This window comes from Neolamprologus brichardi, chromosome 19, assembly GCF_056152115.1.
Source record: "Neolamprologus brichardi isolate AB-2024 chromosome 19, ASM5615211v1, whole genome shotgun sequence".
Taxonomy (NCBI): domain Eukaryota; kingdom Metazoa; phylum Chordata; class Actinopteri; order Cichliformes; family Cichlidae; genus Neolamprologus; species Neolamprologus brichardi.
Genome location: NC_142122.1, coordinates 4748042 through 4892220, shown reverse-complemented (window position 1 = coordinate 4892220; position 144179 = coordinate 4748042). Strand labels below are relative to the sequence as shown.

Below are 144179 nucleotides of genomic sequence, written 5' to 3'. Positions count from 1 at the left end.
GCAGATCATGATGTCTTAAAAATAGCATAAATTCCCTCCTAAATAAACAAGCCTTTGGATAAACATGCTGCCCATAAGTACGCCACAAAAGCTAAAGTTACAAAGGATTTATTAGTGTTTTTCCTTCTAAATAAGCAATAAAGAAACAGAGGTACTTCATTTAACACTAATGAAAAATGACTGGATTAAATACTTTAGATTAATAATATGAATTCAGCAAAAGCACAGTCTAGCTTTGGAAACTTGTTTTAAATCAAATACAATGTGAAAAATAAATAAATAATAAGTTAAAGAGCCAAACTGTGTGCCTGTCTGTATTTATTGGACCCACCACTACTACAGCTATCAGGACTGAATGATTAGCTAACAGTGACTCTTTCATGTTTGTGATGGAGTACGGTAAAGCCGGCTAAAGATGCAGACTGAGAATCAGAAAATCTGTGCACACAAAAACAATCAAGCATTGAATGCAATCATGAACTAGATTTTCCAATTTTGTAAATGCTTGTTATCGTCACTGTTTGCAGAATCTCTTAAAGCTACGTCCAAAATTGCAGTTTATTGGACAGTTTCTGTTCTGATGTATAAATTGCAAATAAACAATGTAATTATTTGTCCCAAATCCTCCTCCGGCAAACCTCTCAGCTGTGAGGTGAAAACCCCAGATCAGCACAGCCAAACAAGCCTAGAGGTGTGACTCCCAGTCAGTCAGCAGAACCTCCACCCTTATTGATGCCTTTGTTGTCTTTAAAAAGAGTTTCTTGTATACCTAATGTGTTTTTTTTTTTTAGTGGTTTAAAACAAATGTGCCATCCAGAAATACAGGTTAAAACAGTGTCATGCAAAGAATAAGTGATATGTTAACAGGATCGCAGCTGTCTTTTCTGGACCACAGTTCAGTTAAAACTGACTGAGGCAAATGGACACTTGTGGTCAGTCTAGTTGAAATTTTCAATTCTTTTTGGAAAACTTTGATGCTGCATCCTCTGTTTTAAAGAAGAGAGAAACTACTCAGTTTGTTATCAGCACTCCGTTCAAATACCTGCATCTCTGATGATATGTGGGTGCAGTCCCAACTTTTATGATGTGCTATCAAATTAAATTCTTTTTTGCGTATTAGCTCAGTTTAAACATCTGAAATGTATTAATGTTTTATTGCAAATAAAATATATGTTTTTGAGATTTACAAATTACTACATGCATTCAGATTTTATTTACATTTTACACAGCATTTTTTAGAAAAGGAGTTATAATAAATATTTATTTATGAAATTGTAAAACCAAACCAAAAATGCATAAGCCCCATCAGGGATGTTCTGTAGTGAGAAAAAAGAAGAAAATCTATTAAAAAAAAATTAGTGCTGTCAGCGTTAATCTCATTAATATGACGTTAAGGCTAATAAGGGCTGCATGGCATTAACGCATTAACGAGCTAACAGCGCTAACGTGTTGACGCCGTGCAGCGTTAAATCAGTTATGGTGTTAACGTTGTATTAAAGAGATTAACGCTGACAGCACTAGAAAAAAATCTAACTAAAATCTAAATCTAACTGTGATTACAGAAATCTAAAAGTAGTAAAGTTTTGTTTCTTTGGCCGTATTTGCATGTCAGTAGGAGCACATGTACAGTACAGTGTCCGAGGCATAGATATCTACTGGGTGCTGAATGTCTGATCAATGGTATGACAGAAAAAAGTGACAGCATGGCTGCATCAAGGGATCACTTGTCTTTGTGTGTCACATGACTGACAACTGTCACTGAAGCGGTGCTCTCTTTGCAGTTGAAAGGCTTTGCTGTCATGATTGGTGACCATCATCGATGAAGAGCTAGTCATCATCAGTCAGTTATTTACAAGTCTTTTATACAGTCTGCTGTTCAGTATCCACATTCTGAGAACTGCTGGTGAAAGAGTTCAAGTCCAGCAGCATGCATGAATATTTTGCTATAGCACAGTTATTTAATAAAGTGCCAAGAACTCCAAGTATTACTTTACCTCTATTGAGGCAGGTAGGCCACATAAAAATTACAGTGGAAATAAAACAATACGCTTCATCATCCAGAAAAGATTAAACTGTAGTCTGCCTGCATCACCAAGGCTTGACAAAGTCTGTGCACAGCCAGGAAATGTTTCCACATGCAAACAAATAACTGTAACTCTAGTTCATGAATGGCAACCCTTGAAGCTCCCTAGTGGTCCGTAAAGGCCATAAAGCATGTATGTAATACTAAATGTATTACCACTAGAGTTTAGTCTTGAGATGTTGGCTCAGAGTTGACAAAAAGAGTCCTGACAAAAAGTCCTTTCAGCTTTTGTCATGCCATGCTTTTTTTTTCTTTTTTGTTTTTGCACATTTTACCTGAAGTAGAATTTAATGTTTGTTATTAGAGACCAAATGACCATTACAGGAGCACTACTATGCATGCTTACTCAAAGCAGACTGGGAAACTGTTATAATTAGAACAACTTTTCATCCACAGTGTTCACAGCTGTCCACATGGGTCTTTACAAGGGACAGAAAAACCCAGCTTTAATGCACAGGGTTTGGCTTAAGTTGCTAATGACCTTTATTAGAATGCTCTTGTGTCACTTGCAGGCCAGTGATGCAATGTAAAGATGTCAGGCATCATTGTGGATGGTAATCTGACATCTTTCAGTATGACATCATTTTTATTGGCTTAAAGAAAGTAGGAAGTGCAACAAACCTTCAGAGAGAATTGAAGCAGGTACAGGTCTATTGAGTTTTTCAATATCTTTATTGATTTTTTTGAAATTGCATGACTATTATGTTCTATATGTATGTTTTGTTCAGATCTATGGCCTGTGTGATCTCTGCCTTTTTATCAGTGTTGTGCTAGTGATTAGGTCATCTTTAAACACAGAGTTCTTTATCTGCCATCAAATTGACCAGATCGCTGTCTGCACATTGAAGTCCTGAGCAATGTTTGCCTGTGGATTGCCTGGTATTAATACTCAAAAAATACACTAACCCAAACTATATTCCAAAAATATATGTCTGAAAATGTCTGAAAAAGTAAAGTTAAACTTTTATTTGTGTTACAAATAAAGTCTTGTGGATTTGTTTTATCATTTTCATGATTCCTGTTTACTTATAAATAAGAGAGGCATTTGGACTTGCACCTTCTACAGCACCCACTGGCAGAGGGCATAGATCTGTAATTCGGTGTGCAGATGCATCAAGTCATCAAAATGCCTTAGGCAAGAGATTCAATGATGTGCTGGCAATGAGGATAAATGGTTCTTATTACCTCTGTGAGTTGCATCTCCAAGTTAAGGATTCGTCCCTAAAGTCAAGTCTGTGAGCAGGAGTCCATCCCCCTCCTGTGAAAAGTCACGCAGGAGCTTTAAACCATATGAGTGCATAAATATGCCTCCTGAGGAGATATTGTGTTTTATAACGATTCACATAGAGACTATGATGTGGAGATTTGAGTGAAAATTAGTTCAGGTTTAGGTTCATCATGCCCATTATACCATTGCTTGTCATTCAATGAATCTCCACATTGTCAGGTCACTGTCCTCCCTAAATACCCTCATACATAGTGATGGATGTGGCCAGTTTCCAATAAGTTTACCTAGTCCAGAATGCATAGTCAGGAGGTGCCATTAATCTGAGTAAACTCCATTGTATTGATCTGCTTTGCTCAGAGAGCACTATTTGGGAGGGCAGTAGTGGTTTCTGTCTGTCTAAAGCACTATGAAAATGTACACTCAGACAATAATTTAACATTAAGGGCCACACGGATACTTATTTATTGTTCACAAAGTATTTACAAATACTTACATATACAGTATTTAGGAAACATTATCATTCATATATTATGTGCTGCAAAGTCTTCACTTAAATCCTGTGTTATTGTTGCTAGCAGGTTACCTGAGATCCATGCAAACTACAGAAGTGAAATCACGAACAGAGTGAAACACAAACCGGAAACAGCCACCGTTTGTCTTCAAAGTCAAAGTTGCTGCTTTTGAAATGTGTTGGATTTAGCATTACAGCAAAACTTAAAGTTAAACATTCTGTTTCCAGTTAACGTTGTAATATTTCACATTTTTAACTATCAGTACCACTCTGCTGAATGAATAAATACATATTTTTCCCTACCAACCAGATATTTCTCAGGGGTCACTGACCCGTCTCTAGGTCTGTGTGACTGAGGCTGCGGATGAACTATTTTTAATTTATTCTCATAGCGTAGCTTTAAGGTTAGTGAATCAGTTAGCTGTCGGTAGGCCAGTCTACCATTTTGATCCAGACTGACTGTCTTAATGGATATTGGATTAATGTGAAATCACCAATCCCCAGAGGATGAATCTCATTTTCTTTTGTCTATTAGATGGCCAGCAACAAAGTACTGATTAAAATCAGTCTGATTAAATCAATCTGATTAAAATCAAAATCGGTACTTTGATCAGTACTGATCAAAGTACTGATTTTTTATTTCATATTTATATCCTGTTCATAGCCTGTACATAGCTTGTACTCACTACAGCCTGTACATACTTATAGTTATAGAATATTCATAACATACTTCATACCGTGTACATTATAACATACCATAATAGACCCATTTCTGTAATATACTTACATATCTATATTATTGCTAATATATATTGTAATATATCTATATCATGGCTAAAGCACTTCTGGATGGATGCAAACTGCATTTCGTTGTCCTGTACCTGTGCATGTGCAATGACAATATAGTTGAATTCTATTCTATTCTATTCTATTACAGATCCTCAGACGTTTAAACTAGGACATATATTCATTTAACTAAAATCCTTGTTTTTATCAATCTCCTTTTAATGTTATGACTCATAGCTGTTTTTATATGTGCTGATACAAAGACAAAGAATCCTAACTGACTCAGTCTGCAGCTTGTGTGTTACAGATTTAACAAGGATAGTAAAGAATACGTCAACCCCCTTTTTTGGCATCTTTTATTTTTGGTAATTATTGCACTCACTTGCAATGACTGTCTCATTTGCAACCTGGTAGTTGTTGAAATGAAGCACAGTGACTGAGTGTAATTTAAATCTCCCTGTATTTAAAGCTCACTGTTAGTGAGGTCGTGGATCATTAGCTGTTCTTCATCTTCAGTCCTGTCTATCACAATCTAATGAATTATAACAACGTATAAATATATACTGTGTCTAAGTCATATTTTAGATCCAATTATAGAACTGTCTCATGAGTTCTGACACCCTTATTAGTAACGCTCAGTGTAAAAAAACCCATTTAGATAACACCTTTTAGCACCTTTAGCTGGTATTGTGTGGTGCTTATTGTCTGGTGCATCACTTCATAACTGCAACACTGATGTGTGATTAGAGTAAACTGAAGTTTACTGTAATTCTGCACTCAAACACAGAGAGCCTTCTTCAGTCAGAACCATCAAAATAATCATCATATCATGGAAGAAATTAAAGTTTTAGTTTAGACTCTTTTAGTTTAGATCAATGTAAACAAATTGTGAACCTTGACGGAAGTTTCTGAAATCATAAATCCATAAACCATGATTTCCAAGCCCTATAAGGGAATTCAAACTTCAAACAATAATTAGGATAAATGAACCTTTCATTTAACCCAACAGTTACAGCTAGAGGACATGGTGTTATTTTCTTTTACAGTACACTCAAATGTAAATTATCTATTTAAGAATTTAAATCCATTTTAGGATTTTAGGCATTTATGCAGGGGCCAGCTGTTAAAAAATGTTTTTACCATTCCTCTGTTTTACAGTGGATTCACAAATTTCATTTAATAGTTATCTCTGTATCTCTACATTAGCTTAAAAAATGTCATACAAGAATGCTAACAGAGAGAAATTACTCACTGTAATTTTTTCATACGTTTGTGTGCAAATGTTTACTCTCTTTTTGTTTTCGTTTAAAAGTTAATAAGAGTAACATTTCCTAAATTCCTAAATTTAGTGTAAGAAAAGAAATAAACAAGAAGTGAGATGGGGAGGCTACAAAGATCCCCGTCAGAGGTGTCAGAGGGACAAGTTGAGAAAAGCAACGGTGAACAAGAAAGAGATTAAAAGTTCTCCAGGTTTAATTTACTATCTGCCTTTATCCTGTAATGACCCCGCTGGCTCTCTTTGTGCTGTGACTTCAGCTATGAATATAGACAGACCTTTAATCACTGCCTCGTGTATCCCACTGCAGATAATGTTCATCCGCTGAGTGCAGTGATAACAGTCGCAGGGCAGAAGCTTTACCCAAAATGTTCATTCATACATTACATTTACTTCACAGTGCACTTTTATGAGTGTTTGTTAGCAGCAGAAGCTCATAGCAGAAAGTTTGTACCTGTAAAGTGTGATGCTGTGGCTTTGTTAAAGTCCAGCTGTCAATTGTGTTATAATCAGGTAATCAGTTTATACCAGTTTATACCTAACAGATAAGGCATAGGGCTTCTCATTTTGTGTGCTGATCCAATACCAGTGATAAATCAATGAGCTCCCTCTGTGAGGAGCAGCCTGGGAATTATTCATTTGTCTTTAAGGCAACCTTAACTTGAACATTGCTTCGCAAACCTTGCAGCCATTAAATGCAACCAAGAGGATACGTTGACTGAATTGGTATAAATTAGTAACGGACCAAATGACAACAGAACAAAAATGAATGAAAATAAAAGCTCATATTCAAGTTATTTGCCTTATTTATGTGCACTAGTCTCACTTAAGCTCAGTGTCATAGGCTACATCATGCTGCTGTTTACAGTCACATTACCTCTTCCCTTCCTTTTCTCAGTCTGAGTGCCCCTCCCTTGGCTGTTCCTCCATACACTCACACACATCATGTAAAGCTGAACCGATAAGAGATAAAGTGAAATATTAATGGAGCTGGTGAAAACACATAATGTTACTGCATATGAATGAAGTGAGACAGATGTCACTGTTTTTCCACAGTGTGAACTCACTTGACTAAAACTGCTGAAAACATACAAATAAGCTTCAGTGAATTAGCAAAACGCTGTGCTTTGTTATTAGCTTCCTCTACGCCACATTAGCTTTTCTGCTAGCTACTGGGATGTTGCTGGAACAGAAAGAGAGATTATTTTTATTTCTTTTTATTCCAAGGAACCCTGAAATGATTAATCAACACCAGCAACAGAACAGATGTGCATCATATGAATACATCATTTTATGAAGAATGACGAATAAACTCAAAAACATATCTCAGCAGCCACAGTGACAAACATGTAATGAAAAATAAACCATATACTTTTTATAACATCAGACTATCCCTTTCTTAAGACACACTTGCAGGCAGCCACATTACCAATGTAAACAGTTGCTCATACTGATGCAGGCACGTGACAAAATTAAATGGAAAATGGGAGAAAAAGGAAAAGTTGTTCAAAATATTTTATTTGGCACTTTAAAAAATGGCGGTGTTGACATTTGCTGCTCCTGTTTGCTTCACAAAGAAATTGTGCTGAATTTAAATGGTTTCAAAAGAACAGCGCAGTAACCGAGGGCCAAGTGTATTGAGTTCATAAGCTCGGGAAAGTCTGCCTGCTTACATTATTTTTATTTGAATACTACACAACTGGGTGGGTTTTTTTGTTTGTTTGTTTGTTTTTTCTTTACCCCTATAGTGTTGTCATTCTGAAAACGCAATGTTGGTTTGTCAGCTCATGCACAACTTTGTAAAGCAATAGATGGTTATCTTACGTATATTTTAATCCTTCCCAAACTCCAGCTCTAGCTGGAGGTTTAAGTCTGCATCTATGCTTTGGACATCCTTTTACTCCTCCTAAAGTGTCACCAAGAAGTTTATATTCACCAAGGGCTGCTAGAGAATGAAGCATGATAATTTATAGGTCAGAAGTTTTTCATGATTTAACATCTACAGTAAGGGATGGATGAATGGATAGACAGACAAACAGATGGTCGGGCAGGCGGACACGTAGATTAACTTGGATATTGTATATGTATTTTATTATGACATTCATTGTTCTCAGGGTCTATTTAATGTGTTTTGAGTCATCATGAAGATTACTATGAAATCTGGTAATACAGAGTTTGCATTTCAGTTATTTTGCCAATCCTCTGACCTTTCATCTGCCATGTAAGAACCGGATAGTGAAATCAGGTATGGATAGCAGTTTTTTTTCTTTTTTTATATCAATAAATGATCGAGAATTAGGATATACATTTTATTGAATGAATTTCTCTGTGTTACATAGGCTTAGGCAGTTTACAGTGATCAGCAAATAGAAACATAGTGATGCATGGAACCGTCATGAATGAGAAATGACATATGGATATATTCATGTAGTACGAAAGAGGCTGCACAATTTTGTTTCGTATGTCTTGGTTCTGAATAGTTTCTGACTCACACACTCCTGTTTTCCCCTTCTCCCACTCACTGCCTCTTCTATAGTTCAGAGTTTCTGTTCAGTGTCTAGTGAAGATGTAGAAAGCATTCTGTGGCATCGTGGTCATGCTCAAGTGCCTCTTTTGTGTGAGCGTACTGAGTTTGAGATAGATTACATATTTTTTTAATCTGAATATACAGGATCGAATCAAAAAATAGGAAAAATGATCTATAACCTCTGCTAATTCTAAGCTGGTGTGGACGCAGTAAACATGATGTCTTAACATAATGTGTACGCAACAAATGACATATTACACTTTCATTATTTATTTATTTAAGAAATATATAATATAAGCCAAAGTGCAGAAGCAGTGTGTGAAAATTACATACACTCCATGATTCACTAGCTCGTAAAAAGATTTTATCGCCAATAATTTGAAGCAGCTTGAAGTAAATGTTTTCTGCATGACTTTATCAGTAACTCACATTCTTCTGAAGGAATTTTAGCTCACTCTTCCTTAAAACGCTGCTTTAGTTCAATTCGGTTTTCAGGCATTGATTTATTCGCAGCTTTTTTTAGTTCCCACCACATCATTTCTGGTATGCTGAGATTTGCACCACTGTGACTCTTTTCCTTTGCGGCCATTCTGTTCTGTAGTGGATTGTGCTTGGGATCATTTTCCTGTTTCATGACTCAGTTTTGTCCTAGTTTTAGCTGTTGGACAGATGGGCCCACGTTTGACTCCAGAGTACTTTGGTATAGAAGAGTTGGTAGTCAACACGATGAATGTAAAGTGCCCGGGTGCTATGGCTGCAATACAAATCCACATCAGCACCCCTCCACCACCATACTTCACAGTTGGTATGAAGTGATTGTGCTGGTATGGTGTTTCAGTTTTGGCTAACGTGGCGCTGTGTATTATGGCTAAAATTTCCACACTGGTCTTGTTTGACCAAAGGGGAATTGTTCCAGAAGTCTAATGGTTTGTCCGGATGCAATTTTACAAAGGTAAGTCACATGAAACGATAGAAATAGTCTCACCACATTGCAGAAGATGAATTGGCAAATTCAAGATTCTTTATTTGTCACATGCATAGTTATACAAGTACAACACACAGTGAAATGTATCCTGACACACTCCTCGACTGTGCAAAAGGGGAAAGAAGAACATTATTTACATTAAGTGAATATATATATGGGGGGCATTATGTGCAGTAAGTGGCATTGTGTGGAACAAAAGTCGGAACAGTTTGTTGCCAGGATGGGATGGGTCCTTTAGTATCTGAGCTGCTCTAGTCCAGCATCTCCTGGTGTAGATGTCCTGATGGGGGAGAGCAGTCCTGAAGGGGGAGAGCAATCCAGACAGCAGTGTTCTGCTGTCTGGATCGCTCTCTGAAGAGCTTTTTGGTCCTTAACACAGCTGTTCCTAAACCAGTAATGGATGTTCTGTGTGAGGATGCTCTCCACAGCGCCTGCATAGAAAGTCCTGAGGATCAGTGGCAAGACCCTGAACTTCCTCAGTTTTCAGAGGTGGTACAGGAGCTGCCTAGCTTTTTTGGACTGTATCTGAATGTGGGCAGACCCTGTCAGGTCTGAGGAGATGTGGACACAGAGATACTTGAAGGACTGCACCATCTCCATTGGAACTCCATTGATAATAATGAGCTTGTAGTCCCTGTGCTGACTCCTTCTGAAATCCACCACTAGCTCCTTGGTCTTGCCGACATTTGGCTGGAGGTGGTTATCCTGGACACAATGATGCCAGATTCTTCCCTTCATTAATGTAGGCCGCCTCATCAATGTTGGAGATGGCCCCCAACACCACAATGGTGTTGGAGCCATGGGTCTCCACACAGTCTGAAGTATAGAGGGAGTAGAGCAGTGGCGAGAGTACACGGGTACCTGTGGTGCTCCTGTGTTGATGGTGATGCTGTTAGAGACTCATCTACCCACCCTCATCACCTGAGTTCTGCCAGTAAGGAAGTCCAACACCCATGCACACAGACAGCTGTTGAGTCCTAGATCCCTCAGCTTTGTGAACAGTCTACTGGGCACTACTGTGTTAAACACTAAACTCTAATCAACAAACAGCAGTCTCACATAGTTACCCTGTTTCTTGTCCACGTGGCTAAGAGTGGTGTGCAGGGCATGGACGATGGCATCCTCTGTGGATCTGTTGGGTTGGTAGGCGAACTGCAGCAGATCTGTGCTGTTTGGGATGGAGGAGGATATAATGTTCTTCAGCAGCCTCTCGAACACCTTCATTACTACCGAGGTCCGTGCAACTGGCCGGTAGTCGTTCAGGCATGAGGGCTTGTTGTTCTTGGGCACAGGGATGATGGTGGATCACTTGAAGCATGTGGGGACCACAGATTTTGCCAGGGACTCATTGAGGATGGAAGTGAACACACCTGCTAGCTGGTTAGCGCAGCAAACGGCCAGCGTTGCCGTCTAGCCCCGCCGCTTTCCTTGTGTTCACTCTCCTCAGTGCCACTCGGACGTTGTGCTCCGATGCTGATCACGGGTCTCTCGCTGATGATGTCACTGTCCTCAGTTGTCAGGTGGTAGTTAGCATTAGCTGCCTGGCTAATCTTGAAATGGGCGTAGAATTGATTCAGCTGATTGGTGAATGCAGAGTTGGCGTTGATCAGCGCAGTGTCCCTGGCTTTGTAATCCGTAATGGTGCGTAGTCCCTGCCACATGCTTCTCGTATCACCCTGGTGGAAGTGAGACTCCATGTGCTCTCGACACCGGCGTTTGGCATCTCTCACCGCGCACCACACGCTTAATGAGGCCGCTTTGTAGGCGCTAATATCGCCAGTGGCGAGACCCGCTTTGTAGGTGGCGGTCCTGGCGTTCACTGCAGCGCGGATCGATCTGTCCACCCACGTTTTCTGGTTTGGGAATGTGGTGACTCTCGCAGTGGGGATGATCTCCTCCGCTAGCATGTTGACAAAGCTTACTGCTACTCCCGTAAACTCGTTGATGTCGACTGCACATGCTCTGAACATGTCCCCAGTCTACATCGTTGAGTGCGTCTTGTAGCTTAGCTTCTGATTGGGCAGACCAGCGTTTCACCTCCCTCATGGTTACTTCTTCCCTCTGTATGTTTTGTTTATACTGAGGAATGAGGCATTGTGGTCAGACTTCCCAAAAGCCGGGTGTGAGACAGCTTTGTAGCCCTGCTTGTATGGCGTTACTGTGCCCCAAGCCTAGATGTTCTCCAGCTTTACTTAAACATAGGCTGGACAATATACTGTTTTTACTGCTTGATTGATACAAATTGGTTACTTCAGTGGCCATGAGCGTTCAAAACACTGCGATTCAGGAAAACATGCAAAAACACTTTATAAAATCCCTTTCCACAATTAGTAGTGCTTTCACATTCAGGCATTTAGTCAGCAATTATTAAAGCTGAATGACTCTCAGGAATGACACAATTTGAAATTATTCTAAATAAGAACCAGCTCCTGATTATCTCTTGTAATTATCAACCCCATCTTGGCAAATGAACATTTTGGTGTCATTCGTTGTGTCATGAAACATTATTATGTCAGTTTTTAATTAAATATAAAGTTGCTGTTTAATGTGCTTTTACAAGGTAATTACCCCAGAAATGGACACAGTAGTCATATATTCTTTTATTGTGTCCATGTGCAGCCTCTGACAGAAAGGAAATCAATGGCCTGTTTTTACTTTATGCTGTATAGGAAATTATTTCCACAATAATATTATTTTCTTGAGGGTGTAAAGACTCAGTCTAATTTTCTGACATTTTCTTCCCTTTACATAGTCTCTCTCATGCTTATGACTCTCATGCCAATGTTTTGGAGCTTACAATGTGTCAGCCATGTCCGTATAAGCCTCTTTGAGAAACTCTAAATTCGTTGGTCATATCAGAGCATAGAGTTTATTAGTAATGCCAGCCTTGCTGTTGTTCAATGCTGAACGAATAAGAGGCTTGCAGGGGAGGCTTATCTGTCAGGGTGCACACGCAGCAACAGACACATAGCCCCGTACGCAAACACGAAGTCAATACAAAAAGGGAAATATGTCGGCAGAGGCTCAAAAAAGCCAAAGGAGCATGCATGTAAGCACAGATAGTAACACAACTGTTGGCATATGTAATGTATGGCATGTAAAGACAAAGGCACACTAAACATGCAGACACACAGCTCCCTTTGGTCATGATGAAGTGTAAACAAGTAAAAGACGGTTTCAGAGTGATTGTGGCCTTGTCTTGTTAGGTACAGCATGAATAAGAGGCTTGCAGGGAAGGCTTATCTGTTTGCCAGCGCGCACACACTCTTTTCTCACTCACATGCGCACAAACACACATCTATCCCAACTCAGATAAGGCTTCTAAAACTGTGTAGATAACATTGCGAGGCAGTGTATGGCACAGATCTCACCATGAAAAGAACATGTACATGGCAGCATACACACATGCGCGCACACAGAAGCACATTCCAGTGTTTCATGGTGTCATGTTAGGACAAAATGTTCAGGACTGTTCGATAAAATAACACATTCAGGCAGTTCTCCTTAACTTTTCAACATCTCTTATCTTTTTGTTAAGAGCCTTTGATCCTTAAAAGAGTATTTTATAAAATATCACAAATGTAGTGAGCTTTTATAAAGAACACTGGGTTTGCCATCTTTGAAAAACTTTATTTCCCATTTTGCCGCCACTTCTTTTGCAGCTATTGTGTAAGAGGTTTTGCAGGCCAGTATATTCTGCTGATAATTTGAGTTATTTTTTGTTTCTTCAAATTAAAAATGTTGTATCATCGTTTACTACAATGGGCTAGAAAGTGTGACATTACTGAAAATCTGTAGCTCAACACTAGGATCCAAAATGCTTAGTAATTACAATTTCATTATTACACAAACACACACACACAGAAGGGAAAATTATATTTGTATAGAAACTGTGTGGTGTAATGTTTGCATCTAGCTTTATTGCGGTAGTGCAATGATAACTCTAAGAGTCTGCTTTCTTGTGTGTGTGTGTGTGTGTGTGTGTGTAATTTAGTATGGATAAAAAGTGTTTCTCAGCCTTATTATTTTCTAACAAAGCTGACTGTGTCAGAGCTGTCAAAACTTTAGCTGATAATGAACCTCATACTGTAGACTGTCTGTAGATGCTTCATGCACTATAGATGACTCAACAGTATAAAAAGCCTACTTTAGTGCCTTAGTGTCTTACCCATAGAAATTTTTTTCAGGCTTAACACTAGAATTACTGAGCCTTTTTTTCCCTAGTGCAAGTCCCTACTACTAGATTTTCTAGCCCTGCGCAAATTTGCGTAAATTCCCCTGACCCTAACAGAGAGATTCAGGTCTTTCCTTACCTGTAAAGCCACTTTCCTTCCTTACCTGCAGCGTACAATACACCATGGTAGTTTCTATGTGCAATATTTCTCATATGCAATGTTAGCTCTTGTCAATCCTTGTCACTACATTGCATGCCTGTCCATAAACATATATACACAGAGTTGTACATATATTTATATTGCCACACCTTACATCTATATATAGATAGATAGACATAGATAGATATGTGTGTGTGCATATATGTATGTATGTGTGTATATGTATGTATGTATATGTATATATATGTATATATGCGTGTGTATACAGTGGGGCAAAAAAGTATTTAGTCAGCCACCGATTGTGCAAGTTCCCCCACTTAAAATGATGACAGAGGTCAATAATTTGCACCAGAGGTACACTTCAACTGTGAGAGACAGAATGTGAAAAAAAAATCCATGAATTCACATGGTAGGATTTGTAAAGAATTTATTCGTAAATCAGGGTGGAAAATAAGTATTTGGTCAATAACAAAAATACAACTCAATACTTTGTAACATAACCTTTGTTGGCAATAACAGAGGTCAAACGTTTACTATAGGTCTTTACCAGGTTTGCACACACAGTAGCTGGTATTTTGGCCCATTCCTCCATGCAGATCTTCTCAAGAGCAGTGATGTTTTGGGGCTGTCGCCGAGCAACACGGACTTTCAACTCCCGCCACAGATTTTCTATGGGGTTGAGGTCTGGAGACTGGCTAGGCCACTCCAGGACTTTCAAATGCTTCTTACGGAGCCACTCCTTTGTTGCCCGGGCGGTGTGTTTTGGATCATTGTCATGTTGGAAGACCCAGCCTCGTTTCATCTTCAAAGTTCTCACTGATGGAAGGAGGTTTTGGCTCAAAATCTCACGATACTTGGCCCCATTCATTCTGTCCTTAACACGGATCAGTCGTCCTGTCCCCTTGGCAGAAAAACAGCCCCATAGCATGATGTTTCCACCCCCATGCTTCACAGTAGGTATGGTGTTCTTGGGATGCAACTCAGTATTCTTCTTCCTCCAAACACGACGAGTTGAGTTTATACCAAAAAGTTCTACTGTGGTTTCATCTGACCACATGACATTCTCCCAATCCTCTGCTGTATCATCCATGTGCTCTCTGGCAAACTTCAGACGGGCCTGGACATGCACTGGCTTCAGCAGCGGAACACGTCTGGCACTGCGGGATTTGATTCCCTGCCGTTGTAGTGTGTTACTGATGGTGACCTTTGTTACTTTGGTCCCAGCTCTCTGCAGGTCATTCACCAGGTCCCCCCGTGTGGTTCTGGGATATTTGCTCACCGTTCTCATGATCATTTTGACCCCACGGGATGAGATCTTGCGTGGAGCCCCAGATCGAGGGAGATTATCAGTGGTCTTGTATGTCTTCCATTTTCTAATGATTGCTCCCACAGTTGATTTTTTCACACCAAGCTGCTTGCCTATTGTAGATTCACTCTTCCCAGTCTGGTGCAGGTCTACAATTCTTTTCCTGGTGTCCTTCGAAAGCTCTTTGGTCTTGGCCATGGCGGAGTTTGGAGTCTGACTGGTTGAGGCTGTGGACAGGTGTCTTTTATACAGATGATGAGGTCAAACAGGTGCCATTCATACAGGTAACGAGTGGGGGACAGAAAAGCTTCTTACAGAAGACGTTACAGGTCTGTGAGAGCCAGGGATTTTCCTTGTTTGAGGTGACCAAATACTTATTTTCCACCCTGATTTACGAATAAATTCTTTACAAATCCTACCATGTGAATTCATGGATTTTTTTTTCACATTCTGTCTCTCACAGTTGAAGTGTACCTCTGGTGCAAATTACTGACCTCTGTCATCATTTTAAGTGGGGGAACTTGCACAATCGGTGGCTGACTAAATACTTTTTTGCCCCACTGTATATACACGTGTGTGTATTTATGTTTCCAGATTGTTTGTATAGTGCACTTTCTATACTGTGCTCTTTGTAACCATGTAATAGTTTTATTTAATTGAATTTTATAGTTCCCATTAACCTGTCTTCCACCATATTGTGTGGCTATGTATGTTTTTAAGCAGGTTGGTCTGTGCTCACATACTCTAAATTAAACTGCAGTATTAGCATACAGCTATATTTTTAGCAAGAACATCTGTTTTCATTTTTAAATTATTCTTTTATCCCCTTTCAAATAATAGCAATAACATAGCATATTGGAATATACTGTCAGTGAAAGTATAGACCAAAAAGAAACCACATACTGTGGACACATTAATGTTAACTGTATAAAATAGACGGGTTTTTTTGGATACTTGTGGGGTTCGGTTCACTGATTCACTATTTCTGAGGCATCTAAGACTGCAGAACCAGCTGCCTGAGTCCCTGCATTGTGCTGAAATAGTTGAGCTCTTTGATCAAAGCTCTCTGACTTGTTTAAAAATTTAGTAAATATCAAAACAACTTACTTTTGATCTCATTATAAGTAATAAAATTCAGGCAAGTACTGGTGTCGTTCACTTAATAAGAGCATCAGTGCAGTCTTGTTGTGACTCTAGCACTATCCACTGTATTGAAAAGCTCTGATCTAACAGCCTGAAATGGCTCTGCTGCCTTTTTTTTTTGACTGCTAACTCCTTTGCACAGCAGGGCTGTCTGTCTGCGCTGGCATATTGTCCAAGATGCTTAAATTACCTCCAGTTTTAGCAGCTATACTGAATTTAATGAGGGTGAACTCTCATTAATTCAAGTTCCACAACAGAATAAAAAAAGGGCAGGCAGGGGATTACTCATTAGTCTGCTTTCCGTATTAATAATATGCAGCCTGAAGTCGTCAAAGTATATTTCTTTTTTGTTCTTGCAAGTTGCAGTTAATTATCAGAACATTTAATAATGTCACAAATAATTACATTATTTCTTAGTAGTGTTATGTACTACCATCAAAGCATCATGGCTTCGGAACTGAATGAAGCAATGTGATCAACAGGACCCTGCAGAGGAATTTCAAAATAAATCCTTAAGTGTAACATTTGTTTAAAATTCTATCCTTGTAACTTATATTCCTGATATGTATAATAGAGTGAATATGTGGACACACTCACCTGTATAATTCAGGCTTCATTGTGTCAATTAACTCTGGTGTATATCCAGTGTTGGGGAGTAACGGAATACATGTACCGCCGTTACGTATTTAAAATACAAAATATGAGTAACTGTATTCCGTTACAGTTACCGTTTAAAAAGGTGGTATTTAGAATACAGTTACTTTGTTGAAATAAATGGATTACACAACGGTACTTCCCTGTTTCATATTGTGGCGGGTCAGGACTGTTTGGGTTTTGTTTGACAGCTATGTTCTGTTGTTCCAGGCGGCAGCGTTACGGTTGCCATGGTTACAGGGTGACGCTTTCTCTCTGCGTGTTTCCTGGGTGAGAGAGCACCTTTTTGTTGTTGTTGTGCTAAGCTAATAGGCAGAATGCTACCGGTATAGCTCTAAAGAATGTAGCATCATAGGCAGTGTAGTCCGTGCTGCAGGGAGAATGGACTGCCATACACGTTATGTGTCTGTGAGCGAGGGAGGGAGAAAAAGGAAAAGTATGAGCTGTCATCAAGCAAAAACGGGAGCTGGAAGCATGTAAATATAATAATAACCACTGCAGCCAAGAAGAGTGCCAGACGAGCCCAGTTGTAAGTAAGCTATTAAGACTCGACTGTACACCGTGTTTGTGTTTTCCTCCAAAAACAATAAGTTCCGTTGGAGCAGCCTTTCAACGCCTCTCTCTGTCTCTCGCTAGCAAAGTTGACCCAGACAACAAAGTAAAGCTAGTTTTCGGCTACGAGCCCGACACAGAACCCACCGTATTAGCCAGAGGTCCCTTTACTACGGTTCGGAGCCGCGGACCTTCAGTAACAGTAATAAATCACAGCAATAGTACATTCATGTAGTTGTAAACAGCATGATAATATATTAAGTAATCCAAAGTATTCAGAATACGTTACTCTCATTGAGTAACGTAACGGAATACGTTACAGAATACATTTTGGGGCATGTATTCTGTAATGGAATACATTTAAAAAGTAACCTTCCCAACACTGTGTATAACAGGAACACTTCCAGCTTTTGGTTGTGTTCGCTTTCTAAATTTTGGCACACAATGTTCCAATTACATGATACCAACCAGCTTGAAATTTTCACATAAATTCACCGTACTGCAGGGGATTTATGTTCACTGGATCAACTGTATTGTGTGAAGGTTATGCTGCACAGCCACTTTTATCATTTACAAACAAGATTCAATCATAGCTATAACCTGGTAATAAGTAATTTTACAAGACTGATCAGAAACACAGTATCTAATCCTATTTTCTTTATAGTAGGATATCCTATATTCACCTATATAATTATAATAGGGATAAAATACTGTTTAACTTTTCAAATTACTGAAAATTTCAGTGGTCTGATTCCAAAAGCATCCCAGGGCTAAGACGATCAGAAAATCTGTGTTATCAGTCCTCCTAAGCTTAAGAACCATTTCCCTGCACCACTATAGCTTAAGATGCGCTTAGAGATGATACCAAACCTGCAGGAAGCGGGAACATTACACTTTCATTTGATTCATCTGCCAGTTTCTCCCCTCGTGATCCTCAGCTCCCATTTCCTGCTACTCTAATCATCCTTTCTCGATGAAATACCACTCTCCCAATACGTTCTATTTTCTTTTATTGGGTGTTGCACATTGTATGCCAACAGAATGTCAGTTACAATGGATGAAAAGCATACTCACACAACTCACACCACCACTGCTTTTAAGTATTTTATGTGCAGGAAGGAAATAACTTCCTGCAAGAGCAACTAAACTGATCAAAGTTTTCTGTCTTATAAAAAGCCGTAAAAAGCAGTAAGCTGAAAGCTGCTGAGATACAAAATGTGTTTTCCCTGTGTGCAATTAGACATGCAGTTTGTGATCTATTGTTTTTTTTGTTGTTTTGCTTTTTTTGTTTTGCTTTTTTACTAAAGCTAACATATACAGTAGCTTTTTGTTAAAATGCTTAATATTCATGTTGTATAGTACATACATTGTGATGATTTGAAAGTTTTAGTTTGATTAGTGTTGTCCATTGGTGTACATTAGTACAAGTCCTTTCTCCTGCTGCCTGGAGCAGGGCATCTAGTGAGATCATTCATGCATGCTCGAATTGTTTTTATTTTATTTTTAATAAATAAATAAATATATAAAAGATTAAAAGAAAAAAAATCCTAGATTGGGTCACTCGTGAGTAGGTAGGCCTACACCCTTGACCACTCATCTGTGTGCAAACGGATTGCAGTCAGTATTACCTGCTGCCATCTGCAAAAGCCATAACAGCTAATCAATAGCTTGATCCATAGTGACAGAAGGCTAAAGCTTCGGCAGCTTATGTTGATACTTACAGTGCTTTTGTGCTCCCATCACCAGGTTTTGCTCCAGTGGATCGAGGATGACACAAACAGTACTTGTCCTGGGGATTTTTGTAGCTTCAGTTACAGCCAGTTCTGTGAAAATAATGTGTGACCCAGTCACATTCTGGTAAATGAAGAGAATTTAAGAGATTATCTCAAAAGAGTCTACTCTGACAGCTACAACAGGTTGGACTGTTCTAAAAAGCTATATCTGTAAAGTAAATGTTCTGAGGTGATACAGAATAATAATACAAATATCACTGAACTACAGCTGCTTTACACAGCCTCACACCACATCAGACCTTATCTTCAATTGGTTACTGGATGTCTACCTCTGTGATCACTGATCCAAGTCTCAGTGAGCGGATTTTTATCTAGCCATCCAATTATTTCCGTCTTACCACTGTTTCCAACATGGTCCCCGGATGATCATACAATCAATGCACTGATCAGCACCACTGGAAGTCTCTGCTTTTCTGGAGTGTCAAGAGGATCGGTCAGTGACTTTCCTTATTATATATGAAACTGCAGGTAGGACTGATTTTAGTTTCAAATAAAAATGACAGAAGATTAAAAAAAAGAAAAGAAGTACTGTCTATAGTTTGACAGGACATTTGTCAAAATTTGTCCTACTTTATCCAATTTCACTCATAAACCATGTCCCATGGTGATTAATGAAAATAATAACATCCCCACCATCTAGAGGGGCAGCCAAAGGATTACTAAAGTCACGATGATGTGTTTGTCAGGACCATAAATGTGTATATTTTATCCTTGTACAAAACTAAATGAGAATTTTATCTGAAGGTGCTAGCATTCATTCGATTATACTCAAAGTTAAGCTAACCACAACAAAGTGACACTTTGGGATCAATGCCATCACTGCATAGATTATCATGATGATTTTTTTTAAAATGCCGTAGTAATAATAATAATGATGGATTGGATTTATATAGCGCTTTTCAAGGCACCCAAAGCGCTTTACAATGCCATTATTCATTCACACACTGGTGGAGGCAGCTACAGTTGTAGCCACACCTGCCCTGGGGCAGACTGACAGAAGCGAGGCTGCCATATCGCGCCATCGGCCCCTCTGGCCAACACCAGTAGGCGGTAGGGTAAAGTGTCTTGCCCAAGGACACAACGACCAGGACAGAGAGCCCGGGGATCGAACCGGCAACCCCCTGAGCCACGGTCGCCCCATTGGTGTAGATGAGTCTGATTAGGTTTCAAATGGTTAATCGATTGTTGATTTCACACATTTGTGGGCTCTTGGCTAACAAATGGATTGTGATTTCAGCAGGGAGCAATCCCGTCAGCCAGCTGACAATGTCTCACTGATTTCAACATGTGTTAAGAGCTAATCAATAAGCTGATTGGCAGCAGCAGTAGCCTGAAGGTTAGACTTTGTCCATTTATTGTCACGGCAAGTCAGTCTGTGGCACTGAGGTCACACATGTAACGGTAAACATTCAGCTCTATTAAGCTGACATTCTGGAAGGATGTAAAGTAGTTAGTGTAGCTGACATCAGCAGTTCTTAAGTGCTATTTGAGTCATAACAGGAAAATGACCTTATTTAATCCCTCAGATATGACTTCCGTCCAACAGGACATTCCAATTCAGCATTTTTTAATAGACTACAGCAGTGTTTACTCATAACAGCTTTACAACTCTTTAACAAGTAAATCACATAGAAAAAGATACTTTTGCACAACATTTGGGGTTATCGCTCATTCACCATACAAATTTAGCATGGCCAATAGAGATTAAATAGACAAATTATTATGGAACATGCCAGGTTAAATGAAAACTCATTAGCCTTCAAGCCACCTAACCTAGCAACCCTGTTGATGATTTGGAAAGGCTAGCCCATTGATTAATTAAACATTAATGATTACAAAATGAGAGAATCCATTAGTCAGTAATGACATCTTGACTGTATGGCAAAGCTACACAGAAAACTGAAAGTGCTCACTGATTTATTTATTTATTATTTCCTTTCTGCTCCAGCAATCCTAACCGTAGACCACCCAGTCTCTGATTCCATGGACCACCAGCATTTCTTATCAGTGTCCTGCAGAAAAGCCATATCTTAAATTTTGGCTTTTGTGGAATGGCCGGCTGATAAGACCCCATACATCTGAGCGGATCCCCTGTGAACCACTGAATCTGATATCCCTGCAACCTAGCCTTAACAGCTTTAATATATTTAAGGTATGTGACGCTTTGCAGTCTGGATCATGTCATGACTACATATCCACTTGTCTCAGAACATCATGTCGACTGTGAAGTGGGTACATAAAAATCAGAGAAGATCCACTTCAAACTGTATAAATTCTCTAATCTCTGTCAGCAGCTTCACCTCTCCCTTCCATGTCCTTATTTTCTCAGTGTTCTGCTTATCAACCCAGAGAGGGGTCACTTGATTACTCACTTCTTTCTTTTCTTTAAGCCACAACCATCTGTCACATAGAGACATTGGAACAAGGAGAAAGTGAGTTGAATGATAACATGACAGGTGATGCATATTTGATGTTTAGCGTACTGTGGACTTCCAAATGAGCCAGAACCGATTGACGACCACCGTCAAGACTACCTGGCACGGGAGAGAGAGGCTTGGCAAGAAAACTAATTTTGATAAAGAGGAGAAAAATATATGTTCGTGCGCTCCACACATGGAATAAAAATGTTTCAAATAAGAACTTCCACGCACCTGTTCTGAGCATTGTAAAATACCACAGGGTTATCGGTGGGTATTCCGGAAGTATAGTCATTTTATTTCAGAATAAAAGCGCAACAATTTCATACAGAACGTATTCTGGTACTCTGGTCATCAGCGTTAACGTTGTTGAATATTATGGTTAGAAACTAACCATCACACGTACCAGGCTCTCTTTTGCTCTCTCTTAAATTGATAGCATTTTGTTTAAATAAAAGTTAAAGTTAATTTACCATATTAAACAGATTATTTTAGTCTAATTGACTTAATGTGTTTGTTAATTGGCCCACATTGGCTAAAGATAACCCTCACATCTCTGCATTGCATAGTCTGCAGTCCCCTTAAAGCAGGGTGGGCAATTAATTTACCCAAGGGTAACATTTGAAAATGGGACAGAACTCAGTTCTGTTCAGTATCTATTTATGTCTTTATAAGCTTGATGGCGCAGTCCTCCACAACAGCCTGGTTTATTGTGTAAACCAGGGGTGTCCAAACAACTTACTTGCGGGCCAACTCCGGCCTGTGGTTCATTTTTAATCGGCCCGCAAGTAATTTTATAAATAGAATAGGATATGGCCCGCACTTCAACTTTTGCTTGAGTGTATTGCACTTATTATTTTTCACACCAGGGAGAGCTGCTGTTAATCAAGGCAGTTGCTCCACCAAAAAGGACAATCACAGAAGAAATGTATCCCCAAGTTACTAAACATGGCAGAACCAAAGAAGCGAAAGGTAGAAAGTGAGTGCAGAAAATTTCAGACACGGTGGGAGAGTGAATATTTCTTCAAAGAATTCAAGGGGAAGTGTATCTGTTTGATCTGCACTGAAACTGTGGCAATTATGAAAGACTATAATGTACGACCTCATTATGAAACCAAACATCAGGCCTATGCATCTTACACTGGTGCTGAGCGAGAGCAGAAATTAAAGCAAAGGGTAGCTCTCCTGCAGGGTCAGCAACAGTATTTTTTTTCGTGCTCAAATTGTCCAGGAAAAGGCTCCAATAGCCAGCTATGAGGTCGCCCAACTCATCGCAAGACATGGCAAGCCTTTTTCAGATGGAGACCTCATAAAACACGGCCTCGTTAAAGTCACCGAAATAATGTGCCTGGAAAAACTGCAGGACTTCAACAACGTTAGCATGTCCAGAGATACAGTTGTGCGAAGCACTGAAGACTCGTCAGCCAACATTAAACTGCAACTGTCTGATAAAGCTGTGCTTTTGATTTTTACTCCATCGCATGCGATGAGAGCACCGATGCCACAGACACCTCACAGCTGCGAATTTTTTTGCGGGGAGTGGACGAGAGCACGAGCATGTACACATGCTTCAAATACCAATAATGCGCATCAATTCTGTCACTACCCTGCTTTTGCGCACCACTTTCTTATATGCGTTTTTCTTGTTAACACAGAGTACACACCGCTGTGCACAGCGCACGCACACGTAGTCAGCTGATCTCATCTGATGCAGATCTGCTCCTTGATCAAGTGACATTTGTCCGGATTTTTGGCACGAGTGGCGTACGATCAGCACCGCAGCTGGTCATGTTTACATAGAAACATCGTGGAAGCAAAGGGATCTTCTATGGGCAGACAATGACAATCAGACGCTTAAGGGCAGCCTCAGACATTTTTATATGACTACTTTATCAAGAGCGGATGTAAATTAAACTTCACATTCATGGTATGGAGGGTGTCTGGGGTGGGGTGGGGGTGGGGGTGGGGGTTCTATTACCATTCAAAAGTGAAGACTTTTAGGAATTTGGGAAATTTTGGAATGCATTTTGAATGACATGCAGACTTGCATGTGCGGATAGATTCCTCAAATGGTATTCCAGCCATCTGCCACTGTAACACCAGTGGTGCAATTTTATAAATGTGCCTATATCCAGTCACACTGTCAGATTCTGTCCTTATCCTAAAAACCAGTCCCATGTGGTTAAAAAAAAAGTACTTGAAAGCGCCACTCTCTGCTTTTATTTTGAAATCTGTATGAGGAAGCGATGTTCTCCTCTCAGATGAAACATGGCACTTGTCGGACCTGATACACTCCGGGGATTAACGGTAACAGAGCAGCGACCTGCGAAGAGGATCGCGAAGCAGGTTAAGCTTTCAGTGAGCGAGTAACCGGGCGGCAGCTTGGCCGGGACGTTACTGCTCTGTTTATTCTGCTTCCTTTTATACATTTTCCTCTTCTCTTTAACTCCTGACTCCAGCGGAGACCCACAGAGTTGAGAGAGGGTGAGCGACGGGAAGAGAGACTCAGAGACAGAAAGAGAGAGAGAGAGCGAGAGAGAGAGAGAGGACAGCGAGAAAGAGAACGGGAGGGAGTGGGTGTAAAAGAAAATCCCAAATTCGATATTAAAAGCTTGTCTAACAAGCCAGGAAATGTACTGGTTTGGATTTTTAAGTGCTTAATAACCAACAAACTCTCTCTAACCCGCGGAATTTTTCTGGATTAATTTGAGTTTTCCACCCCCTTTTTTTTCCTACCTGGGATATTTTCTGCCTTGCAGCGGAATTCTCCCTGTTTCACCTGCCCTAGGTGAAAGAGGGAGGAGAAGGAGCGGAAGAAGAGGCGAGAAATAGAAGACAAAAAGAAGGAAGATAGAGAAGAGGAAGGAGACGGGCGGAGGGCTGAGAGAATCACTCCAGTTTTCTCTCGGATGGGATTCTTCCCTTACCAAGCGGATGGAGGGATGAAACCGGGAGAGAAGAAGACGGGGGAGAGTGTGAAAGAGAGAGGAGTGAGAACAAGAGGAGGATGTAGTCGTCGGGCGCTGTGAGAATGCAAAACGGACGCACCCCTCCGGAAGATCGGATTGAACTATAAACCTAAACGGAATTTACAGACAACCAAAGGATATTACGCACATTTACTTCGATATATACGTATATGGGGCATATTTTCGTATTTGGAGCATATTTGTGTGGAATTACAACTATAATTGCCACTATCTTCGCAATAATGGGATTTGGAGAAATAATTGCGCGCTGACAGCCGGTGAACGAAGAAAACCTATCCTTGAAAGAGGTAAAGTTTAAACTCTTTTATTTCTTGTTTAACGCACAAAATGAAGGCTCGGCTTTCTCTTGCCCTCTCTATCTATCCACCTATGCTTCCAACTCTTCCTTCTCTGTGCCTGGGTCTGCTGGAGCCGAGGAATGGTCGTCTGTTGAGGGGTAAAAGAGTTATTTCTAGACTCCCGTGCGCTGACATTTAGTCTGGATGCTGATATGCTGCGGGAAGAAGGCAGAGGGGGTGTAGTTTGATAGCATTGGGTAGGTGGCTGGAGGGCACAGAGAAGGGGCTAGTGCATTAAAGAAAACCACCACTGAGAACATTGCAAGGTCAAAATTGAACCTGGCGTAAGTTACAAAGGCTCTGGGTGAGTCTGTGGAGGTAAAGCCTACATTTTGAGCAGCTCTCTCCGCGTGTGTGTGTGTGTGCACGCGGGCGTTCGAGCCCGCGAGCCCAACCAGAAAGAATGAACAACTTGAGCGTGCGCGCAACGTGCGTCTCCAGCGAGAAGAAAACCCACTTAAATGTCCATGCAGCGGTTATTAAAGCGCGCAGGTATCTGCACTTCAGCACGCCTTTTTGTGCAGTACGCGCCACACCTTTACCTGATACCTGAAAATAAATAAAATGAAATCATGCATCAGTGTTTGTGCGCGTGCGTAAAGCAATTAAACCCACACACAATGTAACTACAACACCACAACGATTTAGCTTTAGTATCCACCGTCTGTCACTTTCAAATAATGACAGGGATGTTTTGTGTGTGTGTGTGTGTGCGCGGGCACGCGTGAGACAGCGAAACGGGGGGGGGGGGGGCTACCGCTGAATAGCATAGGCCAGTATAGTTTGTGTGCACAACATAAAAAATGCAATATCTAAACAACCTGAAATTATATCCATTTATTGATTAATTTCAAGGTTTCCTGCATTTTCAACCCATTGCGCTGATCTTGACTCTGCATCAGAGCAGATTCTGTGCTGGGCCCATCAAAAGCTGCTCGGCTGCTGTAAATGTGCCCTTCGAGCTGGAACTGTGGCATCCACAAAGATATAAAGTCTACAGTGTGATAGTAGATATGCTTACACAACAGAAGCAAACTGCTAAAACCACAAGCCTTACGCATATTTGCTCAGCTCTGGAGTGTGGTCCACTGGCGCTCCATGTAAACATGGTCATCCATGCCTGCAGTTCATATGGGTTTTCAAAAACCATCAGTTAAGTTGAATGTTTGTTTTACGTATCGTTTTTGACAGTGTGTAGCTGGAAGGTTGAATATCCCTCCAGCGCACAGGAAGTATTTGTATAAAGAAATGAAAGCAGTTTTGAGCTGGCATTGTGCTCCATCCCTTGGCTGAGACTCATTCCTGCATTATAATGTATGAAACACAGGAAAAAACACACACAAAATGGCTGCAATGAAAGTGGCTCTAATAATAAAATAACGTTTATGATGGGATATGCTGTTGTTTGTTGCTGTCATTCCAAAAAAAAAAAAAAAATCCTGTTCATAGATGTCCTTTCAGGGGGTTCATTTAAAGCAGAATGAAAATTATTGACTAATTATGTGTATTTTTTTTTAATTAATTATGCTCTTCATTGAAAATTTTACTAATCTAACCAAATTTGTTCCCATATCATCCCAGTCTGTGGGTTTTCTTCTTTTGTCTTTCCCACGGTTCTGCATTTTGCTGGATTGCAGTTTCGTCAGTTTGTACAAGTACAGTAGCTTGCATTGATTGATCAAGGCAATAAATTTATGCACACGAGCCACTCGTGCTGGTGCTAATGGCCCGTGGATATGGAGGCATTATGCAAATGCATCCCCTGCTCTAGAAAAAGAGTGTGGGTGAACGAGCGAGGAGAGAAACTGGTGATTTTTGGTCCATTTTAGTTGTGTTTAGCCTCTTTATGCCTGAAAGGAGTGGTTTACCATGCCATTAGGTTTTGGATAAATGACACTGCATGTGTGTTACAAACTGAGTTTTCATTTTGAAAGACTTGGAATGAAGAGTTTCTATTAAAGCTACTTCAGAATAGTTGCTGATGTTTGATTTACCTGGGTTACATCAGTGTAAAATTGATAGCATTTGATGGCCATTTGATGGGCTTGTAAGACTTGGTTTATGCTTTAGTGTGTGGTGATGTCTATGAAATTTCTCTCAGGCGTAAGTGTGATTCAGAAGCATTATTCTTTACCTTGCATTACCACAACCCCAAAGCGAGGTGGTAAGGCTGTTATTTATTCTTTATTAAGCCCATCTTTTTTCCCCTCTGTTTATCTGTCTCCAACTTTTTTCCTCTCTCTTTCCTCTCTCTGTTTAGCTATCTGACAGAGGGCTGCAGGATCCTGCAGAGTGGGTGGTGGAGCTCTAATTCAATTTATTCTACTGCTCAGAGACAGACAGAGAGAGCAGGGGAGATAGTGAGAGAAAGAGGGAGAGGGATGGAGACCACAGATGTTAGGGAACATTTCCTATTAGCAGAGGAGAGGGAGGCCTTATAGGGAGCTGGCATGACGATGTGACATCTGGAATGCTTCTGCGGCCGTCTGAAATTATGTGTGCATGAGTGTGTGGTCATTATCGAGTGAAACAACATGTCCTTAAAATGCCATCAGAGTCTGGGGGACCAAACAAAAAAAAACCCTATTCTTCTGTCTGCTGTTCACTAAACTATCAGCTGAGGCACACATGAGTGACAGCTCAGAGCTGTCAGACAAAGTGACCGGTGACATTCACTGAGCTCGTTTCTTCCAGTAAAAAACAAGCAGCTGAGATCCTGTTATCTTACAGTATGTTGTCAAAATACTGCGTGGAAAATCCATTAAATGACTTTTCTGTCATAAACCACAGAAGTAAGTAAACCCCCAGTCAAGACTTTATTGGATCTTAAAGTAGCTCTTAAAAAGCCAGTATGACTGCGTCAGAGTCACTGTTTCCTAACTGGTTGAGATGTTTCTCATTATGTAATTAGAGCTATTCTTTCTGATTGGTATTGGAGTCTCACCTGGCATTTATGTATTGGGATTGTTGTTTGCATTAATCTTCACTGATAATACCTTATCGCTGAAGTGTCCGTCTTATTGCCCCTTAATATGCCCCATAATTAAGCATTTTTCTTAGAGACTGTCAGTGTTCTCTTTATTTTATTAGAACATGTCAAGTGTCAAGTTTAATTAGGTGTATTCAGCTATGTATCTGCAGTCAGCGATGATGTGCCTCACGATTTGTGTGTTCCTCATTTCTTGTGTATATGCTTCCATTAAGGGAATTATTATGGAAAGTGGCTGATATACAAATAACACAGCAGCTGGAGGAAGCCAGAGGGAGTGTGGGTTGGAACTGTGCCTCGAATATCATATATTTCCATGTTTTTATTTTGTTTTGTTTTTTTATCTCACCAAAATATTGTTGTTTTTTTACTCTGACATTAACCACAAATTTGCCTACAATGCATCACTCATTTGTTTGAAGATTAATATACATAATTCCTGAATGTTAACCCAATTCAGTGATTTCTGTTTGAGTTTAGAAATTTAGCATTTCAGCTCTTAACCGCAAAATTCACTGCTCCATTTGCTTAGAAACAAAAGCAAATCCATAAATAATAACTATATAGAATTTACCAGTTAACTAGTTAGCTACTAAGTTGCTTAATTGATAGTCTTTCTCTTTAAGGCAGGATTAGTCTTTGGCTGATTGGTAGCTCTAGTTAAGATCCTCATTGAAACCCATTACAAGGTCTGTAATTATTGTTGAATAGATTTGTATAAATTTGTAAATTTATCTCATCAGCTTCTTAAGTGCAGCTTCAACACACCGTCTTTGTTTGTAGTAAATATGTACTATTTTTCTTCTCATATGGTCTCTTTCTTTCTTACGTACGTTACATACTGTTCACACCCACATTAGCCACCCCACCCCTCCCCATGCTACCTTTTTTCACACACCTGCTGCTTCACAATCACCGGTGATGTGTCTGACACTGCATCCTGCTGTAGGAAGCCGGTGGGGAGGGTGTTTGGGTGTACGTTTGGCTGTGCGTGTATGATGGTGTGAGCATGAAGACTGTGTGACATGACAGATGTGAGGCATGTTGGGCAATAATGAGCTGTGTGCAGCACAGATAACTGAATGTGACACAATACAGATTTCTGGCTCAGTGCCTACAGCACTGTTACCATGTCTGTGTGTGTATCTGTCAGTCTACTACTGTGAATGACACGTATGCATTAGGTGCAGGCTTATTAAGTAGATGTTCACATTAACCTATGGGCCAGATGTGTTAAGTGGGAAGCACTGGAAAAATGTGATTCCACTCCCGTGGGAATGCAAAGTTGTGATCTACTTAAAATGTGCTAATTTATAAGCAAGTAATGTAATAGCCAGCATTCAACCAAGACCAGGGGGCAGCTAAAGAAGAATTGATTTGTTTTCGATTTTAAATGTAAACTGTTAAAAATTGCTTGAGGTTGTGTGTTGATAAGTGTTGGTGCTCTTTGGGTAAATCTGTCTGCTCCAGAGGAACTCAGGACTTAGCCATAGGAGGGCATCAATTACAGTACAATCAGATTCTGACCCATCCATTTATTAATCCAATTACTGTTATTGTAAATCTGTGAATCACATTGATGTACTTGGGTGATGAGGGCGATGATTTAGTGAAGAGCTGCAGAACAAAAGTAAAGTTTTGCCACTTTGCTCACAGCTTCAAGCCATCCATATGTGCTGATTATGCACTCTATCCAGCAATTGTTCCCCATCTTTGAAAACACCAGCAAGTGCAAAAACAAGACTTGTTTTTAAGAAAAGATTCAACACAGTAAATACTGAGACATGAATTTAGTAAATCACGCTTGTGTGATTCATTTAAACACTCTCCTTCTAAAATTTTGCATACTGAAAGCACAATTCTTTATTTCTTGTTGAATGCATATGTAATAAATCCTAAAATTAAAAGCTTTAAACTATTAGCTACCACGGAGTAGCACCATTAATTCATTCTTATAGGCTTAAATATTACCAGGCTGTTACACATTAACATTAACACGCTGTAAACATTAAAAAGACAAATTTGAAATCACGCAGGAAAAATTGAATAATAACAAACCCCTAATGTTTTATTTCCCCAACGCGCTGATCACCTTTAATCAGCTTACAATCTCTTGAGTCTGTCATTTCTGGTTGAACGACCAATCCCCCAGTTTCCAGGCCTCTGCTGTCACCTATCAAATATATGTCTCTGCAATTTAAAACTGTGAAAAAAAGCATTTCTGGAGAAATGTGTGTGTCTTCACTAAGTGGGCATTTTTAAATCTTCATTTTAAATGACTTTCTGCTTCCTAAGTTAAAGAGCATCCTTTGTGGTCCTGTGATGATTAGATATTGAGAGCCTGAAGCTCTTACTCCTGAACTAAGTTTACCTTTGTGGATTCTGTTACTGTGTATTTTCAAAATTAGAAACTGCATTTTCAACATTTTGCCTCCATCAACCTAATGTATATGACAAAGTTAGTGATAAAGTTCATTATCCGAAGTAAATGCATGACTAATTATGTAAACTAATAGAGTACATAAATTAAATAACCAGCACATGCTACTTCATTTTCAGTAATATGAATACAGTGAGAGAATTGTCAAGTTGCAGCACAAGCTTTTTAGCATATGCATAACTGTTTTTACTGTCAACAGAAGACTAATTACAAATATTGCAGAACAGTTTTTATTAGGACACTTCAGCAGACATGCACTCCATCTGTGAAACTGGACCACACGCTGTAAAACACTGCATTAGCTTAACACAGTCCTATGGTATAGTAGCTTTCTGAACAAGTCCCAATAGTGAAGTGTGTGGAACATTTTATAAATCAGGATGCTTTGTAGCATTTTTTTTTCAAAATATTATGAAATTTCTTCTCCAGATATTGACGGGAGGATAAGACTGAGACACAGATATTTGATAACATCTTCTGACCTATAGCACCTTGGAAGTAATTTTTAATGTCAGTTCAGTCAGATATTACCTGCACTTAATGATTTCCCATGGAGCATTAGCCATTTCCAACCTCACCATCCTCTGCCTGCAGAACGGCTGACAGAATTGAGTTTGTGCAACTCTCGATGGCTGTGAGTCCTCAGCCTCCGATAACAAAGCATTGAGACAATGTGTGCGTGGTTTGTTTTGCTAATCCTGTTTTACAAATTTGTATTTGTATGTTCTCCCCAACTGTCATGTCTTGTGTACCGTGCAGGAGTGTTACTTCAGTGTCTTACATAAAAAAGAAAACTTCTTGCATGAAAAGTTTCTTTCATGACAGCACCACTTTTTTCACAATAGAATACACATCAGAAACACAGAAAATGGTGATGATATATTTTGTTTAATTAGAAGCATGTGTAGTTCCCCAGCAGACTGTGGTTTTTTTAGTTATCCAAAAACACACTTACCTGAAAAAAAGTATACACTGGCTTGATATAGAATCATGAAACAAGTAGCCAAAAGGTGAACAAACAACACCAAACACCTGGCATTTAAACAGGGACCCCAATTCCCTGCCAAAGACAACATTTGAGAGCACTTACTCACACTGTGTTGAAAGAATAGTGTTTAAAGTGGTTAATTACTCCACAGCTTCATCCCCCTTTCTGCGTAAATGCTTTCATCAAGGTGGATTCCTAAATATCAGCTTTTGCAGTATACAACACTGCATTGCCGGCCTGACTTTAGGTGTATTTGTTTTTAAACGTGAAGTTTATATCTATCCTGAAACTTGTTGGAAAAGTCTCTGCTAGGCCATTCCCCTAAAAGAGGGCTTTCACAGTTAGCTTATCAAGTAAGATGAAAGTTAAAACCACTCTGAATATTCCTCCCTGTTCACAAAGCTGGTTGTGAAAGTTGGAGATTTCAGAAAATGAATAAAATGCTATATGCTGTGTTGGACCTTGAAGATCAGATATATGCTATATTTCCACTGGTTTACATAGACCAATCAGGCATAATGTTATGGCTACCTACCTAATATTGTGTTGGTCTCTCATGTGTTGGGGGAACAACATGTTATGTGCCAAAGCATCCCTGCCCTGTCGGGAGCACTCCTTCACTAGACCCCTGAACGTGTGCTGTCATATCTGGCACCAACATGTTAGCAACAGACCCTGGGACTTCCATGGATTGGACTTGTTTGTCCAGCACATCCCACAAATGCTCGATTAGATTGAGAGCTGGGTATTTTGGAGTCAACACCACAAACTCTTTGCTGTGCTCCATTTCTCAGCCATTTTTACTTTGTGAGTGGGCTCTTTATCCTGCTGAATGAGACCACAGCCACCAGGGAGTAATCTTTCCGTGAAATGGTGTACATGGTCTGCAACAATGCTTAAGTAGGTGGTACGTGTCTTTGTCCCGTCTTCATCCGCTCACCCCCAACTGTTGTTTTGATTTGGCGCTATATAAATAGAATAGAATAGAATAGAATTGAATTCAGTTGAATTAGATATCAAAGTAAAATGCACATGGGTGGCAGGACCCAAGGTTTCCCAGCAGAACTTTGCTCAGAGCATCACACTGCCTCTACCACTTTGCGTTCTTTCCATAGGGTATCCTTGCGCCAGGTGTTCCCCAGGTAAGCAACGCACATGCACACAGCCATCCTCGTGATGGAAAAGAAAATGTGATTTATCAGACTAGGCCACCTGCTTCTATTGTTCTGAAGCAGGGTAGGCAGTTAGAGCTAGGCGAGTCTCCTCGCTACTGGCTAAAACCAGTTTCATAAGCTTAATTACAGAAGAAACAACAAATACATCCAAAGAAGATATTGACTACTTGACTGCCACTTCTTTTAAAACTAGATTATAAAAAAAAAATAAATAACCAACTTTGTGTAAAAGTATTGAAGACCACAAGTATAGTTTGTTGCTCTTCACATGTATACCAAGGGCTATAAAGGGCTACAATTCCTACACTGTACAGAAAGGTGGATGGCTTAACCCTTTAAAGCTGGTCGGAGCGGACACGCTCCATTTTGCGTAACTATTTTTAAATCCCGGTAGCACTGCAACCACGTAAGCTACCGCAATAATTTTTTTTGCATATGAAACCGAAGGAGATGTACTTACATCTTATGCCATCAGCTTGTCCTAAGTCACAGTTTCCTTCCACATATAGCTTTGCAAAAATTGCATAAAAAGCACTTGTAGCAACAAAAACATAATATTCCAGAAACACGCTTTGCCGATCCGATCAGCTGTTTATAACACTTCCTACGTTCATCAACGCGAACTATCGCATGTCCCCCATGACCTGCCCAGAACCGGAAGTGACGTCATTTTGCGGAAATGTCGTTTTTTACCATCAGGGCCTCATGAGCTTATACTGGTGTTTTTAAAAGTTATGTTTGACTTTATGACTTTCTGTGTCGTTTCTGGGATGCTTAGGACTCATATTGCACTGCTGGAAATAGTTTATTTTGATGCATATGCTGGGTTTTTTTTTTTGCAAATTTGCATTATAATATTTATTTTTGTTTTTCCTGCAGTATGTGAAAATTGGTGTATTTCAAAAATAAAACTATGAAGACACTCACAATAAATTTCTTGTGGTAGGAAACTAGTTTGTGCAACTTTTTTGTATTTACAGTTTTGAGGGATAAGCCTCTTAAATTTCTCTAACTAGAAATATATGTTAAAAAAACAAAAACAATTTTCAATTTTTTTGTAGTTTATTGCACTTTTTTGCAATTTATGTAATTACTATGCACTTAATGCATACATATTATTAAAATTTGGGCTATAATGGTTGTATTGATGTATATCAACTTGATGTTGCTTGATGATGATGCTCCCAAAAATGGCACTACAGCATGTAAAAATATAATATATACTCTGGCGGACTTGGTTCTATGGTAGGTCTTAAAGGGTTAAAACAGCACAATCAAAAGACAATGCAATAATGCCTTGCCTTCTTTATGGCTTGTGCTACACAACATTTAAAGCTATATTATGGGGCTACACCTTTCAGGACAATGGACGTTAACATGAAGCAAGTAGTCATTTCAGCACCACGGACAGCTCAGTGTGCACCAGTAGTTTGACTGTTTGAGGCTACAAACAGGTTGTAGAGGCTTTAAAAGAGTTCAGTGATGGTCAACTGTTGTTTGTGTTTGTTTGTTTATTTGTTTATGCTTCTCTCTCTCTCTCTCTCTCTCTCTCTCTCTCTCTCTCTCTCTCTCTCTCTCTCTCTCTTTTGACGCAGGGCTGAAAACCGAGTAGATTAAATGGTGCATTTAATTAAGAGGCTTGGGATCAGGAAGTCAGAGATCAGTGTTGGTTCTTGCCAACAATAGCTACATTTAGCCTAGCTTGTTAGTGCATGCCATCTGTTCACACGCAGATTAACGCTACACAGCAGACCGGCCCCTAGCAATGGCTGCATTTTGCAGTGCGGCAGAGTATAGGTTGCTGTTTAGCAGACTTGAATTCCTTGGGAAGTCTTTGGGTTAAGTGTACTAAAAGGTCACCTTTTTAAATTGTAATTATTAATACAATACAATGGAGGTCATGACTGTGTTGTTTCTTCCTTTTGAGCTATGACATTGTGTCTCATTAAACTCCCCAACTCCAAGTTAATAAAATAAATGCTTCTTCTGAAAGTGCAGAGCTGAAAATATTATATTCAATGCACAGTTAAATCTCATTTGCATCCATATGTGCTGGTTGTTGTTTAGGGTTCCATGCTGATTTGTTTTCTTTTACTCTTATGTGAAGCCTGCACATAATAGTATATTTTAGGGTGCTTTTGCTTTCACTTGAGGTTTTATCCATCTGCTTTATAAGCAATAACGACCTCCAAATCACTGCATCCCACTTAGCTAGCTTTTACACCAAATACTATAAATAGCACCCAGCTAATCCTAGTTGCTGGCTATATCTTTATTTATTTTTTTACTCTTTCTGCTTGGCAGTAACCTGAGCTCAGCAAGCTGCATCCCAGCAACAAACACTTCAAAATCTGATGACTTAATATGTTTGGCTAAGGGATATTGATATGGTTAGAGGCATTTCCCAAAGACTTTGAGGATGCTGAGCAGTTAATTATTTTGGGGGAAAAAAACAGCTGGGGCACAGTGTAGCAAGTCTAAAACAGATTGATTGGACAGCGACTGAGCTGTGTGTTTGCATTAGATTAGAAATAACTGTACATATAGAGGTTGAAGTTGTGGAAGCATTTTTGCAAGTATCTTGTAGGATTTAAATCTCCTTCAAGGAATGTGATTAAGCATATTAGCCCTGCACAGTTCACTTGACCATTTAGCAATCTTCAAAAATAGATATTTCTTTAACCTTGTGTTGTTAGTGTAGAAGACAGTAAGGCAGGATTCACGCAGTTTAATGCGTCTTTGCTCTCACTTAGGCTACGTCCACATGTACACGGGTATTTTTGAAAACGGAGATTTTCCGTTTTTGTTTTAAAAAATAATCCCGTCCACACATAAAGGCAGAAATGAAGGAAAACGCTGCTAGGAACATGCCAAAGCAACAGGTGGCGATATATTCCTAACCATGCAGAAATGTTGGCCAATCAGAAGTCTAGAAGCCTCGGTGGGAAGAAGTAAACAAAGCTGGGGCATAGAAGCAGAACCGAGTCGTATGTGTGGAGGGACAGTAACTGTGTGTGTATATGTAAGCATTTAAACACTGCAGAGAGAACAATTAACAGTAACAGTATTGTAGAAATTCATTTCACCGAAAAAATAACGTGGCGCACAGTGTGACGTCAAAAAAGGCGCACACCTTTGACGCTGCGTTTTCTGCGTTTTCTCCGTTTTTCTCGTCCACACGTAAATGGAAAAACTGAGTTTTCAAAAATATCCACCCTGGCTGGAGTTTTTAAAAATCTCCGTTTTCAGTGACCAAAAACGCCGTTTACGTGTGGACGGAAGGTGCAAACGCATAGAAAAATCTGCGTTTTCAAAAATACCCGGGTACATGTGGACGTAGCCTTAGTTTGAACAAGGTGATGTTGTGTGTTGTCGAAATGAATCATGGATCCAAGACTTTGTCTTGCATGCTCTGCTTGCACTCAAAGTTGAAGTTTTTTTGGGCAGCTGCTGCTAGCCAGACAAATCACAGAATGAAAATAACGCCACAGGAGCAGGGCTCCTGCAGTTCAACAGAATATGTAAATAAGCAAATGGAGAGCCGAGACAAAATACTTAAATATTTAAAAATGCCATGATGGGGTTTTTTTTGACAACAAACTATTACAGCTGCTCTTTTTGGTGGTTAGATCAAATGAATCCATAGACCAGCAGATACTCTTTATGGTCTCTCCCCCCGCCTCTGTGTGTGTGTGTGTGTGTGTGTGTGTGTGTGTGTGTATACTCCTAGCCTTAGGAGCTGTTTGTCTGTGATAATGAGCTGTCATTTTGTCAGTCAGAATGGCTTGATCTATCTACCACTCTGCGCTCTCACAAACATAAGCACAAACAGAAACAGAAAAAAAAGAGTTGTTTTAACATGCTTCTATCTTTATAGCCTTATCTGCACTTGTGCTCTTAGTACAAAACAGACAGTTTACACACAGGGAGCCGTAGCTGAAGTTTCGCATTTTGCTTTTGGTCTTAATTATTTGGACCTGAGGCGCAGTGGGATCAGTATTTAGATGTTTTATGGTTACATAAGCTTTGAGGGCCAATGAATATTCTAATCTTGCAGAGTAACAGATGTGAACCATGTCTAAACGTATTTTAAAAACACTAACCTGTTATTAAGACACAACATTTGCCAAAGGGCGTAGAGTTTGGCTAGACAGCTTCCAGAATGAGGAAGCTGTGTGGTATTAAGAATGGGCTTACTATTCTCATGCTTTGTGTCTGTTGCATAACATTTTGTGAAATAACAGATGGGAATTATAGTGATTTATTAGTTGGCAGTTAATATTGTAACATTAAAGCTTACATATGAATAAACACAAAAACTTTTTAAATTAATGCAGCAGACTTAAAAAAACTGCTAATAATCTCCACTCCTTGAAAATGGTAGACCGCTCTGCCTTTTATCTTTTGCCATACATGATATCATGAATCCTTGTAAATGTAAGTGTACTTAATCTTTTTTCTCATTATGCCAATAAAGTTATGTCACATGTGGCACAATGCTTGATGAGACACTTTGTATTTAAGAACATTTGTCAGGGCTCTAGACTAAGTTTTTGCCACGGTTGCACTGGTGCACCTAAAAAATTTTTTGTTAGGCGCACCCAAATTTTTCAACCGCATCGCTTAACATCGCAGTTTTACATGTGCACTTTTTTTGGGGGGGGATTGCTGTCCATGCAGACAATATTGATTTGTAAATGATTAAGTAACAATCTTGTGCTTGTGCTTAAAATGCTTTCACATTGCCTACAATATTGCCAAAGAGTGCCAAACCTAATCATAATCTCGGCCTCCTCTGACGACCTGGTTGCTGCTGCCTGCCGCTGAAAGGCAGTGGGGAGAGGGGACACTTGGGCAGTGCATTTATCGCAGCAGATAATGTGTTTTCTGGATACACTGTGCTTTTTCAGCGTTCAAAGATTGATGGCACCGTGTCAGAGCACTGGCTATGAATTTCAGACGTATTAGGCCTTAACAAAAAAATTATTAATTGTTCTTTTCATCTTTTCTCATTACCCACAGCTACATCCACTTCTGTCGGCCTAGGCTGCTCAATAGGGCTGGGTATCATCACTGATTTCTATTATCCATTTAATTCTGATTCACGAGGTCCCGATTCAGTTCGATTCAGTTTTGCCTCAGATAGTCAGAAATATTATAATTCTGATCATTTATCAGTACTGATACATGTGAAACTTCATCAGAATTGTGAGCATCACAGCAGATGCCTTTGTGTCAAAGTAACTGAGAATAAAACACAGAAAAACATGAAGGAGATTTTCCTGGCCTGGCTTTTTATAGCAGATAACCTTAAAATATTCTGCGATATAAAGAAAGTATAGATTTCTTCAGTATTGAACAGCAGAAGTTAGGCTTTCTGAGGTCATTTAAGTAAAAAAAAAGATAGCGGTCGACAGCGCTGTAAATAATGTTAGACTGGTGGGTAATAAGCGAATGAATAATGCAGAAAACAGAGATTTGAGATGGGAGACTGTTCTTGAAGTACACACAGAGAAAGAGACAGAGAGAGAGCTGTGTGTGAAGTGCGATTTTTATCGTGGTGGAAGCAAAACAGCAAAAGTAAGAGGGAATATACATTTATATTCAAAAGTCGATTCACAATTTAATGAATCGATATCGCTTTATTCAAGCTACTCACCTCTCTCTATCCGCCGGCACTTTAAAACGTACAGATGGACTACATGAATATCTCGACCCCGACCAATCAGAGAGGTCCCGCCCCTGACTATATCTGATTGGTTTAGACCATGATAGGGGCATGTGTCTGTTGTTGACCACACAGAGACGTTCAGAGTTGCAGAGACTTTTTTTTTTTTTACTCGAACAGTTGGTCACACAAGTTTTCTTTTAGTCGCACTATTGGTTGCACTCAAGAGCCCTGTTTGTACATTAAAACAAATATCAGGGCTCGCAAAATCGCTAGCCCGACGTCCCGGGGCTAGCGATTTTTCCAGTCGGGCTACCAAAATCTAACTCAGCCCTGCCCGTCGGGCTATCATAGGAAGGAAAATATATGTCAATGCTTTTGCATTCTTTCGCCAATGTAGCTGAGTAATTATGTCATTGGCATCGATGAGCCACTGTCAATATGTGACATATTGAAATCGCATTTGAATTTGCGCTTGCTTTTTGCTTTCAGTTTCATTTTGCGATCGCGCGAACGGTGTGTAGAGAGCAGCAGCACTGTGACATCGTCTTATCACTCATTAGCTTACTATTCAAACGCGACAAGTGAAATCTCTTGCAGCAAGCTTAAACATGTGAGAGGTTGAGTGCGCAAAGAATCGCTGACCGTTATGTAAGTACGTGTGTAAAAGCAGCAGGATTTACGCAGGTATTTTAGTTCTGCTGAGCCAAATAAGACAGGTCAGGGTGAAGAAGGCGCAGCCAAAGAAAAGCTTACCACAAAATGGAAAAGTTATGACAAATCAGACTATGAGGCAAAAAGAAAGCGCAGCTTTATGGTTTCATGGACAAAATAATTTCTGTGGCTGGAATACGATGAGCTATATAACATGATGTTCTGCCAGGTGTGTTGGGAGTTTCATTTGATTTCTGAGTCGACAAGCGCCTTTGTTACTGGGACCAGTCATTTTAAGAAAGGCCCCCATTAGAACCCATGAGAAATGCAAGAAATGCATTATTGCCCAGTCTGCAGTATCTTTCCCAGAACAAACAGCAATTGCAAAAAACATACTAAAAATAAACCAAGCACAACAAGAACTCCTGAAAAATCTGTTTAGAACAGCGTGCTATATTGCAAAGAGTGAACTACCATTGGTAAAATTTAGCAGTCTTTGCAAACTTCAAAAAGCAAATGGCCTCGATCTTGGTTCCACTTACTTCTTACCCGTGACTTCAGTGGAAATTTCAAATTCAGGATCTGACACAGACTGATTTATGTTCTACACAGTTCTTACAAGTTCATAGAAATTTCTGTTCAATTTGAACCAAGTATTTGAGTTGATGTTTGTAATTTTTATACAGTTGTTGTGATTTGTATTTTAACAATTTTTTTTGATTAATTTTGGAGGTGAGAGATTCATTTTGTTTCTCTTGTAACAATATTTCGTCACAATATTATACTTTAATGTATAATATTGCAACGGAAACAAAACATAAAAAAATTGCTTTATTTTTTATTCGGGCTACTTAAATTTATTTTGGGCTATCAAACATGGAAGAATGCCTGCCCGAAGGGCTACCAGAGATTTTAAAATTTTGCGAGCCCTGAATATGTTATAAAGGAATTCATGTTAGGGAACTGCAACATTGTGGTTTGTATGAGCATCCACTACTATAGTTTGCAAACATTATCTTGTGTGCAGACTTGTATCACAATGCCCAAAATAGATTTTTGCTTTTTTTCAGATTAAATCAGTAAGGTGCTAGTTTAAAATTGATGGAGAGACCTTTTAAGATTGATATCATGACTTGCAATCTGTATCAGGAGTGTCTGTTGTGCAGGAAGGGCTGAAAAAAGAATGATTAATGGAGAAGATACAGGGAGTAGCAGAGTGTGGATTCATGAAGCACAAACACACATTCTTTCCTGCAAGTGTGTACACACACACACGCACGCACGCACGCACACACAGCATCTACTTATGTAGGCAACTATTTGCACGCGCACAAACATAGCAAGTAGGCTGATAAAAGGATGTACCACATTGCTGCAGCTGCTCTCTGGGAACTAAAGTGGAGGCTTGATTCAGCCATTTGCCATCACCACACAATGACTCAGCACATTTTCAAGATATGGACTGGGAACACTTTTTTGCATACATTAAGAGTAATCCTTGGTAGGTTTTGAGCTCAGTCTTGATTACAACTGGGTGTGGTTATTGTAGTAGACCAGAATAACATCTAATGGTTCAAAGTTGTGGAAGGGCCGTGTGTTTCGTGTAAGCTGGAAATGCAAGAAAGTGAAAATCTTGTACTGTTTGACCTCTGGTGGTTTATCCTTTCCCGTCTGTAGCACTGTGGTGATAAAGTTGCTACGTGACATTTTCAACTGTGGAAGACAGTAAAATAGTGATTTTCACATTGGTCTATCTACCCTGGAGGTCCTTTTATTGAGACAAGGCCTGTGTCTCTCAATAAAATGTAACCCAACACCGTTGTTAGATGATTTCTATGCTTAAATGAACTAAAGTGAGTATAACATCCAGTTCTTTATTTCTGCTGCATTCAGTGCGTGGTAGCATCAACTAATCTGGCTGATAATAAACGAGGTGTCGAATTGAGAATTTTTGCACACTGAGGTTTCATTTTGGCTTCACAATTGTGATCACTGATTGAATGTTGAAATGTTTTTCAGGTGGAAATTAAAATTCCTGAAGCTTAAGGTTTAGCAATGTTAAGCTTTTCTTTTTCCTTCATGAAAAAAAATCACAACCGGCAATCTAATTCCTTATGTGATGATTTTGAACTAACTCTCAAGGTGTCAGATTACAATTTAATTTTTTGGGAGTTTTAAGTAAACGCTTTACAAAACAGCATTCTCTCCCCTTATTTCACAGTTCTTCAGGGCTGCATTCAGCCCAAACAAAATGTATCAAAACATAATCTGCTTTATGTTCAATTCAATTTCAATTCAGTTTTATTTATATAGTGAAAAATTTATGTAAAGGGTAAAGACCCTATAAAAATGAATACTATTCAGTTTAATAAGGTTTACTATTAACCTTATTGATAGTAACTAGTGATTGAATATAGTTGTGGTGTATAAACACACAGGGAGGGAAAAAGAAATGCTCAGTGCACCCCCAGGGAAGCCCCCAGCAGCCTGAGCCTATTGCAGCTTAACTAAAGGATGGTTCAGGATCACCTGAACAAGCCGTAACTATGAGCTTTATCAAAAAGCAAAGCTTTGAGCCTAATCTTAAAAGCAGAGAGTGTGTCTATCTTGGAAATCCAAACATACAGTTATGTTGCCACAGTCTGGAACCCATCTACTACTCTCTTGACCCCCGCTCTAATGGCAGTGCTCACTACTTTCTAGGCTTCTGTGCAGCCAGTGATATCCAGGCCAAGACCGTCTGTTCTGTCTTCCAGTCTCTATTTACATGACTTATAATTCATGACTCACATAAATTATAAAAGCTTGTAAAAATTAAATGGTTGGCATACAATTTAGCCCATGGTGTCAACACCGTCCTTCTTTGTTCCCCACAAAGGGTTTGCATACAACTTGCAAGGTCAAATATATGTGATCAGTACTACTTGGACTATAAATTGAAACCAGAAAGCTTCTATGTACCAACAATGTTGTTTATTCCTTCTGATTTATATGCAAGGAATGCAGATTGTTACCATGCCTGCCAAGCAAGCTTTTATGTTGCAGTGTTTTCATACACACCACTATTGATAAAGTTTATTTTCTACACTTGCACCATTCTGGCCCGATCCCATTGAAAAATGCAGCTTATGGTTGCATATTCAAAATGTTCATGCTCTGACCTTTGGTATTGGAATGCTACTTTTTCCTTAGCTTTATGCACATTTATCTTTTTGTGGAAAATAAGTTAAGAAAATTATAGTAAAATTAATATAGTAAAATTATAGTATGCATCATGGTCTGCACCGTCCTACTAATGGCTACATTGTAGTACTGACCTTTGTTAGGGTTTGCTGAGGGAGAACCTCAGCATAACACAAAAATTTACATCTCCTCTTCTTGCTCCTAAAGATAACAACAAGACAGAGCTGCAGTCCAGAGATTTGATTTAATTGTTAGTGTGAGGATTGATCAAAACAAATAAAACTAACTCAGGTTTCATGAAATGAAAAAAAAAGAAAACATCTTATCTTCTTCAATCCAGAAAAAAGAAAATACAACAAAACAGGCTTCTCACTGCTACCAGGATGGTTATTTTATAACGTATTTACGTTATACACCACAGATGGCTGTCAGTGAGCTTTAGTAGGGAATCAGTGAAGCTTTAACTATTATAATAAACACAACATACTCATCTGGAATCACAAATTGCTCACAAATAAGCCTACATTTGGATAAGCCGATAGATTAAGTTAAAGACTAACTGCAAACTTTCATTGCTCCATATACCGAGTAAACCAAAATGTTTGACAGTAATAATTGCATAGCAGTGGAAGTCAGAGAGAGCTCTGTGCTGGAGCCACTTTGCTGGGTTAGTTTTAATGAGTCCAGGTATATTGCAACATACAGTGAGTCACAGCCTGTGACCCAGTTGAGCTTTGTTGCTCAACATGACCTCATTCTGACTACACAGTAAAACAAATCTGATGCTACTGCAGCTGTCTGATTTGGCCGTAACACAATCTGGAGAAAGCTAAAAAGTTACCTGAGCTTTTCAAACGAGTTGTGCCTAATTTTACAGATCTTGCTATGTGCTATGTAAAAATGTCACTCCTGCTTTCAAGCAAAGCCATAAATGCTTTCAGTCATTTCTGGTGTCAAAACAAACTGCCCGACTTTTCAAAATGAATATACAGCTCATGTATTCCCATATGGAAAAGATATATATATATATATATATATATATATATATATGTATATCGTATAAAGTTTATCTGTCTTCTGTGAAATTTGTATGAAAAACATACAAGAGTGAAAACAGATATAAGATCCCTTGAAAAATTACATAAATGAAACTTGTATGTTTTGGATACTTCCTAAAACAATATATGAAAGTAATGAGAAAGTGGCCACTTTCATGAGTAAACCATATAAGCCTGATATGATTTACTATATGAAGCAAGCTAAAGCTGATGCAAGTCTTTTATAAGTTTTTTCTATTTCTTTTCCATATGGGTTATGTGGAAAGTGTAAGTGTGTGTGTGTGTGATCTCAGGTGATGTTGAGCTAACAGAGAACAGGCTAGTTGGCCTTAATCCTACCCTGCATGTGTGTGGTAGCATTACATGTGTCATACATACAGTAGCAGGTAACCAGTGACCACACGCATATGCACATACACGGTGTTCATAGTGTGCATGATGAGATAAGCTTGTTAGCAAGGCTTTGGCTCAAAGGAAATATCTTATTGTGCCAACAGTATCTAGGCAGGTTTTATTTCCTTGCATGAGTGGCAGTAGGAAGCAGCGTATACGATCACAGTCATCACATGAAAAGGAGTGAAAAAGTATGTCTGATGTCAGCTTAAAAACAAGTTTTAATTAAAGATTTACCTTTGACTTATATTAAAGTAAGTTGGCAAACACTTTAAATATACCCATTTAACATCACTATGACAGCATTGCCAGTAGCAATGTCATTTGAAACTTGCATGGGCTTAACTATAAATGCCAACCCATTTCTTTACATGGTTCCTAACATGTTTGCTATGCTAACCCAGTCTTGGTGGTACATCCTCTAGATGTCAAAATCAGGTTTTTCATGCATTTGTAATCCTCTTCCCCTTTCTTCTTTTTGATGTTTTTTTTTTACGCGTTTATGTTTTTCTCTTCTTTCAGTGTGAATGTGTGTGATCATTATGTCGTGATCTCAAGCCATCTGGGTTGGCTGGCTTGTTTGCATATCTGGTGTTAACTGTTATACATATTCATGACCAGGGTCTAAACTGGCATGAATATTCATTTTGTCTCCGGGCTGTAGACGGGTGGAGTGGGTGTGATTCCAATCAGCAGAAAAGAAATTAACTCAACCTTTTGTGTGGTGGACAAGAACACTTGATGATTGCCATGGGCCTGTTGGTATGCCTGGTGAGCGTCCCCTGTATGCGGGCTATTGCATTTACTTAAGTCATGTGGCGGCCATTGGCAAACAGTGTCTGTGATACAGGAGAAGATGAAAGCAGAAACAAAACAACCTCATGTTATGACACAAACATTTAAAGAGACATATCCTTCCCATGAAAGGGTATGGAAGCTGCTGGGCAGAGTTAAAGTAAAGTCCACTTCCATTTATCCAGTTTTGGGTTGCAGGTGGGCTGGAGCCTGTCCCAGCTGTTATGGAGCGAGAGGAAGGGTACACCCTGAACAGGTCGCCACTCTTTTGCAGGGTTGATGCATACAGACAGACAACCATTCACGCTGACATTCACACATAAACACTTCACAACCACATTCATTTATTAGTAGACTGTTTACTTACTGTTTGAGGGGATACACATCTACCGCACTTGTGGACTATTGTATAGATGACAAAAAATAAATTTTAGTTGGTTAATATCGGCCGAAGCGCATCCAAGGCTGATGTTTTCCTTTATTCCTCTTGCTAAAGCCTGCGATTTGGACCTTGACATCTCTGTTCGCTGTGGCAGTATCAAAGGAAAATTTGTTTCTATATTTAATGTTATTTGATTTTCATCCAATGTGCCTGACGTGTTTCTGTCTTTGATGTACTCTTCTCTCACGACTTTGGATCCTCACTTCTGTCTTTGTGTTGGAGGAAAAACTGACGAACCCAATGATGATAAATGTGTGTGAAAATAGCAACAAGCAATGCTGGATGAGTAGATATCACCAAGAAATGTGTGATTAATTAGCAATAAAAACAAGTGTATGACTGCGATAACCAAAAGCAGGGCTGCATCACTTTGAAGCTGCCCAAACTTGGACCGTGAAGTATAAACCCCAGGAGACATATTCTCTCACAGGACTACACATTCAGCAAAGCACAATATCAAAAAGAGCCTTAGACCCTGTTTGAAGGAATAAATTATATTATAATTAAATACATTTTAAAGGTTAAGACCAAACTGATCAAAGAAAGAGAACCTGAGTGACACGATGCTAAGAATAACCCAAAGCCTACGTTTATAATGTGCCTTTCAATCAAGCAACAATGCAACACTCAAGTTAGAATCTGTAGGATTGTAGTCGTATCAAACAGAATCACTTATACTAAATTAGCTGCCATATATTCTGTTATAACCACAACGTTTACACAGAATTACAATGATTAGTTCCAGAGTAGCACAAAGGGCTTCCAGAGAACCACTGCTCGCCCTATGGTAGGCGGAAGAGTCTGTCTGTGTATTAGCCCTGAAAAAAACAACTTAACAGCTGGGACAGGCTCCAACCTACCTGCAACCCAAAACTTGATAAGCGGAAGAAAAAATGGATGGATGGATGGATAGTTCCAGGGTCTTCAATTCCTGTTTTAGTGTTGCATGGCATGCACAAGACATTTAGAGAAATGCAACATCTATGCTCTAGAGGAAATTTGTAAGGCAAGAGCTGGCCCAGGCATGTACCGAAAGCTTTCAGCTGCTCCTTTATTCACAATGGTTCACCAGACTGGGTAGCTCCATGTGGTTTTCTTTTGTTTTTTTCTTTAAATTTGGTAGATGTTTACACTGGATGCCCTTCCTGACCCAACCCAACAGGTATTTGTGTCTCCTCTTAGTTCAATTCAATTCAGTTTTATTTATATAGCACCAAATCACAACAGTAATTGTTTCAAGGCGCTTATTATTATATTATAAGGTAGAGACCCTACAGAGAAAACCCGAACGATCATATGACCCCTTATGAGCAAGCACTTTGGTGACAGTGGGAAGGAAAAACTTCCTTTTAACAGGAAGAATCTTCGAGTGAACCGGGCTCAGGGAGGGGCGGCCATCTGCCGAATGTTTTAACCACTAAATTTGTATTGGTACAGTTAAAACTGAAAAATACTTACATTTTTACTGACATGCGCTTTAATTTACCTGATATAAATGCATAGGCAACTGTAATGTATGGCCATAAAGTTTTGGGAATGGTTCTAAATAATATCAATGTATGTGGGCTAAATCCTTTCCAGTGTGTCAAAATGATCATCCTTGAACTTAATTTTTATTTCTGCAAAGTGGACCAAGTTGCTGGGAGCAAATCTGGAGAGTGGAAAAGGTGGTGAGCTAAGATTGTGTTGTCAACACACTCTGTGCTGGCACAAGCCGGCACACACCGAAGGGTGTTTCCATCAGGTGTTCTTTGTCAGATGCCTCGGGACATTTGAGGAGAATTTTGAAATGACAGGCCAGCCTGGGGGACAAATTGAGGGTTCAGAACCCCTCGAAAGTTAAAGAAAACAATTATAGTCCTTGCTTTGCTCGTCACCTAAAAAAAATGCCTTTGGGCTTGGAAACTGTTGGACTGAAAAGTGCTTGCTCGTAGCTGGAAATCCAGCGTCCATTGGCAGTGATGATTACTTCAAATAAAATTCAGGCCAGTTTGAAACAGAAGTTGATGTTTGTTCACCACACATGTTTGAGGTCCACAGTGGCATTGCAAAGCACCCAGTGCAATCTATAAATAGTAGCCTCAATGGGATCTGCCTAGACATGCACAACAAGATCATCTTGAATGTGAGAATGGCCAGTTTTAAATTAGGTCAGGTGTTTGATTTTTGATTTTTGATTACACCTCATATTTCTAACATGGTAGCTGAAAGGAGTCTTAACACTATGTTGCATTGCTTTTAAAAAAATGTGATTGAAAGGTTTAAATGATTTCAAATTGTGGTTAACTTTAGCACGTTTACTTGTTTCTGGCTTGGATGCTGCCATTTTAAAATATGCTAATAAACTGAATCAAAGGTTTTCTATATCAACTACAAGTGGAATGAGGGAATAACTAGATGTAGCTGTTTAATGGCATAATATGTTTATATAATGCATTTTTTGGACAGTACAACCACCACTGACTACTGGTTATGAACTGTTATTTTAAAGTTAAACATCGAACACATGCATACACTGTAAGGTAAAAACACTGTTATAGGAATTTTAATGCGTTCATTTACTGCAGTGAGGCTCTTGTCCTCAGTTCAGCTGATGATTTAAATGTAAAAGTGTCTCTGAGTGTGTTTAAGTACATACATCAGTATGCAGGACAGAGGGTTTAGATAGGGATGAACTAAAATGATCTCTCAGGTTCTGTAATGCATTCCCATTACCAAATTGCATTGTTTTCTAATGCTGGGGTGAATACTGATAAAAAACACATTTTAAGATGGTCTCTCCCATTTGGAGAGAGATACTCGTTTACTCAGATACACAACACACTCACTTAGGCATGCTTTATAGAAGACATAATAGTAAAATTCACACTTTTATGTGCTTTCACGCTCGCGGTGCATACCCATATTTGCAAGAGAACAACACCGGCAACCACATCACTAAGGCACACCCACACATTTACCAGCATATAGAATTCACATTTGATATTTCTTTCTTGTTCGACAAGGAAAAAAAATGTTTTCGGAAATATGACTTGGTTTGTTTTCTGTGTTTGTGTGTGTGAGCATGCATGTATGTGAATAAAAGGGAAAACTCAGAGTTTAGCTTTGTTCAACCACACGAATGCTGCACACATACACACTATCCCAAATGCTTTAAAAGAACACACCAGGAGGGAGAACAAAGAGCCTCCTTGAAGAATAGACATGAATTATTCACTCAATCAGATAAGAGGACAAAAGAGAGAATGAGAGAGAGACATAGAGAAATGGAGATGGAGTGTGGGTGATACAAAGAAAGAGACAGACTGATGGATTGACAAGGACAGTAGGGTTTTATGCTGTATTACCAGTAATGACAAGAAGGCCCTCAGGAGATTTGAAATTAAACAACACGGCTTGCTATCATCCTCTAAACTGCTCCCAAAAAACCACAAGGTATAAAACTAATAAATGGCTTTAACTAAATAAATAGAATAACTCCTTCTTGAGGTACATTGCAGTACTTATCAGTAAAAGCCAGATGCTTTGGAAATCTGGGTCTTTTTCTTAGCGGTGACGTGTTTACTTTAAGGAAAAAGTTTATCCAGTGTAAATCCACAGGCAGCAACAGCTTAGCTGTAGAATCTTTGCTGCTTTTCAGCCAGATATGCTTTATCAGATCTAATATGGTGCTTCTTTTGTGTTCTACTGCTAATGCAGTGAGGCTGTAGTAACCTCAGTAGCAGCAGACAATTCAGGTATTCTATCTAATACAATGAAACTAGTGACAACAAAGTGTAGCTGCCTTATCAGCTTAGCACAGTTGTTGCCTGTATTTTAGTGCCGTGGTGGTTTTTCTGGTGCAGCTGACTTGGCCTATTTTATGTGCTGGAGAGTAAATACATATTTATTAGGTTACAGTCTGTTTTTACACAACATTAATTGTTGTGTAATATTCTTGGTTATTAGCCTAGTGTTACATTTGCACTTATAAAACATAAATAGAAGATTTATTGACAAATAACTATCCTGGCCTGTGTAGATACATATATAGGTCAATATACAAGCATTTAATAGGATTAAACATTAAAAGTTAGACAAAAAGTTGGAAAAGCTCACATGCGACTGAACGCTATTTCAACTTTAGTCATTTAGCTGACATCATTCCCCTGCCTAGTCATTCATCGACATGTGAAGGAAGTTAACTGTGATTTGTACATTTCCACAGGCAAAGCGTGCTTTTCTCTTTGTCTTTATGCTTCATGCAGCACTTCCCCCATTCTGACTTCATCCACATCAGCAGCAGTATGGCTACACAAAGTTAGTAGTGAGATTTCCATATTCACCACAGGGCATGCATTATGACAGGTGAATACTGATACAGCTCAAACCCCTACAGTCATGACTGCTAATGGGCCATTGGCCTCTTACAACTTATATAGCTGGATGCAAACATTCACACATCATAATGAGTAACACATGACAGTAATGAGGTTTAAATCACCTTTTGTTTTAGAAGAGAGCCACTAGTAGTCCTGTAGTACTCTTGTAGTAATTACCACAAGGAGGAGAGATAAAAAAAAGATTGAAATTAGAGAGGATTGCAGGATAAACAATTGCATGAAAGACTTCAAAATCTCATCCTTTATTCAATTGCTGGAATTAGGATGAGAGGCAGCAGCACAGAGCGAAAAAGAAAGGGAACCAACAGACTGGAGTGATTGCAGAGTCAGATTGAATTTCATGATTTATTCAATAGTCCCGGAGAATGAGAGAGAAAGCCAGGACGGTAAAGTGAGAGTGATTCAGAAAAAGAGAGTGAAAGAGCCTAAGAGGTTTTAAGAGACCCTGTAAGAAGTTTAATATCAGGTTTCCTAATCGTCTTCCTCCATTTCATCCATCAGCCCCATAGCTGGCAGTCAGACGGCACTCTTACACTACTACAAACAGGTAATCATGTTAATGGTAAACAGGGTGCACTTTCATTGCTGCAGGATGAGGCAATGTCACAGGATTGTGATGTTAGGTGGCACAGGACACCACATCTCTCTCCTTTAAATTCTGTTAATGCAGTTTAACTGCACCCCTCTCACCTGTCACACGCAGACATGAAAATCATATTGTGGTAGTTTACAGTTTCAAAATAGGACGTATATGTGGAAGTGACTCGCGTTGCAAGTTTTTAAATGGAAACTCTCAATGTTTCCAGTTTTGGTCAGAAAGCTACAATCCATCGAGTTTAGCTGTGTGGCACAGTTATACTGTGTCAGCCGTGATTCAAAGGTATCTGCAGGACAAAAGTAGTGAAATTATGTAAAAGGATATATAGATATTAATCCACGTCACTCCATTGGGAACATAGAAGGCTTTCTGAGCAAGTGTAAGCTCAAGCCAAACTTGCTTTAGATAAAATAGATTGGATGTGTGAATGAGCAGCTGGACATTTAGTTAATGGAAAAGGATACATAATTATATCCACAATAATAATATAATCATAACTCACAGGGCTTTAATAAATCTGATGCAAAATCAGTAGGACTTCTTCATTTTTTGGCTGTCTGTTTCATGATCCACACGTCTGTTGCAGTTTTTAGAGTTGCTGATTGGATAAGATTGTGATAATTCACCAACACGCGGCCATTTGTTTCATCTGAGGCCCCCGGTGACACAGGAAAGGTCCTGACTGAATAATGCGTTCCTACAGTAATCTGTCTCCAAATCTACGGGGAAGCCAGCTACTTGTTTTCCGTTAGCAGCTGTTCAGTTCGGAATGACAAGAATCCAGTGGAACACAGACAAGGCACATGGTCCACAACAGCTCCAAACACACACACACCTACACACTGGGTCAGGCTGCCAGATGCTGCCCAGACAAGGTAATTGAGAGGAGGAATGGAAGGACAAAAGGAGCAACAAGGGGAAATGAGAGAAAAGAAAGTGCGAAAGAGAGAGAGCAGTGCTCGTTAAGCCCTGAGGAGGAAGGTGCGAATGTCAGGAGAAAAGGAAACAGGAAACACAAGAAAGTCATATTTGAGAAGTGTGAAAGGATGGAAAGAGACTGAGTGACACGGGAGAGCAGGGAAGTCACATGGGGTGGCGCAGTCAGATGGAGAGAGAGACTTCGGAGGAGGAGGAGGGGTCAAATTAGAACAGTATGCATCATACTGCATCACCCATGAGGAGGAGTAGGTGAGTAAAAGAAGGTGACAGGGGCACTGCAGGATGACAGAAAGCACAGTAAGTCGTGAGGAGTAGCTAATTAATGTTAAATATATATTTTCAAAAGTGATTTTTAAAATTTGTCAAATAAGAACATGCAGGGATGTTAAGGGGAAAAAGAAGACAGGAAAAGGGTGGAGAGACCGCAGAGACAAAGAAAATGCATACTGATGTACAGGTTTTTATTTGCTCAGTAGATCTACTTGTTTGATTTATGATTTTGCTTTATTTATGATGACTAGTAGGGGGTTCATTTAAGAGTTACTATATTACTTTCTACAATTCCATTCCTAATTTTGCTGAATGTCAAAAATGAATGGAGTTGCATTATCAATCTTAACTTAATGAAATGCCATACCTGTTGTCTGTACTTGGCTCTTGAAGGATGCCATTGTCACAGAGCATCCATCAGTTTTCTATCCAAGTCAGGGTCTCGGGGGGGCTACAGCCCATCATAGCTGTCACTGGGCGAAAGGTGGGATACATCCTGGACAAGTCGGCAATCTATTAGAGGGCTAACACAGAGGGACAGGCAACTAGACCTAGCTCCAGTTTAGAGTCTTTGGACTGTGAGAGGAAGCTGGACTACCTGAGGAAAAAAAGGTTCCAGCTGGCCGTCAGATTCAAACCCAGGAACCCACCTCTTTTTTTTATTGGGCATTTCCCAATGAATTAACCATTATTTTATTGAGAGCAGTGTCACGTATAATTATCATTTTTTTTTTAACCAACTAGTGGGGCGAGTGGCTGAAGTAAAGTATCTTCCCCTGCCTTCTTTTTCCTCCTTCCTCGTTTTTCCATCTTAAATAATTATGTTCACCCATTCCTTCTTCATTCTTGGTGCTTAAACACTCAACACTGCACATCATATTTGTCTCACTTCCAAAGACATAATGAACACACACATCCCCACTCACGCGCACATGCTCACGCGGGTATAACCATCTAAACGCTGTTTGTACAGCTCAATTCAGCTCACAGTGGGCAAGCTGGGAGCAGCCTCACAGCCAATTCTCTAAATGCTCCTACTGTGTGTGTGTGTGTGAGACTGTTTGCTAATGGGAATATGGCTGTGGGTTAACTTTGCCACCAAGTCTCTTCATTTGGGTTGTAATGACTCAATTGAGAAAATGTTTAATTGTGTTCCTGCCGTTATCCTTACCAAACTTTTAGGTGGTCGGAGTGAGAAAGCATCAGACATAAGAGAAAGCAGAGTGATGAAAACTGTGAAGTAGCTCTGCTTTCATTCAACGTTTCAGCACACACATACATGCGTGCAAAAATACTTAAATAGACACAAAAGTCGATTTGTTACCTCCCTTGTTCGCATAAATTATTAATTGAGCCCTGGCAGTTAATTTCATCGTGATTTAGGGGAAAATGTGACAGAAAACAACAAATTGCCTTCCTACTATTCCCGTGTTTTAGTCTGAATAAATTTTCCTTTGAGTGAAGCAAAAACACCCACACACATGGATGCATTTGATAGGTCTCAGTCTTGGCACTGAGCCCTGCCTCTGTGTTCCTTGACAAACCGGGGCCATAATAGATCTTGTGTAACACCAGCACTCACACTCAGGGGACAACACACAACCAAGGAGCCATAATTGAGATGTTTCAATGTGAGATAGGGAGAATCAGTGCATGGTGGTATGTATGCAAATTCAGGCAAACAAATCATGCTCGTAGACACACAGCACACAGCATACACACAAAACAAAGCTATATTAGCCCGACCATTAGTCTCTTCAATAAAGAGATGGGAGCTTAATTTACAAAGGCTTTTAGTGATTATAACCATGGGAAAACGTTAAGTGGATCGTGTGTATGTTCTCTGTTTCTCAGTACTTAATGCTCTTACAAAATACAGAGTGCTTTTCTAACATTTAACAGATACATCAAAGCTTGTTTTGTTTGTCTTTTCAGCTACCATGCCCCTTAGAGCTCAGTAGCCTATAAATCACATTGCACCTCGCAATTTATGCCAACTGTTCTTTTTTATACTCACTTTATGTTGAGGTGTAAAGTAAGCTACTGGAGGTCGTCATGATGGATCGGTGCTTAGCGCCTTTGAGTTTTATGCGTGTCATATGACTGCAATTATAATTCAGTCATTTTCTAACCCACCTTAACTTTCCTAGCATTAATCTTACCTTTACAGCCGTGTATTTGACCATGACACTAATCCTTTTCTATCCTAAAAAGGTGTGCTTTAGTAATTTAGCACTGTGCCAACATATTTCTATTAGCCATTTAGTTTTTAGCCCTATGCATGATTAAAGTTTAAAACCTGTGGAACCTAAACTTGCCAAACAAGACTTCATTCTTGCCATTCTCATCAAATCTTTGGAAAGGGTACAAAATCTATAGACTAAAAACTCTTCTGAAGGCTGCATCTATATATAAGTCTTGCAGTACTCTTTTAAGGTTAACTACATTTAATGTGGTTAGATGTGAAAATATTGCAAAAACCACATTTATAAATATTGAACTCAAACTGAAAACAAAAGAACATTTTCTAGAAACATGAATTACCAAGATCAAATGCACTAGCAGTGTTAGAAATCCTATTCTGTCCATGTCTGTCTCCTGAAGTCATGTTTCCAAGTAATAACTTTAATAATTTACAATTCTTTTAATGTCTTTGTGTCACCCAATTGCACTGAAGTCAATTATTTTAGGCTAGCTTCAGGCTTCTTCACTTTCCCTCATCTCTCTTTTGTGGTTATGAAGAAAGTAGAAGCAATGTTCTGCAGTTCTCAGACATAGATGAACAATAACAGTTTCTTTTGATTATTGTAGATTTGGGTCACAGGAGCGTCCAGCAAGCCTCACAGTTGCTCTTGACCAGACGTCTCGCCACAACAATGTTGAGAGTTGACTCAAAAAATCAAATATTTGCTAATTATCTTATCAGATGGGGCCAGATGTTATTAAATAATCACATTTTTGGTCAATCTATTGCTGAACAGAGACTTTTGGCTTATTTATGAATATTATTGCTGCATTGATATAACATAGGCCCCTACAATCAAACATTTGGGCACACATAAATTCAAAGATTTTCCTTCTTTATGTTTACTACTTTCTATTTTATAAAACAACTTTTACACTATTCTGCTAGCAGAATGGTATCCAAACACTGTTAAGTATCTTGCTCCGTGGATTCTTAACAGTATTTATTTTCTTCCATATCAAATATGACACTTTTGTAGTCTACATTAGGAGAATTTTAAACATGTTTTTTATTCCCCGAGTAGACCCATGATAGATCTGTAAGGTTACTTACTAGGTATTAAACTGTAGAGCTGTTTAAAACTGGTGAGCGTGAAATCATTCTCTAACCCGTATTTTCAGTCTTGCTGATTTAGGCGCCACTGTGTACAGAAAAGGATGAGTTCAGCGGAGGAAAGGGGGAGTATGTGACAGAGTGTTTGTGAAGTTGACAGGTGTTAGAGTTACAGGGTCATTAGCACCATAATTACCCAGTAATGACACAGTGAAAAGGATGTGAAGAAAACGCTAACCTTTGTCCTTTTCTGTCTCTCTACATCTCTTCACCTCTCCTCCTTGACATTGCAGCAATCAGTCAGTATGCACGATTCCTCCCAGGTTGCCCAGTGCGTGCACGGCTGTCTATGCATGACATAAAATAAGTGCAGAACACTATTTGGCGATTTTGAGCTTCGTGTGAGTGTGGAAGTGACTGCTTGAAAGTGCATGTTCAAGTCTATGCCTGATGACTCAAGGGGAAAGTGGTTGTGACATGTGGCATGCTTGGTGGGCAGCAGCGTGACAGTAAGTTGCTAGGAAGTTGGACGCACACAAGTGCAGCGAACAACCTGTCAGCACTGCATTAAGAGCTTTTAGCACTTCTTAGCAAAGCAATCTTGCTTTTGACTTTGAAAAGACACATGGAAAAAAACTGCATAGCCACACACACGTACTGTGTGTGATGGGAACAGAAATGGAGTTGGAGTCAGAAAATGTATTTATGTTCAAATCGACCTCTGGGTTCAGTACCTCAGCTGCATTCAGAACAAAGTGACAGAAGTGTTTCCTCAAAATAAGAAGGCTCTTATGTTCTTCCAGCAATTTAAAGTGAATTTGCTGTGGAACAAAGCTGCTACAACTGAAGACAGTCAGACAACATTTTGCCAAATCTGAAACTACTTCCGTTTGTTTATCAACATAAATGATTTTGAATCCCATACTGAACCATCCCAAATGTTAATTGGCAGATTGGTTTTAACAGATCAAGGCATACTGCTTTCATTTAGCTCAGAGATATTCAATTCAATTCAGTTTTATTTGTATAGCGCCAAATCACAACAACAGTCGCCTCAAGGCACTTTACATTGTAAGACCCTACAATAAAACATACAGAGAAGAATCCAACAATCAAATGACCCCCTATGAGCAAGCACTTTGGCGACAGTGGGAAGGAAAAACTCCCCTTTAACAGGAAGAAACCTCCGGCAGAACCAAGCTCAAGGAGGGGCGGGGCCATCTGCTGCGACCGGTTGGGGTGAGAGAATGAAGACAGGATAGAAGACATGCTGTAGAAGAGAGACAGAGATCAATAACAAGTACGATTCAATGTAGAGAGGTCTATTAATGCATAATGTGTGGAAAAGGTGACTGGAAAGGAAAAACTCATCTTAAAAGTAGAGATAGTGTCTGTCTCCCAAATCCAAACTGGAAGCTGGTTCCACAGAAGAGGGGCCTGAAAACTGAAGGCTCTCCCTCCCATTCTACTTTTTAAATACTCTAGGAACAACAAGTAGGCCTGCAGAGCGGGAGCGAAGTGCTCTAATAGGGTGATATGGTACTACATGGTCATTAAGATAAGATGGGGCCTGATTATTTAAGACCTTGTATGCGAGGAGCAGGATTTTGAATTTAATTCTGGATTTATCAGGAAGCCAATGAAGGGAAGCCAATGCTGGAGAAACATGCTCTCTCTTTCTAGTCCCTGTCAGGACTCTTGCTTCAGTGAGTTTTTAGGACTTCCTGATAATGATGAATTACAGTCATCCAGCCTGGAAGTAATAAATGCATGAACTAGTTTTTCAGCATCACTCTGAGACAGGATATTTCTAATTTTAGAGATGTTGCGCAAATGGAAGAAAGCAGTCTTACATATTTGTTTAATATGTGCGTTGAAGGACATATCCTGGTCAAAATCACTCCAAGGTTCCTCACAGTGTTACTGGAGGCCAAGGTAATGCCATCCAGAGTAAGAATCTGCTTAGATACCATATTTCTAAGATTTTCAGGGCCGAGTACAATAACTTCAGTTTTTTCTGAATTAAGAAGCAGAAAGTTAGCGACCATCCAGGTCTTTATGTCTTTAAGACATTCCTGCAGTTTAACTAATTGGTGTGTTTTACCTGGCTTCATGGATAGATAGAGCTGGGTGTCATCTGCATAGCATCTGCCAGCTTGAAGGTCTGTGGTACATAGCCGATTATTAGCGATAGGTTGATCATAAATAAGTCTGAAGCATTAATTAGGGACTTCTTTTGTATATTGTGCTATGCTTGCAAATGCTGGTTTCTGACTTTTTAAGTCCCTGCCGGTGTCCCTGCAGGTTTTAGACGTGTCCTTGATCCATCACAGCTGATTTAAATGGATAAATGACCTTCTCAACATGTCTTGAAGTTCTTCAGAGGCCTGGTATTGAACTAAGCATGTGATTCAGGTGTGTTGCCCCAGGGTGAGATCTAAAACCTGCAGGGACACCGGCCCTTGCGGACTGGGATTGGGGACCCCTGCTTTAAAGTCTCTGCTATTTTAATAGGGGGGAAAAAAAGAAAAATCTCTAACGTCAGTAAAATTTCACAACTAAAGTCAAATGATCTGCTGCCTGGCACAATACAAAACAAATAAATCCTGAGATTTTCTTGCTTCTACTTGGCCCCCACTCTTTGTTATGGTAATTTTTAAAAAAGATTATTATGGCTTAAACTGAAGTAATGATTATTATTTGTTCACTGATTAATTAAAAAATGAAGTAGTCAGAAGTGCATAGCAGGACCCAGTGATACTGAACATGCCAATCGCAGTAGACTGTGTGGTTACATTTCCAGGGAAGTGCACATGAGGTTACACATCGGAGAGTTTTTGAGGTTGGTTTGTACCTACAATTTAGAATTCCAGCTGAAGCATAAATTGTCCCCGGTATGTTAAGAAAGATTTTCATCTTGAATATTTCATTCATCAAAAGCCAATGTGTGATTCAAGTATTTCCTTGATTTTTTTGAGCTGTATATATTAGCACATCAAAAGTGTGAAAAAGCAGATTTGAGATTTGTAAATGAGTTGGTAGAGCCGATACTGAAGGAGGCAGTGAGCTCCAGCAGTTTAGACTTTTCCATCAGCAAACTGAGCTGTGTTCTAGTGGGCTTTGACCAAGTTTGTCCTCTGCCCACAGCTGTTGTTGGTCCATGTATTAGATGAAGATTGGAATGATACAAACAATAACAATGATTACAACACTATTGTTCATTTGCCTGATGTAGTGAAAAAATACAGTATAAGAGTTTTTAATTCTCTTTTTAATTCTCTTTGATAATACCAAAAAAACAAAAAAGATTTTAAGGTTGTTTGAGGTAATGTTGTGCTTTTGGTAACTTTGCATCAAATAGTTGCTACAGCAGCCTGACACAGTTTCTGTGTACTAGCTGGGAGATCTTTCTCAGCTTCAATCTGGGACTTTAAGATAAACATAACACTTTTTAGACACAAATAATTTTGTTATCCTGTTACTCTAAAATTGTCTATTAACATAACAGATGGGCAGGGCTGATAATATTTCCTACCTAATTCCCATATTATGATTTTATTTCCAGCCATAGCCTCTAGCTGCTACCGTCATGATAACAGACAGCTAATGTGGATTTTGAGTAGTTGGTGATAGTTGAACTGTTAATTGTAACATGCACCGGCCAGGCTGACATTTATGATAACTTTAAAACTTAAATGTTGAAATGGGAGCCTTACTTCCTAAAGAATTGCTTGGGTGGCTTGGCTGCCTGTGTGCAGTGGTGCTGTGTGAAGATGGCACTGTTGGCATCAACACTTTTAAAAATGAGGATCAAATCCCATAAAATAAAAATAAAAAAACAGCATTGATTAGTATCTTAATATTGAGTTTTTGATGACGGCTAAAAAAAGGTAACAAGAAATCCAATGGAGGCTGTTACTGGGCTGATCAGGACTTATCTCCTACAGCACTGCAGGTCTGTTATAAGAGTGAAAGATGGCTGGCTGTTACTTTCTTGAGGTGAGGAGAATCCTTTTGATCTTCCAAAGATAAATCCTGGGAAGAGCACAACTGTGTTTAACTGCCGCAGGAGAAATGGTAACATGGGTAAACCAGTTAGTAGAAAGACATGGTGTGGCAGAAAGAGATTTAGCCGGGGATTGCTTATTTTCACAGACGGTCACATTCTCTCATTAAGATGCACTTTAAAAGTTATGCACAGTGATCTGTTTTGGGACTGTAGCAAGGAAGTTCTTTTAGTGTGGAGATTTACAGCTCAGAGTGGACTGAAGTCATTGTGTGGATTGGGCATAAGTACACCAGCTATAGTAAAATCACACCAGTCTGTGGATTAAATCGCTCATTACTCAAGTCAACAAAGGAGACTTAATTACAACTCCGATACTAACTAGTGTATTTTCTTTTTCTGGATGGGTTAAGTGTGTGAGTGTGTGTCACGAATTAAATCCTGTTAGTTGTGGATATACACAAAATGTTTCAACACACCTCCTCGTTGAAGCGCTGTCTTTATTTTCATGCTGTAGAACAATAAGGAAAACATGAAAATTACACAGCAACACATGCGGGAGTATATAGTGAGCCAAATATGTTTTCATTCTTTGATTTTTCAAAGTAGCCATCTGCTTTGCTTTGATAACAGATTTGCATACTCTTCCCACTTCCTGCGGCAGTCGTCATGTCTTGAAGAGCTCCTGCATATGCTGCTTTTTAGGGCTGGATATCGTCACTGATTTCTAGAATCGATTCAATTCCAATTCACAAGGTCCCGAATCGATTCGATCCACGATTCGATTCACTTTGATTTGAATCTGGGAAATTTTGACAGTCAGAAATATTATAATTCAGATCAGTACATTTACATATTTTTGTATCTATAAAAAGGAAGCTGACACACGCAAGACTTTATCAAAGGTGTGAGCGTCACAGCAGATGCCTTTGTGTCAAAGTAGCTGAAGATAAAACACAGAAAAACATGAAGGTGATTTTCCTGGCCTGGGATTTTATAAAAATATTCTGCAGTACATCAAAAACGAAAGAAAACCATTAATCAACACATGAACATTACTTCTGAAGTTACAGCGGTTTTATTAGAGACACGGCTAAGCGTTTTGCATTTTGCATAATTTTAAAAAGTTTAAATTTGTTCAGTATTGAACGGCAGAAATTGGGTTTCCTTTTTAGTATAAGGAAGTATATAAAACGAAAAGAAAAAAAAAACGTCGCCCGACAGCGCTGTAAACAACGGTAGACTTGTGCGTAACAAACAAGCGAATAATGCAGAAAACAGCACAGACAGAGAGAGAGGGAGTGGGAGGGAGAGGGAGAGAGGGGGAGAGAGAGAGGGAGAGAGGGGGAGAGAGAGAGAGAGAGCTGTGCATCGTGGTCGAAGCAAAACAGTAAAAGTAAGAGTGAATACATGACGATGTTTATGTGAAGCGTAGTTTGGATCTTCTTTTGCTGCTGGTTCGGTCAATATTGTTTGGAGAGACATCAAACTAACAGCTTTAGAATCGGCGCATAAAGGACGTGAACACAAAGCGCGGACCCGCCGACAGATCAGAATCAGCGAGCTGTCGGCTTTCAGCCCGACCGTGAGAAAGGCGACATCTAACTGATTCTGATCCGCGGTTGCGCTGTGTGTTTAAGTCTTTGTGCAGAATCCGTGTTCCTGCTCTCATTTACTGTCTTAGCTGTTTGGTGGTTGTTGAAATTTTGTGAGATTTCACCAGAGACTCTGGCATTTCGGGCAAAATAAATTTATATTAAAAAATCGATTCAGGATTTTAATGAATTGATTTTACGTTATCCAAGCCAGAATCGATTTTAATCGATAAATAGATTATAAAAACCCACCCCTACTGCTTTTCATTCATTTTACGATCCAACTCATCCTAAGCCACCTCGACTGGGCTTAGATAAATGGAAAGATAGACAAATTTTCATTCCTTTTGTTTCTTGGGTCTAGCGAGTTTTTCTTTTCGGTCTTGATCCTCAGTTAAACTTGATATCAAGGTAAACTGGTGGCGCTTTGAGGAACTTTTGTCTGTACTACATCATTAATAGTAGAAAGCTGTAGAAATAGAGAAAAAGCACAAAAGAGGAGATATTCGCGCAGCATAAAGTAGTACTCTGAAATTTACGACAGCTGTGTACAGTGTGTGTTTGTGTGTGTGTGTGTGTTTATGTAAACTGTGTACGTCTGCTCTCGTTTGTGTGTGCATGTTTGTAGGGCTCATATATCATCTGTGGGCTGACAAACTTCTCTGATTAATCACCTATACACACATATGAACATAAACTAAAATACCCACCCCCAAACACACACGCAGACGAATAATTTAATTCAAGGTTGTGGTCCAGTCATTTTTACCTCTGAGTACATGAGAAGGTGACATTATATTTGCAGCCTGCTGTGTATGCGTGCATATTTTTCCCTGCAAATCTGTGCCTACTGAACATTCTGTGGGCAAACATTAGTAATGACATATTACTGATGTATATTACTCTCATAAGCAGTGTACTTATCTTGTGCCTTAGTTTCAGCTTAAGGAAAATCGGCTTCTGGTTGTATTATGTTTAGAATGAGTATGAAAGCGTGGTAAGAAGCAGAAAGGTCAGTGGAACAATAAGTGCTCAATCCTACTAAAGAGGGTCACACTGAAAATCTGAAGCTCGGCAGAAAAGTAAAGAACCACCATAATCTGTTTTTTTTTTCTGTGCTAAAGACAAGGAGGCAGTTTTCATTGACATAGTGATGTAGAGTAGGCTAATAACAGAACAACAAACTGAGAATTTAAATGGCCAATGGCTTGCTGCTCTGCAGGAGCAGAGTAGCACGAGTTTTAAATTTGGAATCTTACTGCTAGATAATCCTAAATGCAAGCCCTACCACAGGAGCCTTTCAGGGTATAATAATGCAATTCATTTTGTGTGAAGTAATGTAGTTCACATAAATCAGGGTGCAGGGGTGACACAACAGAGACATGGTTTGCTGTTCTTTTTCCAGAAACATTTTCACACTACACACAAAGATAAGCTTGCAGTGTTGTTTGTACATTTTACAAATTTACACACATTATTGTAAAAAGATTTTTTTTTAAATTTGAATTGAAAACCCCCCATTAATTTTACAAACATCAACCCATAATACTTGCAAAAGCATGTTTTGATTTTTTTTTCTTTTTCTAAATTGCTGAAATCTCTGACTTACAAGTTTGTTTTTAGGGAACTTTTAGAGCAAAAGCAAAACAATTATCCAGGTTGATGGGTCTAAAACAAAACCATTCAGGCAGAATTTTCAGTATGATGTTTGGCAGACTGCAGCATTGCTCATGATTTAACTAATCCATTGAAACATGCTTTGAAACATGGTGGTAGCAGCATCATGTCATTGAGATTCTTCTGTGCAGCAAAAATATATAAATATTATAACTGAGGGCAATGATGAAAATAGAGCAAGGCCCGCGAAGAAAACCTTCTCTTGAACTTACTGACTGAGACAACAGATTACCTTTAATCCTACAATGACCTCCGACGAAAAGCTGGAATGACTTCAGGGCAAGTCTCCGACTATCCTTGGATTGTGTGGCAAAATCCTAGGCTTAAGGTCTGTAACAGATCTATGGAGTGACCAGAAGATGGAAAGATCTCATAGAGCTTCAGAGATTCTGTCACAAGTAATGGGATAAGCCAGCAAAATCCTGCTTTCCAAAGCTTTTAAAACTCATATCTGTAACTACTGACAAAGGACTAGAGTAAATGGATAAATAATTACAAGTGTAAGTTACAAATGTTTACTTCTATTTAAAGTCATGTAGGGGTGTCACTATATATTATATATTATATAATATACAATATATAATAATAATATATATTATGTTTAACACCAATAGTCTTTTTGTATGTTTTTCTACATTTGTAGTTATAGACCCCTCTATGTACTTATATTTTGAGTTTAATAAATATGCTATATGCAACACAATGCATAACAGATACAAAATGTAAATACATTACACAAAAATAGAACAAACAAGTGAAGTGTTCAATAAATCCAAATATAAATAAAATAATAAGGAGCTTCATAATTCAAATCTAACACATAAATCCTGGCATTGTTCAATTCAGGTCCTTTTTATTTATATCATGTCAAATCACAACAGCAGTTGCCTCAATGTGTTTTATTTTGTAAGGTACAGAACTGACAATAATACAGAGAAAACCACAACAAACAGATGACCCAAGCACTTCTCACTGTTGCCAAGCGCAAGAAGAAAAAAAATCAGTTTTAACAGGAAGAAACCTGCGACCGGTTGGGGATGAGTGAAAGAAGACAGGACAAAAGACACACTGTGGAAGAGATCCGGAGATTTAAAATAACTAATGATTAAATGCAAAGTGGTGTAGTGATGTATTGTGGCATGAAATGATAACGATCTATCCTTGTGGCAGTGGAGCTAAAACAGAATCTCCCACTGCCTGTTAAGTAAATCGTGCTGAGGATAGTCAGGATTCAGCATAGCAGAGTCACTTGGATGACCTCTGTTAGCCCGTGGAGAACTCCAAACAACTGTATTCAAAGTAAATTCAGACTATAACAGCAATGATGGAAGAGAATTCTGTTAGTGAGTCAAACAGCCACAATCTACAGTTGAAGTTTGATATTCAGGGATTCCTTTGTAGCAACATATCTCTTTCAAGATTTCAGATATAACATACAGGGTGGGCCATTTATATGGATACACCGTAATAAAATGGGAATGGTTGGTGATATTAAAGTCCTGTTTGTGGCACATTAGTATATGTGAGGTACCAATGTGGGTTAGTGTCAGACCAATAGTGGTGGTTCTGTTTGTTAACTTCACCATTCACATAAAAGTTTGCCTCATCACTGAACAAAATCTTCTGCGTGAACTGAGGGTCCTGTTCCAATTTTTGTTTTGCCCATTCTGCAAATTCTATGCACCGATCTGGGTCATCCTCGTTGAGATGCTGCAGTAGCTGGAGTTTGTAATGGTGCCATTTGTGAGCAGCTAATATCTGCCGAAGGGATGTTCAACTCATGCCACTCTCCAGTGACATGCGGCGAGTGCTACGCTGTGGGCTCTTGCTGAATGAAGCTAGGACAGCCACTGATGTTTCTTCATTAGTGGCAGTTTTCTTGCGTCCACATTTTGGCAAATCCAACACTGAACCAGTTTCACGAAACTTAGCAAGCAGTTTGCTAACTGTAGCATGGGAGATGGGTGGTCTCGCAGGGTGTCTTGCATTGAAATCTGCTGCAATGACCCGGTTACTGCGTTCACCAGATATCAACACAATTTCGATCCGCTCCTCACGTGTTAACCTCTTTGACATGTCATTGGCTGTGAACAAAGATAAACTTGTAAATAACTCATGAAAGAATAAAGTTACGTTGAAACCAAGCACACCATTGTTTGTCTTGTGACATTACCAATAAGTTTGATGTGTCACATGGCCCTCTTCCTATTGAAAAAACAAAAGTTGTATCCAAGATTGCCGACTTCTAAATGGCCACCATGGTCACCACCCATCTTGAGGAGTTTGCCCCCTCACATATACTAATGTGCCACAAACAGGACTTTAATATCACCAACCATTCCCATGTTATTATGGTGTATCCATATAAATGGCCCACCCTGTAGTTGAATAATGACTGCAGTAACAGCTGCAATATATTCATTGTTAGTAACAGAGTAAATATAAACATAAATTGGTCATCGTCCATTGGAGAGTAACAGACTAATATTATTACACCACTGAAAAAATGAAAAGAAATGTTAGAGAAGTGTTGTGTAATAGCAAGATGGAATGCAAGCTGACAGCAGTGGCAAAAGTTGAAGGCAAATTTAATGTCACTGGGACAAAGAGATGCACAAATTAAAAAAAAAAAAAAAAAAAGTAAAAAGTTACAAGTCAATTCCCTTAAAACAGACACAGTCACTGTCACCCTGGCAAGACTTCAGTGTCTGCCTTCATGACAGAGCGAGACTGAGAGGACAAGAGTAAGAGCTAGGTAGAGCGAGTGTAATGTCATCTCTGAAAGTGAGAGAGGTAAAGGCTACAACCTGTGTATAACTCACAGTACCTGACACAATGACTGTTAACAATGTAATTACATCAGTCTCTGGCAGACAGCCCAGCTCTGCCTAATCCAATAAAACAGAAGCAGCATGGTCAAAGTAAAGTTTTGCTAGAGAAACACTGGGAAGACAAAAAGTGGAAATCACAGCACTGCAGTTCAATACCAACACTGGTTCAGGAAGGTTTCTGCTTCCTTGTCTGGTCATCTGCCATGTGTGTGGCCACAGGAATATACAACAGACTTGGGGGCTTTGGGAAAAAGTAATGGTGGACCTTCTAAAAAGAAACATCAATTTATTTAACATATCCATCATGTATCTTTGATTAATAGAAGGTAATACTCCTCTTTTTGTGAATCATCTCAACAGTGATGGAAACTGAGCTCCCTGGCTATCTGAGATCCATAAGTTGCCTAAAACTAAATGGGAGTTTTTCTAGGAAATGTGCATTTCACATTTATAGTACAAGTAAACCCATTTAGTTACATTTGCGATGATGCACTTTTCAGTTTGAAGTTAGGTAGCTGATGTCAGTTTTTAGCCAATTTACTATATTTTTCTGCAACCACAATATCTTCAGCAAGTGCATGCCCTTGTGTATCAATATATAGTTTGTTGCATCATCACAATAATTACACATTCTCCAGTAAATGTGGGTTTCACATTTGCAAATAACTAAGACATGTGATACTGTGATATCTGGATTGCTTTTGCTTATTCTTTTATTGTAGGGTCTCTAACTTAAAATATAAAGCGTCTTGAGGCAACTATTATTGCCATTGGGCACTATATAAATAAATCTGAATTGAATTGAATTCAACTGAAGATAGTGAAAGATGGAATACTGTGTTGGATTCAATAGCTGGAGTAAGAAACAAGTTGACTGTTAGTTACTAACGTCATTGTAACCAGATGGTGGGTATTTCCATCATGATCTTATGTAATGTAGGTATTGTTGGCCTATATTATTGTGCAACATTAGTGCATGGATTAAAGAGTCATCTGTCACAGAATTTGTTGTAGGTTTATGAAAACCATGACGGTGGAAGTCTGAAAGTAGGCCACTGGCAAAACAGACATATTAGCGGTTAGTGTTAGCTATTAAAACTTAAAATTAGTGACGCAACATTCTTCATTTACGTTAGAGGCAAGACGATAAATTTCACTAAAAATTAGGAAAGAAGTTGATATCATACAGTTTTCTGTCACGGTCAGCGGGGGCAGACCGTGTGGAGGGTGTTTGGAGGACCCAGGTGCGGACAGACGAAGGAGGCAAAACTTTTACTAAACTCAAAGCAAGCCTTTATTAGGGCCGGTAAACATGAAGCAAAAATAGCCAAACATAAACTAAGGCAATGACCTAAACAAAGAGCCTAAACTAGGAAACCTTTTAGGCTAAGACAAACTAAGACTGACTTGAACTGTAACTATGAGCTATTAACACAACATGAAAAAGCTAAGAACAGAATTCTGGACTGGTACATGAAAGACTATGAAAACATGACAGGAGCAGATTACTATGAACATGACCAGAAACAGTCTGAAAAACTATGAATCATGACGTGTAGCTAGAGTGACAGGAATGGTAACAGACGACGCGACACAGACTGAATGAAACAGACTAAATACCGACAGGGATGATCAGGGGAAGTGGAAACACATGAGGAAGAACAGCTTACACACATGAACCTAATGACAGGACAGGGGAAGTGAAACTAAATACAATGAACAAAGAACATAAAACTCTTAAAATAAAACAGGAAACATGGAAACATAGACATGACACGAACTTGACAACAAGGACCACACAGACATGAAGCATGACAGGTAGATGCATGGACCAGGGAGACAGTACAGGGGGAGATGACCGAAATAACTAAGAAACACAGGACTAAACTGCAGAAATTTACTAGATGAGCTAAACTAGAACACAAATGAATACAAAAGATACATAAAAACTCAAACACTGGGTCACACGACCCAGTAACGTGACAGTTTTCCACTAAATAAAGAGCACGAGGTGTAGCTGACACATATTTTGAAGGTCAAATTCCAATTTAGGTTAATTGCCCTCTAATGTGGCTAACTCTGGACACACACATAAACGTGGACATCTTTTTTTTTAATCTACTCTGTGCTGACGGAACAGAGATGAGCAGTAAACAGGAGGAGGGGGTCTGGCTGTGTTTGTGAATGATAGATAGTGTAACACTGGGCACTTAACTATCAAAGAGATGCTCCACAGTAAGGACATTGAGCTGCTAGGGGTTAGCATGAGGCCACATTATCTACAGCAGGAATTTACACATTATCATGATGATGATCTTTGCTGAATTGTATGTGTGTGTGATGTGTAAATAACTGAATTGGATGCATCCATACTGAACTTGAAACATACTGAAATTATGTACAGTACCCAGTGAACCTTTCTAGTCCGGAACAAAAAGCCCCAGTTTACAGTAATTATAACAGTTGTTATAGCATAATAGCATCATTAATCATGAAATAAACATAATTCTGTGTGGTCATTCATATGTAATGAGTCATTGTCATGCATTTGTTTCATTTTGTTCCCCATTCAAACACTTTTACAGAGATGCACTGACTCAGAACAAATTCAAAGCTATAGTATTTTTTCCCATGGTGCCATGAAAAAAAAACTAACAATGTTAGTTGCATATGGAAGTTAACTTGTTTGCTAGATGCTCACTCAGATTTAGCATGCAACTGATTTCACACCATATAGCAGCTCATGAGGCAGTTGTTTTTTTCAGTTTGTGAACATAAACAAAGCAATATCCTCTCATAAATACTCACAAATCTCAATGTAATTGTGCAGAGTTGATAATGACTAAATGGGCAAATTCTGTGGTGTATTTTTCCCCTCTGAGTATTTTAATATGTATGGGCCTGCTGGTTTATAAACGAGATGCAAATGCAAGTGGAAAAGCAGTCAGAAGCACTTTAACTACTAATGAGACTTGTGAGTATTGGAATGTTTGGAATGGATTTCTGGCTCTAAAGTTAAGCATTTTCCAATGGTCTTGGTTTAGAAAAAAACATTTCCTAACTAATATGCAATAACTCAGAGATTTGGTCTGTTGCTTGTGAATTACAGAATTGAGTTAAGATTGAAGTAATGAGTCAGTATGTGAGAAATAGTCTATCAGCTGTTGGATCACATTTGCAATCAAAAGCACATTATGCATAGAAATTGTTTTCATTGGGCTGTTGCTTCACGTTGTCTGTGCATTTGTTAGGAATATAGAACAAGCAGGGGCCATGAGTTCAACGTTTTCAACTAGGTTAACTAAGTTAATTTAATCAAGAAAGGTTAAAATCAGAATCATTAGAATCAGAATACTTTAATAATCCCCAAGGAAATTATGTGGCAATTATAAAATTGCTGGCAATGTTGTTGTACACTTGCATAGGCTGTGTTTGAAGCTCCACATATATATAATTGCAGAAGTATAATTTAGGCGTAACTGCAGATGCTTCTCTAATATGAAAAATTCCCATCAGCAAAAAATCCAAAGGCTTGATTGGAATTTCCCAAAAAATATAGACAAACCAGAAGGGTTCTGAACCAGTTTTCTTGACAGATGAGACCAAACTCAATAGAAAGTCCAAAGTGTGGAGAAAGATAGGAATCCAAACAATTCAAACTCATCAGTGAAACTTGGAGAAGGCATGGCCTTGGCATGTGTGGCTGTCTCTGGCAACTGGCTCAGTGTCTTCATTGATGATGGCAACAGCAGTTGGATGAATTCAGAGGTGTACTGACACATTTTGTCTGGCAAATCCTTCAGTCTCATTGGCCAGACCTTCATCGTACAACAAGACAATGAGCCCAAACACACAGTCTGCCAGCTGAGGCTTCTGTGATACAAACTGGAAGATATTAGACTGGCCAAATCAGTCATCATATGTAATCCCTATTGAGTGTTTTAAATGCGGAAAAGAAGGCTAAAAACACTGAGCCCCTGCTGACTTCAAAAGTGCAGGCAGATACTTCGAAGGGCTAGAAAAAATGAATAAATTCTAAATGTTTAGTAATGTAAGTGGATTGTAGACTTGATACTGTTATTATGTTGTCTGTAACTATCTCTTACATTATTCCCTATGTTTATTCAAATTGCAATGTCATTTAGCTCATGATCACAAAATTGTAAGTAATCAACAAACATAGAACCAGAGTGATGAAACAATGTAGGTCAGAGGTGTCAAACACCCAGCCCGGAATATAATATCGCATGATAACCAAGATTTGGTTTAATGTAAAGAAGTACAATTTACATTTAATTTAGTGAAAGATCCTTATATAAAACAGATGAGGAACATACTGAAATATATGTATTTTTAAAGAGTACAGTTTTAATAATGAGTTTTTATTTTTTATAAACCCAAAAGTTTGTCAAGATTCAAGAATACTTTCTGTACAGAAACACTGGCATCACCAGTGTATTTTATTGAAAAATTTAAGACATCCCTGCAATTTTTACACTTACAAAGCCATCTAGTAGTCTAGCTTGGACTGTTGGGCTGGATTTGGTTCCCTATGTTTTACACCACAGGTAGAGATAACAATAGATAGTTTACTGTCTGTTTTTCAGGGCATCATACTGATGATTTTTAAGGAAAAATATTTTAAAAAAATGTTGTCACAAATATGAAATATAAAACTCATAGATGCAAATCAATATTTATTTATTTAGTTTCAGAAGGTTCAATTAACACTCCATTTTTCCAAAAATTAGAATTTTCATGGTTCAGGCTTTAAAGGGTTAAGATGGACTCTCTTAACACTGTCACAAGGTGATGGAAAGTTAGTGGTGGTTTTCTTTCATAAACTGACAAATGACACTTTGCATTACAGCAAGAACCCATTGTTTGATTAACAATATTGGTGGCAATCTTTCTGTATGACTCTCAGTGGTGTTCAACGTTTTCTATGGATGGATAGAGCTTATGGCCCCTCCCTTCTGACACACATCAGCTCATCCAATTATAGCTTTTTTTGCAATTGTTCTTGTTGATTTATAGACTGCTTCTCACAGTTTTGTCTATTTCTGTTTTGAGACATAAAGAATTCAGTGATTCTCATGGGACTTGACTTGCTGCCTAGCAACCGGCTTCGAATATATTGTATCTATTGCCAAATGTGCATTCTACTCTCTTTCTTTGCTTGGTTGTTGATTGTGTGCTACTTCCTGACAAGCTGTGCAAGTTGGAAGAATTTCGTGGTTTGTTAATTCTGATCCACTTTAGTCAAATTATAAATGACATACCCTATCGAACTTGTACTATGACATCAGCATGTAAAACCTGGGGTAATGAATCTGTGTATGTCATTGCACCAACTTTCCATCCTTGAAAATGACTTTTTTTCTCTTTGGTAAAAGATGGAAACATAACTGGAATAGAGACACTAATTCTGTCCTAGATACACGCACGGACACACACTCACATCACACACCAGAAGAGTATATTCTGGGCTATTTCACAAAATAATGGGATATGCAATGTGTGTGTTCTGTGTACTTGTCTGATGTCCTTTGAAGTCCACTGACATTTTGCAGAGAGAGATACATAATTATGCATAACACAAGCACACACACACACATACACACATCTATATGTGCACCCATGCACTGCAAGAGTGTAAGATAGGCTGGCCAGTTCCATGGGGCTACAGATCAAAGGCATTTGTGTCTCTGTGGTGAACTGTCTTCTCCCTGTTTCCTCTCCAACTATTTGCAGTATATATATATATATATATATATATATACCACACTTTTTTTTTTCTTTTTTCAAAGGGACCAACCAAAAGCAATTGACTCAAAAGCTATTTCATGGGCAGGATGGGCAATTCCTTCATTATGTCATTATCAATTAAGCAGATAAAAGGCCTGGAGTTGATCTGAGGTGTGGTACTTTTTGCTGTGAACAGACAACATGCAGTTAAAGGAACTCTCCATGCAGATGAAATAAGCTGTTGGGTCTAATCTCAGACCCCGCTGTATCCAGAACTTATTCCCGTGAAAGAAATACAAGGCAACAGCGATCGATCGTTTCACTTCCAAGGGAGGCCTCGTTGATGTCTACCACGAAATGACCCCAAATCCGGCCTCCTGCTGCCTTTTATTGAGAAACAGTTCACACAAAACAATAGTACCTCCCTTCATAACCCCCCTTGGTTACAAAGACAAGGCACTGTGTGTGTGTGTGTGTGTGTGACCTCCTGCTGACCAAAGGGTCGTAAACACAGGAAGCCCACATCAAAAAGCACAAGGATGCCTCCGCAATAAAAGACCTCAGCCCCCCACCCAGAACCTCAAGAATCTGGGGAGGAACCTTTCATGAGAGTCAAACAGTAGAGATGGCAAGCATAGAAATGACAACATTTAACAATTCACTCCAACACAAGCCATCCAAGAAATTGCTACAATAGTGTGGCAAAATCTACAGTCTGGGTCATTCTGAACAAGAAAGAAAGCACTGGTGAACTCAGCAATGCAAAAAAAATCCCTGAAAGTCCATGGAAAACAACAGTGGTGGATAATCGCAGAATCATTTCCATGGTGAAGTCAAACCCTTTAACAACAGCCAACCGATTGAACAAAAATCTCCAATAGGTAGGCGTATCGATCTCCAAGTCTACAATAAAGAGAAGAGTGCACGGAAGTAAATACAGAGGGTTCACTGCAAGGTGCAAGCCACTCATAAGCCTCAAGAATAGAAAGGCTAGATTGGAATTAATCTTGGTCCTTCAAGGTCATCATCCTTCAAGCTCGGCTCCTGTGCCGTATCTTTGCCGCTGTCTTCTGGACAGAGATCTTGGATGTTGTTCCTGGCCCACACCCGAGTTTGAGAGACACTGCCCTGAGTGCTCCAATCACCACAGCGAGCACTGATTCCTTGACCCTCCACATCTTCCGGACTACCCGTCTCTGCCCTTGGTATTTCTCAAACTTCTCGTGTTCCTTATTCTTGATGTTGCTATCACTCAGTATAGCTACATCTATTACTAGGGTCGTCTTCTTCTGCTTGCCTACTACTATGTCCAATTGGTTAGCCATCACCAATTTGTCCGTTTGTATTTGGAAGTCCAACAGGATCTTAGTTTGGTCATTCTCAACCACCCTAGGAGGTGTCTCCCATTTTGATCTTCACACTTCCAAGCCATACTCATCAGAGATGTTCCTGTATACTATGCCAGCCACTTGTTTATGGCGTGCCCTGCCTGCTAACATCTTGCACCCTCCTGTTATGTGCTGGATTGCCTCAGGGGCATCTTTACACAGCCTGCTCCTGAGGTCTTGCCTGGTGTGGTAGACCCCAACTGCTATGGAGGCTGTGCTGCCATGATTAGTGTATCTTTGCTTTCTTTAAGTCCAGCTTTAATAGTTTTTGACATCCTGGCTCCCCCTTGCCCTAGAGTTTGTGTTGTACTTCATCAAACTCTAGTTGTGATAGCAGTCGCTTCTTTCGAGTTTGAAACACTGAACTAGTTGTTTTCCTTTTGGTCTTGATGTTGGGTATGGAAGATTCCATAGGCTCCATATCCTCTTCATCTAACTCTTTCTGCTGGGATTACTTGGTTAGTAGCATATAAACAGCACCCCATTCCTATTCCTTTCCCATGCATGCCTTTTTGTTCCGGTAACCCACTTCTCATCAGTGTGTCCTGGTTCCTTCACCACCAGACGCAGACCTTGTTAATCTGGGTGATGTCTGAGCCGGTATGGCTTCAGTTATATCTCTCTTTCCCATATCCAAGGTGATGCTGGACGAGAAGGCCTGGCTTGCGTTATCTATCAGGGATAGAACATCCCAAAGGTGTTCTGTCCGGTTCAGATCAGGACTCTATGCACCTTGCTTTGTACACTGGTGCTCACTGGCCCATTCCAACTCATGTTGGAATGGGCCTGTTCCAACATCTGCAACTTGTACATTTTTCTTATTGTTGTTTGTTGTACATCTTAACATATGCAGTCAAGAGTAATATTTTTCTAGTAATATTTCTAACAACAGCATAACCTAATAATAATGTGCATACAGGGAAAACTAATTGTGGAAACTGTAATGTGTCTGGTGACTTAAATCAGCCCTGTACATTTATCTTAATCCCCATGTTCCTGCAATAAACTCTAAACAAATCTAACATTTTCTTAATGTAATTTGGAAAAATTATTCTTACTCTATTTTTACCCACAAAATTTGACTCAAGGTAAGAAAACTTAATCACCGATTTTCTGTATGCAAACATCTGTGGAATGCCTTAAAAATGTTCTACATGTATGGTTTACAATGCCACTCGGCTCTGTGTTTTTTTTTCTCATTTCTCTGTTTTGTGTGGACAAACCATCTGTTTGGTGGGCTGTGAAAATGTATTCAGCCTGAAATATCACTGAAATGCAGCTCAATGGACTTAACGGCCTGGAACAAATAACAGTATTATTCTGAGTGGATTACTCTTAAACATGCTTGGACCACCTGTTTCGTGAAATCAAAATGGCATAAATCCCCAATGAAATAAATAAATTTGAATTAAATAAATAAATAAAACTTTGTTTCACCATGGGAGATTAAGCCTGTGTTGCCTTAGAGAATGAAATGAAAATACTCAACAGCTGTTTGTCTTGCTGGCGGGTTTGCAGGTTGGCTTTCTGGCATTACTGTTTTAACATAGGGAATGTTCCTGACAGCACAATTTACTGGTAAATTCCCAACCTACCTGGTAAAAGAAGTGTGGTTGTAACTGCACTAAATTTGTTGACTGCAAGGGCTTTTCTGATTCATCCATGCTTCAAATGAGTCTGTTTCAGTTTGAAGAGCAAAGATAAGTCACTCTCTGAAAGAAATATAAGAGGCCATGTGGTCAAGTTCCCAGTCTGCAGGAAAATGAGCCTGCTAGGCTCATTTAAACTGCTTTTGTTTTAGTGAAGAGGATGACATGAATTTAAATGCCAAATACTTTGAAATACTGTATAAGATGATTTCCTGTTATTCATTATGGTAACTTATGCAGGAGGTTTGTAAGACAAATTTCTAAACAATTTGTTACCACCTACAATTTGCATGCAACCAGCATTCACAAATTACTCAAAAATGGGTCTCTGATACAGATGTGATACCCTCCACTTCTATTTGAACATGCCAGATTTCAAATTCAAGCTAAATCCTGGATGAATGCTAGTCATCGCAACAACTTGGAGGATTGATTTATTATCGGTTAGTTCACTGAGACTTCTATCTAAGTACCAAAACATAGGACAAACAAACAAAAATATTCCATTAAAATTAAAAACTTCCGATTTGTCTTGTTTTGCTTTGTTTTAACCAAAAACTGAACATCAAAAATATTCAGTTTCTTTATTTGGAACACCTGCTTATTCATGCATCCAGCCAGTCGTGGGGTAAAAGTGCAGTGCAAAACGTCCTGTAACAGCAGATCAGGGAATTCAGTTACATGTGAGAAAATAACTGATAATTGTAGGGACAATATTATTTAAAAAAGCAACCCTTACCAAGTCTGATTTTGTAGTTGATTTGATGCCTACCACAGAGCAGATTACTGGGATAAAGAGACTAGAGTTACTTATTATCTTGATATAAATAGTTTAAATAATTGGCAAGGCTATTTAATCAGGACCTTTAATCCAAGAGATTTAACTGACTAATCTCTTCTTTCTGCAAAAGCATGGAAAACCACAGCCTCTATGAAATCAACATTTGTGCAAATAATCCATGCCGATATTGAGCCCGGTGTCCAATTGTTGAAACTGAGGTAGCTTACTGGAGAAGAATATCGGGGATTTGGAATTTCTTTTCATTCTCATCGGTGGGAGTTTATTGTTCCAACACGCTGAATACGTCTCAGATAATGAGTTTCTAAAAGCTGACGTCTCAGCATTTGGCCTAGAAATTGTTGAGTCACTCTTATTGATCAACCTTACACCTCCCACAGATTATTGTGTGCTGTGTAGCCTCTTTGAGTGCAGTACAGTGCATCTCTGTGCATCCACTAGTGATGTATCACATGCAATAATTTCATGGAGTTTTGGATCGTGAGAGATTGATAGAGATGTCCGCTAATGATTTATCAGTTACTCTCCAATATTTGCGGGTTGTGTTAATAGAATCCTGCCACCAAATATTTAAGACTGAACTGTTCGCTAACCTGTATAAACATAATTCTTGAAGCTCTTAACTCAGGAAGTAGTCTTCTTGTAAACAACAGCTGCTGTCTATGTGAAGTGAGTCTGTTACTTGTTTCCTTTGTTTATACATAGTTAGAACATACAAGTTCTCTCCACAACACCAAGGTCTAAATATACCTTCCTTTCATCACCTGCAATCATCAAACTTGGATAGTGATCCGGCGTGTGATCTCTTTCTAATTCAGGGTAGCGGGTAACATATAATGACATGATATGAAGAGAAGCAGGTGGGATGCTAAAGCGTATTGAAAAGGCTTCAATATCCATTATTTGCTCAAAACGGACTCTTTGAAAAGCAACCTGCATTACCCTGCAGTCTTAACTTTTCATAATGACACCTTAACGACAAAACCTTTGACCCACATGTTCTGTTCAGTGCCGAAAAAAAGGTATGCAAAGTAAAAACACCAAAATAGAGTCCAGACTTACACACTTCAAATTCCAGTTTTCTTAACAAAGAGGTGTAGCAGCATTTTGCTGTGCTCCGAGGACGCTGAAAAGCACTATAACCAGGAAGGTGGCCTTTTGCTGCAGGTGTTAGTGTGAAAAGAGCTTAAGTGGAGATAAGTCACTAGCAATGGGATTTTCTAGGAAACCCTGCTTGCATTCAGAGCAACTTTTTCGCAGGCGTGTGTGTGTATTGGTGCAGAATGTGCATCTGTGTAGGAGTGATGGTGAAGGTGTAAAAAGAGTGCCCACTTTCTTTGCCCTGCTTCTGTTCTTTCATTGTCAGCCTGTAAGTTTGTCTTTTTATGGAGCCACTGGTGGACTATGAGATATGTGTGCATGTTGTGTTAAACAAACTATAAGCAGGTATGATCCATATATCATGGGCTGTTCACTCTTCACTTATTAGATCAGCGGTCCCCAACCCACGGGCCTCGGACCGGTACCGGTCCGTGAGTCGTTTGGTACCGGGCCGCGAGAGTTGAGGCTCAGGTGTGAAATGTATGGTTTTCAGGGTTTTTATCGGTTTTCAGCATTATTTTGTTATCGTTTTTATCGTTAACTCGGTTTTCCTGGGTCTTTTCATGTGTGTTATGAATAAATCTTCTTCTTTCGGTACCGGTACTAGTTTTATTTTGTTGTATTTATCTGCGACACCTTAAAGGCCGGTCCGTGAAAATATTGTCAGGCATAAACCGGTCCGTGGCGCAAAAAAGGCTGGGGACCGCTGGCTTAGATAACATTACTAACTATGTTGTAATTCTTCTTCACCACAACATAATGATGTGCTTTGGTAATACATGGATGGTTTCTCTAATAATTATTGGAGCAAACTTCTGATGACATTCATTATCATCTACACACATAGTTAATGCACTGCTTTACAGTACCTAGATGAGGTTTTTATCCCTACTCAACAGCAATGGTTAATTTCCAGTTACAGTAACATGCTCAAGTTTAAGCTCATCAGTGATGTCACTTCCAGCCATCTTAAAGTGGCAGGTGGCACCCAACCTGAGCAGTGTTTGGATCCTTATTCACAGCACTGTCTGGCCAGATCACACCCTCTCTCTTCAAGGCTTCCAGTTGATTTCTCACTTCTATATCAGAGCCAAGAGGTTCCACGCAGGTCACTCCCAGCCATGGGTTCACTGCAGTAGTTGTCAACACACTGTTACAGCCCTGTGTGTCTTTTAAAGAGCTTTCTGCCTTGTTGATTGCAATGCTGGTGGCCCACCTCTGCTCTGTTATTACTTTTGTTCACGGTCTTGGCAAATTTGAAATTGCCCGTGGTGGTGTGGCGGTGCACTGGTTACAAATTACCCCTCACAACAAAAAAGGCTCCAGTTTTGACCCTGTTGAGAACTGTGTCGACAGCTGTGTGTGCAAACTAAAAGGTTCTTGACATTTCTTTGTAGGGCCTAAAACAGACCGGTGCCTGTCTGTGGTTTAAAAATAATGGAGGGGGGGATAGTGTGCGCAATTTCTGTTATGTATCAAAATGTGTCTTTTATGATTTTTTCTTTCCTCCTTTTCCACATTATTTTTTTCAGTACCTTATACATTGTGTTTTGCTAGAAATAACTGATGGATGCATTTGCAACTGTAACAGCTAGTGAAATGGCATAACTCTCATACCATTAGGGAAAGGTGGCATAACATGCATTGACCAGAATTAGTTTTATATGTTGACACAAACAGTGAAATCCAAACACAGTCTTGATCTTACTTAGCTGAAAACACCTTTTCCACCATGACAGAACAGCGAAAGGTAGAGCATCATCCCTCAGTACACGCTGCTGTACTGAGGGATGATGGGTAGGACAAGGGACTTGGGTGGGCAGAGATGGATGGATATACAGATCGACAGAGAGAGGCAGAGTTACAGAGGGTGGAGTGGATGGCAGTCACTGAGATGAAGGGATGAGGTGGCAAAGAATGACAGGTGCAAGGATGAAAGATTGGTCAGCTGGAAGCACCACACCCCACCCCCAACCCCCTCACAAAACACACCTCCCCACACATGCACAAGATCCTCTCATGTTGGGTCCACGATTTTACACTGAGCTGTGGTTTTGTTGTCGAGTGGTGTTCTGAATATTCATCAGATTTCAAATTTAGCAGTGAAAAAGAAAACCAGAAACTTAAGTGAAGCCACACCCCATTTTAAGAGGCCCAGAGCTACAGAAATTACAAAGACATTTACTGCTGCACTCAGTTACTGCACATATAAAAACACAGATGCAGGACCTGCTGGCTTCACAGGCTTCACATAACGAACACGCAACACATAACAAATTACAATAGATGGGCGCACATATGCTCATTGTCGCCAAAAGCAAAAACACAATGAAATGGTTGACATTTGTAACAACAGCCATGCATTCGCAGATCTTTGTCAACAGTCACATTGTCCATATTACGCAATTTAATATTGTTTATGTTCCTAATGGTAGTAGTACAGCTGGGATAGCTTACAGCCCAATCACAACCCTGAGTTGGATAAATGGATGGATGATAATAATATTTGTCTTCTGACAGCATAATTAGGATGCCAGATTTTATCAACAACATTAATGTTGAGAAAATATGAAAAATGTTGTTAATAGATCTAACAGAACTTTGAGATTTAACTCTTTTGCTTTGTGCAAAACATGATTAATATGATTGTTCGGGGGTGACCATAGTGGTAAATGGCCTGCATTTGTATAGCGCTTTTCTAGTCCCTAAGGACCCCAAAGCGCTTCACACTACATTCAGTCATTCACCCATTCACACACACATTCACACACTGGTGATGGCAAGCTACATTGCAGCCACAGCTCCCCCCTGGGGCGCACTGACAGAGGCGAGGCCCTCTGACCACCACCAGTAGGCAAACATGGGGTTAGTATCTTGCCCAAGGATATTTGGCATGCAGCCAGGAGGCAGCCTGGGATCGAACCACCGACCTTCAGATTAGTGGCTGACCTGCTCTGCCACCTGAGCTACAGTGGTTGAAAGTGTTGATATAAAGAAGCCATTGCAGTCTGGACAGATATCAGAGATATTATCATCTGTACAGGTCAAGTCCAAAACAGCTACCTGTTTTTAAAACCCAGAGTTATTCTCTGAGAATATGCAAATCTTAATTGCTCACTGGCTTCATTTGAACTTGAAGACAGACATGAAATGAAGCAATGAAGACAAACAATTCCCAACTGTGGCTGAGTGCTTGTTCTACAGGCGTGTGGTTTATTTGCACAGTTTCACAGCTGGTGAAAGTAGCATCACAGTAGTGAGACATGCCGCGCATACGCTTGCTTGCTGAAATCCACTCATCGTTGCTGAGTTGTGTAACCGCAAGTGACTGACCACACCTCAGTTATACAACTGCTCTCTGTAGTACACTACCAGCTTTTAGAGTGACTGGATGAGTTAATGCGTATAAATGTGTGGGAGCATCAATACTGCGCTCTATTACTACTGAGTGGGTTGGACTCGAAGATAACACTGCGCTAATTAGACTTACTCATTTTCCAGTTCACAGTATGCACTTGTGCAAAGATAACATGGTGCATTTGTAAGATAAGCTGAGTCAGGATGGTCTTTATAGTCTCCTAGGGGGCATGGGGGTGTGCAGCAACAAAGAATACAGATGTAAATTGGAGAATAAAAGAAGAAAGGAAAGCATATAAATGCAAGTGAAGAAACAACAAACAAGAAGCATCTTTATTGTAATAATAAAACAAGAGCTTCTAGGGCAAGAATAGTGAGAAGTACTGATATCCCTGAACTCTGAACGCAGCAGCTGCACTTTGATGGTTTTATTTGTGTATTACTGTCTATCTACATCTATTTACATTTAGTATTTTCTTGCCAAAGTAAACAGCTGCAGGCACATCAGATTCATTTCTGTTAAAATATCAGGTTCATGTGATGTGTTGATCATTGTTTGTTTGTTTTTTCTTTTACTTAAATCCAATCCTTTACTATGTTTTAACTAAAACCCAAACCAATGAGAGCACATTGTATTAAAAAAAAGGTTACATTTTTACTTTAGCCAAAAACAAAGTCCAACAACTTGTTTGTGCATTTGTTCCATTGGTGCGTTAAATATCACAGCAGCACAGATCAGAAGTGCTGTCTGGCTTCTTTATATTTATCTCATCTTGGAACATTGGTTACCCTTGGTATTTATACTGCTGCACTATTTATTTTGGCTGCTGTTTGGTTGGACAGAAAAACAGCACAGGACAACAGCAAGAACAGAAAAGAGCACAGCTGCTCTCAAGCTTCTTCTTGTGAATTTAATGTAACTGAGAAATATCAGCATTTTTAAGTCATCCCAGGTGTTTTTACTTTCCAGGCAAATGTTTTCCGATAGAGCTCTGTATTCAAGACGTCTATTTTCAACATACCTAATCCTCTGTTTGCAGCATTTTGCATTTGCTAAAATGTTGACTTGTTTTCTATTTATAATCTTGGTGAATAGAAGGCACAGCCATTAATTCCCTCTATAGAAGACAGCAGAAAGCTTAAGCTCTGAATTTGCAGCGCACTGCTGTGCACAGACAGACAATCACAAACACAGACGTACAGACGCTGTTCTCCTCTTGCCTACTGACCTGTTTCAATAATTCAGAAGAGTGACTTGCTGGCTGGCTGGCAATGGGTTCTATCCATGGACTCAGTCAAGCGTTACACACACACACACACACACACACACACACCGACACAGACGCACGCACACAAGTAAACTTGCATAAACAGGGCTTTATTATGCCTGGCACTTTTGCTTCCACAGTTATACTCTCTGGAAGCAAACTTTAAAGATTTGACCACAACCTGTCTGTGCATACAGAAGTCTATCCGACCCAAAACATCTACCACACATCATCCATAATGGGTAAGTGGAGTGTGGAGTTGCAGGTGTAGCTGGAGTTAGTGTTTAAATGACGAAACACATTATTTGAACAAACATTATGCCTGTCTTTATTTATTCTACATACTGATTCAATCATGACAATACAGTGATTCAAACAGTTACCAATAATAAGATCGGGGTATTTACAGTTAATTCCTTTGAGCCGACAGCTCAGGCTACAGAGTGCTCTAAATGCTCAGTCTTTATTTTTTCTACTTGTAGGTTTGTATGATGTCAGTGAGCAAAGAAATCCAGCTGTTCAAACCTTTTGTTTGCAACAATCAGCTGCTTGAAGGCAGGCCAGGAAAAGAACTAAAACTTCTTTAAGATAGTGGATGAACTGAGGGGCTGCACCAAGGACCGATGTAAAGCACAAAAGAAGAATTTTGAACTGTGAATCATGCAAAGCTACTCTAGTAGAAAGGGAGTTGGAAAAATAACATCATAGGTCCCATTTCAGAACATAACAGGAAATAATATTGTTTAACGAACAAGATCCAATTATGAGAGTTGTGCTGGTAACTAAAAGATGTACGTCTGAATCAAGTAAACTAATATGCAAATGAATACTTAAAGCTGTGCGGTTGTCAACTATGACACCATAAAGACGTTTTCTAACATTTTTTCCACTGTGAACGACATCATGACATCATATTGCAGTGATTTGCTGGTACACACCTCCTGGCTTTGACTACAAGAAATCTTTGATGTCTGTGGTATCTCACTATGCTGCCCATACTGTGAACTCTAAAATACAGAATAAACAAACTGTAACTCCGAAGACATCCTGTGGCTGTTCAGCCTAGTTATGGCATTTCCTGGTTTGGAGTTACATAAGATATTGAATGATTTAAAGCAAATATTTTTAGGATCCCTTTTTCTCTTGACAAATTGGAATTCTTCTTTTCACCTTGGGATCATTCAAAGCTTTCAACATCATGGGGAACCAATGTTGAACAAAGTTGCTATGGCACTTCACCCTGGGTATCCAGGCCTCATTAAAGATAAATGCACCCATGCAAACTCCAGACTAAGGTGGAGTTAATGTAGTCTCACCAGGATGCAGGCTCAATGAGCTGGACTGGTTGTCTTGTCAAGCTTGGAATCTAAAGTAAATGTATTGATTCACAGTTTGTATAATGCTGTTCACTGGAATTTTTAAAGGTGAGTGAGAGAATTTTGAAGTTATTCGTAACTGCATATCAAACTATCCTTTTGAAGGAACCTTTTTTTTGTTGTTTGTTTTGTTTTTTTTGCTTTTTTGCAGAATTTGGTACCGATCACTATTTATACTACACCCATTTGAAACTGTAAATCAAATCTTAATAACAGGTTTATAATCATGAGTGGGGTTAAATTATTCTCTTTTAAATTTTAGGGGTGGGGGAAAAAATCGATACTGTGTAGTATCGTGATATTTTGTTTGCTAATAATGTATCGATACAGGGACAGCAGAAATCAATATTTTGTTACAAAAAACGTTTTTTGTGCTCTGACTTCAGAGCATGTTGATCCTTTTTCTGAGCAAGAATCCTGACATTCCTTCACTGTCCAAATGTGTTTGACTTTTTGTTGGCAGCAATAAACATGACAGTTTACTTATTTTAATTTAAGACATGTTTTATTTTAATTAAGTTTAAAACTTTTTTATTTAATGTAAAATTATATTTTGTTTTAATTTACTTTCAAATTCTTCAGTTGCTGAATGGGGCTGCATAGTTTTCACAAATTGCATAGTTCAGAATAGCTATAATTGTACCAGATGGTTGATTCAGTTAAGTTGGACTAGACTGTAATACAAACCGTTCAGTTTGTCAACAATAAAACTGAAATGAGAGAAAGACTGAGTGTGAGACTTTGATATTAGATAAAATGAATATTGATAAAGTTTACCTTTATGTACAAAATCTGAATATCGCAAAATATTTTAAAAAATTGTAATAATATCGTATCGTGCGTTAAGTATTGTGATAATATCGTATCGTGGGATGTATGGTGATTCCCACCTCTATTAAATTGGCTGGGGACTGGGACGGTCAGCAAGGAAAGGGTTAAAGTAAGGTGAGAAAGTCCTGACTCCACAGATGACTTTTATTTGTCTGTTTGTGTCTGTAAGTAGCTGCGCTAATAAGTTTAGTATGAAGTTACATAAGAGCCTTGGACGAGATTCTGCTGCACAAGCAAATTAATTGGAACACTTTCTATTCTGTATTCGTAGTTGTGCCTCCCTCAGGGTCATTTTCAGGGTAGCAGAATTCAGAAGTTGATTAATAAATGAATATTTCGGGGAGGAAACAGACGATGAGTAACACACTGAATCAATCATTCAGTAATTTGTTTTATTCAGCAACAAAACATACAGTATAAAAAAAAAGGATCAGAGATAGATGATACTGTGTGCTTACTAAAACATGCGTTTTTTTCCTTCCCCATGAGCCCAATAGATAGGGCTCATTGCCTTGCATGCATTGGAGGGTGCGATTGTGCATGTTAACACAAGTCAATCACTTTTGCTGCCAGTTGCAGATTTGCTGACAAAGAGACTTTATCTCTCTACAGAAGTTTCCTTTCCAAGGTCATCTTAAGAACTGTGAATAAAAAAATATATCTGTCTTCAGTGTATCTCTACAGTAAACATTTATGTCAATGAGACAACAATGATAAATAAATAAATTGTGTTGAAACCTGTGATAGCAATCCAATGGGTTGATTTGGGAAAGGTAGATAAAATGAAGTACATGTGTTTGCGCTTTTTGTGGCAGATTTGTGTGTGAGTGTGTTTGTGTGTGTGTGAGAGAGATCCTGCTGATACAGACTGATACACACTTTTGATGTGAGAGCAATCTCTCTCCATCAGTCTCTGTCTTCACCTATCCTTCATCTTTTCTCTTTCACATACCTTGTGCCCCCCCTTTTTTTTAAAACCTCCATCCCTGCTTCATCACTCTGTCTCTTGGCAGAGCCTGCACCCCTCCCCCAACACACACACACACACACACTTGTGCCTTCGTTTTCTTAGCCCTGTCCTACACCCCTCCCTTCCACCTTCTTCCACCTTACTCTTTGCCCTCATTCTTTCCTGCTTGCCTCACTTTCATCCCTTCATCCTTCCATCCTTCCCTCCTTCCCTCCATCCTGCTGGCTCAGCTGGTATACAGGCAGCCTTTGTTTCAGCTGTGTCCTCTGTCCTTTGAAGGAGGAAAGCTGAAAAGCAAGAGCCACAGAGGGAGGGGGAGGCTAGAGGAAAGGAGTGAAGCAAGGGGCAAAAAAGGAAAAAAATCCATATGGAAAAGCAGGATAAAAGACGGAGGAGAGGAATTTAAAGAGAAACTGGGAGGGGATAAAGCAAGCAAGCAAGGAAGGAAGGGAGAGAGAGAGAGATATCTCTGGATCAATGGTCTGGGTTGTTCAAGTCATTGATATCCAGTCACAGCAGCGTATGAGAGCACATTTCCTGTGTGGTAGGATCAGTCTATGCGACACGGGCACTCACCTTAGCACACTTCCTCCTGGTTCAGTGGTGCACAATTGCAGCTCTTTAGTTCTCAGTTAAAGGCCAGCCAAGCAATTTATATAAAATTAGAGTGTTTTGGAAGCCAATCATTGGTGTGGAACTCTGTACACCACAGCTACACTGTAGGCCAAAACACTTAAAAAAGCCACTAAAGATCTTAAAGGCAAAATATGGCATGGAAACCCTCAATTCTGTTTATATTCACTATTTTTCAAGTCCAGTAATGATGTCTTTTTTTTTTTTTTACCTCTATAGTGAGAAAAACCCAGGAGAAAATTTTGGACCTGTACCTTCATCCATGATGCTGTAGCTGTAGTAGCCGTGGTAACATGTGAATCCTGCGGCGTGTCATCAGCATTTACATCTCTAAGGTAAGAACATTTTATGTTTTTTCTTGCCATGAGCTTGAAATTGCTGGCATTCTCATATAAACTAAAAGGCCAGTAATTTGGCCTATCGTAAAGCCCGAACAAAAAGAAAAGTTGTCTTGCCAAAATTTTAGCAGATGTACAGGAACAGTTTTATAGGAAAATGCTGTGCCAACAGTTCTAGATTGATAGCCATTATATAACCACAATTAGTTGATTTAAAAAAATATGTCCTTTGTATGGTTAATATATCCTGTTGGACACATTCTAATGGTATAAATATTTCACGTGTCAGCAAAAAGTAAAATTCCCCAAAAAATGAATTTTAGAATGGGAACAAAAATCCTCTTGATTTTGTTTGCTACAACCAGTAGCGCTTTTTGATACGGGCGACATGGGCGGTTGCCCAGGGCGGCATCACAGGCATCAGCAGAAAAAAAATTACTCGTACTCATGCTGCCCCGACATCAGCCAGCGCATATTGGGAATGGCATAGGCACCGATCGGTTTTCTATCGCCCATTTGCTGGGAGTAAGGGCGCCCTCTGTTTGCGAGGTGCGCCTGCTGCTTGGGAGGAGAGGGCGGGGCGGCGGGGGATTCACTGGCTGGAGCAGCATCTAATAACCAACTCGCAAAATAAAATAAAATAAAAACAAACACGAAAACACCAGACATCATGATACAGACATATCATTTGCACCGATGTTTTTATCAAAATTCTGTACACGAAAAGTGAGCGCGAGAGCCCTCGGTGCGCCTGCTCGCTGCTGAAGTCAAAGTAAACTTTATTGTCATCTCCGCCACATACAGTCCAGTATATAGAGAGACGAGACAATGAGGCTCCAGTTACAGCAGTGCAAGTAAACAAACAATAAATATAAGAAGAGTAAGAAAATAAATATACACTTTAAGACCAGGGGTAAAGGGATCCATAACAATTTAAAATTTATAATTTACAGTTTGATAAAAATTCACACACAACCTGTTGAACGTGGAGAGGGCCTGCTGCTTCCAAATACAGCACATTTCATTTATAATGTTGTAAATCCAAGCCCATTATGTATTCATGATATGAATCCTGGGTTTTGTGAAATCCCAGAAATACACCTTAGACAAAGTGAATCTGTGAACTAAGGTGTAGGTCTATGAGGTTATGTTGTGGTGATCCTCGGGTTGGGGGATTTGTGTTCATACTGGAGTGCAAAAGTAAAACCAATGGAAGATGGACAAGAAAAGTTCAAAGCCATCAGGTCCTCAGTTTAGAAAAAAGAGAAAAGAAGAGGAAGAGAAACGAGCAAAAGATACAGGTAAGCAGATGTGTCATTGGATAATGGCAGGTCATCCTGAAACAATCAGAATACTTTATTAATCCCTAAGGAAATTATGTGGGTTACAGTTGCGCCAAGAAGAAATGGTAAAAATAGTAACAGTAACAGACTAAACTCCAAACAATACAGTATGTTACAGATTTTATAAGAAATAGCACGAATATATGCAGATCACTCAGTTATAAATATCAAGGATTAACTGAGGTGATTATAAATAAATATCAAGAAAATTGACGAGAATATTCCAGAGTAGAAAAGCACGTGTGTAAAAAGGGTGTAGCTATTGTGTTAGATGGAGTAGTTGTACAAGGAGATGGTTTTCTTGTGTTGGTAATCTCAGTCTCTCACTGAACGTGCTTCTGTACAGACAGAAGGAGTGTTTGCCCAGGGCGCCAAACAGGCTAGGACCGCCACTGGCTACAACAGAGGCTTAGTGGGAGGCAGGCCAGTCTCATTTCCGTTAGCAGACACCAGGCTTTGAGTTACAATAGGAAAGAAAAGCTGGTGAGATCTGGGTCAACCACCATGTTTTGGTGGGTCACTTGGATGCCAGGTTAGCTCAGTTTGATAGTCAACGATACAAGAAGTACGGGGGCCAAGGTACCTTTGTCCCAACAGTCCCCATTTGTCATGTCAACACATTTGAAGCATTCGCTACCTTATTTCAGGTTATTTTGTCCTCATTAAGAAGAGATTACCAGCCATCACAACCAGTATGCACAGAGTGTGGTGGCTAAGCTCGTTAAGCTCCTGTTTATAAAAACAAGATCAGGCATTTGACTTGTGGGCACAGCGTATTATGCAGTGACCATCTACACACTTTTTTAATGAATCCGATGCCCTTGCTTGTATTTGAAATGTAGATTCAGTGAAAAGCAGCTAAGCCTTTTGGGATTTTTGTGGTGAATATCAGGAAGGTGTTATCTCATTGCCTTTGAGTTTGCCTTGGGGATGAGTTTGGCCCTGGAGTGGAAACAAGTAAAAACAATGCTATACTACAGAAATTAGTAGCCCCACTGGACTTAATAAGTTGCATGATTGTTCTTCTTTTTAATTAATAAGTCCTCACTTATTTTATTTCCATCTGTTTTCTTCTTTCGGTCCTTATCTCTTATCTCCCTCATAATGTTTTCAGGCTGAGGTGTAGTAGCTTCATCTTCATATTAGTTTTTTTATGTCAGAAATCTACCTCCAACCTCCTTAACATCAGAGACTTTGTTGTTGATTCCCTCTCCCCAGTGCCCTCGCTCTCTCTATGGCTCACTTTTCCCTGGCCTGCTTTTCCTTTCCTCTCTTCAGCTAGTTGTTAGATCTACACTTATAACCTCAATGTGTCCCTCTAGGGTGTGGCTGACTGCTGAACTCAGCTGTACAGGAGGCAGGAAAAATTACAGTGAGGAGACAAAACAAAAAGGGTGGGGGGGAGTTTGGGGTTATGAGTTTGTAGTCTCATTGGATTTGAGACAGTACATTGATTGTTGACTAATCTTTAAAGGAAATTTATTTAAATGTCCCAAAAAAATAACACTACATAGATAATTGTGAAATTAAGCACATAATTCAACGATGAAAAGTACTTGCAGCCTTAATGGTGTCCCCATGTGTATACTGTGGTGTAGCTATTTTCACAGGTTAACTACCACTCTTAGAGTAAACTGTAAAATTAATGAATCAATAATTTCATATTGTGACACAAGAATGAACTGCATTGCTCTAAACATTAATTATAATAATTCTATAAGCTTGGCATTTTATTGAATTATATGATAATGGTTGTTTATTCCGGTGTAGCCAGGAGGTATTTAAAAGTGCTGTAGTTTCCAGTAATGCAGGTATTACCCTGCAAATTTGACAGAACCTGGACAGACTGAACATACAAACTTAACATACGCACATAAAAATATGAATTTGACTTCATAACAACAACGAATTTGGTTCTTGCACATGGATCATTCACACACGTACACTTACTGGTGCAGATTTCTGCAGAAGGATCTGTCTTGGAAACAATGTTGATTATAATATCAGAGAAACTTGTTATTAGTTTTAGATGAAAATTACTTTTCCACATAGCAGCAAGGATCGTTTGGATGCCCCCCACCCATTAATAAATGAAATCATCGTTTAAAAAATGCATTTTGTATTTAACCATGTTATCTTTGTCTGATATTAAAATTTGTGTGATGATCTGAAGCATTTAAGTATTAAAAATATGCAAAGAGTAGCACAGCAAAAAGGGGTCAAATAGCTTTTTACAGCCCTGTACTTTCAGCTATTCACAACAGATCACCACGGCGGGTTCTGTAGCATCACATGTTTGATTTGTCAGATTTTGATGCTAAATGCCCTACCTATCATATTCCTCAAGGGATTTGTGTCTCCTCCTGGAATCAAACCAGGAATCAGTCAAACCATCTTTTTTCTTTATAGGCAAATGTGAAATCCACTGCACTATAGAGCCACTCCTATACAGAAATAAAGAACATTACAGTACTTTCACCAGCTTATGCGTTTCGTTTCACCCGACTTGTCTTCTTCCTCAGCTTGTGTCAGTCGTTAACTCCTGTGAATGTGCAGATAAACCAAGAGAAGAAATTGTGGTGATTTTATGTATTTATTTATTGACCTTTTTTTTTCCTCGGGGCCTTAGGGGGAAAAGAGTGAGAGAGGTGCATAGAACTAGTATGAGATGAGAGATCAAACAGCAGCCTGTGTTTGTTTTATCTTCTTAATGAACAAAGTGCGACACGTTTCAGTTCTTTAGAGTTCACTCAGAGGCCTGTATGCCAGCTGGGGAATTCAACCTGCAACCGTGCAGACTCTTGTGAGCGACTTGAACAAATGCTTTCCTTAGAGATGGATCACTCTTATATATGTGTGTGTGTGTGTGTGTGTGTGTGTGTGTGTGTGTGTATCCATTTGCACTGAAGCCCTCGACTTCTTAGCAAAACAGATCAAAGTCAAAGTCGAGTCTGCCTGTCCCCTGCTCACTTTGATGAATGGAGACCTGGCTTGATGGAGGGATGGGGAGGAAGGAGGAATAAAGTGGGGAATGAATATAGGACTGAAGTATAAGAAGCTCTGAATGAAGTGACAGGTTGGAAGGATAGATGGGTTTCACCTTTGCATCACCTTCTTCAATGATGTTCCCGTAAGGTACACTTTTAGTCACATGTTCTCGTTTCTCCCCCTCAGTTGTTTTTTCTGTAATGGACATCTTTCTGCTCTCTTTATGTGATGCTTTTACTTTTTTCTTTCGCTTTTTTCCTTCTCTCATTTGACATTTCAAGTCTTCATCACACGTTTCCATTTTTCCCTCACTTTCTTTTTGTGTAATCATACTGCGTTCCTTCTGTTAACCTCCTCCTTACCGTTCTGTGTTATGGCCTTTTAGCATGTGTCTCCTCTCTAGTAGAGAGTAGAAGCACTGCCCTCACCCCAGTGGGACATTTGGCAGCCGAGAACAGCCGAGGGCCAGGCATAGTCTGGGTCACCCAACTAACCTATTCCTCCCTTCCTTGCCTCTGGTCCTGTGGGATAATAGGTGTGAGGAGGAAAAGGGAGAGGACAGGGAGAAGAGATAAAAGAGGAAAAAAACAACAGGAGGAGTATAATTCACACATGAGAGGAGACGCAGGTACATAGGACGCACACTCTAAGGTAATTAGTCATGTTTACAAATCCCTATTTCTCTCTCTTTGTTTTGCGTGTAGCTGAATACTTCCAAACTGGTTTCTGTGTAATTTTCTGCGTCTAAAATAAGGATCTGATCAAGGTTGGGTTAAAACAGTTTAATTTTTGACTCTGTTGACCTGTTCACCCACCATCCTGTTACTGCAAACAACCAGACTACCAATTCTGCCAGCTAGTCAAATGACAGATCAGTAAATTGCCACTCGGACCCCTGATAAGCTTTCTGGCAAGCGACTGAAGAGACTACCAGTGAGAGTGAAGAATACGTTTGACATATGACCTGCTAGTAAACGCTTTAGAGGGTCACCCAGGTGACCCGAGCAAGGCATGTCCACAGCGACCAGCAGGCAGCTTCATGACAAACAAATCCTTTTCACTGTGTATGCAGCTTTACAACTGGAAAGATTTATCTTCCCAATACATCGTAAAGCAGTAAAGGCTTGTGAATATGTCCATTATAGCCAACCAAGGGAATGATTTATTGAAGGTACACAAGCAAATTGAAAACAAAACCAAAGAAATCTCAGCTGTGACACGTTAAAGTGTGTGCTTTGTTCTAAATGAATCAGTTATCAAAAGAAAAAGGCTATCTCTATATTAAAAAAACAAAAAAATAAATCATATGGATGTAATGAAGGACTGGAACGGGCAGTTACTGTTAGACTATGTGGAATAAGATGACTTTAATCACCTTAAAGCTTCTTTATGGACGATGGAAGGTGAAACCTGGATGTTAGAGGGTTTATTTTTTGAAGCGTAAAGAAGATAAAGCTGCCACGACAGGTGTCAGCAGTCATGCTGCCTATATTGTTCACTGAGTTAATTTGGGAGTGATTCTGGATGTTTAAAAGTGGAACATGTTTGTTTGGCTGCATACCGAAGATTAAAGGATGTATATCAAACAGAAAAAGCTTCTCATTTCCTCTTTGTATCTGCTTTATTAAGGCCATTTCTTTTTGTTTATGAGATTTAGAAATGCCGTTCGTCACAAAGAATGCCTCTCAGGATTTGTTATCTTCCGTACAGGAAGTGAATTCCTGTCTCTATTGCTACCTCGTCACATCGCACACGCTCGTATTATTTCTGACTTCTTTTCTAAAAGTCTCTGTCTCTCTGTTGTTCTTGTTCACCGTAGGCAGAAGCAGGAAATGGAATATGTGAAACTAGACGTGAGGGTAGCCATACTTATTTATTTTAAACGGAAAGCCCACAGGCTGGCTAGAAACCAATGATGGATGACAACGATGGGCAGAGACAGTGAGGTTAGGGACAGACACTGGTCCTCATCCTGGTTATTTTTTACAAAGTAAAAATAACTATAAAAATGTATAAGTTAATCTCGGAGATGGGCAGTAACGCGTTACATGTAACGTCTGTAGTCCGATTACTTTTTATCAAGTAATGAGTAAAGTAACGGATTACTATTGCAAAAAAGTAAATGGATTACTGTTGCTTTCCCATAAGCACGCTGCATTACTAAACCGTGATTTTGTTTGTAAAAGTGCCTCATGACAATGACGTATGATCAACAATGGATAATATGGAGTGCAGGAGAGAGTACGACCATGCAGCGTTTAAAAAGTGGAAATACTGACATTTGAGTTTGATTCAGTAAAGAAGTGACAGAAACATTAGCGTCCGCTGTACACTCTATGTGGGAAGAAAACTTCTTTCTACAGTGAAAAAATACATTTCAAATATGAGCAAGCACCTAGCACGCCCCACAGGAATGTGAAATTCACAGAGAAACCCCACACTGACATGACTGCTGCAGCACCGGGCAAACCTCCACCTGCCCCACTCCTGCTAAACAGATGAAAAGAGATTTAAGAGAGACAGGGCTTAGTGCTGCTGAATCTTTCATTTTATTTATTTTTTGCTGTGTTTTACTTGCATCTATTTGAAAGAGTGAGTGTAAAAACTAAAAATTATTTTATTTTATATGCTGGAATATGCAGAAAAAAGGTTTAAATGTTAAACACTTTCCGTCAAGTCAGTAATATTGCATATAATTTAATTTTTGCTCGATGCAATGTGCATAAAATTAAAAGATTAAAACTAATAAAACATTTTTTTTAAAACGAGACTTTTCCATTTGATTCACTTTTACATATTTTTGGATTATGCAGAAAAAACACAATTGGGCTAAAAGGTCTGTTGCTTTATTACGTATTCAGGTTGTGCATCATGTTTTTAAAAGGAACTAAGTAATAAAGTAACTAATTAGTTTTGAAAATAAGTAAGCAGTAAAGTAATGGGATTACCTTCCTTCAGAAGTAATCAGTAATTAGTAACTAATTATTATTTTCAAGTAACTTGACCAACACTGGTTAATCTACACGTTAGAGGTGTGGACTAACATATCAAACAAACTGAAGACTCTGGCTACGTTCACACTGCAGGCGAAAGCGCATCAAATCCGATTTTTTTGACCCTATGCGACCCATATCCGATCATGGTATGACAGTGTGAACGGCACAAATACGATATTTTCAAATCTGATCTGGGTCACTTTCGTATGTGGTACTGAATCCGATACATATCCGATGTTTTAGAAAGCGACTGCTGTGTGAACGATCAAGTCGCATTAAATCCGTCTTTTACGTCACTGACACAAGACAGACGCCAATTATCAGCACCGGAGAAGCGCCTGATAAGACATTGCGCACGCTTCCTGGCCATCCGGTGAAACTGTTGGGAAGACAACATTGGAGAAACGTGAACATTTTATTTGTTCTGTATAATCTGCAGATTCTGACAGAAATCTGCAACTATCCTTTGAAGCACCGCTCCTCTAAAACAGCAATAAGGATAATTATTAGGTTATTTACATTATTATGTAAATAACATTTACATAATAATAAGCAATAAGGATAATTATTAGGTTATTTACATTATTATGTAAATAACAAAATAACTTAAAGCAAAACTTGGGAAACGTGAAGTCCGAAGTCTTTATATTAAGGGCCATCGGTCAAACAATACTGTTTCCTCTGGGTCTAAACAGAGCGCGTTGTGTGTGAAGTCTTCTTTTGCGCATGTGAGCCGCTTTGAGCGTTCACACTAGAGTGCGTTTGCTGTCGCATTTTATTTGTAGTGTGAACAAGCAGACAAAAAAATCGGATTTGATCAAAAAATCGGAATTGGGCATTAAGACCAGCAGTGTGAACGTAGCCTCTGTTATTGGTGTGTGGGGTCATCCAGGGCCAGCATGGTGGTTAGCAATTTTTCCCTGGCAGCAAAAAGGTCTTTAAATCCAAAGTGGGGATTTTCTGTACTTGGTACTACAGTCCAGGACAGAAAACACTGAGAGTTGGGCTAGGCTTCTTTGACCTTGAACTGGATATATTATACTTTAATATATTATATTAATTATATTATAATTAACATTTTATTTTATTTTATTATTATTATTAAATAATTATCTGAATCTTTAAACAACAACAACAACAAAACCTTTGTAAAATGTTGGCCACAGTACTTGATTCTTAGGTTTTAAAATTGCATATTTTTGACTTGACTTTGTGAACTTGTTGGGTGGATATGCTCTCATCACAAGAACAACGTTTAGCGTTTGCTATATTCCCCAGTGTACTTTTAAAATTTGCTGTTTCCTTTCTGCGCATCAAACCCCACATTTCTGTTTCACTCAGACGCCCCGTTTACTTTTAAAACCAATGTGTTCAGGCAGACAGCAGTCCTACCTTCCCTTGAGCTAAATGTGCCTCTACCAACATATCTGGCTCTGTGTTACAGCTTCGGCCTCTGATGTGTACTCTTTTTTTTTTCCCCTCTCATATTTCTCCTTCCTGTTCCTGCTTGGTGCATCCTATCTCTTTTCATTGTCTCTAAGTCCCATTTGCTCTCCCTTATTTCTTATTCAGCTGAGCACCCAGAGATTACAAGGTTTCTTTCCTCTTTCTCTCATTGTCTTTCTTTCTATTTCTTTTTCTGTTTATTTCACTATTTCTTTTTGTTTGAAATCTCTTTCTCTGTTTCTGCCTCTTTGTGTAATCCTTCACCTCACTCTCTCTCCAGATGTAGAAATACATTCAAGAACATGCTGAATTCTTCATATAAAGAGTGCTTAGTGCATGATTTTGCGTTGATGAAAGCATGTTCTCTTGTGGAGATTTAAGGATAACGTGGGTGTTTCAGCAGGTCATTTTTTCCCTGTACTCCACTTAAAGCTGCAACTTACTTCTGCATACTGCATAATGATGTGTTTATCCATTTTTACTCTGGTTTGCATTTTGGTGTGCACTGAAAATCTCCAAACTAGTTAAAAAGACATTTCTGTAGTACTGATGTGTGGAAAACAAGCCTGAGTTTGGTATACAATACTCAGGTTTGTATCTGTAACAATATCCAGAGCCTAGCAATCAGAAGATCATCATCACTTATGGATGGCAAAATGTGTTTTGGCTACTTTAACATTGGCTGGAGGTTACCTCTCTCTGTCTTTGCCTGTTTGTATTTCTGTATGGTTCCTTTCTTTTATTGACTGTTCTCTGCCCATGTGAGGTGCAGGAACAGCCTGGAAACCAAAATGAACCATATATATATTTTTTCCTTTCAAAGCACACAACCTGGAATTTTAAATCTTTTAGAAGCTTTTCAAACTTGATCACACATCAGTGGAGATCTCATGTTACCAGATTTTATTGACCTTCCTTTTTCAAATGACTGGTTGATCACAGTAAGGGTTCCGGGCTATGGCGAAATCATTTTGTATTACTACAAAAATCAGTGAAAAGAAAATGCTGCATTGTTTTCTTGCTGCTTTTCTCTGGATACGTAGAGCCCATCTCTGGTCCAGATTAAAAATGTTTGAGTACTCCTTGTGATTTTAAACCAGATCTGAACTGATATCATCAGCTAATGATATTCTTGTTTGAAGCTTGTCTTAGAAAACTAATTATAGACATTGCATTAATTTACAGAATCATTAAATTACAGATTCAGTCTGTTTCACTGTGACCACCTCAGAAAAAGTTGGTGGTATTGGAATTTGCGTACAAAAAAAACAAATGCTGTGCCACTATCTGTTAGTAAAGAATGTAAATTTTCTGCCCTCAAGAAGCCAGCTCAGAAGTCGTTCAACCTTAAAAAGGTCCTGCCTTTCAAAAACCACTTAAATAAGAAATTCTTCTTACTCGGATTCAACCACAAATGAGATTCCAGCTCTGCATTAATGAACATGTCTTTCTGTCTGTTTGTTAAGTTGTACAAACCCTCTGTGCTTCAGTCCCGTTTAACACAACTTAAGTTGATGTTAAATCCAAGTTTATATGCTTCCCAAAGAGTCGTCATCTAAAATTCATAGGTTCAAAAGCGCTCAAAGGGCAGAAACAGTCATACTGACAAAGTTCTCTTGGTCAATATGACTGTTTTTGATGTTGCTCTTTTAATGATCTGTTTTTCAGGGTTTTTTTTATTTTCTTGCCTTTACTGAATATCAGTTGTAATTCTGCCTCTACTTATTACGTCGATTTGTGTTCTGGTTTTTGTGTTTTCTGTAGCCCTCTTGGCCAGATTTCTCTTGCCTGCTACAACAGATTGTCAAACTGTAAACAGATCTGAGGCAGTGTTACTGGAATTTAAAGGCCAGTTTAGATGCATATAGAAAGTAGCTTTTCAGTTCTGCTTTGGTGAATTATGCGTTTAGTCTCATATTTAATGATATTTAATTAGCTTCATGTTATTCTATGATTTGTTTTTTTACTCTGACAAACTATGTAGACTTAACTGTCAAGATGCACTTGATAGCTTTTGCTGTCATATGCATGGTTTTACAGCACACACACACACACACACACACACACACACACACAGTTCCTTCATTAAGAAAGTGTAGGAAGTGTATTCTCTGTTCAGGGAGTTCGCAATACATTTCTCTAAAGAATAAAGTCATCTACACCCATACATGTGCAGCAGCAGAGCATCTCCTGTCTAAATTTTCCACATACATCAGCAATTAACAAAGCTATCATGGGGCAGATGGTTGAAGAAGAAAGACAGCCAAAGAATCAAAAGGAATAAGGGATGGGAATGAGCATAAAAACACGTAATTTAACTTTTTATTTTGCTTTGCTGCATTCATTAATCTGTTTATGTAATGATCATCTATTCAGGGTTAAGGGATTTGGGGTTTGCTAAATGACAGAAAGGCAAAAGGCAGGGTGCACACTGGACAAAAACAGCTTTCGGTGTCATAAAAATAGGATGCTGTCTACTGCTGCTGTGCTGATAAAAATGCTGACGATGAGCATTAGTAGTGAACATTTTAGTAGTGTCCATTCACCAGGCTGGAACGCGAACAGCTTAGAGAATAAAGGGTATTGATGTGAGATGCTTTAACTATACGGCCCAGTCTCATACTGTTGTATTCTCTACATACTAGCAATACCTTGATGTATTAAATATATGGACAGAAGTGACAGAAAGGATAAAGCATTTCCCGTAGCTTTAGGACACTGATTCAGTACGTCTTTCACACTGTCCAAGGATGTATCTGTCACCACCAATTGGAGACGCATCACTTGCTTCGCTTCACTTTCACCGCTGAATTTCTCTTTGCTTTCCAACCAGCATAAGGCTAACCATAGCTGCCTGGAGGCAACCACCATTGTCCATAGGGAACTCCTTGAGCTGAACTCCAGATCTGAGAGGCACAACTTCATTGGGCACATTTGCAATGGATCTGCTTTTACTGTATGGACTTGTAAAACCACAAGGCCTAGGAGAGAGAAACATAATCTGCTTGCTATCATGACCTTCCAGCCCACCACCTCCACACCTCTCTAGCTTGAATGGTGAGAGTGTGTTGCTAAGTGGCATATGCAACTTCTGTGTGAGTATCTACAGCCTTGGAGGTCTTGGAATCGGCCACTAAGCCAATAATCTGCATTTCTGAGAAGTCTCAGAGGTGAAGCATCAGTGTAGAATCACACTGTGGAGCCGCTGAGTGCCACAGCCTCCAAAGACACTATGCTGGACCACAAGCATAAATCCAAGCTCTTCCTTAGGGAGAAGTTTAAAAAATAAAACATGCTGAACCTATGTTTAACCTTCTTTGCTGCACTACATAAATCATCACTGCCTAGCCTCTCAGAACAGTTTTACTGCTTCAAGTATCTTGGTTTCTTATTCTCAAGCAAAAGTCAAAAAGAAATGGAGTGATATCAACAGTAATGCAGAGGATCTACTGGACCAGTGAGGGAACATTTAGAGGCTCATTTCAACTCTCACTTGCAGTTGCTAGTGACTGAAAGAATCAGATGGGATCAAACCAAGCCTCCTCCTTTGTGTGGTAGGACTCATACTAAAGGAGAAAGTAAGAAATTCAGACATTTGGCCAGAGATCAGAAATTTAAGAACATTTAGCCCTCATGTGGCCTGAGAGTGGCTCGAAATCCCCCAAAAGAACCTGTAAAAGGCTGTTTGTGACAGGAACGACCTAAATTATTTGCTTAGCTTGCCTCGTGTGCAGGTGAGCCCAGGATTAGCTACAGATAAAGACTTTCTAGGAAGATTTTCTAAGTTTCAGTTAATGAAAAGAAGGAAGAATGCTTAATACCTGCTTCTAAAATATACATTTGCTGACAAAAGTTAAATTATGACTTCTCAAATGGTATCGCTTACCGTACCTTACATAGCTCATGTCAACCTTATGCTATTGCAACTTAATGATGGATAAGGGTTGCTGTGGGCATATAGATGTATAGGTAATACCTCACCAACTGTCAGTCCAAAATTAATAACCTTAGGCTCTATGAATAAGAGTTGCTTGGGAGAATTTTCAGATATAACAAATCTACTTTTTCTTGCCCAGAATGACATTCAGAAAACCACAGGAAAAACATGATATTTTTTTTTTTTTGCTTTAACTTAATCAAAACTGCTAGATGGAGTGAGTAAACACAGATGTTGTTGAATCAGATCTAAACAAATATACTTCGACAAAAAAAACCAAAACAACACATGACCAACCTTCTGAAAATGCTTATTTAAACATTTTTTAAAGATTTATTTTTGGTCAATCAACCTGTTTAGCTGTATGTGCCATTGCATATGGCCATATAATCGATCTATATCAATTTATATAAAAGTATAACTACTTGGTAAAGCAACTTATTTTTCTTTTTATTAATTAATGTGGGCAAAAGTTAACAAGAGATTGCTTCACAAAAAAACAGTAGTAGACAACAAAACAGTTAACTCCAGTAATTATGGGCTGTCTCTGACATATATTCTAAAAGATGTGAGATTTTAAGCTTTTTCTTTTTTGCACACACAAACATCATCGTCATCTTTCACCTCAGTCACTGAATCATTCTATGACTGTGAGCTGACAAGTAGCTTTTGATGGATAAATTTAGATTAGTCACACTCTCAGACGTTGTGAAGTGTGCATAAATCCTGGTATAAAAATAGACGTGCATGTATTTTTACGCCACAGCTAATGTAAGCACACGTACGCACAAACACAAGCTGTATTTAGTGTAATTGTTCTGTTGATTGTTTGTGCATATTTTTATACGTGCACACATGAAAACAGACACACCGAGACTCACACATACACCATTGATCTGTATTTAACCTAGATACTGAAGTGATTAGCCGGTGGCTCTTGATAAGTCTGTCACACATTAAAGGCAACATAGCACATCCACTCTCACACACACATACATGCGTATTGACTATGACTTGAGGCTTTCTTGTAAGATGTTTGTAACTCACTTTTCATATTTTTCCGTGCAACTTTTGCATCTTAGTCCAAAAGTAAAATAGAGCACGTCAGAGAATTATGGCAATATCAATGTTAAATATTATTTAAAGGGATCCATTATCTAAATATAAAATCTATAAAAAGTGTAGTGAAATGTGGTGGATATAGATAAGGCATTATCAACAGGATGAAATCATAGGTAATTTCTGTAACTGTTACAAAGAAGTCCTATATGAATAACTCTTAATATTGTAACATTATTAAGACCATTTTAATCTTTAAATTAAATTAAATGAAGGGGTTTTGGGAAATGCAACAAACAGCAGACAGCTATTTTCAGAGCAAAGAGTGTATTTCTTTTCCCTTCAGCTAAAAAACCTACTTTACATTTACACACACTGACACCTGGGAAATGGCTAGTCCACATTGTTCTGCCTTTAACCGCTGGCCTGTTAAATGCTGGTCTCTGTATGGCTAAGTCAATTCTGGAATTATATTTAAAAATTATTGCTTGTGTACTATCAGCTTTGGGGGAAAAGAAGCAGTGAAAAACCACAGATGACCTGACCACAGTACTCTCAGCCCCTGTTCACTTTGAAGTACTCTACTACTATTTTTATTACTATGACACGATGGGACACCAAGGAGCAAGGTAAACACTGAGACAAAGGTCTGTGCAAGTTTAATATTTTCCTCACATGGCTGATTTCCTCTGGCCATGTCTCTTACCGAGATTCACCTTTAATCTTTCTTCCTTTCGTTTTTCCTTCTTGTGCCTTTCTCTTTGTTGCTGTACACTTACCGTGCATTTGTTAATATTTCATCTCTTTCACTTTTTTTCCCCAATGCAGAGCACATTAAATTTAGCGTTTCTGTGTGATTGGGTGTTAAATGTACTGCATGTAAATAATGTAAGAGTGTGCTCATGTTTGGATGACTATAAATTATTTATCCCACCCTCAGCCCCCTCACAGACAAATACAATACCCACTGCGACAGACTGCTTGCACGCTACAGTCCTACCTGTTTGTGTCTATCCGTCCCTCCTCTCTTGCTCTCTGTATCTCATTTCTTATTGAGAATGTAAGTTAAAAATTACAAGAGCAAGAGAGCTTTTTTCCATGAAGTAAACATCTCAGTGACCTGGCTTGAGACCAGTATTTAGCATAGTCTTTTTCAAACTTAAACTGTGTCTTTGGTACATCCTCCAGCTACACTCACAGGGGGGAAAAGAGATATGAACATTCTTTATTTAGTAACTTGGATAACACCAAGATGCAGGATAAACTAGGTAGTCCACTGGTTATATAACCTCTCACTGTGAAGTATTTTAGCTCTGTGTTTTCATTTATATTTTATATACTTTTTAGCAAAGTGAACCAAGTAACTCTACTTTGTGCATTTTTCCCAGATGGCTTGTGCTGAGGTACTGCGCAAAAACAAAACTTAAATTGTCAGCTTTCAGCTTTCCTTAAAAAATCATTATTCAAATGACTCAACGGCAGAACCTTTAAGAAAGTAAAGCACAAAAGGTGCAGTCCTATTTAACTCTTAAGTAAATCCTAAAATCAGGCAGTGACTGAATAAATTAGTGTGATGGATGTTGCCCTTAATTCTTTTTGTATTAAACTTCTACTGTACGAGGATTACATGCCAGAAAGTGTGCAAAAGAGAACATCATGAAAATGTCAAAGAAAGAAATGTGTTATAAGGTGAAAGATAAGACCAGCATGAAGATGACAGGAAAGCAAAGTGTGGCTACAGAAATCAAATTTATTTTAAAAAAACTGAGGTGTGTCACTATGACAACAACCTAATAAGTATAAAATATATAGCCAGGGCATTATTTATCTATTTAAATGTTGCCTAAATAATAGGGGTAACATAGAAGTATAGATGAGAAATGAAACTCAGTGGTAAATCTGAGGTATTTAGGCAGATATAATTTGCAATCAGCTTTCACACTGATGACTGACAATAGCTGGTTTGACTATTGACAGAGATGCCAGTATTGTATTACTGATTCCCCCGGGGATGTAAGGTAACTAATGTCTATAAATGAAAACATAATGTTGGTAATTACTGGTCTATACACAAATAATACAAAGAAGACATTCCTATTCAGTAAACACTTAAATTATGATTATTTTTATTTTGTGTTGTCAAGCTAAAAAAAAAATAGCATTAGTAACCATTACTAATTACCCCACTTTGTCATGTAGGTAAAAAGTAGTATAAAACACCACACACTATGAACGAATCACAAAACAAACAGTTCTGACAGTGGGCATACAAGCGTGAAGATTTGCTTTCTTGAATGTGTAACTCACTTAAGCATTTGTAGAATATGCTTGCAGTCGTGGTTAAACATTTTCTTGTTTATGCTGCCAAATAACACCAAATCATAGCAGAGATGTTATTTAAAAACCAAATCGCAGCTTTGCTCAAAGCTTCATTTGCTAGATCTGACAAAGTCTCGGAAACATGAATCCTGTATGATACTAAGAGTTGCACATGTAAGATGCCATTTTGGCATTTTGTTATGGAATAAAGCTTAAAAAAAAGAATAAAGTTACAATATTATACTAAGTATTATTCATCAGCATAAACCAATTAACTGTATCTGAACTGCTTGGGTGAAATAAAATCACTTTGTGGCCAATTACATATTTTGTGGTGTAGCTTTGGATATTTACTATTATTCGTTCCCTATGTGATTAAAGGATGGACACACATCCATATTTGCAATATAATAAGCCGAAACCTGATTATCTTCTTTTAAGATGATTTTTTTTTTTTTTTTTTTTTTTTTAATGAAGCAATCGATGTTCAAGGTTACATTCTGGGTTACATTCAGAACTGCAGAGGCTGTTGGTTTGGGGATTGTTAAAGGCTGTAGCTGTTTGATTGCTTCTGCACCAACACAGAGAAAAGTCAATAGTTGAGATGTGAGGGCCTAGTGCTGGGACGGAGGAGGATTTGGGAAGAAGAAGCTTCTCCTCTAGGAAATTTCCTTTCTGTTAGATTTGCAAGCTGTGGTTTTCCAGCAAGAATATTGCAGTTTTATCTTTAATTCCTTGGAAGACTAAAGTTGACTGCTTCTCGATTATCATTTTCAAGTGCCTTACACACATGCACACATGTGCACAGAGAAATACACACATGCACACTTTCTGCAATCTTAGCTGTCAAATGCACTAGTGCAGTGCAGTAGAAAATAAGATGAGAGACAGACAGGCACATGCGATATGTGAGACCAGAGTGTAATGCTTCCACATTCCACGTTGTGCTCTCATGCAGGCTATTTTCAGATACCACACACACACAGACCGACAAAGTGTCATTACAAGCTAATGCCATAATATGTTTGCCATGCCCTCCCACAACATTTTGCTCTGTAGGCCAGCCCCATTTACCGATCTGCATATAAACAAACAAAAACAATGTTGTTGTGCGCATTCAAATGCATGCGTGTGTGTTTTGCATGTGTATTCTTATATAAGCGTGCAGCCTCCTCTTGCCTGGAGGATGATGATGGAAACTGTTTGTCATCCTCCCACCTTTTTCTGTCTCTCTCTCTCTCTCCCTGCTCTGTCTTCATCCATTCAAATCAAAGGTACTTTATTGGCACAAAAAAAAGGCATTTCCAGACTAGCATTAGAGTGCCGACATACGCAAATAGCCACTTAATTATGAAATCCGAACGCATGTAATGATGGCGAAAAAGTGACTGCTAAAAGTGAGTGAATGGTTCAACGTATGTGTGAGTGTTCTGGGCAGCCTCTCAATGCATTTTAGTAATGAAAAATGCAGCTTTATTGCATTTTATTATTCCTTATGAAATGATCAGTTTCCTACGCTGCTGTCTGATAACACCCATGCATTCATTTAAAATTATGCCTCATATTGCAATGCTTTCAGTTGCTAGAGTAACGGAAGAGGAAATAGTCCCGTTCAATAAAGCTTTCTCAACTAAGTGTGTCCATTAGGCATCTTTGACAGGACACTCTGCAGCTGGTGCAGCAACTTGTGAGTGATTCCATGTCAGCTACCGGACCAGCTGACCAGGAGGTGAAGCTGGACGGTTTAAAACATTAGAAGAAACTCAAAAATTAAACACCGTAAAACAAAGTGTTTTATTCTTCTATAAAGCAGACTGTTTTATGGGGCATATTGTTGGGAACCCGACACGTATCACAAAGATCGTGTTCGCAGCTAGTCGGGTAAATGTGTTCATTGTGTTAAGCTTGAAAAGGTTCCTGTGATCAATAAAACAGTTTTGTTAGTGTTGCTGTGCATTTTAAGCTATCTATATAAAAATATATGGCGAAAGAAAACAGAGCAAAACTTTGACTGTGATTTTCTCTAAACTTAAAACGCTAGTTGTGCACACGGTGCTCTCAGACACTCCAAAAGACTGCTACAATATGACTTTGCTACTAACTCCAATTCACCATGTCACTTTGTATATATTTGTGGCTAGGTTATGTGAATATGTATCTGGAAGTAGATTCTTTTCCTTTTATAGTGTCAGAGCACTTGATCAAAGTGCTCTAGCAAACTGGTTAGAAGAAAAAAAGAGCTCACCCCTTAAACAGTCACCCAATGGTAGAGACCAAAACAGAGATTAGGACTTAAATCAAGCCAGAAATACAACTCCAAACAAATGTTAATGTTGCTCTGTTTCTGATGATTGTGTTGCATTTTGCTTATTAATTATTAACTTTCTGAAATCGTGTAGGTGGTGCGTTCATGATTAGTTTTAATACCCCCAAAACAACCCATAAAATAAAGTCATTCTACATCAATACTAAAGAATATGTGCATATTAGCCAGAAATATTTTGCAATTTCTAGATAAATCTAATGATACATCAGCCCATAATTAAGGATTTAAGTACTTTTTTCTAGTTATTTCATTTTTGCTGGGATGCATTTTTATTAGCTATATTAAAGCCATTTTTGATGTCTTAAATAAAAAGACTGTCCCTTTCTTTTGTTTTTGTCTTTCTCTCTTCATTTTATGTTATCCTACTTACCATAGTACTGTATTTGAATTCATTACTGCCAGTTTCTATCTTTCATTTATTCTAATATAAAGGAGGCTGACCCAATTTATAGTGCTTAAATAAAATATTCATTGCCCCTTTCCAATTCACCATTAATACTTTTTTCACCCTAGAGACCTAATTATGAAAATAAACCCTTTCTGTGCATCGTTCCCCCTCCGAGTTTCTTCACATTCATCTCAGTAATCCCACTTCCTTTTGCAGAAGGGGTCGATTCACTTGTTTTGCATTTATTTATGTCAGAAACAACGCAACATTTTGCTTGTAAAATAACCCTGCTGGTTAAGTTTATCATTCCTTCTGGTTTTGCTCAGTTTGCTTGTAAGTGTACACTCACTTTGCTGCCATGTTGACTTCCAACCGTCTAAACAGGGTTAAGACATTTACAGTACATCATTTTTTTTAGCAATAAAAGTGTATTACTGACACGCGACTATTTTCTAATTAAGCATGTATCAGTATTAATATTGAGAAAGACACATTTTTAAAAACGTTTTTGTATATTGAAATAAATGTTACACCATAACAACCTACATGGTTTTAATTTGAATTTAATCTAGCTTCCATTTTAGTCCAAATCATCCACCTTTGTCACTCCAGTCTTCTCTATCCTCTATCATTACATTTGTAAACCTCCTCTGAGGTTTTTTCCTCCTGCCTGGGAGCCCAATTTTCACCGCCCTTTGTTCAGGATATCCAAACTGCTCAACGTGAGCCGTCCCTGTGATATACTCCTTTCTAACTCCATCTCTGGCTGTTTCCTTTGTGTTAATGCCACTTTCTGCAAACCATAAATCATAGCAGGTTTCCTAAGTGGGGGGAGTGGATGGAGGGCGCTCTCTTCTTTGTGACTCTTGTGCGTAGTTGATTGCATTGTATTGTTGACCCCAGGTATTTGAACTCATTCCTCTTCTCTCCAAATCATATCTCCACCTCTTCAAGTCTCATCACTGTCTCACTATCCTCATACATGTCCTACACAACCCTCACCAATTTATCTGCCACTCATGACAGTGCAACAGTTCGTCTTTTGGGACCCTATCGTGTGATTTCTCTACATTTGCAAAGACACAGTGCAGCTCATTCTGACCTTCTCTACGCTTCTCCGACAACACTCTCAAAGCAAACATCACATTTGTAGTGCTCTTTCGCGACATGAAGCCATGCTGCTGCTCACTGTTGTCACCTCTCTTCTTAACCTACCATCAATAACTTTCCGTAGCGCCGTGTCATGGCTCATCTGCTTTATCCCTCTGTAGTTACTACAGCTCTGCACATCACCCTTGTTCTTGAATCCTCAAACATCCACTCTCCCTCCAACATTGTCGACACTTTTTTGTCTATATTTCCTTTGTGCCATTTTGTAAGTTAAAATATCCTTAATTTTTTTAACGTGTGCTTACTTGAATGTAACAGAAAGTCATAGTTGTAGGCAGCAGATGCTTCCCTTCTCTTGGTTTGCCAATCTTCCAAAAGTTGGTAATGGCTCTGATTTTAACTATATTGGGTGGGACTTGTCACAGTAAAGGGACATACATAAGAGAGTTTAGATATGTTAGGCGTGTCCTTCTGATTTCTTCTCATATATACATATATATACGAGTATATGAACATGAGGTGCATCTGTAAAGGTGGTATAGATTAATAGAATGAAAGAAACATACATACCTGTGCTTCAAGTATGGGATGCGTGTGGTATGTGATGTAAATATTTAGATGACAGTGAGATAAATGGTACTCTTTATTTCAGCATAAAAGTAAACATCTTAATCTAAGGCTGTTATTTATGCACTGTTGCAGTTTTGATTAGGCAGAAGTTATTAATGAGTCTTTTAAGCCTTACATTATTGGAAGGATTATTAATTTTTTTTCAGTTAAAATTAAACAACCAGGAATTTTGTTCTCAAGGTTAAGCATTTCCAATTGATCTAGATCTCATGGCCGTGAGCAGGAAAGCAGGTATTAAATATGAATTGATGAAATTGAAATGAGCCCTTCTTTGCTTCAATCCACATCGTTCTGTTATCATATGTATTCACAATTTTAATCTAAAAGCACCTTCATCTGTGTGCTGCACTAGTACAGAGAATATTTTTCGAGAAAATTCTTCATACCGGTCTCCAAACTGCCTTTATTCAAAATCAAGGGAATGCTTTTCAAAGGAGACTCACAGTCACTTTTCATACTGTGACTATGTGTCATAAATGCTTCTTTTATTCACCTGTTGTATGCACTCGGAAAAAATGATGCCCAGTAGAAACAAAGCTTGTTAATCTTAAGAGAGCTTTGCAGAAGATCACCAAAAGGCCTTCGAGCTATACTCACAGCCATAAATAGCAATTATTATTTACCAACCCTGCATTAAACATACAGTAGCTCTGGGCATTTAGGAACCATTATTGTCTTTATATTGTGACAGCCTAGATTTTTACTGGGTGTACTCAAAATAAATTGTTTGTTTTGAACATTCACGACTATTTTAACACACGTTAGATATTTTAAAGTGTTTCCTGCGAATTGATGGAATAAAAACATTTTTTGTTAGGATGACAAAACAAAAACACCCAAAAATAAATCACTATGCTAAATCACTCAATGTTAAATTGCAGACATTGCCAACACAAAGTACAACTGAAGATTTTGACAGTCTCATTTCTTTTATGGATGTTTTTATGTTTTAAAATGTTGAACAGACTTGGCCCAATCCTGATGATACATCTAAATCAAAGGATCACCTAAGCTAAGGATACTACAGTGAACATCAAGGCAATCCATGGGATGCTTTATCATTTAAATCTTAATCTGCATGTGAAATAAATGAGTAAAACAATGGTTTAACATATCAGATTTTAAAAATTCAGGACATCACGAATGTGAGTGGGATTCATCTTCTGGGATCAATTTCTGAGGTATTTTGTTCTGAATATGCGGTGAACAATCCAGTTAGTTTCCAGTTAGTTTCCAGTTAGCCTCATTCAAGATTTTATTTTAATACAGAATGCATTCTAATCTAAACCACAGTCACCAAAAGTCATTGATACCTCATAAAACAATGAGCTGCGACAGTTTTACACAATGTCTTCAGCAGCTTTGATGTATGCATCTGTGCATTTTGACAGATTTTATGGCATAGAAAGTGTATTGTGAACATGAGGGTGCATCCATTCAGTGATAGATGTACTTTGCTGTCTCTTGAAAAATAGTGGTGTGATGCAATGTTGCAGAAATAGAATTGTAGACCAGATATTACACAGCGTCTCCATGAATCAGGCACTTAAAGCACCAAACCGCCAAGATCTCATCTTACAAATCTTACCATCTCACTGCTTTCTTCCTTTTGCTGCTTCTCTTCTGTTCTCAGTCAAACAAAAACAGAAGCGAATGCATTTATAACTGAATCTAAAATCAATACATGTCTCAGTATAGTACATCTAGTATACATTTCTGTGTGCATGCATTAAACATGCTTCCACGTCAGTGTGTAGCCTATGGCTTTAGGGCATGTGTGTGTTCTCACATTCCACTCCTACCAGAATGACCTTGGCGGTGATCATCTTGAATTTCGGGCAGCTCGTCTGCTCCTATGAATCATCCAGCTGGCTGTATCTGCCTTTGATTGGTTTGATTTGAACCATTAAATCCAATTCTGTCATGAAGCGGAGATTGTGATGCAGGACAGGAGGCAGGCTTAAGGAGGATTTTTCATCCTTAATGCAATGAAAACATGCACGTGCAGAATGAATTCAGTATAAAGTGAGGTGGAGAGACTGAAATAGTCTGTTCAGTAAACCTCTTTCCTAACCAACAGTTGTTCTGGTAATGCATATAGCTGGGAATGAGAGATATTTATATACAAAACTCACGTTTTTTAAATGCCACAAAGACCAGAAGTATAAAAAATGAATTGCACAATGTGTTTACCTGCTGCAAACAGAAGCATACATCCCTTCCTTGAACACTGTTGCAGTAGTAACGAGTATCCAGCGGCATTTGTTTTTTTGTTTTTTAGGTAATTTTAGGTACTTGCAGTTGAAAACTGTACCTGCTCCATATTATTTATGAACATTTATACTCTAGTTTCCATGACTGTTGTTACATAGATTAGTCCTTATCCCAATACCAAAATATTAAGCTTAACTATACAATTATGGATTAAAAGGGTCAACCTGAATATTACCTGCAAAGGTGGCACTCCATTCAATCCTGATATAAGTTGGTCTTATTGGTTTTTTTTCTTTACAGTATATAAAAAATATTTATATTACAGCCATTCTTTGTTCAAGTTATGCATTCTAACAGTCTTTTCGGGATAGTGTTTGTGGGAACTATGGTGTTAAACCTGCTTCACTGCTCAGCTCATCTCATACTAGTACCAACAGGCTTCTCAGATAAATGCATCACCACAAGCAGTGGTAGTTTGTATTTTAGTGATTGATAAAGCCTGTTTTTTTGCACATTGACCACTGAAATGAAGGTTAATTGAAGAATGTTTTAACACATTTTTAGGTTAGGTTGATATTTTTTAAAATTACTAAGTAGAATCTTTGGCAAATCTATCACTGTTATAATTAATGTGTGTCTGTATGTACACAGAAGGTATTGAGTATCTGTTTTAAATGCAAAGCATGCATACAGATTAGACTTAAGTCTTGGTGCTGCTGGGATTCATTTTCCTGTGTGTGTGTGTTTAGGCCTACTCAGCGCTACGTTCTCACAGCGCACTAATTGAATAAAGAGTAATTGTGATGTATTTAGGCAGCTGCTGACCCCTGTTGTTCAAGTGAGTAAACCATTAGCTTAAGCATAAGGTTTACTTCAGTGGACGCACAGAAAAACAAAGCAAACGGTGCAGGAGGAGAGAACACAAAGCCAGCAGGTTACTTTAAGTCAGGGGTGTCCAAACTCCGGCCCGCGGGCCAACTGCGGCCCATTTTTAATTGGCCCGCAAGTAATTTTATAAATAGAAAAGAATATGACAATGCCCGGAAAAAGTGCAGGACTTCAACAACGTCAGCATGTCCAGAGATACAGTTGTGCGACACACTGAAGACTTGTCAGCCAACATTAAACTGCAACTGTCTGATGAAGCTGTGCTTTTGAGTTTTACTCCATCGCATGCGATGAGAGCACCGATGCCACAGACACCGCACAGCTGCTAATTTTTTGCGCGGAGTGGAGGAGAGCACGAGCGCTTTAGGTGAGTAAACAATATATTCCACAGTAGCCGTGTGTTAATGTGCAGGTACACATGCTTCAAATATCAATAATGCGCATCAATCTGTCACTACCCTGCTTTTGCGCACCACTTTCTTATATTTGTTTTTCTTGTTAACACACAGAGTACAAACCGCTGTGCACAGCACACGCACACGCAAAGTCAGCTGATCTCATCTGACGCAGATCTGCTCCTTGATCAAGTGACATTTGTCCAGATTTTTGGCACGAGTGGCGATCAGCACCGCAGCTGGATGGCCCGATTTACAAACCCAGCGCAGCTGATACTCACCAGAATAATTTACTAAAATTATATGGACTCCTGTTATTAAGTCCAGTTCAATCTGTTAATGTTGATAACGGTTTCAAACGAACGTTAATAGGTGTGTTGCTAAGCCTAATAACTTAAATAACAAGCTTGAAATGTACCCGTCCCATTTTCCCCTTTATTGTTTTTTCTCTGTGCTGTAAATCTTCTGTCTAAGAAGAAATCTGAGGCTGCTGTTTTGAGAATGAGCTACCAAAGCTTTTTCTGAATAAATCAATAAAGACCCATTTATGGAAAGCTGTGATGAAGGCAGTTTTGTCTTTAATTATATTCAACAATATAACATATTCCACCACTTTTAAGTGATTTTTCTAACTTTAATACAGTAAAGTTAAGGTTATATACCTAATTTCTAGTAAGTGGCCCGGCCCCTCTTATATTTTTATGTATGTGGTCCTCAGTGAAAAAAGTTTGGACACCCCTGCTTTAAGTGGTCTGGGCATTGGTGCATTTTGTTATGCATTAGATGCTGGTATAAGCCACGAAAGGTGCAGGCTTGTAGCCACAGAAGACCATGTAAGCTATTAATTTGATTGACAAAATGAAATACAGGAGCTGAAAGGTATTTCCAGCAACAACAAGTATAACCTACAAGCTTTAATTCTCTTAAAATCTGTGAGCATGCAAACACTAGTGCTGGATGTTGTTGCATTTAGCTTAAATTTTCTTTCGATTGACCCAGATCCTTCTTTAATAGGTGGGTGCATTTCCTGCAAGTGCGTAGCTGCATTAATGAGTGAAATTAACAGGGAAGTGGGAGCTTTTTTCCAACATGCTTTTCCAAGTCAAAAAAGAACACACGGAACACAACAAATCTTTTTTGATTCGATCTGACATCCTTATTAACGTGAATAACCACAAATAAGTTGCATTTATTGTCATTTAGTGTGTATGGCTCATGTCTCGTGCCGAGCTAAAGAAAACACAGGGTCCACATATTAACTGCTCTGGAGCTCTGAATCATGTCACATGAGCTCCCAGTTGCAATAGCTACGAGCACTTTAACCCTTTCCACCCTGGTGATTCCTGTACAAGGTTATGTTATTGACCCGCTGCCACTTTTGGAAAGTTTCCGAGCATAGCCCATCAGTAAATATTAAAGTGGATACAGTGCTTTGCTTTATTTCTGTTGCATCCCATTCGGTAGGGTTGCAGCTGAATTGCAGTTTGGAAGAAGCTAAAATAAAACCTTAAAAAAAAAAACTCCTTCTCGTTTAGTGTTTAGGACAAAAATTCTCACACGTTTTTTATCCACAGAGCTCAAGGTTATTATTTTGAATTACATTCTGAAGACATGTCTTGCTGGATTTTGGGGCTGTTACTTTAGTTGGAAACTTCAAAAGTAGGGTAGAATCTGCTGGGCTATATTCTCTTTAATGTGCTGAAAAAACAGAAAATTAAATGTGATCATTTCTGTGTCAATAATCTGATGCAATGTGGTTAAAAGCTACAGAACAACTCTGAAGTCAACCTCTCTTTTTTTGTCATCCTCGAGTCAGCTTAAAAACTTTAAAAGATTTTAATCTTTTAAACTCAAGTGAATTCATCCAGATCAAAGAAAAAATGCTCGCTTGTTCTTACCTCGTGGCTGTCGGAGGTGGTGCAGGTCATCGACTAATCTGGAAGGTTGGTGGTTCGATGCCTGGCTGCTCCAAATATTGGGCAAGATATTAACCCCAAGTCACTCACTGATGCATCCATCAGAGTGTGAATGTGTATGAAAGTTAGATAAAAGCACTTTAACACAAAGGAAAATAAAACATAGAAAAAGTGCTTGGGGGAACGAGGCGAGTTGTATAAAGTGCATTTACAATAACTACCACATGTAACAGCAACAAATTCACTGAAAGCATTTCATTATAATATCTGATGTTGATGTTACAACACAAGGGAAACGTTTAAAACTGGGGTACATCATAAGATACTTCAGTTATAATAACTCAGGGATATTCCAAATGAACGAAAACTTTCAGGAAAAGCCTGTGATATAACATCTTGCACTTACTTTTTTGAAGAACTATGAGGTGAGTTATAAGCCACAGAGCACATGATAACTAAAATGCAAGACGCATTGTCTGCAAATGATGCAAAATCAACAGCTTTATTGTAATGTCATAGATTAGCTTGAGCTTTGCGTGTTATTTACCCTAATAGGTTATTGAGATGCACCTGAACTAATGCTTAATGTTCTTAAATGTAGTCCCTGCGGTAATCGAATTTTCTATATCACTTTAATATCTGGAGGTTGTAAGCTTCTGTGTATTTTTTTGTTGTCAGGAAAAATACTTCGCAGTAAACAAATGTCACTCTCCCCAACGAGAGCCCAGTCCTCTCAGACTGTGGGAGGACCCTTAAACGCGTGAAGGGTTTTCCTAACACTGACATAAATAATCTATTTCAACACAACAAGTGCTGTAGTAAACTACCTTACACTCCTCAGTAAAGAGCCCTGCAAAACCACTGGATGACACTTTAGGATTGTCAGAGTAGTTTCCTACTTCTGATGCTACATCCACGTCACGCGGTAAAGATTGTTGCTACGAGCTCTCGACTTACAACAGTCACTCAGAGATGAATACCAGCGGAACAGGTGCTGTTTTATTTAACGAGTCACTTTCAATAATGGCAGGTAGTTTTTAATTTTCATCTTTTGTGCATCACTTTTGCAAATTTAGCCAGGTTTTGTGGTAAGTCACTGGAGAAATAGACTAGGCGCTTAGTTCCTACTTTACGTGCAAGCTTCAAATGATGGGCAGTCTAAGGTCTGATTTCGATTTCCACGGGGAAACTTTGTTGAACCTTTGTTTGACCCTACGACATAACCTATACAAGCGGTTGAAGTCGTTGTCAGCATGTATGCTTGTGCTAATTGCTATTATTATTATATTGCGTATTGATAACTGTGTGGTCGTGGTAAAGCGTTGGGGGGTTGAATTAGTTTGTTGAGAATAGAATTTGCTAAGGTGTCATTTAAATCAGCGGTCCCCAACCCCCGGGCCTCAGACCGGTACCAGAAATGAGTCGTTTGGTACCGGGCCGCGAGAGTTGAGGCTCAGGTGTGAAATGTATAGTTTTCAGGGTTTTTATCGGTTTTCAGCGTTATTTTGTTATCGTTTTTATCGTTAACTCGGTTTTCCTTGGTCTTTTCAGGTGTGTTATGAATAAATTTTCTTTTTTTCAGTACCGGTACTAGTTTTATTTTGTTGTATTTATCCGCGACACCTTAAAGGCCGGTCCGTGAAAATATTGTCGGGCATAAACCGGTCCGTGGCGCAAAAAAGGTTGGAGACCGCTGATTTAAATGGTTTACCATAAAGTGCATGATCACATTTGTATCACTCGCTTATTGGATGTGTGAAAAAGCTCATCAGGAGGAAAAAAAAACACTCAAAAAATCTTCAATGGTGGCTTCTACGCAGCTTCAAAGAAGTTTGACTGTGCGAATACTTCCAAGCCACCACTCTTAACTGCCAAGTTGTGCCTCTGGTTATCCCTGTGAGATTTGAATGCAGCCCGAGATCAGTTTCAGTATATGGAGCGTGTGGAGAATCCATTTGAGCTGTCCGGGGAAGCCGGTTGTTCATCAGTGAGCAAGCCAGGGGTGAAACTGGCTTTATGGGAGACCTTCGGGGGAACAGGGTGGATGGATTTCAAAGAAGTGGATAAAGCAGCCTGCACACATGTGTGAAACAGAATCGTATTTTACACATCGCTGCAAACAGAGCTTAATTTGTCTTCCTTACCCATAATCCCTTTGGTTAATTCGCCGTTCCATTTGATCCCAGTGGTCCTACATGTCACCTCAAGCTACATCAGGTTGCGAGTGAATAAGAGTTTGTGCGAAAATTAAGTTCAGTGCTGGTGAAATGTTCACTTTCATATGTGTGTGACATATAACCTTATCCCTCCTGTATAGCGGATGGCTTTACGGTTTGCATATCGCATACAAAGCGTGACAGAACAACGTCCTCTTCATCTATCCTGCCTCGTCTCCTCTCTCTAAATGAAATTCGTCCCTCTCCCCCTTTTTCTTTCACACCTCAGCACTCATTTTAATTAGCTGGCTCTCTGATCGCTCTTTTTTTTCCTCCTCACTCTCTCTGATAATTCTCCCCGTTTCCTTTCCATTTCTCTGTCTCACTCGTTCATTCTCATTACAGTCATTTCTCAGAGTAATTAATGAGGTGATATCTGCTTTCGTGTCAGAAGGGTCAAGAGCTGTCTCTCGCTCGCTCTCTTGCTCTCTCTGTAGCACCAGAGCATATGAGTCATCCGGCGATCTATTTAGCTACAGCTCCATCTTTCTGCTCTTCTTTCTCTGCACTCAAACAGAGAGGAAAAGAAAAACAGGAATTGTACGACCTCTGACATCGTAGCAAATTTCATGTCAGTGATTTCACACAGATGTAAGAAGCACAGAGAGAGGACCTCACAACTAGACTACAGATTGGTGAATGGTTTCGTAGTCAGTCCTGGGTAGTGTGTTAATATTACACGACTCTATATAATTTATTGAACTCTGGTCTTAACATACAGGTGCCATTTACAGTAGTTTGAAACTCTAAAAGTTGCAAATAGTAGGATAGAAAAAATACTTTTGATCTCCAGGTAGGTTATGTAGGGGCCAGTGCTCCAAAGCCCAGGAGCCTGACACTCACCCCGACATTAAATGGCCATGGAAGGATTACTGAACTGAACATGGACACAGACTCAGGCATGCAAAGGGTCAAGAAGACCTGGCTCAGATTTGTCTTTTCCAGTCGAAAGACAAGAGAGGAAGGGATGCAGAACAACCTAAGTAACACACATAAGAAAAACAAAGGAAAAAGCAATAAAATATCCTCAAAGTGATGTGATAAGATAAGAAAAGATAAGAGCTGCAAAACAACCATGAAGAGGCTAAGTATGACAACAAAATGATAACAATGGAATAAAAAATAGTGATACACAAAAACAAAGCCACCACAGAGAAGCTGGAAGTGGTAGGATCTTGTAATTCTTCTCCAGGAAAAATACATCTGACAAAAACAAAATGTGGTTCCAGTTTGGAATAAACAAGAGAACTGTGAGGTTAGCATGAGCAGTGTTGGTTGTACTAACAGTGTATGTCTGGGAAGTGCAGTGCAGGAACACCACAGTGATGAATTCACACCACAGATGGAGGCAAAATTGAACAAAAAAGCATTTAGATTTTAACACCTTCACTGTGTGCTTGTTAGTGATGGGAATGACATCCAAGGACTGATGAGACGTGTTGCTTCCTACGAGACATTTGGTTGCGCGGCTCCTTTATTACACAGGGACTCAAGTAATGGTATGAACACCAGCTACGCAAGTTGGTTAGATGAACCGGCCGCACCATGTGCTTTCTTTGCAAAAACTCTGGCTTAAAATTCTTTTTTTTGTTGTTGAAATGTCTCCAAATGCTGCTGCTGTTTCATTCTGCACTCATTTCCTTTCCACTAACTGGCTGCTTCTCAGCAAAGACACTGATTGGAACAAATCAGTCTCCAAAGTAATGACATATGATGGGCAATTCTCTCAAAGCAGACCAAACTAAGACTTTATTGTTGAGGTTGAGGCAGTGGCGGTCCTAGCCTGTTTGGCGCCCCGGGCGAACACTCCCTCTGATTTACAACATTATGAATGAAATGTGCTCTATTTGGGAGCAGCAGGGCCCCCTCCCCTTTCGACGGGTTGTGTGAGACTTTAAATTATCAAACTCGCCCACTTTTCGCGTATAGAATTTCGAAAAAACATCGGCACAAGTTATGAGTCTGTATCATAATGTCTGGTGTTTTCGTGTTTGTTGTTTTATTTTTATTTTGTTTTATTTTGCGAGTTGGTTATTAGACGCTGCTCCAGCCAGCCAGTAATTCCCCCGCCGCCCCGCCCTCTCCTCCCAGTGCCACAAGCAACAGGCGCACCTGGCAAATGGAGGGCGCCCTTACTCCCAGCAAATGGGCGATAGAAAACCGATCGGTGCCTATGCCATTCCCAATATGCGCTGGCTGATGTCGGGGCAGCATGAGTACGAGCAATTTTTTATTTTTATTTTTTTTGCTGATGCCCGTGATGCCGCCCCCCACCACGATGCTGCCCCGGGCAACCGCCCGTGTCGCCTGTATCAAAAACCGCTACTGGGCTGAGGTTTATGTTTTTACCCTGCTTCGATTCTCAGTGTAAAAATCTGTTTTGTTGGATGTTTTTCCCTTTTTGGTTTGGATTTGATTTATTAAGCAGTAGCATGAATAAAACAGTTTACCTATACATATGCCATGGTGTGTTCTTTATAATAGGTTATCTTATAAGAGAGTGAGCATTCCCAGTTGTAACTTTAAAACGTCTTAACAAACCTATTATGAAACACGCAGCATACAAGTTGTTTCTATTGTTCTGCTGCGTTTTTGTTCAAATAAAAAGTGTGAGAAAAGTTCACAGAGACAAATCCTCAACTTCTGTTTCACCCTCATTAGGTGTGTGTTGTGTTCTTCTGTGAATGCGTAGATGTTTGCGTGTGCATGCTTGTTTGCACTGTGATCTGTTTAATGGTGATTCTCCCATGTCCTTCAACCCTGAAATCAAGGTTGCCATTAATGAGGATTTTCTCTCTCTCCCTGACCACCCTGCACTCTCGCACTAACACTCTAATTAACTACAAGCACTGCGGCTTGTTAATGATGACTGAGTATGTGTGCCTTTTCACTCATGTTCACGCACAATGACACTGCTGAGCAATAAATGAGACTAATAAAACCCTCTTCTTGTTTGGTTATAAAGGTTTTTTTTTTCTGATCACCATGACTGATCACTTTATTCTTTAATTGCACAGAAAATCACATTAAAAATCCACCACAGATGATTTTTAGAGGCCCGGCCACTTGTCTCCTTACTGCACTCATCATCATACCTACACTTGACTTTTAATATACATCTTTGCATTCAGTTATTTGAGTTGATATCAAAGGATGTGCAGTTGGTGATAAATCATGTATTATTATAGAGAAGCTTGAGGAAGTACATCCTTCTCCTTTTAAAAAGACTTTTGAATGGGGAAGCATGTTTTATCTCAGTTTCTTTGTCACGTTCCATTTGTTTTTAACATTTTACTTTTGCCATAAGTTTTTCCTTCTTTCCTACTAAATATCAAACAGATCCAAATGGCCTCCAGATGGCAGTAACAAGTGTATGTGACTGCAAACCAGGAGTTTGGGGCCAATTGATGGGACCAGTTTACTTAGTTACATGCATCTCATTTCAAATGTCATTAACATCTCTATTTCTCTCTCTCTTGTTTCCATTTATTTTAGGTGTTGTTTCCAGGTACGGGGGGTAACCATGGAAAGGCTGGTACTGTGTGTAATGCTGGCCGTCGCCATGGCTGTGCGGGCACAGATATGCCCAAAACGCTGCGTATGTCAAATACTGTCACCCAACCTGGCAACCCTCTGTGCCAAGAAAGGTCTACTGTTTGTCCCACCCAACATTGACAGACATACAGTGGAGCTACGACTGGCTGACAATTTTGTCACAAGGTGATCGTCACATCAATAATAACGATACTCATGAGACTAAACCCTTTACATTAAAACCCTTCGATAGTTGCTGTTGAAACTCTACTGGTAGAACGTCTCCATTACTGCAGTACTTAATGTTATTTGCCAACATATGCCACTCTCGCTATACTGTATTTTATAAGTGTAATGTGGGTCACTAGTATGGCAGTTACCTCATTTTAATGATATTTTATCTTTGTCTCGTCTTTGCCCAAAGTGTGAAAAGAAAAGATTTTGCAAACATGACACGTTTGGTGGACCTGACGTTATCCAGAAACACCATCTCCTACATCACACCTCATGCCTTTGCTGATCTGGAAAACCTCAGAGCCCTGCACCTCAACAGGTATGAACTAAAAATAATTTCTTACAATATGAAATCTTATTTATACGTTTCTCTGAAGTTTTATTTCTCTTCAATCTCCCACAGCAACCGACTGACGAGGATAGGCAATGATACATTCAGTGGGATGTCCAAGCTTCATCACCTGATTCTGAACAACAACCAACTGGTCATGATTCACCAGGGAGCATTCAATGACCTGCTGGCACTAGAAGAACTGGATCTTAGTTACAATAACCTCGACTCTATTCCATGGGAGGCCATCCAGGTTAGAACCTCTTTAACATGCAACACTACTTTGAAGCTTGTTTGGCTGGAGGGCATTGAAAAAAAAAAAAAGCATCCCGAGGCAAAGTCTTTAAAAAACGTGGGTGCATTTATTTTAGACTTAAATGAGCTTTGGGACTAAGCAGAGGTCATTATGTTGACAGGTCAATAACTGTATATGCAGTTTCACTGATAGCCAAGATGTGTTAGTACAGGGGTCGGCAACCTGCGGCCTTGGAGCCACATGCGGCTCTTTAGTCCTTATAGTGCGGCTCCGGGTGCATTTATCGAGACTTTCAACCCCAGGTAGGCCAATTATGGATCTTCGGATCCACATTATGTCAACAGCTGTTCTCCACCGTGAACTATGTTAAAAACAAACACAGCTCACGCCTCACAGATGACAGCTTACAGTCCTGCGTAAAGATGAAAGCCCCGATTTGCAGACGCTGTGCGCAGAGACCAGAAGTCCCATTGTAAACATATCACGGCAGACCCGACGATGTTTGCATGAACATGCTTTTCAGCATCTCTTTATTGACAACTTTTCACACAGGGTTGCTGGGAGCTTTGCAGCTCACAGCCCGACACACACCAACACAACAGCATAGATAGCACAGACGTAAAGGCGGCGAGGCGTGATTGCGGGTGCCGCTCAGGTGCGTCCGCCTCCCCTGCAGCGGCGCTGCAGACCGCGCTTCTACACGCCCCGCCATACACATTAACCAGTTAAAATACATATTAGGCAGAATTTTGCAAATATCTATTTTTCCTTTTTTTAGCAGCATAGTGCTTTTTTTCAAATTATTTTTTAAAAGTCAGGTCAAGGCTCCAAAAGCCCAAAGGCGATATAAGGCTGGCAGCTCCCAACAGTTTTTGTTTGCTACATGGATGGTTTTAGTTCAGCTGGGTGTCTTTCCTTTTGTTTTATTTCTTTAAGAGTTCAAAATGTGTTAATTACATAAATAAAATGTAATTTTCTCTGTAGCACTTCATGGATTTCATAAGCAACACATACATAAAGGTAAAAAACAATATATACAGTGTTATCTTCATTTTTCAATTCAATTCAATAAAACTTTATTGATCCTGAAGGTTGACCCCAAAGGAAATTGGGTGCATTGGGTACATTTTAGATGTCAAAAAGTATTTGCGGCTCCCAGTGTTTTCTTTTGTGTGGAAACTGGGTCCAAATGGCTCTTTGGGTGTTAAAGGTTGTTGACCCCTGTGTTAGTAGGTATTGTCAGTACTGTAATGCTTGGTAACTAAGTATAGTCAACTTTAAAACTTTAAAAGAGGTTGTTTTTTTCACCACACATTTTGTTTCCTTGCTCTGTTCCCCTTATCATTATCGAATGTATGAAAAATTAACCACAATAATAAATGTCTCTTTTATTCTGTTATTTATCCAGCGAATGATAAGCCTCCACACGCTGAGTTTAGACCACAACATGTTGGAATACATTCCAGAGGGAACCTTTTCCCTTTTACAGAAACTAAACCGGCTGGATGTCACCTCTAATAAACTCCAAAAGCTACCACCTGACCCACTTTTTCAACGAGCACAGGTATTCTTAGAATTTTCTTTCCCACCACATTGAATCAAAAACATTAAACACAGCCTACCACACAATACCACCGTATTTAGGCAATTAAGTCCTTGGGGAATTCACGCAAAATAAAATAAAAACAGGTTGTGAATCAGCAGGCTAAAGCTGTTTATCTATTTTTCAGTGCAATTATTAAATCAATTTATTTTACTGTAATGTAAAAAAGCTGCAAATCAAATGCAATCAAAGTTTTTAGAGGTGTGACCACCTCTAAAAACTGTTAGTATGTGCATTTTGCTGGGCTCGAACACACTGAATATCTCAGCAAAAGATCAGACCATGCAATGCTCAGACAAACTGCAAAAATCCAGCCCTTATTTAGCATGTTAAATGTTAAAATTGCAGTAGTACAAATACAAGGAAAGTGAAAAGTATGGTTTGTTTGGAAGATTTGAAAGAAGGAAACCTTTCTTATATAAAAAGAAGAGTCCAGAGTAGAAGTATTGATGGCCATAAAGCACAGTGCCACATTTGGTGATCACCAGTCACAGCCTATCTGCACAAACACCTCATACCAGTTGTCATGCATAGAATCGAAAGCCCATTATTTGGACTTGTTTTGCAGCCTCAGGTCCTGGGCACCTTGCAATCATTGAGTTGACCATGCTCCTTTGTATACCAAAGTATACAAAGGAGCATTATTAAGTAGTTTATGTTTATGATGGAGCAAGGAACCACACATTCAACTGACCAAACTCGACCGAACGTAGTGGAATTGTCTATAAAAATGTTGCTCTTCTGAATTTCAATTTTTTTTAATGCACTTGTGTTGCACTCCCAGGTTCTAGCAACGTCAGGGATGCACCTCTCTTCTTTTGCACTGTCATTCGGTGGCAACCCTCTCCACTGCAACTGTGAGTTACTTTGGCTGCGAAGGCTGAACAGGGAGGATGACCTGGAGACGTGCGCCACACCCCAGCACCTGTCTGGCCGATACTTTTGGTCCATCCCTGAAGAGGAGTTTCTCTGCGAGCCTCCACTCATCACCAGATACTCTCACGAGATGAGGGTCCTTGAAGGCCAGAGAGTTGCTCTCAGGTATCAGTTCTTGCTAGAATTGCATCTAAACATAATATGGTGGTTATGAAATCAATAATAATTAGGGAGTAAAGTTTTTATTATGTGGTGCAGTTTTGCCATCATCCTGTAACCACCTGACTTGCACAAACATGCAAGAATATGAAAAGCCTCACTGCTTACTGATGCATAAAACATCAGAGACAGACACAAACATTACCAAAGACTTTACAGGACAAAACTAAATCAAGACAACAACAGCTTTTCTATTCAATTCGATTCAGTTATATTTATATAATATAGAGCCAAATCACAACAACAGTCGCTTCAAGGCGCTTTATATTGTACAGTAGATCGTACAATAATAGATTCAGAGAAAACCCAGCAATCATATGACCCCCTATGAGCAAGCACTTTGGCAACAGTGGGAAGGAAATGCTCCCTACTAACAGGAAGAAACCTCTGGCAGAAGAGATGGTGATTATTTGGTGGTGAAACATTATTATCCCCTTTTCTTTCATTCTATCTTGTTGTCATTGTCATATAAAAGGTATAAGTGGACAGTGTGGGCCAGTCTATTTACATTTGTAATCTTGTGTAATACAAATTTATTTCATGAAATTGAAAAAGTGGAGAAAGTGTATGGTTAGGTAATTAGGTGTCGACAACACATTTTTATCCCAGCACTTACTTCATCATAGTAATATTGTTACTCAAAAGAGTGACCATTAGTTGTTGCTTTTAAAAAATGGGGGAATTATTTTACACACTTTTCACCACTCAAGTTTTCCTCTGCAACATCTGAGGTCGCTGTCACATAATTACCAATTAACTTTAAAAACCTTTGGTAGAAAATGTCAACGAATGAACACAAATCTTTAGTAATTAAATTTGAAGAAATGCACTGTGCACACAGTGCAATTTGCATATCTTTACCCTTTAAAAAGTCTGGGGTTAGGGTTGAAACAGCTTAAATGTATGTGTTTGTGTCACTTTCATTTCTCCCTTTTTCGCTTCAAATGAACTTCACATCCCAGGAGCCCTTTTTAGTTCATTTCTAACATTAACAATCATGTGTGGAGAATGTGTAGTGTGACTCCAGCTAAAAATGTGATTTTTTGTTAGCTCTTATTCTATAACCTTTGAAGCACTTCACAGTAATTGTAATTATCTGCAGAAAAAGGGGAACGCTAAATTACCCTGACAAACATGCTCCTCACTTAGATTGTTTCTAATTTTGAATCCTTCAAATTGAGTCTGCTTTGTTGTGAAACCATTTTTTGTTTGATGAAATAGAATATTGTTTTTCTCTGACTCTTCCTTTTTGGTTTATAGCATGTGAGACACGAATTAAGCTATAAAATCTGACTGATTGATACCATTTCTGGCTGTTTATTTGGATCTCTGTCTCAAAAGAGCTATAACTATGACACAAAAAAATTTAATAACTACTTTTTTAGTATCTTAACTTACAAATTTTACACCAAGACAAGGAATTTTTAAATGTCAGCATGGAGTTATAATAATTTTATTGACCCAGAAACCTTTTAATATAGAAGTAATACTACTACAACCTAATACTACTCCATTATAGGCTAACCAACTGTAGTACAAAGGCTGTCATTTGTTCTCTAATTCAAATGTGCTCTGTCAACATAGTAGATAAGGTTCAGCCTCTTACTTTTCACCCAAGTCTCAGAGGAAAAGTAGCAGGATTCCAGAAACCATTAAGCATTAAGCTTTGCTTCTACTATGCTGTTGTCCCTGTGCTGTCTTGTTTCAAGTTTCAATTCATTGGTTTTCTGTCTTTTAAGGTGTAAGGCAAGAGGTGACCCAGAGCCAGCCATTCACTGGATCTCTCCTGAGGGTAAACTGGTCTCTAATTCCTCCAGAACACTTGTCTACGCTAACGGGACTCTGGACATTGTCATCAGTAAGGTGCAAGACACTGGCTCGTTCACCTGTATCTCCTCCAACCCCGCCGGCGAGGCTCACCAAACAGTGGATTTGGTTATTATCAAACTCCCGCACATTTCCAACAACACAAACAACATCCAGGAGTCCGACACGCGATCTTCGGACATTTCCACGTCAACCCGAGGCGGCGCCAACGGGAGCAACGTGACTGGTGATGTGAAGAGCGGTGTGGATAAGAGGGTGGTGACAGCCGAGGCCACGTCATCAACTGCACTGATCAAGTTCAACTTCCAGAGGAATATACCAGGAATTCGGATGTTCCAGATACAGTATAACGGAAGCCAGGATGACTCACTGGTTTACAGGTAATCTTGACAGCATCACTGCATAACATTCATTACACAGAGTGAGAAATTGAATATGATGGGGCCAACTGAGAGAATGAGCCAAGCCTGAGCAGCATAGATCAAATCACATCAGAGTAGATCTAACTTTAATTGTCCTCTTGGAAAATGTTTTCACTCGAAATACAAGTGGAACAGCTGGAGAGAAGTGAGAATGTAAGGCATCTGGGCACTGGCATACCTACATCACTGCAAGGTGACTATAGGGGCGTTATTAGGCCACTCCAAGTGGGCTACTGGGGCACTACGAAGAAAGAATGCTGGCCGTGAAAGGGATACATGTGGGAGTTGTAAGGTCACTATGAAGTCTCTGCATGAGCTTGAAGGTAAGGCAAGGCACATGGGCAAACCAAAGCCATGACCATGGAAATTCTAGGTTAAAATACCCTAAAAAACAAACAAAAAATGTGTATTTGCCAATTCTGTTTGATCATGAAAATGATTATGTATTCACTGTGATTTTTTTTTTCAACCTACACACTTCCTTGTCTGAAATTTGCATAATTAATCCTAAAGTGGAAGACAATAAGCTTGTTTTTTATCAGAGCATATGCACGGACAACCCGTCTTTATTTACTCCCTTACAGGACAGACAAAAAGTTCATATCAGGGCAAGTTAGACTAACAAGGATATGAGACGAGGATGGAAAGCAAAGAAACATGAGAGTGTTTGACAAGCCCGCAAACGAACACAACACAGTCCAGCCTGCTGACTCAAACAGGATGGCCTTGACGGCGAGGGCTCTGCTGGCCTTTCTTGACTTTTGTTGTTTGCACAGGATTACACAGATTAGATCAGTCTCACAGGGAATGATTGTTATTTGAGCCAAATATTTACTGCAGTAAATTAGGGGGAAGAGAGGGAATTAGCAAACACCTCAAGCTTCCATAGGGAAATCTCTTTCCTATCACTACTAATCCCTACATGTACATCAATATGCATAATGGTCAACGGGAACACCGGGAATGACCAATTGGGTCATCGTGACCGTGACCTTGGTTTCCAGAAAAGTCTTCTTTCTTCATAATTCTTCGTCGCTAAACCCCGTTTAGAAAGTGTAACATACAGAGATGGGACAAGTCGGATTTATAGCTGTCCATCTTTTAAAGATAACATTACAGCTGTTTGTTGCTCTCGCTTATATTCACAGCACAGAGTCTGTGCATTTGGACTTTCACCTTGAGACTTCAAAATACTACATTAAGTACTACAAACAAGCAGCTTTCTGTGGGGCCACAGAGGAGGAGTGATTAGACAGCCTATCACGACCCACACTGATCACCGTTAGATCACTTATTCTTTCGTCCTGTCCTTTCATATTCCCCACTTCCCCTTACTCTCCCTTTTTTTTCAGTAGGAAGTTGTTGGTGTGTCTGTGTTATTTTGCAGTTCCCTTGTCTTTAGGTAACGGATTGATTTCCATTCAACACCTCTGCTTGCACAAAGCAGCAGCCAATTGATTCTGCTTTTTCATTACCTGCACATCAAAGACAGAGAGGGGGGACAGAGTGGTAAAAAGAGAATAGTAAAAGAGGGAGAAAAGAGAAGGATGAATGGAACATGAAGGGAAAAATTGTGAATGTGGGCAGGAACGAGAATGATAGACACGGGAAACATGGCCCCACTGTCACTGTCAGGTGGGGCTCTTACTTTTCAGGTTCAGTGCCACAGTAGACATTTCTGTGCTTTACTCCCCACCTGCTCAACATAATACCATTGGGTGTTGGATGGGTTCTGTGTTTCCTTCATACGTCGAATGCAGTGAGTGACGGTTTAAATCTTCACAAGTGTACCTTTCATTTCTGTTAACCTTATGACCCTGCTAGTTGCTGCAAAACTGAAAAGTAAGAGTTATATTACTTGATTCTGTATTGATTTGTGCTTGGAAACCTAGACCCACTACTTCTTCCTCAGGGAGATTGGGGTCAGCTGCAGAACAGAACCCCTGGAGCTCACAGGGATTTGGTGCCTTGCTCAAGGACATTTGAAACCGGCAGATGTTTACTGCTACAGTACTACTGTTTTAACACCAGTCCTGCTGCTTAAGGATTGTATTTCTATTGTGGAGTCCAGACTAGTCCATAGTAAAACTCTCTTCAGAGAAACAATCTCCCTGCCATTCTAGTTTTTATTAACATGAGTAATTTCTTTGCCTTTAATGTTAGAGAGATAGCCCAGCAAACTGCATGGCTTTAAGAGAGGAAAAAATAAAGATGAATAGCCACACGTTTGTCTGATTATAGACAGTATGTCTCTTTTTTTTCGTATGGGGACGTAGATTAGAATCTGGAACATGCATCTCTCAAACTGTCGTCTTCCAGCTTGGCCTGACAGTGCTTAAATGATGGAATTCTCAGACTTGACTACCACTAGACAGTTTTTTCCATATTCAGGGTACTTGCTATGAATGTCATGGAGTATGATGTTTTCAGAAAGCATGCTCTGGAAAGAAAAGAAATGAAAGTCAGTAGAAGTAAACAGAATACATGTGTGTGAATGAGACAGGTGGAAAGATGCTGGAAAGAGTAGAGGTAGTCAAGGTAGCTGAGTTTAAATACCTAGAGAAAACCATCCAAAGCAACGGACGGTGCACAGGAGAGATAGGATGGAGTGGGTGAAGATGAGTGGTGACAGAAAGACAGGAGCAAGAGTGAAAGGAACAGTTTATAATGTATCATTTGGAGACAAAGTTACAGAGGTGAAGCTGAGAATCGTTTAGACATATGTGGAGGAGGGATGGTAAATATATAGGACCAAGGATGATGAACATGCAGCTTACAGGCAGGAGGAAAAGAGGGTTGGTGTGAAGAATGATGATTCTGGGAATAGGGTGAGATGGAGGGAGGTAATCCACTGTGGTGACCTCTAAAGGGAACAGTGAAGAAAAGGAAGTGCACCGTGATTAGTTTTATTTAGGGTGGGTAGCATTATGGTTAGTGGTTTAACCCTACTGTCCTGCTGGGGATTTGTGTGTAGGCCCCTGCTGTGCCTGTGTTAAACACATGCATGTTAGCTTATTTGTTTGAGAATATTTTCTATAAAACATATTCACCTACATTATTGTCTAAATGTTGTCCTCAAGCTATCTCTTCACAGGAAGGTACATCGCTTTGTTGGAGATGAGTAAGAGAATAATCTCCTGGATTTATTCCACAGCCATTTTAGTTACATTTAATATTGGGAATCCCAAAAATGGCAGTTGGACTGCAACAAAATATAATTTGACATTATATGTCAATCTAAAAAACATTTGATTAATAACCTATTGTCCTAATTAATAACTGCAAAGAAAAAATACATATCAGTTTCCTTTAACTCAAAGAAATCTTGCAAATCTTTGCATATTAAAATATTAAACAAGATAATATTTTGTTTTGTCTTTAAAATATGACTAAATTATCGATCATCTTTTTTTATAAGATCTGACATTCTCCAAAGTTCTACAGAACATTTGAAGTCTCGAGTTGTGATTATTAGTCACTTCTCAGACCATTTGGACCAGTGTCCAATGAAATAAAGCTGATCAAATTCTGATCCTTTCTTTACTATTTTATCTGCCTGAGCTGCTTTCCACAATTAAAGGCCTGCTCTATTTTGCGGGGTATAGCTTGCTGTTAAATATATAACCTACATTCAGGCAGAAGTATCTTGGATGTTGTTTTGCTGGCACTCACTGTCACTTTACTAAGTAACATGACAAATGGTGCCAACAACAAGCAAGGTCAGCTTTGCTAATTAATGTTAATTATTGTTTAGGTGGTGACAGAAGCGTCACTGTGAACTCATGCTGCAGAATTTCTAGTCTAGTACTCATCAAAATTTTGATTAAGTCGTTAGCAGCAAATTAAGGTGTGTCATGTTAATTAGGTATTTACAGTGTGTCTGATATTTAATCAGCATGTATGTAAATAGAATCACATCATGCCTGATACTGGCAAATATCTTATATCACAGAATTAAGATTAAAGCATAAACCAAGATATTCCTACTGGCTATGACCCCAGTTTGTAGTGATTTTTTCCAAAGCTTTATCAATGTCAAATTGTCCTCCATAAACTTCATTGTTCATCAACTACAGTGACCAAAAAATAAATTTGGTACATTTTTTTCAGGGAACTTTTAAGAGAGCTGTTTTGTCTGAAAGCAAAATGAATCAACCTTATTTTAGAAGGTACTCAAGGTCTTAATCGAGCGTACCAAGAGCGCCACACCATTTAATTCAAGCCACTTTATAATGCAGAACCAACTGTGGATTCAGTAAAAAATATTTGTAGTTAACCCTTTAAGACCTACCATAGAACCAAGTCTGCCAGATCTTATATTATATTTTTACATGTTGTGGAGCCATTTTTGGGAGCATTTCAAGTTGCTATACATCAATACAACCATTACAGCCCAAATTTTAATAATATATATGCATTAAGTGCATAGTAATTACATAAATTGCAAAAAAGTGCAATAAACTACAAAAAAATTGAAAATTGTTTTTGTTTTTTTAACATATATTTCTAGTTAGAGAAATTTAAGAGGCTTATCCCTCAAAACTGAAAATACAAAAAAGTTGCACAAAATAGTTTCCCACCACAGGAAATTTATTTTGAGTGTCTTCATAGTTTTATTTTTGAAATACACCAATTTTTATACACTACAGGAAAAAACGAAAATAAATATTATAATGCAAATTTGCAAAAAAGCAGCATATGCATCAAAATAAACTATTTCCAGCAGTGCAATATGAGTCCTAAGCATCCCAGAAACGACACAGAAAGTCATAAAGTCAAAGATAACTTTTAAAAACACCAGTATAGGCTCATGAGGCCCTGATGGTAAAAAACTACATTTCCGCAAAAATGACATCACTTCCGGTTTCGGGCAGGTCATGGCGGACATGCGATAGTTCGCTCTGACGTCTATTCCAATGTAGGAAGTGTTATGAACAGCTGATCGGATCGGCAAAGCGTGTTTCTGGAATATTATGTTTTTGTTGCTGCAAGTGCTTTTTATGCAATTTTTGCAAAGCTATATGTGGAAGGAAACTGTGACTTAGGACAAGCTGATGGCATGAGATGTAAGTACAACTCCTCCGGTTTCATATGCAAAAAAAATTATTGCGCTAGCTTACGTGGTTGCAGAGCTACCGGGATTTAAAAGTAGTTGCGCGAAACAGCGTGCTCGCTCCGACTGGCTTTAAAGGGTTAAATTATTTAGCAGCCCTTAAGTCTCATCATCCTCTCTTGTCATGGTCTCTATGACTCCAAACTTGGATTTGTATACATAACTGCCAGAGGAAGTAAATTGAGTCGACAACACAGCTCATTTCCAAATTGAAATAAACCTGATATTTCAGGGTCATGTCAAGTAAAGAGTGGTATTGAGTAAATAATGTGATGACCTTTTACTCATGACTAGAGCTGAAGCAGCACATATAGTCCCTGGCCTTAACACCTCACTGGTTTCATCGTGGAGGTCAGAGCCACGTCGATGATGATGCTGAAGCTCACAGTGAGCGTCGATACAGACGACTGCAAAATGGCCACAAAGTATAACACAATCTTATCACAGTGAAGAACCAATTTCTGTATTTAATTAAAGGTTTGGATGAATACAACCTATTATTGGATCAGAGTAAAAAAATCAATTTGCAAATTATAAGATGAATAGGTGTCTTGTTTAGTCAGTGAGCAGCATTTTATAATGGTGATGGTAAAAGGCCTCTTAAAGACATGTGTGCACTGAACATAGAAAGAAATGTTTCCAGTGAAGTGGAGCAAAAGCAAAAATAAAGATAATGAAATTAGAAATATTTAATAGGAGTTATAAATGGTTTATGTTGCATTAAAGGTCTTCTCGAGTTTAAAACGTTAGACTCGATCACAACAATCTTGTGTAAACCTAACTGAACCTGATGTGCATACATGATGTTTGAAACTTTATGAAAAAAACATTTTCAAAAATTTCCAGAGATACTTGAACACAGTCACATCAATAACTTAGATTGTTCGAAACAATGTGCACAGTGCTCCATTAATATCCACTCAGATAACAAGACACTATGTCTCAGTATATCCAGTTAAGTCTTGGTTCCTCAGAGCAGAAAAAAACAGAAATTTACCCGTCTATAGAGAGGGAGAGAGAGACAGAGAAAATTGACATCATAGCTAAGAGCGAAACCAAACTGACTTTTGAAAATGACTAAATAAAAGAACTTGTGCTGTACTGTATATGCCCATAAACTCAAGCCCTGGAGTAGCAATTTATTTAAAGCTACAACAGGTCCAGTGACATAAAGACTTCAAAATATCTGCCAAATCTGAGGCTATGGCGTATCAAAAGACATTAACTCAGCGTTGACACTCTCTAAGTAATAGAAATGCACACAACCTCTATTGTGAACTGTGCTGCCATTTGTTCTTTGATATGTTTTTTCAGCTGTTGTTTTCCAGTCCAGCAGATCCATCGAGCTACAGGGGCTGGTTGCCATTTGCCAGAAAAACTACACATCAAGCAAATTGTGTGGCAAGCTTTTTTATGAGACCACACAACAGGGGGCGGGGGATGAATCCAAGCTTTTAAAGAACACATACACTCACTCCCTCTGTCTCTCTCTCTCCTCTTTCTGTAACAGGAAGTACAGTAGTTTACCCTTGCCAGTGGTCCCTGTGGCCCAAGTATAGAGTAACACCTAGCTCAACTGCGCTTAAGACATAAAAAGCATCCGCCTTTATCCTGCCGTACTGTTCCAGTTCTGATTTTATAGTGCCATAAACATATAGCAGGACTAACATAACACTTTTATTGCTGTAAGTAGTCTATTGGGTTTTAAGCTAACATAAGAAGTACAAGGAAAGTACCACAGCAGTGAGGATGAGTCTAAAGGAAAGAAGTCATGATGAAAGTGAAACAAGGGGTAGACAAAGGGAACATAATGATTTATATGCCTTGGTGCAGCAGAGAAAGGCTGAAAATGTGGAACAGTTGGGAAAAGAGAAGGAGGGAGAAAAGGATGGGAAAAAGAGGGTAAAATGATAAAATAAACATGGAGGTGTGAGAAGGGGAGGGAACGTGAAGTTGTTCAGAAAAGGAATGATTTAGGAAAGAGAGAAAGAGGCTGAAAAAAGAAGGCAGCAGAGATGAAAAGCAAGAAAGTAAATGACAAAGAGGGAGGATGGAAAGGAGGCAGAAGGAAAGGAACAGAAAAAACATGAAAAAGCTAATGGGAGATCAAAACAACAGATTCAAGAAGTAACATTATGCAGGAAGGGTATATAGAAGCAGCCAGCCACAGCATTAAGGAGAAGCAGATGACTCAGCGAAGCTGGAAGAATGGAGCTGAGCTGGGCAGATGGAGGTCTACGGCTTGCAGCAGATAATGCTGAAACATCTTTTGAACATCTGGGACAGCTTTAGCTGCATGACACTTTGACATCCAGTCATAACTATAATGAGATTCAGCTAAGACTTTTTTTTTACATTATTTATTTAATAATTGTTTAGTCTCACTGCGGGTTGTTTATCTTATGTAAGTTACTGATTTTGTTTTCCTCACTCTACATATTTTAAATGAAGTCAGTGGTTTTGTATACTTTACTTATATAAATGAATTTATTCACTCTTGTGTTACCCGATCCTGCTCTACTGCCTCGTTTGGTTTAGGCAATAGAGCAGTATTAGGTTTCATTCACCATCATATTTCTGGTCAAAGGAGCTTGCAAAGAAACGTGAATGTTTTGCTTCCGACTGACGTCACACAAAGATTTACGGTGTCTTTTAGAGGCTATCTTTGGATGCTCTTTGGTAATTTGCGGCTGTTTCATCTGGGCTGTTTATACGTTAATTTCTTTGGAAATTATGATGATGAGAGAAATCATCCAAATTACAGTATTAAAGTGTACCAGGTGATTGAGGCGCAGGAGCTAGAGCAGGCCATTCTTCAGTCCGCATGTTCCTTCTCGACTCCTTTGTTTTTGGCAAGCTTCCATCTCCAAATTACCCTGATCCATATGTGAGACCATGTTATTACTCATGCACATTGCAGCACTGCATGAGTACAATTAGTGCTGTATGAAATGTGCCGTGGGTAAGTGGGTAAGTCTAGCTAGTGGAATGTGTTGTAAAAATGCCAAAACTATAATAAGCAAATGAAAAGCTGCACAGTTTATTACGAGGTTTTCTGTTAGTTTGACACTGAAGGCAGAAATATTTTAATGTACTGTTACAATAAACATCTCGACTAGAGCAGTTTTTGAATTATGAACTTTTGATCACAAATAAACTCAGTTTGGTCCGCTCTGTTACGTTACCCCTAAGAGTGTTTTTAATATTCATAAAACTAATTTTAGAACTAAACTTCCTTCATTCATGAAATCTTTTATTGATGCTCACTGCAAGCAGTAATTCACATTATGATTTCTCAAGACCCCTAAAATGGCATCTTTGAACAGATTGAAATTTTTACAGCCGAGTGAGAACGAACACTGTAAGCTACGCTCATTTTTCACTAATTTAGTGTGTAAGGATGATTATCTGGAAAGCAATTTGAAGGGTTGGGATAATTATAGTTTTTAGATAATGCTGATACACTCTGACATTTAAATGAGGTGGCAGTGTGTTTTCTTGGGAACTGTGATATTATGACTGTAATTAAAGTAATTTCTTAACATTTCTTTTGTAGAAATGTTTTCCAAAGCTTATGTTTTATTCCTTTGCTGCCGACAATCTGAATCCATACGGGGTTAAATGGGAAAGAAATGCACAAGTTGTTAAGGAGTGCCCACCTGTTCTTGTCCCACCTATGACTACAAGCTGCGTAGGTGCTTGTTAACCATTAGTTCTGGTGTCAGGGGCACTATGCACGGTAACACAGAGATATAAAGCTCACTACTGCAATGTTTTCTGTCTGCCCGAGAGACTTGGACCTATTAGCATGGCATGGTGCCATCTGCTGTGTAAGCTACATTAGCTTTGAGGTTAGCAGTAATGGAGCAGATGTGGAGCTACCATTAATCTTCTTCACTTTGTGTATATAAACCTGTTATACGTAACTGGTTTGATTGTATTTGTGTTGTCAGATTGTTTGCTCAATTGTTTAGAAAATTAAGTTGAAGAAAGTTTATTTTCAGTAGCCTGTGAAAGTAATGACTAATGCGAGTGATTGCTGTGCAATGCAAACCATTTTTACTACACAAAACCAAAAAAAGTATGTAATAAAATTAGGCTAAGGCATGTTTAAAAAGTGCTATGCAAAGAAATGTTTTTTTTAAAACCTATAACTGCTTTTGCAGGATATTTTTCTGAGCTTATCTGACAAAGTTTTCAATGTTTCGGGCTATTTAATGTAGACTAGCTTCCATTGCAGTCTACAGTCTTGGAAAGCTCTAGCCAGAAGCACTGCATACAATTTTCTGAAATAATTGGACAACCTACTTTTAGATATCTGTGACCCACATTTTGGTCCTTTCTCTGTTTGAGTAACACAGCTGTGCAGTTTTACTGTGTTTTTCTGTTCAAATGCAGTTTAAGGAAAGAAGATAGTGGTTAAATACAGCAGGTCAAATAATGAACAATTAAAATAGAATTCAGCTGTAGTGCGTCATATCACATGAACTTCATCAGTATTGTTAATAAGATGAAAAGTTCTATTAATTTTCACTCTTGGTGGTTGGAGTGTCATGGTTGGTCATTTATGTGCAAACACTGTTTTGTTTTCTCAAATGTACTTTTTTGCATGGTCACTCTCAAACTTAAAGTAACCACAAGTAAATAAAGTATGTAAGGAAGTAAATCACACAATCCAGGCTTCAGGCCCAATGTTGTCCCCTATTCTCACATCAAACTGACATCAGATCATCCATGCATGACCCCAAACAGTGTCTGTTTTGTTGTTGCCAGAGTTGTTCAGCTTGCATTCACTTGCAGACTTAAAAAAAAAAACAAACTCTGAAGTTGGAAAAAAAAAAAAAAGCCAGGATTTTGCAGATCAGAAACAGGGAGGTCTTAAAGGGACATTTCCACTGTGGCTCGCTCATATAGTGCTATGGCTTTCACTTCCTTTTTGTTTCAATGGCCAGCAATGCCACATACCAAACTGTACGTACACAAAACAAATAAGTACTGTATACTTTTCAAAATGTCAAACTAGCCCTTTAAAAAACAATCTTCAACTTTTTGAAAAACATATAAACATTAAGCTAAAGTGCAAAACTAGAAAACTCTCTTCTCTGAAATGGAAAAGAAAATGATCCCTGCAGATATACAAAACGACTAATGAGCTAGACAAAGCAGTGAAAATAATTGTGTGTTGTTCACCCACTGTGTCACATATGATCTAACTGGACCGTGCTGCTGGGGGCAAAGACTACGGCTGGGTTATTAGAAGTCCTCGGCCCATATTGCAAAACTCCAGCTTGACCTGAAGGTCCTGGTTTTGTGTGTTGCACCACTGCCATGCATGCCTCCAAACCTCCTGAAAGACTGCATATCTGTGGCCTTTAGGCTTTCTCCAATGTTTAATCAAGTGAAAATGTCTGAAACAGAACAATCTGGTATCAGAGTTCACTGTTCCATTCATGGATGGAAGCATTTGTCATGAGTCAGAAAGCAGGAAGCAACAAATTGAGATGCTTGCTTTGACCTGGACCAGGGCGAGAGAAGTGAAACTCGATTAACATGCACTCTAATACAACGCAGAAGCCACAACCGTGCACATGCAGGCTTCTGTTTACAATCATATAGTCGTTTCAGTGATGAAGTCCAGGAGTCCAGGTATGGTGACAAACAGCAGGAATAGTAGACTTGCAGTGGAAAAGAATATGGAACTCACACACATGATTACATACATGTACAGACACATATAAGTACATAAATGGATACTCATAGAGAAACATCCAAGCTGACATTTTCTCTTGTGTAATGAAAGTGTAATGAAACCCTGAAACACACACACACTCACACAGAGGCGCCCTGGGCTGAGGGCTTGGCAGAGCAGAGTAGATAGATTAGTGTAATAGTCTCGGCCAAGGCAATCATCTGCCCACTGTAGGGCTTCAAAGACTGGCAGCAAGATTCAGCTCAGACACAAAGAAATTAACCACAATGAATGAGTCACTTTGGATGAGTTCACACTGCTAACAGCTCAAGAAGGAATGTAAGGGAAAAACACATAAAAATGTGAAAAAATGCACTTTTGTGTGCTGAGTAAAGCTCAAACAGATTTTCAACATCTTGATTGTTGATTGAATACATAAACTCTAAATGGTGATAGCTTTGCTTGCACACTGAAAATGAAAAAGTTTTTCCTTATTTCATTGGCCAGAAAGTGCTGATATTTTAATGAAGAAACATTCTGATTTAGTACCTGTAAAAAGGAGGATTCATGCAGCTAATGGTTTCTTGGAAAGATTCATGTATGGCAAAGAAGCAAACAAGCCCTCGAGCCCAGTGCATTATTCCTCCCTATTCTTTTCCCGGTTTGGTTTTGACGCTAGAAAATGCTTTTTTACTATTTAAAATCATATTTTTTCTGCCTCCATTGTAAAAGCAGAAAATGTACATTTCCATCTTTGGAGCAACAAAACACCAGACTGTTTAGGAAGAACAGCATTTCCCCTGCAGTGTTTTATTTTCCTATTTTAACTTAAATTTCTAACAGACAAAGGTGGACAAAAACTGTTTATGATTATGATAAATATGCTTAAACTATATTTAAACAGCCTAGATTTTGTGATCCAAGAACTGGACTGAAAATGACTGGGGCAAAAGCAATGTCCAAAGCAAAACTTTGAAAGACCTCAGCAGGCCTGAAGAAAAAAAAACATTATAATAAATAAATAATAATAAAAATAATAATACTACAAGGAAGTCTGACTATTTGAAAGCAAATAAACGGGGGCTAGAGACTTTTGACAGATTCTATAGTATAAAACTAGAAACACAATTTCCTACATTGCCGTTGAAAGTTGATGACTTTTTAAACCCGCATAACCTCGAAAAGCAATATACACTACCAGTCAAAGGTTTGGACACACCTTCACATTTAATGGCTTTTCTTTATTTTTATGACATTTATTTTCATAACTCAAAACATGTTTTATATTTTAGATTCCTCAAAATACTCACCCTTTGCTTTGATTACTGCTTCGCACACTCTTGGCATTCTCTCGATGAGCTTCATGAGGTCGTCACCTGAAATGGTTTTCCAACAGTCTTGAAGGAGTTCCCAGAGATGCCGAGCACTTGTTGGTCCTTTTGCCTTCACTCTGCGGTCCATTTCATCCCAAACCATCTTGACTGGGTTTAGGTCAGGTGACTGTGGAGGCCAGGATATCTGGCGCAGCAATCCAGTTTCGTCATAGCAGTTGCTGGTTTTTGCGACTTCACTTGGGAACTCATTCAAAATTTTAGCTATTTTCTGGACTGACTACCTTGAGTTCTTAAAGTAAATATGGACTGCCATTTCTCTTTACTTAACTGATTGGTTCTTGCCATAATATGAATTCTAACAGCTGTCAGCTGTGTACCAACCTGACTTCTGCACAACACAACTGATGGTCCCAACCCCCTTAAGAAATCAAGAAATTCCACAAATGAACCCTGACAAAGCACACCTGTGAAATGGAAACCATTTCAGTTGACTACATCTTGAAGCGCACTGAGAGAAGGCCAAGGATTTGGAGTGCTGTCAAAAAGCAAAGGGTGGCTACTTTAAGGAGTCTAAAATATAAGACATATTTAGAGTTATTTATCAATTTTGTCTTTGCTACATAATTACATAATAATAATAACAATAATAGATGTATTTGAGGGCGCCTTTCAAAAACCCAAGGTCACCTTACAGAAGAACAAAATTAATAAAAGAAGCAATAGTCCTAAAATACATAAAAATAAGTTTAAATTGCAAAGCAGAACTTGACAACAGATAAAATCAGCGCTAAAGCGAATAAGTTTGAACAGATGTGTTTTGAGCTGTGACTTAAATGTGGGAAGAGAGTCATATTTCTTATGGCTGGAGGAAGAGAGTGGCTGGAGGAGCAGAACGACTGAAGGCTCTGTTCCCCATAGTGGTAAGACGAACAGTAAGATGAATAGCAGATGAGGATCGGGAAACAGTGGTGATATGAAGCAGGTCACACACATAGGAAGGAGCAGATTTATGGACACACTTGTACGTGAGAAGTAAGAGTTAAAAATTTATCCTGGCTTCTACGGGCAACCAGTGAAGCTGCTGTAGAACTGGCGTAATATGAGCCCTTGACGGAGTACGAGTTATGACCCGAGCTGCGGAATTTTGAAGAAGTTGGAGTTTCTGAAGGGACCTTTTAGGGAGACCAAATAAGAGGGAATTGCAGTAATCAATGCGGGATGTAATAAGACTATGGACACGGATGGCAGCAGCATGGGGAATAAGGAAGGGATGGAGTCGGTTAATATTACCTAAGTGGAAGTATGTAATTAATGTGGGACTGGAATGAGAGAGTATTATCAAGTATGACACCCAAACTCTTAACCTGAGGGGAGGGTGGGAGAACTTTCAGTGTTAATGGAAAAACTGTGGGATTTGGATAAGATAGAGGCTGTACCAACAAGTGAAACTTCTGTTTTATTACTGTTTAGTTTAAGAACATTGGAGGAGAACCATGATCTAATCTCGATAAGACAGTTTGAGAGGGAGGGAGGTGGGAGGGATAAAGAAGAAATGTAGAGCTGGGTGTCATCATGTATCTTGCTTCATATATTTGATTTCTTCAGTATGTATCTACGATGTAGGAAGTAGTAAAAATAAAGAAAAACCATTAAATGAGAGGGTTTGTCCCAACTTTTGACTTTTTAAAAGAAGAAATGCTGGTATGAGCTGTCAAAAGATAATCAAGAAATACCTTATTATCTCTTTATGTTATAAATGCCTATAAGAACAGTTTAAGTTAAAATGCAGAGACCTACCAGGAGTTATGAAAACAAACGCTTTTTATAGAAAGATATTACTGCTTTGCTGGCTATTGAACACAGCCACACATACATTCATGCACACAAACGAAGCCCAAAGCAAGCACAGCAGTTAATAGAGAAATTAATCCCTGTCTGTGGATGCATGTGTTTCCAAATGCAGCTGCTTGTGTTTGAGCTTGTAGGTACCAGTGACTTTCATTCCTATCATTAACCTGCTATCTTCAGCATCCTTGTATGTGTCCCACCATAGAACTAATGGCATTTTCAGGATGTGTGTTTACGTGTAGTCAAGGTTCACCACTATTGTGATAAAACCATTAAGAGAAGCAAAGGGTAGAATTCTCATGGTCATCCACTGTTCAGATGATCCTATTAGTATTCATTGGGTCGCATGAATACCCTTCCTCACATGCACTCACATTCACTTAAAGCCTTGTGCTGTTATTCCATAGAGGGTATTGTCATGACCTGCCATTAAATTCATCCCCGAGCTCTTAATACTAACCATTAAACCTTAACATGTCTTCTAACCTTCGCTTAACTCGAACTCAAAACCAGATGCTTTAACCTGGCCAAAGTAGCCCTTTGCTGCTCTCAGTGCACGCTCGACCACGAGCTTGTGAACTAGCTGCCCTCTTCGGATTTAATGAGGAATTTCATTAGCATTTTAATGACGAATTCCAGGACCGCTGACAAGACTTTATTTTAGAGAAACTGAAGGACAAATATGCAAAACGTCCAGTCAAGGTGACAAGTGTCCAGTAAAGAGCACCAAATTGGACTCAAAGTGGCCGAGTGTCCGAGAGAATATCCAAAATGATTCATTGTTTATTCATCCTTATTGTCAGAACTGATGAGGAAAGACTGAACGGTTTAAGTATACTTGTGCATGGTCGCAGGTCCATGCTGTCAAAGGTTGTTGGCTCAAAACTTCTGTGCCATAATAAGTCATTTAATTATCCTTTATTTGAGGCTTCATCGTCCAATGGAGCGGAGTGTGTTTACTCTGTGTCATTTCATTTCTTTCTTCACTTCACTTTTCGTCACTCTTGATTTTTTTCTGCATTCCTGTCTTCTTTTAAAAATACACTGTACTGTTTTATTACTCTGGAGGATGGTGTCACATGTTTGTAGAAACATAGCAGTGGGTATATTCATTATTTAGATTGTGCATATTTTCTGCACAGTGTTTTCACTATGATGACATGAGGAGCCCATCGTCTTACAGTCGTACAAAAGAGAACTGACAGAAGTTCACCTGATGTTAGAAAATGGTTTAAGGTTATGAACGATGGTTCATTTGAAATAAAAAAGAGTAATGTCCTCCCACAGCAATTATTTCATGTACTTTTCATATTTTTATGAAAATCTCCCTGTTTAGTTTATTTTTAACATTGCATGGACAGAATAGAACAACTGAATATAGCGAGGCCACTCAGCCTTGTTGCATTTTGTTGCAATTGTGATACTGCACCTAAACTATCTCTTAAAGTGCTAATTATTTTTATTTCCTTCAACTTACAAATGTTGAATCTCCAAAACAGCCACAGAAAGGGAATAGACTATGCTAATTACCGCTGTATGTAACTGCTCATGATTCTTGCTATTCTGCCTCTTAGGCACTATTGCCACTGCTTTAGTTCTTTATTTGTCGGGAACCATGCATAGAAGCATTTAACTAGTATTGACTTTCTATCTGCACTCCTTAGGCAGGCAAACACTTATTATTACTTATTTGTTTCTCTATGAAGGCTTCTGTTTTCCACTAAGGTAGACTATATTAGCCATCTCAAAAAGGCTTCAAGAAGCTTGAAGCCAAGAAACTGCTGACACACATGTTGAACTGTCATTTTGCCTTCCCTGTCTTCCTGCCACAGAATGATCCCTCCATCAAGCAAGAACTTCCTAGTCAACAACCTGGCAGCAGGCACCCAGTACGACCTCTGCGTCCTGGCCATCTACGATGACGTTATCACCTCTCTGACAGCGACGCGAGTGGTCGGCTGCGTGCAGTTCACCACCGAGTCAGAGTACATGAGATGTCATTTTATGCAGTCTCAGTTCCTGGGTGGGACCATGATCATTATCATCGGAGGGATAATAGTTGCCTCGGTTCTAGTTTTTATTATCATCCTGATGATACGATATAAGGTGGGTCTATCTCTGTCGCTCTTGTCCAGTCTAGCCATAAGGCAGCAGGAATGAGGCAAGAGAGCTTTTCATTTAGCTGAATGATTGTCGTTATGGTGATTATGTAACAAGAAAAAGTCACAAAATGATCTAGTGATTTTTTATCTTTTGGTCTTTTTTGTATCTTTCTAATCAAAACTGTAAATTAGAGCTTAAATAAAAGCATTACAATGATTTGTCTACATAAACTGATATTTTGAAGCATTTTAAAGTATCCTTAACTGATGCTAAAGCTACATCTGTTGTAGTCATAGAGGTATTAGGTCTCCTGTAAATTTTTAAATATCATAGCATGTTTTGTTTTATTTACAACAGCAACTTAGTCCCGATACAGGGACCAACAGGTTGGACTCAACGTGAATTTTAAAAGGGAAGAACCAGGTGAAGACGTAAAGGACTAAACGAGGCACTCTGGATGAGAAAAATCGGATCTAATTTTCCCTTTTCCCTGTGCTTTTTCCTCAGGTGTGCAACCCTAGTGAGAGTGGCAAAGGCATTTCAATGTCAATGACCAACGTTCACTCACAGACCAATGGGCAGCAATCTCAGGGTTGCACCGTGACTCCGAGCTCCTCTAAACATGGCTCAATCGGATTAGACGACCTCTCAGGAGGCACAAAGAGGAGTGGTGCTGCAGCAGCGGGAGGTGGGAGAAAGGATACAATAGCTCAGGCCTCTGAGTCTTCCCTGCCTGACTGCTCCACAGCCACATCAGTTCTCAGCCAGGCTTGGTCGGCCAGAAGCCCAACAGCTGGAGCCAAGGAACGAGAGAAAACAGTTGAAGAGAGAGCTCAAGCCGGCATTGCATCACCCACCGCCACCGCAGGCTCCCTACACAAGCCAAAGCGAAAGCCCGCCCCAACTAAGCCTGGCTCTGCTTGCTCCAGTGGCCAGGGGGTCATCGAGAACCTCCCAACTGCCTCTTCGACACGGCCACCTTCCTCCACTTCCACCGCCTCCTCCGCCCTCCTTCATTCCTCATCCCCCGGTGCCCTGGAGAACCTCAACACCAACAGAAATAACTCCACCGCTCTCTCTCAGACCCCACCACCTCCCTTTGCGTCTTCCCCTTTCTTCGGCCCCATCGCCACACCGAGCCCGGTCCCGTCTGTGCGATTCAGAGAGACGCCCATCCTGCGCCGGGCTCCTCGCACCGCCTCCTCTTCTGCCAGATATCAGACTCTTCCTGTAGAGGAGGGAGGAAGGAGCAGAGCTAGGAGGAGGTACTCGCTCAGTGAAGGAGGCTCAAAAACTCACTCCGCCCACCAGGGAGGAGGAGGAGGAGCACCCAAAATAGGGCGCGTAATACGGAACAAAAGGAGCCAATCAATGAGCGGTATGCTACTCCCAAAAGATGGGGACGAAGAGTCGGACAAAGGGCGGTGTGACTCTGACTGGATCTTAGAAAGCACAGTTTGAACTGGAATGAGCCAGCGACCATAAAATGAACTTTGGTTTATTCATTGTTTGTCCTTTGTGTGAGTGGATGCGTGCAGTGTGACTCAAAGTTTTGTTTATAGGCGTATGCGTGAAAAGCCTGCTTGTGTCACGAAAAACTTTGCGTGTTGTTACTGTGTTTTTTCCTGTTTGAATTTTCTTTCTAAACGTGTGAGAGGATGCCTGTGTTTCTGGTAAACGTGTGTGCGCTTTTTTTTTTTAAATAATCAATGTTTTCATAACTTTTCTCCACAGTTATTTGTACTTGATTTACAGTTTACAGTTTTGTGTTTTTTCCTTGTTTCCACTTCAACAGTATCCATTTTGCAGTCGATCATTCAGCGAGTGGATAACTTGCCTTGTCTCGTAGCGTCCTCGAGTTGTCTCGTTGGTTCCACTTTATAGCACAAAAGAAAAACAAGACAATGGACTCGCCACGTCATTTCCCGATTCACTATCACCTTATCTGAAAAACACCACAAAAAGGGAATTAATACAGGAAATAAGAGGAATAAAAAAAATACAAAAACGGGAAAAGCACACCATTCTTAATGTTCACAAGCTCACAGAGATGTGCATCCATAATGTGGCAAGAGAATAGCAGTCGGTGCCTTCTTTTGCACTAACAGACCCTCACTAACAGATACTTTAACCGGATTTAGGACTCCACCATGGCTCCACGAATGAGGGGACGGATTAAGGAAGAGAGATTTCACACATAGCCTTTCTTACCTACTGCGGAGTACAGACCTTTTCTGGACATATAAAGACAAAATGTTACAGAAAGATGAAGACTTTAATGAACCTCTTATGAAATTGATATTTTTTAAAGCGAAGTATTAAAAAAAAAGCAAAGAAAAAAAGCAACGTGAGAACCTTGTGAGCTTTTCACTGACACTGGTATAATACAGCCCGTGTTGGTCACAAGCTCACGCAAAGCTTCTGTACAGAAAAAGACAACATGTACTGTTGTTATGTTGTGTAAAATAAAAAAGGGATAAAATGAAAATGGGAATGTTATGGGTGTGCTTTACAGCGAATATACAGCATGTCAAAAAAATCTACTGTGCTGGCATATTGCTCCAGTTTTTCATACCATTATTATATTTATATTATCTTTTCAATTGGAAAATTGTTTGAATGATGCGGTTTTTCATTCATCTATTGATAATTTGATGTTTACCTTAAAACCTCAGGCATAGTTACACACACACACACACACACACACACAGATGTAGTCTGGAGGTTTATTCACAGCACAGAATCTGATTTCCATACCTCCCACTTCTCACTGACTGCATTTATTAGAGGGAAGCAATTTAGGAAAAAAGTGCTCCCTGTGAGGCTTTGACAGTTTGCCAATGTGCCAATGAGTAAGGCTCACGTGACCTGTTTTTAAGTGCTTACAAAACAATCATAGCGCTCACAAGAAAAACAGACAGGGAAGCCTGTTGTGTAGCACATGGGAGCACTAATTCAGCTCCATACAGTGCTTTATGATTCTCATATAGAGCACTCTTCTAAAGTAACAGGCACTTCTTATAACAGAAGAGCTTCTATCCTCTCCACTCAAAGGAAACCTTCTGTTGTATCTCTGTCTGTGGTGAGTTTTTAAAAGGTCTTATGCGTGGACCAGAATGATATTCAACAAAATCTACATTCAAAATCTGAATGTGGTAACAAGGACACACAGAAGCACAGCACAGTCGCCAAAGAAAATGATTTTTGTTGACTTGCAGGCAAGAACCATAAAAATCTTCACTTGTGTACAGAAGACAGGAGGGTTAATATTACGTGGATTCAGAAGGTTGCAGTGAAGGCTACAGTTCAGTTCTATTCTATTCTGTTCTATTTTAGGCCTAATACAGCATAACTAAGGGAGGGTTTAAGGTCACCTAATATATCCCTAACTATAACCTTAATCAAAAGGGAATGTTTTAGACCTAATCCTATAAATAGTGAGGGTGTCTGTCTCCCAAATCCAAACTGGTTCCATAGAAGAGGACCTGGAAGCTGAAGGTTGTGCCTCCCATTCTACTTTTAAATACCCTAGGAACCATGAGTAAGCCAGCTGTCTGAGAGCAAAGCTCTGTTGGAGTTATACGGTACTATAAGGTCTTTAGGATAAGACGGCGTCCGATTATTCAAGAACTTGTAAGTGAGGAGCAGGATTTTAAATAAATTTAACAGGCAGCTGATGAAGAGAAGCCGATGTGGGAGAAATATCCTTTCTTTCTATTCACTGTCAGCAGTGTTGCTGCAGCATTCTGAATCAACTGAAGGCTTTTTATGCAGCTTTTCGAGCATATTGAGAATAATGAATTACAATAGTCCAGCCTAGGTGTAATAAAAGCATTATTACTGAATTATCATATACTGGGTATATTTTTGAACGAAAACTGGTGGACTTTGCAGGACTCTGTGTTACAATAAAACGTTTAAACCCAGATTATTTCCTCAAAAGAGACAGTAGAGTTGAAGGGCTGATGATTCCAGGTGAATGGGGTTGTGATGACATATGTCACTGATGCTAGAGAAGGCGGTGAACAGTGGCAGTCTATATTTGCAAGCATGAGGTTGATTTGGTGGTGAGTGGAATTAACAGATGCCTGTCTTGCTGGCACACAAAGGAAATCTAGGGCACAAGAAGAACTTGATTACAAAACTGGAGATCAAAACGAGAGCAAGAAAATTAGAGAGGAGCCTGGGTGTTGTTTCCCACTACAGCTGACAAACCAGACATCAAACATCGGCGTCTTTTTCATACTGACCCAAATTTAATGTGAAGAATCATCGCTGGTGATGAGAGGTTGGGCTACAGCTACAACCAGACAATTTTCAGTTGAACAGTCCACAGCTGTCGAACCATAAGGCAGTGCTTCAAATGAGACCAGTGCACAGTGGTTATTTTTCCCCCAACATTTACTGGGTTGTGTATTTTAACATCAAACATGAGGCTACGCTACTCAAAAATGAAAGTTGGCAAATTGGCATTTTGACATCCTGCTTGAAGGGCTAACTCCCATAGCACAACAAAGGACTCCCACTGGGAGGAGGCCTTGGGTAGACCCATGCAGGACACACTGGAGAGATTATGGCTGTATCCCAATTCAGGGTCTGCAGCATTAAAGGCCGCATTTTAAGGCCGATTACGTCACCGCGATGCGACGAAGGCTGTCTCAATTCGAAGGTTGCTCGAAATGCAGCCCTCAAATGCGTCCTTAATTTCCCTGAATTTTAAGGACGTGGTGGTGTAGACTTCGTGGCCCAACATATCCCAGAATGCATAGCGCGGCAGTGGGTGTGGATAATTTTGCCGAAAAAAACGGTGGATGAGGGGCGCCTGAAAAGTAAACTTTAAGTAAGTATTGAATATCATGTCACTTATTTATGTGCAAATGTTTAATAACGAAGAACATTAAAACATTACTGTTGGCCACATGTCGGCAAACTTATGTGACATTAGTGACGTTTGTACAAACTTGGTTTTAAAGCCTTTACTTTAAAATATACGCCGTTCTATAGCTGAGCTTAATCAGAGAATGATCAAAGCTCATGTAGAAACAAACAAACAAATGAACAAAAGATTTTCTCCTTCATTTCTATCAAACAAAGCTGTATGAAACGTTTCCAGCTGTTAGTATCATGGTTGCTAGGCAACCTGGGCAGCGCAACGGAGGCTAGACCTTCCCATTTCACAAGCCTCGCACTTCCGGCCTTAGCGGTCTTTAAGTACGCGGCCGTTGAGGATCGTTAAGGCTGCGTACTTTAAGGCTGCAGACCCTGAATTGGGATACAGCCTATATCTCTTGGCAGTCCTGGCGTTACCTCGACACTCAAACATTCTGTTGTGCAATTTTGTGCTAGTCGATTTGTCGATTTTAGAAATATTTCAAACGGACAAAAACCTCCATAATGTAGCCTGTAAACTCCACAATCAGAATGTGCCATACACTCGCGCAAAATAGGAACACAAAGAATTTCCACATCGACAAACACAACGAGTAACGAGGCTGTGGGCCACACTCAGTATGGGTGAAGTCGATATTATTTAACATCAATGCAGGAAATTGATTCACTTTTAAATTAAATTACCGAAAAATTGTTTGACATGAAACTGTTCTGACAGCCAATTTCCAATTGATGTTCTCACTTCAATTAACAGACGCTGTTGTTTTAATTAAGTAAATTGAATTGACACAACTAATGGTGAGTCATTACTGACCTTCACAAGCAATTTGAGTGTTTATTGTGGTTCTTCTTCCCGCTCTGGGTGGCATTTGGGTTAATTTATTAATATTAATATCAATGAAAAGTATGTGTTTTATTCTGATAACACAATTTAATTAGAGTGAGAGTCTTCAAAACCAAAACCCTCCCCCCCATCACCACATCACTCCCTGGTGTTAAATTACAGCAGCTGATGAGGCAAGCAGACATGGAGTAAATGTTTAAACAGGAACTCGAGCCACTGGAGAGTTACAGGAGAAGATGAGAGGGGAAACAAAACCCCTTCCTACAACTCTCCTTGATTAATTTGTGTAAAAAGTCCACGGTAACTGGTGGACAGCTGTCCTGTTCATTCACAAATGGGAATATGACACGAAGCGCACTCATTTGTAGGTTTACCGCCAGCAAAGAATGCCAACCCAGTTCTACGGTTTCTCACAAACACTTTCAGCAAACATGAGAAACAGAGCTTCTTTATTACAAGCCCAACTCTGCACAAGCTTTCTTAACAGTCCTCTTTTCCTTGCTAGCTACGTGCACCACCTCTGGAGGCCCGGCAGAGGAGGCAGTACTGAAATATGGATAGGGACTGATTCGAATCTGCAGAACAGGTGTGTCACTCACCTCACCTGAGCTGTCCCATCGAGCCCAACCTCCCCCATCGGCAGCCAATCGAAGAGCTCACCCCACCAACACAGGGAGCACATTCATAAGCTTCCTCTCTTTAAAAGCATATCTCCTGGTTCACACCACCTCAATTGACCTTCAAATGCCTGCCTTAAGCTGTGAATGCTTAATGGTAAGAGGCTTTGGAGGAGAATATCCCTCCCTGTATCCTTCTTCCTCAATTCCTTTCCCTTTAAGCCCAGCTCTCTTTCCCTTTCCACCCTCCCACTGTGGTTCTTTCATTTCTGATTTTATATTTTGGGGATTTAAGAGCAGATTTTACACAGTGAATGATCGTTTTTTTTAACAGAGAAGAAGATTAAAGTAATAATCTGAGGCATTTGCAGTACATTTCTGTTAATATTCTGAGTAAGATGCTAAATGAATAAATAACTGTGGTGAAGAGTGATCCATAGCTGGGGAACAGGATATGGAAGAGCAGTCTAATGGAGACCATCTGATCAAGCACCAGCTGAAGTGTG

General features: G+C 39.2%; 1 protein-coding gene and 1 pseudogene across 2 annotated transcripts; one reads left to right on the top strand and one right to left on the bottom strand.

Annotated features, from left to right (window-relative positions):
• Nucleotides 1-23906: 23906 nt before the first annotated feature.
• On the top strand, nucleotides 23907-139807 carry lrfn5a (leucine rich repeat and fibronectin type III domain containing 5a). Of its 2 annotated transcripts, XM_006799346.3 has the most exons (10): nucleotides 23907-24872; nucleotides 83644-83759; nucleotides 115429-115653; nucleotides 115892-116020; nucleotides 116105-116285; nucleotides 117697-117852; nucleotides 118676-118932; nucleotides 120726-121193; nucleotides 137052-137325; nucleotides 137830-139807. In XM_006799346.3, the coding sequence occupies exons 3-10, from the start codon at nucleotides 115457-115459 to the stop codon at nucleotides 138781-138783; spliced, it is 2616 nt and encodes an 871-aa protein (XP_006799409.2). In that variant the 5' UTR covers nucleotides 23907-24872; nucleotides 83644-83759; nucleotides 115429-115456; the 3' UTR covers nucleotides 138784-139807. The 2 variants fall into 2 exon arrangements, with proteins under 2 accessions (XP_006799409.2, XP_087689110.1); XM_087832984.1 differs by having other exon boundaries at nucleotides 115892-116285.
• Nucleotides 71084-71861, bottom strand: LOC148097131 (uncharacterized; annotated as a pseudogene).
• Nucleotides 139808-144179: the final 4372 nt, after the last annotated feature.

Bases quoted from the DNA above. Each gene is read 5' to 3' on its own strand.
- lrfn5a (XM_087832984.1), top strand. From the start codon at position 115,457: ATGGAAAGGCTGGTACTGTGTGTAATGCTGGCCGTCGCCATGGCTGTG. The intron at 117,853-118,675 runs GTATTCTTAGAA...TTGCACTCCCAG, and splicing joins CACTTTTTCAACGAGCACAG to GTTCTAGCAACGTCAGGGAT. The intron at 118,933-120,725 runs GTATCAGTTCTT...CTGTCTTTTAAG, and splicing joins GGCCAGAGAGTTGCTCTCAG to GTGTAAGGCAAGAGGTGACC.